Genomic DNA, 129,425 nt, shown 5'->3' on the forward strand with positions numbered 1-129,425 from the left:
AGCAAACGGCGCCCGCTGAGGGGGGGCCGCCCGGGCTTCCCAGCCTCCTGCCTATGGAAACAGCCAGCCACTGGAGAGCTCCCAAAGCGCCCCGACGGCAGCCCCGCAGGCTCTTTGGACGTCTCGTCACACACACACACCCCGTTGGGGCTCCCTCGCCTCCTTCTCGCGTTCAGCATCCCTGCATTGCGACCCGCATAGGGCGTTATTCTGGGACTCTGCACGGGGGGAGGGGTCGCCGGAGGAACCGAATTGCCCTGTCCTCGCCGTCCGAAGGGTGCGGGTGTGGCAGATGCTCCGACATGTTCAGCGGCGGCTCCGCTCGCCTCTTTGCAGGCCCGTCTCCGGCATCAAGAGTGGCCTTCAGCCTGGTGCCCTTCCGCCTCCCCGTCCGCGCCTGATCTCCAGGCTCGCTGATCCTGGCCCGGCTCAGGGAGCTGCTCTGCATCCATTTCTCGGTAACTCCGAGACTCTCGAGACTGTTTCTCCGGCTTCCCGGGGATAGACTCGGTGCATTTCCACTCCCCGTTCCCTGTTGGTCTCTCCATTGTTTGAACCTCACAACAACCCTTGGGGGTAGGCTCCTCGGAGAGATAGTGAAGCCTCCCAGTCCCTTTCATGGCGAGAAGGGATCTGACCCCGCCTCTCCCCGGTTCTAGGGCGCTGCTCCGAGCATTATACAGCACCGCTTCCCCCGTCTCCCTCCATGGGGGAGGCCTTTCGCTGCTGCACCAATCGCTTGACATTCTCCCTCCCCCCCCCCTTCTTTGTGGTGCTCGGCTATGAAGCCAAGCTGGCTGATTCCCGGCCACCCCGGAAAAGACGACAGAGGCCACGCGAATCCGTCCGTGGCCGCCTGACAGGATCCTAGTTAAGTCTGCGCAGCACACAATTGGATTAGATCTCCTCTCGTTATTCGCCTCAGAATCTCTAGACTGAACCGAAAATAATCTTTCATGAGCACACCAATCCTGTGCACTTTGACTCAGGCGTAAGTCCTCCAGACTCCAGAGGTCAAGCGAAGGACTAGGCATGTACTTTTTCTTCTACCATCCCTCCAGAAAGGAGAAGGCCGTGAGCACCCCTCCCCTCGCCTTTCTAGCTGCGACGGCAGGATAGTCCGTTCAGCCCCGTCCTGCAAATGGGCAAAATGAACCACGGCCCGCCCAGGCGGCCTTCTGCACGGTGGCCCCACCTGCAGGAAGGACCTCTGCCTGAGGAGGTCGGGAAAGCTCCTGCTCTCCCGGCTATCCGCAGAATGATTTTCATGAAGTCCTTTTCCATTCAGGCGTGAAGGGGCATCACTGAACAAAAGCTGCTTTAAGTTATTTAGACAGATTATTAGAAACCGGGAACAGCGGCCTATTGAATGAATGAATGAATGAATGAATGAATGAATGAATGAATGAATGAATGAATGAATGAATGAATGAATGAATGAATGATAAACAGCTCTGTACAGTTGGCTGCAAGTTTGTTACCGGAGAGGTAGCCCATAATCCTCCTTGCCCAACTGACTGAGCTAAATGTGCACGTTATCTAAACCCCCCCCCCCCCAGCCAAAGACCATTAGACTATCTACAGGAAGGTAATATCCCTTCAAGGGACTTCTTTTGTCTCTCTTGCCCAGTGTAATTTCTGTCTAGCACCATCTCTTATCCCCAAATGTCTTCTCCCAGTCCTTCCTGATAAAACAGACAAGGCCATTAGCCACACATTACACCTAGCCAAGGTACTCGATGAGATTACTCCACACCTCCCACTCTAGTGACCTCACCGTTCAAACCCACCTATCAGGTACTCATAATATCAGAGACCAATAATCAATCATGGACCTCCCAGTGGGCAGTCTCTCTCTGGGGCTGGCCCGGGAATTTCAAACACTATATCAAGTCTTGCGCACACTGTGTGTGTGTGTGTGTGTGTGTTGTTGTTGTCCACACCCGGCATCCTGTCCATCCCCTGATGTCGTCAACCCTGTGTCTGGGCTGCTTGGATCCAAGAAAGGTGCAGTATCTTGAACTTGACCCCCTGTAGAACTTAGTGTAACTTGTCCCCCTGTAGAACTTAGTGTATGTATGTTTTTGCTCTGTGTGTGTTTTGAGTGTATCCCAATATTTTCCCCAAATAAATCCCATGAGTGTAAGCTTTTGTCTTCTTCATTTAAAAAGGGTTTCTTCCAGGGAAAGGACCCCATAAAAATTGGTAGTAAAGATCCTGTGTTACCCAGCCTCTTGCTATCCCCAGCAATTTGGGTAACAAGTTGGATCCTGTCGTGTCATTTTGCACCGTGTAAGGCATCAGGCAAATACTTGGGCTGGTTTCGGTTATGTTTTAAGACTTCTGGCTGGCTCTACAACCCAAATGCTATTCCACGGTGTGCTGAATGCCTCATCTTGTTGCAATCCCTTGCTTCCTTGATTGCCCATATTTCTAGTCCGCCTTTCTTACACAATTAAGGAAGGAGGGATTGCAGGCCAGGCAGATGTTCAGCCCGAGCCATGGCTCCTGGCCCGACCGACAGCCCTGCAGAGCGGGCCCTACGGTGGTTTTAACTCGACATTGCTTTCCAACTGATCAGAGCTGCCCGGGGGAGAACACTGGGCGAAATGAAACCCGGGAGAAAAAGCAACAGCGCCTGGGGAGGCAGAGAAAAGCCTCCTGCGATCAAATTCACGTGAGCGCGGGAGATATATACGAGGGCGCAGGAGCGATCCAGGCACAGGCTGCTCCTAGAACAGGCTCGAGCGCTGCTGCCGTGCAATCCTCAGCCGGGACTGGCGTCTCAGGGTCAGCGGGGTGGAGAAGAGTGCCGGGCTGGGGCCTGCGAGACCCGATGCGAATATCCCGTACGGCCGGGGAAGCCCCTGGCCTACCTCGCAGGATTGGCTGAAAAGGAGAGGCGGAGTTTGGCAGTTGCTTTTGGTCCCCAGTGGGGAGATGAATGGGACAGGCGCACGTTGGCCTCCCTCCAGGAGCCACAGGAAGGAATCAGCGCCCACAGCTCCGAAGGGTGGGGGGAGAGAATCGGCCTCTCTGCGCCCTCCAGCCGAGGGATTCTCCCCATTCCTCGGGGCTTTCTCGGCAGGGAAAAGCCCAACAGCAGCGCCGGCGGAGGCCGTGAAACTGCGCCGTCTCCGGCCCCTCTCAGAGCGGCCTCTTCCTGGCCCAGAGCTGCCAGCCGGCCAAGCCCCGGGAGGAGGCGAAGAAGGGCCGGCGGCCAAGCCCCAGGAGGGCCCCGATCCACGGAGGGACGGAGGCAGGGGCGGCCCGTCGGCTCCAGAGGCCGGGAATCCTGGCGGGCTCGACGCAGGCCGGCCTCCGTGGGTGGCAGCCAGGCTGCAGGAGGCCGTGCGAGTCAGCCAGCCCGGGAGGCCGTGCAAACAGCGCCAAGCCAGGCACAGCCGCCCGAAATCCTGCTCCGACCCGGGCCCCCCCCGGCCCGGGCCTCCCCCGACGCCGCTCCCGGAGCCGCTGGGCCCGGCAAGAGCCAGCCCCCCCCCCCCCCCCCGTGCGGAGTTCGGCGGCTGCCTCCTCCGGCCGGCACTGCGCATGCGCAGCTGGGAACCTGCCTTTCGATTTCCAGCGTCGCATTTCCGTCCCGGGGGAGCCGGCGAGGCCGAGGCTGCTGAGGCGGAGGCAGAGGCCGGCCCGGGGCGCGGAGCAGGCCGGGAGGGAGGGATGCCCGTGAGGGTCGCCGAGTCCCGGCGGCCCGGCCGAGCGGGAGAAAAAACCGCGATTGGCTACGCGCTTCCTTGCATGGCCCCTCTTCGCCCTCCTCTAAGCAGTCCGGGCCGGCTCTGGGTCCACAAAGCAGTTCGGAGGAGGCCTTGGATTAAAGGGCTAGTGCCGGATCCCTTCGTCGTGGGTTTCCTGGCACTCAGATCCAAAGGAATGCACGTCGACGGAGGCTTCCATCGGTCTGGGGGGGGGGGGTAATATGTTGGCCGTGCTCTTGAAAATAAAAGGGGAAAGGTCCATTGCGTCCAATAATGTCTTAAGTCAAATACATGTCAAGAGAGAGGGAGAGTGCTAATGAACCACGGAAGTGAGCTTGCATCTTAGCGGAGAGCAGTGAAAGCAGTGGAAAGCGGTGGAAAGGAGATCAGTGTAGCCACGTTGTAACAAATCCTTCAGCCACCCCAGGAACGTTCGCGATATTCTTTTAGATCATCCCCTCCCCCAAGGAGACGATTTTATGCAGTCCGACGCGCAAGACCATGGCCCTCCTTAGCATCACGGCTAGAAATAAAATAATTACAATCGAGCCAGCCGTTTCTACACCAGGCAGCCAAAGTCAAGCATTTTAAAGCCCCATGTATTCCACCGGAGAAGAAATTCCAGTTGCAAAGAATGGGACTTGGAGAGTTTAACTTTGCTTGGGCCGCGCCCTCTCTGTGTTTAGAATGAGGTCAGGAGGAAACATAACGCGAAAGAGAGAACTTGAGCCGACAATAGCGACCTGCCGGGGCCACATTGGAGGGGGGGGGGTGTCACCCAATAATTAAAAGTAGAATCAAAAGCCTAAGTTCTCCCAAACAGTTGCATTCTGTTTGGCTGACGATTCCAACCTTCAGCCTTTCCTAATAACTTACACACCCAAATTGCACGTAGATAGTCCGACATCAGCGTCCACTCTGCCACAGAATAATTTACATTTAATTTTTTATGAGCTGCAAAGCTTGCCTCTTCAGCATCAGCTTTGCCATTATCAGAGTATCTTTAAACTTGCTCCGTGTTTCCTGACCTTGGAGTGTCAAGTGGTCAGAGCGACTTTACAATCCTCGGGTCATCATGAACACTTCGGGTGGAAAGAAAGCCAATTCTCAAGGAGTTTCGGGGGTCCCAGGGGGTTCTTTGGTCTTTCCTGGGATGAAAGAGTTCCAGAGCTGGCGCGGGTTTATTTTTCCACTGGGAACTTTCAAAAGGTTTGGTGTTGAAGGCTCCTCCTTAAGGGATATAAGCTTTGGAGAGCAAAGTCAGAACTTTCATTCCTCCTTAAGAGGAAACCTGGGATTTGGCACAGTGGGACCTTCTGGACCCCCATGAAGGGCACACTGCCCCATAAATACGCATCCCCCCCCCCTCATATTGGCCAAGTACGGCCAACCCCCTATTGGCCACCCGTGTGTGTTGACCAAGATCACTCTGGCTCAGCGGAACAATGGTTCCCCGTAGCAATTTCGCGGGACCCCTAAATCAGACACACGCGCCCCTCTGGAAGGAAGATGCGGCCGGATCCGGTGCTCCTTTACCGGTGAAATAAGTTCAGGAGTATTCAGTGCTGCCTACTCCCGAGTAAATGGTGAGCAGCACTGCTTCGCATCGCCACCGAGTATTGCTTCCGATCCACCACTCGCCTGGGAAAGGGTTCATTCCAACTCCCTGGGACATTTCCCCCCCTTATATCCAAGGGAGGTTTTTTAGTTTTCCGAACGGGAGATGTCCAACGTCGAGACCTGCAAACAGGGACCTCCTGCGATCCGAAGATCCAAGAAAAAACTTCTCTGCCTGGTCCTTCTGACCCTCAAAATCTACTGCCTTAAGGGGCTCCCTCGACCTCCGCGTTTATGTCAACTTGTTGCCGTTATGCTGAACGCTGACCGCGGCTGTGGCCCTTGGGGACGGAGGTGCCTGTGCCACTAAATAGGCCAACGAGGGCTTCATGCAGCACTGCAGCGGTCCTGGGGCCTCTTGAGCACTTGGCCCACCTTCTGCCCATGGTCATTCGCCCTGGGAAGGTTGATTCTTGGATGGGAAGTCAGAGGCCCTTCCAAAACGTCCCCATTATGTCTTTACCGCCTCACTCGGCCACGTGTTGACCTGAGAGCATTGGTCCATTGGTCCCAGTGAGCCTCCCACCACCCACCCCATCAAGTCGCCTCCAATTTATGGAGACCCCCGTAAGGTGTTCAAGGCAGAAGGCTCTGGGTCGTGGTTTGCCAGTGCTTGGCTCACTTGGCACCTCTGGGTTCCCCTCGGTGGGCTCCCCCTCCACCACCACCCCGCTTCGGATCGGGCTAGTCTTGGGGAGGGGGGTCCGAAGGTCTCGCTTGCCCTCGAACTTCTGCACCGGGTCAGAGCCGAGGTGGTACGAAGTTGAGCCTTGCAGCAGACCACAGCCTGAGCGACAGAGCCGCGGACGCGCCCTCGTGGAAGGAAGCCTTGTTCATCCCCTGCAGGATTCCCTGCAGTGAACTGAGCGTGCTGCGGCATGACTCCCCTTCACAGCCGAACGCCGGCCCTGCTGAGAAGTCACGACGATGTCTGGCCACCATTTCCCAACAGCCCGGCTGCCCCGCGTGTTCTGCACGCTGCACCTCGGAGGGGGAAAGCCATTTCCGCCAACCCCGTAGAGGGGGGGGGGACGAGAATACCAGCCGGGCTGTCCCCCGCGCCAAGCGTCCTTAACCAGCAGGGGACTGCGCCGTTACAGGTTCTCCTGCGCCGCGCTGTCTTGACCGGTCTTCTGATCCCACCGATTACATTAAACCGGCTTCAGTTTTGCAGGGAAACCGGTTTCACGGTGCGGAGTTGCTGCCAGTGACGCCGAAGGACTTAGAAGGCGCGGCCTGCCCAGATCTGCGCGGCGCCTTCCGGACATTCCCTCGGGGCCATCCCGAAGTGGGCCCTGCGTCGGTCGGCGAGCTCGCCGCCTCCTTCAGCGAGGCATAAGTCAAAGCGCCCGGCGCTGCGGTCCCGGTCTGCGGGCCGCCCCTTCCGTCCACACAGTCCGCCCATAACTGTGCCCTGAAAAGTGCGCCGTGGGCGGGGACTCCAGATGTAACTGCCAGGCTTGCAAAGAGGACCGAATCCTTACAGAAAATACAATTGGGGGCGATTATTATTTTTTTTTCGTGATCTCACATCCAAATTCAACCCGGTTTGTCGCCACACTTTCTGCTCCACACCGACTTCGGGAGGACGCGGAGTGCCCAATGGCGTTTTTATGGCGCTCGGGGGGCTCCAAAGGCATCATCCACCGGCGTCCTTTCCGAGGTCCTTCCCCCAAATCCCTGAGGACGGAATCCGTGTTCTATGGCTGAAGCTGCCGAGCTGGCGGGAGCTCCTCGTCCCAGGCGAGATTTGAGCCGGGAACTCCCCCTTCGGCATCTGGGCTGGCACCAGCTCTTAGTAGCTGCTCGGAGGGAGGGGGAGTCTCCCAGGGACGGCCCCGATTCTTCAGGCAGGAGGCCATAGGCTGCGAGGGAGGCGCCTGCTCCGCCCATCGCGTGTATCGAGAGTCTTTAGCCGGTCCGTTCCCTTCCCTGCTGACATCCAAGGAGGGGTCGGGGCTCAGTGGCCGGGCCTCTGCTGGGCCCGCAGGAGGTAGCCTAGTTCGCTCCCGGCATCGCCAGTTAAAAGGGGGTGAGCGTAACTGGGAACTGGGAACTGGGAACGGGAAACCCAGGGGCGCCGCTGCCATTCAGGTTGGATAATGCAGACCAATGGTGTACGACCCCGTGTCGCAGAGGCAGTGGCGAGTGTCCGGCGAGATATGCGAAGCCCAGCTCGAATTCCCGCTTGCGCCCTAGAGGCGTGCTGGGAGGCCTTGGGCCAGTGGCGTTCTCTGCTGAATCCACCGCGCAGGATTGCAGTGGCGAAGAGGAGAGCGATGCGGGGCCCCGACGGTCCCCCACTGGGGAGAAAGGCCAGGCAGGAGGTCAAACAAAGGCTCAGAAGGAGGGGGGAGTTGCAGAAGTGGTGTGAGCGCAGGGACAGAGAGTTCTGCGTTTCTGATGACACCTGCCCACACAAAGAAGAAGAGTTGGTTTCTATTCCCCACTTTTCACTGCTTGAAGGAGTCACAAAATGACTGCGGCTGGCATCGAACCTAGGACCTTCTGCATGCCGAGAAGCTGCTCCACCACTGAGCCTCCGCGCCACGCCCCCTCCAAGGCAGCTTGGGAAGAATATACCTCATGGGAAAAGGAGGAGGAGGAGGAGAGGAAGAAAGAGGAGTACGAGTCGGTTTTTATGCCCTGCTTTCACTATCCCTAGTAGCCTCAAAGCAACTTACAAACACCTTCCCTTCCTCTCCTCACAATAGACACCCTGTGACGTAGGTGAAGCTGAGAGAGCTCTGGCAGGACTGCTCTGTGAGAACAGCTCTAAGAGAACTGTGACTAGCCCAGGGTCTCCCAACTGGCTGCATGTGGAGGAGGGAGGAATCAAACAGGCTCTCCAGATCAGAATCCGCTGCTCTTAACCGCTACACCAACTGGCTGAACCGGTTGAACTTCAGCCAGACGGCCTGGAACTTCATCCCTGAGTACTTGAACTTCAGCCAGGTGGCCTGGAAACTTGGCCAGAAACGTAAGCATATTCCCATCTAGTAATTCTCATCGAATCCAGGGACTTGGCTCCGGAGGAAATGCATTTAAGACGGGGAGTTCCTCCACAGTAAATGGTCGTGGCCTCCTTTTGAACTGCTGCGGGGGGGGGGCGGCCCCCCACCTAGAATGGAAGGCGAGTCACAGTCAAAGCGAAAATGCTCTGGCTGACGCCTCCCAGGCGTTTTCTCTGAGGCACACTAAGCGCTGGGAGGGAAGAACATGCCGTTTGGCTGCTCCTCTGACCAAGATCTTCTCCCCCAAGACGGTCTCTGGTTCTTCTCGTTCTCTGCTAGCTTTTTTTTGTCTTGGGCTGGCAAAGTCATTTCTGCCTGTTTTGCATACGGGGGAATTGCAGCTGGCTCCGGGACTTCCAGTGACGTCACGTCCTCGTGGGAATTCATTTCGTTCTTTATTTACCTTATTCACAGTCCGCCTCTCTCACCAGAGCTCCAGGCGGACTGCAAGGTCGCGCGAGGCGAGACATGCGTCGGTAAGGGAACATTCACAAAGCAAGGAAATAGGATTTGAGCTGTAGGACCAACCGGGGGTCTAAAAACAGAACTGAAGCGAAGCGTTGTTAGTGTCAACACGACCCTTTAAAGAGGGTGAGCCCGAAGATCCTGTCGGCTCTCCTACCTGGGCGGGGAAGCTGGGTCGGGTGGCATTCTGAAACCGTCTTTTGGGTTGCTTAAGGCGAAGGCGGGGGAGGGGCCCTCGGCTGTCCCCGTAAACGCCACGTTTGCCCCGTCCAAGAGGGCTATTCTGTCCAAGGAGCTCCGGGCCAGCTCCTCCCGCCCTTCCTTAAGTCCTCACAACAATCCTGCAAGGAAGGCAGGAAGGAAACAGAGCAGCTCACTCAATCCATACATCCGGCTCCTTGGACAGTGGACAGTCGGAAGCGAAGCCCCGCGGAGCTCTTGAGACTCTCTGACCACACAGCCTGCCAGGCCCGACGAAATGGGGGAATTATGTCACTAACCCTGCAATCCTAAACAAGCGTACTCGCATTTACACCCGCTTATTTTGATGGGTTTAGACTGGAGTAACTCTATTTAATATTGATTCGGGTGGGTAGGGGGGGGATCTGAAGCAGCAGAACCAAGTTTGAGTAAAGAAGTTTTATTCGCGATGTAACCTCTCGAGTGTAAGCCCGAAGTGTGTGCGCACACACACACACACACGCACACACGGCAGCTTAGGACTTGTGTTGGTCTTCAAGGTGCCCCCGGGGTGGTTCTGTGTAGGATCCGCTGTTTGCCTGCTAAGCCAGGAGGAGCCCCGGGCTGTGGGGTTTCGGCAGCACCGTTCTCCTACCTGGGCCGGATCCTGTCGGCTGTGGTGCTGTCGGACTAGCCTCTGGGAACGCGCCATGCAAAATCTGACCCTTCTACGAACTCAGGCCCGGTGCCCTGGGCCCTAACCTACCTCGCGGGGTTGTTGTGAGACTAGGGTTCGCCGACCCTGATCTCTTTGAAGGAAGGACGGGACAGAAGGGTGCTAAAGGCATAATGATGACCAGAGATTCCGGCTATTGCTAAACGATGTTTTCCAGGCGATCCACGCATCTGGGGGGAGGGGGGAGCAGGCGCCTGGGTTTGGCGAAGAGTGCTAGGAAGCGAAAGTGAGCTGGCGTTTGGTGACCCTTCCGGGCATAGCCCTGCCTGCCCCCCCCTAGGTGACGTGGCACGGGGGACTTCAGGCGTTCTCCCCTGACGACACATCGCCCCCTCCCTGGGGGAGGAGGGGGCGGGGAGACCAGAAGGGCCTTGCTAAGGGGCTGTGTGAACCTGGCCGGTCGGAGGTGGGTGGTCGAAGCCAGATTCCTCCATGGGGGAAAACGGGCCTAGCTGCAGCCTCCAGGAGGGCCGGGGAGCCTGGACAACCAGCCAGGTGTGTTCCCACAGACGCTTTCCTGGTGACTCAGAGGTCATTCGGCAGAAGAACACGGACCAGGGAAAGTTGCTTTGTACTCGAGACCCCACACCGCAGGAGGGGCCGGGGCAGGATTCCCACCGTCCTCCTCAACGAGGCTGCTTTCCCTGGGGAGGAACTGGAGCCTGGGGGTTGATGACAAGGCACTACTGACTCCCCAATCCGAAGCCTGGGCCGACTGGCCGGAGCAAAAAGGACCCGGGCGGCCGAGGTCTTGGGATCGAGTTCAGCCGGGGACAATGGGAAGTCCAGAGACGGCCCGGAACGGCAACGCCAAGGGCTTGAAAGGCCTTCGGGGGACGGGGAGGGGGCAGGGGGAGGGGCGTCGGGCTCCATCGGGAAGAGCGCCGCTCCAGGGCTTTGGGAGGTGCAACAGCCTTTGAAAGGCAGGCCTGGATCGCTCCGGCTTTCAAGCGCCACTCCTGTTTCCTAGAGGCCATGGGCACGGGGGAGGGCAAGCGATTCTGTTCGATTCTGCACTCCCCCACATGAAACCTTCCCCACGACTGGCTCTCCCAGCCTCACCCACCTCACAGGGTGTCTGTTGTGGGGAGAGGAAAGGTGACTGTAAGCAGCTTTGAGTCTCCTTCGGATAGAAAAAGCGGCATATAAGAAACAACTCTTCTTCTTCTTCTAGGTTTGCAAAGCCAGAAGTGCCCACTGCAACCACGGGCCTGTCTTCCCACAGGGGAGGGAGGAATCCTCCGCCGAGCAAGGCCCGTCCAGACTTAGGGGCTCCGAGGATGGGATTTTTCTTACAAGGAAGGATTCAGTTCAGCCATGCCCTGGAAAGAGGCCTTTGCAGTCTTAGCCAGGGACCTGCTGTGGGTGCGATTGTTGTCTTTGCTGCTGTTGTTATTCTTCCGTGTTTGCAGTCAGATGCTTGAGTGGCAGATGGGGCTCTCTTGGGGGCTCTCTTGGGGGCTCCCTTGGGGGCTGCAGAGGCGTCCTCTCGGGATTCTTGCTGCTCCAGGCGACACTGTCCTCTGGAGCCAAGTGGGTCTTATTTGCTCAATGGCCAGAAGGTCCAGATGTGAGACTCCGCAGCTCCGAGGATTCCCCTTCCTCTCCCAAAGGCGCTCTAACTTGGGTAGGTCTTGGCATGTTCCCTTGTTCTTTCAGGTCCGTTCTGCTGTCTCCAGGGTCTGAAGTGTCAATGATCCAAACCCCAGTTCTCCTTATGTCTACACGCGTTGTGTGTTCCAGGTAGTCCCAAAGAATCACCGTTTCAACATTCTCCATGATCGGTTCAGTTTGTGCTCCTGGTGGCTAACCATAGTTTTGGCTAAGATCCCAGCACGACATAGCTGCATCTTCTTCTTCTTCTTCTTCTTCTTCTTCTTCTTCTTCTTCTTCTTCTTCTTCTTCTTCTTGCCTCAATAAGAGTTCTGGTGAACAGGAAAGTTTAGGCACCGTTTTGGGTCATCAGAAGGTGTCCTATGGATTGGGTTTTGGATTTTTCTGCCAGCAAGACACAGGCAATGTGACCTCATCACCTTATTGCTGTCCTTTTAACCCCAAAGCTCACCTCCAGAGTCAGCCTCCAGTGGAAACAGCCTGCCCTGCCCTATTGCTTTTCATGGATTGCCCCCAAAGATGGAAATTTCTCCAAAAAATACCTTTTCCCCTAGAGACCCTGAAGCGTATATTCCAGGAGGACGTGGCTCCAAGGTGGCGTGGGGGGAAACAGAAAAGAAGGGCCAAAAGACACCGCAAGCGATACTCTGATCCACCTCCCACCCCAGCCCCCTCGGGTCAGGCCGCGATCGGCCTTGCGCGCCTCCGCCTGATACTAGGCAGGCTCCTGCGCTGCTTCCTCTCCTTGGGTTTCGTGCAGTCGCAGCCCACTTCGTTCAACCCATCTAACGTGACAGCGAAACAGGACCCAGCAGCCAGAGTCACGCGGCCCAGCGCCGTGCCTTCCCTAAGAAGAGCGCGCTTTTACGGGGAAGTAAATCCCACTGGAACCAACGGGGTTTGCACCGGAGTAAACGGGCCGGATTCATCGCTCCGAAGACTTCCCTCTGCTGGGACTGGAAAGCCCACCCCAGATGGGCGGCGGCGGAAGGGGGGGGAGCAGACCGGCCCGTCGGCTGAGCAGTCGAGGGGCGCCGTTGGGGCGTCCTGAAGGATCTGACCCGGGGCCCGCGCGGGATCTCCAGGCCGCTGGCTGGCGTCGTTCGTCAGGAAGCAAGTCGAGAGTGGATTTCGGAGCCACACGCTCCATTGCTGCAGCGGGGAGGTGGATGGGGGAGGGGAGCAATAAGAGGCAGGGGGAGGGAAGGAAAGAAGGAGGGGTGCAGCGGTGGTGGGGGGGGCTGCCTTCCTCCTCGACCCCCAAGCGGCAGGAAACGTCAACCACTGAAGGGCCGCCTCGCTGCCTCTGGCTGGCTGGATCTCGTTCCCGCTGGAGAAGGAGCTGCGGCGGCTGGAACAAAGGCCTCCATCCCGCTCCCGCTCGGCGCCGACGACGGCGTAGCCCTCCCCCCGGGGGGGGGGGGAGAAAGGGGCGCACTGCGCAGGCGAGCCCGGCCGCGGCGGCACCGGCGGCACCGGGCTGGGGGGGAGGAGGAGGGGAAGAAAGCCTCCGCCGCCGGTGTGGTCGCTCCTAGCAACCGAGCGGGCCCGAGCACAGCAGGCAAGCGCGCCTCTGGCCGAAGACGGTCCCGGGAAGGCGGCGCTGTTCCGTGGGGTTCCCGGTGGCAACGGCGGTCGAGGGGTGCTGGCTGCGGGGGAGGGGGGAGGAGGAGGCCCTCTCTGCAGCTGGGCAGGCGCACGAAAGAGCCCCAAACCCCCAGCGCCCGCAGACAAAGTCTGGACAACTCCCCCCCCCGCCCACACCCGGGGTAATTATTCCGGATTAACTGCTTCGCATCACCTGCCTTTACACCTCCTACTCCAAGGTCGGGTCGTCCTGATCCCTTAGCCGCATTTTTTGCCAGCACACAAGATAAGTAGTATAACTACTGGGGGGGGGGGGAGGGCGACCTTAAGCATCTTCCGCGCGAATTTTAGGGGAGGGGGAAACGATGGCGGTCCCCTTGACAGCAGGCTCATTCAGGCATTCGGCTCTAACAACGGTCCTGCCAGCTCAGATCATTTAGGCCACAGTCCGGTTTCTAAGAGCAGCCAGGCAGATTTTCTGGGCCACCCACTGGTAAGACCTTCATGCATCCCCGGTTCTCCAAGGTATACTTCTTCTGAACACAGAAGCTCTACCTAGGTGTCCCGGCTAAGGGCCCCAGAAGCTGCTTTCGGCCCTTGGCCGCGCCCCAGCAGTGAATTTTCCTTCTGGGAATCTTAGCCACCCCCACCTCCCCACCTCACCGGACCGACAGGGACAACAGGGAAGCGAAAGGGTGGAGCCCCTTGGAGCGCCCTTCGCGGGGAGAAAGGCGGAGCAAAAAAGGAAATGAATGAACACCGAAGCCGATCGTTGTTTCCAGGAGAATTGCAATTGCGGCCTCTTACTGCTGTCTGGGGCCCATTCTGGGCCCCTTGGGAAAAGGCACTTTCCCTGTGTTTTTGCAGCTGGATTTTCCTGTGCCAAACGCGAGGCTGAGCCTTCCTCTCTCCGAAAGGTGAAGCCTCCCCATCTCTGCATCGCCATCGCTTATCCAGTTGATTTTCTGCCTGACACGAGTCACAGAGTTTCTGTCCAAAAAAAGAGAAGTTTTGCACAAAGGCTGGTCTCCTCGACAGCTGGCGCAGGTGCGGGGGAGGGGGGTGTTAGAGTGTCTGCTGGGACGAGGGAGGAGGGGTTCCCTGGGTGCCCTGCGGCAGGAAGACCAGCGGCTCCGGGTTCGGGCCCCGAGAGCCGCTTCCAGCCGACCCGCTTACCGCTCACAAGACCGTCGCCAGTTTGGGCCTTCCTGGAAGGGAAGGAAGTTCTTTCCGGGGAAAGGAAGTCGTCGAGGGGGTCGCTGCAGGGCCGCCTTCTGCTCAAGCGCCGGGAGCCTTCGGGGCCCTCGACGGAGTCGAGGCTTCTCCCTGCCCAGGGCGAGGGGGCAAGGGCGGCGAAGGGCCAGGCTGCCCGGGCAGGAGGGACGGCCCGCCGCCTCCCCTCTTCCTTCCTCCCACCGCCAGCCGCCCCTCCAAGCCGCGCCTCTTGTCCTCCCGATCCTAAACGAGCAAGTTCAGCGGGAGCTAAAGGGTCCGGGATGCTGGGAGGGCGCCGGCGGCGTCAGCCCAAGAACCGCGCCTTGATGGCCGAGCAGAGTTCCCCGGACGCCAACCCGATTGGTCTCATGCATGAATTGCGGGGAGGGGGGGGGAGGCTCTGGGCCTGGGCCGCGTGCTGTTGTCGGCACTGGTTGCTGCGGGTTTCTCGACACAATTTCCACCAGGTTGTAACCCAGGACTCCACTGACTGGATCCTTGACCTTCGTTAAGCCGGATTTTCTCTATTACCCCGTTCTAAAATCTTAGTTGGGGGAGACTTGCTTGGAGGGCGTACCTACCCTATCTAGCCCGGACAATTTGCCCCAAAAAAGAAAACTCACCCAACCCACCCTCGTCTCCGTGTCCCGAAAGAGGGCGGCGAGGGGTGGGGGGACTCCCTCCCAGGGGGATGGCTCTGCCTGAGGCTTGACCCTCTCCTCCGCCCTCGCAAGCGGGTCTGGTTTGCGCCCAGAGGGCTGTTTGACCCGCAATTCCCTGGCTGCGCCGGCTTGGGTCGCTGAGGGCCAAACTCCGGCTCGACTCTTAAGGCCTCCGTCTTTCCGCCTGGATCTCCGAGGGTCGCTTGAGACCGAGTGGCCGGCGGTCCCGAGAAGAGGCTTGGACGGGGGGGGGGGCAGGCGACTAGCCTGGGCGAAGCTGGGGTAGGGAGAGGGAGTCGTCGGAAGGGGCCGGCGACTGCAGGCACGCCAGACCGGGCGGGCCGGGCCAGGACGTCCCACCCCGGGTTTAGGTGGGGCTCATCTCCGGGACGGGTTCAGCCCCTGCCCTATGGCCGCTCGGCCAGGCCGGGCACCGTTCCTCTCTCGGCGCCCTTCCCTACAGGCGCTGTCGGATCCTCTGCAGAATCCCCCGCCCGGACGCCTTCGCATTTGGCGGCGTGGCCCGCGCAAAGGCGCCCACGAACTGCGCAGGCGCAAGATGGCTTCTCCTTCGCCCAGCGCCGGAACGCCCGCCGCGCCAGAGGGGCCCGCAGGAGGGAGGGAGGGAGGGAGAAGGCGTCCAGCGCCCGGGAAGGGAAGGGAAGGGGAAGGGAAGGAGCTCGCCTGCCGCCAGCGCCGCCAGCCACCCTCCGAGACGCCTCTCCGACCGTCTCTCCCTCTTTCTTGCCTCCCCTCCTTCTTTCTTTCCTTCCTTCTCGCTCGCACTCTCTTTCCTTCCTCTCTTTATGTCCTCCTCTCTCGTTCTCGCTTTCCTCCCTTCCTTTCTCCCCCCTCTCTCTTTTACTTTCTTTCTCGTCCCTTTCTCCTTCCTTCCTTCCCTCTCTCTTTCCTCTTCTTTCATCCTCTCTCTTTCCTCGCTCCCTTCCTCCACTTTCTCTTTCTTTCCCTTCATTCCTTCCCGATCTCTCTTCCTCTATTTCATTCTCTTTCTTTCCCCTCTCCCTTCCTCCTCTCTCTCTTTCTTTTCCTTCCTTCTCTTTCTTTCCTCCTCTCTCCCTCTCTCTTTCCTCCCTACCTGCTTTCTTCTCATCCCTCTTTTTCTTTTTCTTTCTCTCTCTCTTCCTTCCTTCGCTCTCTCCCTTTCATCCTCTATTTCATTCTCCCCCCTCTTCCTCCCTTCTCACTCTCTTTCTTTCTCTCTCCCTCTCTCTTTCCTCCTTTCCTACTTCCTCCTCGCTCTCTCTTTCAATTCCTTCTCTTTCTTGCTTTATTTCCTTTCTTCCTCCACTTTAATTTCTCGCTCTTTCCTTTCTCCCTTTCCCTTTCCCTTTCCTTGTTTCTCTACATTTATTTCTCTTTCCGTGCTTCTTTCTCCCTTTCCTTTCATTCTTTTTATTCCTGTCTCTTTTTTCTTTCTTTCTGTCTTTCCTTCTCTCTCTCTCTCTCTCTCTCTCTTTCGTTCATGCCTTGTCTCCCCCCTTCTCCTTTGCTCGCAGGCGGGTGGGTGGCGAGCCGAAAGAAGCAGGCGGGTGGCCAGCCGGGGCCTCCCTTCCCCACCTTTCTCCCCAGCCCGGTGCGGTTCCGCCGTCGCCCCTTGCTCTCTGGGGCTGTGCGTGTCCGAGGCCCGGCAGCAGCGAAGGCTGCCAGGCCCCGAGGCCTCCGCAGGTAGATTCAAAGCTGCCCGAGCAGAGGAGAGAATCCACCGGGGCCTCGGAACCGCCTGCGTCTCCCTTGTCGTTGTCGAAAAGGAAATGGGCCTGAAGGTACTTTTGGTCTCGCCTCCACGCCAGGGGGCTGCGGATTCGCCGGGGGGGGGGGGGGCGACGACAGCCCAGCAAAGGCAGCCCGCTGGAGCCTCACCACGCTCGGCATCAGGAGCAACCCTGGCCCGGTCGGGAGGAGGGGGGTCACGAACAGGGTCCGGGATGGGGCCTGCTTGGGGGCCCACGAAGGGACGGCAGGAGAGGCCTCCGCGAGACCGGCTCTCCGCCCCAGTGTGCCTGTGCAGAGACGCAGGTGCTTCGGCCGCTCCTTCGGCCAAGAAGGGCCAACGCCGACTCCAGCGGCCGCGCCCACCCCAACCCGGGGCCCCGCCGAGCCGCGCGAGAGAAACCCGCTGCCTTTCGGGCCCTCCAGAGATGGACCCCCTGAAGCCCCAGCCCGGGGGCGGCGGAGCTCGAGCAGCCGCAAGCCCAGCCGCCTTTCCTGCTGCCGTCCTCCCAGCTCTTCCTCCCGGCGCGACCCCTCCCCGCCTCTCCGGACCGGGCCTCGGGGCAAGGGGCCAAGGTGCTCCCATTTCACAGGTGCAGCCGCCGCGGAGGACCTCGGGGTGGGCCCCCGCAGTCCAGAAGCGCTCCGTTCCCTTCATGCGCCTGCGGGATGGTCTTTGGGGAAGCCTCCCCCCATATCCCCCCGCCGATCTCCAATGCGGGCCGACCCTGTGCACCCGGTCAAAGAAATGCTCGTGATCCCGGCGGAGCCTTCCTGGCTCTCCGCTTCCTAAATATAGCGCTTGACTTGACAGCCACCCCCGCCCTTCCACGCCGAGATTTGCAGGGAGCCGAGCCGGCGCTCCCTCGGCCCGGGAGAACAATGGACGGCGCCACAACCCCCCCCCCCCAACCACTCGCGCACCTCCGCGCCCCCCACCCCCGGGATGCCCCAGGTCGGTTTCCGCGGGAGAGGCCGCAGCAGGCAGGCCGTTGCGCGGGACTTCTTGACTGCCTTCCTGGTTTTCAAAAACACCCCGAGGCTGAAAGGGGTTTGCCATTAGATCAAATGGGCCCAAGTTTAGACTTTCCTCACCGAGGCAGAGGCATCATCTCAAGAAGAAGAAGAATGGAAGGCTTTCAGGGGGAAGCCTACCGTGCAATCCTGAAGGAACCCCAAAGGAACCTACCGCGCAATCCTGAACGGAGTTGCACGCGTCTAAATCCCTTGCTGTCCACGGGCTGCTGTCCACTGTGCTCCCTAGGGCCAGCACATTCTTCTTGGGACCGCGTCGTGAAGCTCATGGGCACCTTCAGAGGTGCCAGAGCATCCGTGCCCTGCCGGTCCAGCGGAAGCGCTTCTTGGCCGCCTCTCCCTAACGCAGAGGCGGCTCACAACAGGACCCGCACCGCGATCCACCCACATCTACAAAGAGAGCAGCATCTCTAGTTCTCCAGAGAGGGTTTGTCTCGCTTCGGGGCGGCCCCATTGGGGGGAGCGAGGAGGGAACCGTCCGAAGAGGCTTAAAGAGCCGGTCGGAAGACACTCCGAGGCTGCGATCCGGCTCCTTCAAAAGGAAGCAAATCATTCGGAGGCATGAGGCTCCCCCCCCCCCCCAGCAGCTATCGCCAACTGGCCGGATTTTCACGGATGGGTTATAAATACCAATATTAGCTCAGTTTTAAACCGCTGCGTTTGGCAGAATTGAACTGGATCCAAAACAAACAAGCTTGGAGTTTGATTTATCTGCGCTCCTGACTTTGGGGTTCAATGTAGGCCTTTGTGTGAATTATTTCATATTTTTTGAGGAGAAGGAAAACTGCCAAGATACACAGTTTGGTCACATATATAAGTTATCTTCACCGATTTCCGCTCATTTAAAAATAGCCCATTGAGGACTCTCCCTCCCCACCCCCCAATAATCCAAACCAGGGGGAAGGGTCTTATTTATTACAACACGACAGGATGAAATCCTTTCACGGTTAGGGAGATGGAGCTTGGCACAGAAACTTTAGACAATCTCGAAAATATACAGCCCATTCTTAAGTAAAAATTAATTTATAGGACATCCTTATATAGTGTTTACAATCAGAAGCTCGGAAGTTGCTCTGATATATTGAAGAAACCCCCCTTCCTGTAGGCTTTGTTTGCTGTTTTTTAAACAAAGAAAGAAGCTATTTTTCTTGGTTCTTTTGCGAACGATAAATCACAATGAGTGGAGCTGCTCTGAAAAAACTAGAGGCCTGCTTGTGTGCTCGGTGGGGCCGGGCAGCAGCGCTCTGAACCTTGCATATAAAGCTCGTTCAGCCACTCGATGACCCACCCTGCCCGTAGCCCTGATTCCTCGCACGCAGATCACAGCTGATTCCCGCCCGCCGCCCGGCTCCTTGGAAGGAAGGCTTTGGGCTTTGGGCGCTTTCCAAAGGAGGGCCCCAAGAACGGCAACCAGCCCGGTTCCCAGTCACTTCCCGCTTGCATGGGGGCTTCCGAAGCAGAAATGCCACCGCTGAAACACCCAGGAGACCCCCTCCCCCTCCCAAGGTTTCCTACCACCGCAGTGAGTCGCAAGCAACGGGGCGTATGCAAAAAGTAATGATTTAATGACCGTAAGCGAGACAAAGCAATAGAATTTGTGCTTCTTTTTTGCAGACTGGAGACAACAAAACGCTCGGCTACAAGTTCCCCGTACAAACATGAAACGAGAGTCAAATAGGAGATCCTCACGAAACGCTGAACGGATGGGTGAAAAAAACACACACGCACGCACACCATGTTCGACCAAAGCAAAGCACAAACTGAAAAATGTTTCTTTTTTTTCGGGGGGGGGGACAACGTTAATTTTTTAAAATGTTTTTTTTTCCTTTGTTCCAACCCCACCATCTTCGGAAGCCTCCCTGTGGCTGCGTTTCCCGCAGCTGATCGGAGCTCTCCAAGTACCTGTTGATCTGTAACTGTGAGTTAGTACTGTACCATATACATACATATACGTATACGCGCGTGTATGTGTATATATGTATATATATATATAAACAAATTTAGATTAAAAGCCTCCATCCAGCGGCTTCGCTGATTCCTTAAGGAAGAAAAGGGTGAATGGATGAGATTCCCACACGTTTTATGGCTTCTGGCATGGTTTTTTTTCCTGTGCTTTCTTCCCCGTTTGTCTTTCTTTCTTTTTTTAATTACAAAAGGAAAACCGCGCGCGCACAAACCCGTCGTCGTCGTCACACCAAAGAACAAAGCGAGCGGGAGCAGTTCGGGGCCCTCCAACGCGGCCGCTTCCCGCTTGCCCCCTCCTCCCCCCACCTCCCCCGCTGCATCATTAAAACAATTCATCACATTGTGTTAAAATCAAAGAAGAAGAAGAAGGTACGACGTGGAACGAGACAAAGCCGGTAAAAAGAAAAAAAAAAGAGAGAAAAGGCCATTCCCCCCCCCTCAGCCGTTGGAGACCGCCGACTGCTTCCGGGTTAGGGCCAGCCTGGCGTGCCCTCCGACCCGGGCGGCCTTCCGGAGCGGGCCGAGCGCAGAGCCTCGTGGCCCTCTTCATCAGTCTGTCCTCCGGCTCGGCCCAGGGTCCCGGCCAGGAAGGGTCCCGGCGCCCCGCTCGCTCTCGCCCGACTGTCGGGCCGCGGGAAGGGCGGCCTCGTGGGCCCTGCAACTACCGGAAAGCCAGGGCGGGAAAGCCAGGCGGCCAAGCAGCAGCCAGGCAGGGGTCTTCTTCACAGTGGCGTGGCTCCCAGGATACGGTGCACACTTCCAGGCAGATGCTTTCCGGGATTGATGATTTAAGAGAGAGAGACAGGGAAAAAAATATATGTGTATATGTGTATATATATCTCCACTTGCTTTCTGCAAAAAAAAAAAAAAAAAAAAAATCCACACTCGCTTCCGGAAACACGGTAGTCACGATCAGCAATCCAAGAGGAGGTCGGAGTGAATCCGGATTAGCAAAACTGTATCCCAGATCTCGATAGGCATCCATTCCTGCGGGCTCCCGCGTCCCGAAGACAAGAGCGCCGGGGAGAGAAAGGAAGGCCTCGTCCTGTCCGGCTTGTTTCAGGGCGCTAGTCCTTAAGAAGCAACAGGTTGCCGTCCAAAACGCCCCCTCGTCTCTGTCCCCTCCGCCCGTGGAAGGGGCGCCCCCGCGGAGGGAGGGAGGGGGGTGGGGGAAGGCGGGCGAGTCGCGGCCTCGTCGAGGAAGCTGCGGGGCCTGGGCGGGAGGGGGCGGAGGGAGCCGGGCGGCGAGAGGCGCGCTCCGAGGTCCGCGGCGGCGCTGCTGCTGCTGCTGCCTGGCGTCCGGGCGGCCCGGCTCAGCCGGAGGAGGTGGCCGAGGAGCCGTTGAGGGAGGCTTTCCGGGCTCTGCTGGGGAAGGAGGCGGGGTGGCTGGGCCCGGGGCCGCCGCCAGTGCCGTTCATGGTGCTGGGAGATGTGCGGGAACTGCGGGTGCGGCGCCTGCACCGAGGCGGCCGGGCCAAGCAGACACGAGGAGGTGGACGGGGCGCCCCGGCCGGGCTGCTGGCCTTGTCGCTCCCAGAGTCACTTTCCAGCTCCCCGCTGTTCGTGAAGCCCTCGCGCGGGTGGCCGCCCATCTTCATCCGCTTGCACGTCGGCCGGACCCGGGTACTTCAAAGGGAGGGGGCCGTTCTACCGGAGGAAGCAAAGGAGAGGCCGGGTCAGCGCCGCTCCGGCCAGCACCCCCTTCCCCTCCCCGCCCCTCCCCCCCACAAGTGCCTACTTACCCTTCTCCACGTGTAGATGTAGGCAATATCCATTAAGGTGTAGTAGTCCTTCAGCGGCTCCTCTTCATACATAACATCGATCTAGGAAAGAAAGCAATGGGATCACCCCACTGGGATCACCCTCACCCCTGCCCCAGAAGACTTTGTGCTTTAATCCCATCTGTTTCTCCCTAGGGCCAGCCCAAACCATTCCTCTGGGAAGTGGGGCTAGATGGTGGGAATGGATGTGTCCCCATACCCAAGGCCTTGAATGGGCGGTGGGCCGGCTGGTAATAAAACTACCCTGTGTCTTTTGCTATTATTTCAGGGTGGTTCTTGCTTTCCACAAAGCAGCAGCCAAAGGCACAATCATGAGGAAGGCTTCACACAATTCACCCATATGTCTAAAGTGACATTGGCTACCATCTCCATCAGCAGGGCAAAAGATCTGACAAGACAGACCTAAGCAAATTTGATGCTATCTGATCCTCCCAGCTTCTGCAAATAAATGCCTGCTTTGACCCAGGAATGTTTAAAAGGAGGGGGGGGCTGAAGCAATATTGATTAAACAAGCAGCATGCTAAGAATATTCAATAACATACAAACTGAAGCATATCCCTTAAATAGACAAGATCCAATATTTTTAAGTGTTTTATTTAGCAGTCCACAGTCATATGGAAGCATCATTAGAACTTTGTTGTGTTTCCCTCCCACCCCCCCTTTTGAAGGAAAAGTACCTGGAAAGTATTGGGTATGTCCATCTTACTCCGGAGAAACTTCCTCAGATGCATCACGGTCATTGCTGCTGGACAGCGGAGATACCTTTTGTCGTTCACCTAGGAAAGCAATCTAATTAGCACAGCACAAAGGCAATTGTAAACTGGTTTTTATCTTTATGCTAACAGCTGAACCAAAAGAGCCAAATGGAGGTGCAGAAGGTTAACTATTAGAAGAAAAATATTAGTTATTACTTGCTGTTTCATCATGTCCAAATTCCTGTATAATTTTTTAAAAATAAAGTAAAAACTGAAAGAAAAAGCCCTTAATGTCCAAAGGGCCTGCATCTTTCCTCAAACCTCTTTTGATATTAGTTGCCAAGAACGTACAATAAATCTCTGCACTCTGCTAGTCTTCACAAGATTTTTTGAAAACAAATTAATGTCGCTAACCCACCTAAACAACCTCCTTTTCCAAGGAAGAGGTCTTAGTCTAAAGAAAAATGAAATTTGCTTACCTCCTCTTTGGACTTCTCTTTCTCTTTAGTTCCTTTGCGCTCCACCCTGGGAAAACAAATTGATAGCAGGAGAACCCTGTTAAACCATAGCTAAGAGTCGGACATATGCAAAGGAGGAGTGAAACAATCACTTCTAAAACTTGCCTATTGTGGTCGAAGAACTCTATGGATAAGCTTATTATCTCATCATCTGTTATGATTCGTTTGTCTTCATCGGCAACTTCTCCCCTGTCTTCATTGGAGCCGTTGGCAGCTGCAGAGAAATGTCCACTTATTTATATTGGGCAAGTCAGATCAGGAAGAAGGAGGAACAAACCTCAGAAACTTTGGGGGGGGGGGGAGAGATGATTTCGACAAATACCCTGAGGTTCTCTCAAAGGTTTAAGTGAATTGTGCTCTATACTAGCAGCAAATTGTTACACGGTTTTTATATGGGAGAAAGGAAGCCGTTATCAATCTTAGCTTTTATACAATAGGGCAGTTTTATCTCTGTAAAAAACAAATAAATGGAAATATTTTTTTACCATCAGCAGATGGATGAGCGGCGTAGAAGTCTCTCCTTCTTTTCATTTCATCTGAGTGAGAATACATAATGGCCACTTAGATCACAGTTCTACGTTTACAGCTTGTGATTGTCCGTAGCACTGAACGGCATACTTACTTTTGAAAAGGCCCGGTACTAACTTGTACACGATGTCTTGGAGAGTTTTATCCGACCTGAAACATAAAATGCCAAGACACCAAGACTTAGAAAACGCTCAGCCCCAAAGGTGCCCCTCAAACTTGCCCAAAACCTGCTTTGACAAGGGCTCAAATCAGCAGTCAGAACTTATTAAACTTGCTACAGTCGTGACACAATGTTTGCACCAGTTCTTGATCTGACTGCATCAATAATTCTCCATTGACCAATAATCTTACCCCTCCCCGTATCTCTTAATGTATAGAACTAATTCGAATCCAGCAGCACCTTGAAGACCAACAAGTTTTACTCTAGGTATCAGCCTTCGTGGGCATGCGAAATTCTCCAGATACATTGAAAAGTCCATACATATAGGTAGAGGGTAAGCAGTAAATTAGCATGCAGCATATTGAAGTTGTTTGACAGATGCAAGGACCAAACGGGAATAATAAACTTAGTTTATATAGTCACCATTTGAAGAGAAGAGCTTAAGAGTTGAGGGTTTGTACTTTTTACTACCCAAAGGAGTCTCCAAGCAGCTTGCAATTACTTACCCTTCCTCTAAACTGGGGGAGGGGAGGGACACATATGGACTGGCAACTTCCATTTCACTGTACCTGAAGAAGTGAGCCTACACATGAAGGCTTAGACCTTAAATAAAACTATGCTGCTCTTAAAGCTGTCGCTGGACTCAAACTTTATTCTGCTGCTTCAGATCAACATGGCTACCCAACTGAATCTATCTTCCTATAACTAACAAAGGAAAGTCACTGCACGGATTAAGCAAAAGAGGAGGAGATCTGCAGATAATGCATATTTTGCCTGTTTTCCTTAACATGGTATGTCCATAAAGTACTTTATATTTCTCTATGGCAAATTTAGATAGGAAATAATATCGCAATTGTAACAAATAAAACTGATATGCCTTTAAGACTTAACAAATATCCCAAAACGTTTTCCTGAGTCAGGGATCACTTTGTCAGAAGTTGCTGTTAATTAGGTTCAGTTGCAGCAGAAAACTCAGGGAAGTTACTAGTGGGATAAATTTTGTCTGCCTTTCAAAGCCAAAAGAGCAAAGAAGAGTCCGCTAGAAAACCACAAAAGGTACTTAAAGGAAGAAGGAAAAAAGGGAGAGGGGAAGCAACTATCCTTAACCAAATCAATCTCTGCGAGGCCAACAGTCCACTGTGCAGTAAAGTATAACAGTTCAGAGACTCATTTTGACATCTCCAGAACTGTCCCTGGCCATTTTAAGAAGTTACTCCTTTGAAGCTTATGAAAGCGACACAAAAACCAACCCCAGGAAGGGGCAACCAGCACTGGTCCTGCGGGCTCAGGGGCCTCCCCCTGTCCAACAGCCTCTGGAGACACCAACGGGGCAAATCCCCTTCCCGCCCCTCCCCCTCGACCCAGCCTCCCGGCCTACCTGATGTTCAGAAGCGGCCTGGTTTTGTGCACTTGAACATCACAAATGGGACAATACTTGCTGGTCTCCAGGTAGTGGACGATGCACGTCTTGCAGACTGCGAAGGCGAGAGAAAGGAAAAATCGCCAGGGGTCTCCCCGGAACAGCCGACTCTTCCTCCAGCCAGAGCCGGTTTGGGCTCAGCCCCAGCGCTGGAAGGAAGACGCCCCGTCTGGCGACCACCCTCCTCCCCCGCCCAAGCCGAGGGCGCCCGAGGGGGGACTCACAGGAGTGCAGGCACTCGATGATGGTGGTGGCGTCGATGAAGTAGCCTCCGCAGATGACGCACATGAGGTGGGGGTTCAGCTCGGTGATTTTGATGCGGGTGGTGCGATGCATGGTGCTGCCCGGCCCGGCGGCTCTGCAAGACAAACAAGGCGGGGCGTTGAGAGGGGGCGGGTCCGGGGCGCACCCTCCCCCCTCCGCAGCTCCCTTCCCGCCTTCTCAAAAGCCCCCCCCCCCGACAAAAATGAAGAAGCACGGAAACCCGAAGGGGCGGGGGCCGGCCGCCGAAAGTGGAGCTCGCTATCCGGATCCCCCCAGCCAGCCCAAGCCTGGCCGGGGCCGCTGTTGCCTCCTGCTTCCCCCCTCCGCCCCCTCTGCGCAGCGGGGCTTCGGGCTCCGGCGGCGTCCGACAAAGGGGAGGCGGAGAGCGGGGGCGAAGGAGGGCTGGATCCCGGGCATTTCCGGAGAGGGGAGACGCGGGAGGAGGAGGAGGAGGAGGAGGAGGGAAGGCGCCGGAGCGGGAGAGAGAGAGAGAGGACGGGCGGGCGGGCGGGCGGGCTGCCTGGCTGGATTTGGGGCCCGCACCTCGGGCCGGAGGCCGTCGGAGGAGGCCCGGTCGCGGCGGCAACGCTGGGGCTGCTCGGAGGCCACCGGGCTCGGGACGAGGCGCCTTCGGAACCGTTCTCTCCCGGGGGTTGCTATAGCAACTCCCACTTACCCTTGGCATCCTGCCACCGCCCGGAGCGCGCGCGGAGGGGGGGAGGGCGGCAGGCGGGGAGGCAGCCCGGGCGGGGGGGGGGGAGGCAGGGGGGCTGCAGGCGCGGCAGCGGCGCAGGGAAGAGGGGCTTTCCCTCCCCTCCCTCGCAATCCGGCGGGCGAGCCAGCGTTGGGGTCTGCGCCAGCCGCCCAGCCAGAGGCTCCTCCCGAACCTCCTCTCGGCCATTGCGGATCCTCTCGGGGGCCTCCTCCACGTCGACTCGGGGCAAGGAGCCGCGCAGCCCGCGCCCTCCCCTCCCGCCTCCCCGCTCCGCTCCTCCCTGCAGCTCGCTGGGCCCCCAGAGCGGCGTCCGGGGCCGGGCCGGGCGAGGCGGGGGCCCTGGAGGCGCGGGCAGGAAAGGGCTGGTGGGGCCGGGAAGGGGAGCGGGCCTGGCCAGCGCCTTTGGGCCAGACTCAGCCTCAGCAGCCTCTCTGCCCCGGCACAGGTCCCGCGGCCCGGTCTCCGCAGATGCCCCGGGCTTCCTTCCCTCCCTCCCTCCCTCCAAGGTCCTGACCCCGGGCCACAGTGGCCCAGCCAGGGCAGAGGCGGCCCGCAGCTCCCCCTGGGCCGACCATGTCCGCCACCCCGGGGAAAGGCTTGCGGCGGGGCGGGGCGGGGCAGAGGCCGGCCGGCTTGACCCGAGAGCGGCGGGGCTCACCACGCAAAGGCTCTGCTTCCCACCTCTGCCTCCAGCCCGGGAGGCGGCCGCCCTTCGCCTCTCCCCTCGAGCCCACAGCCAAGCCTGCCAGACCCCCCAGCTGGGAAACCGGCGGCGGCGGAGCTCGTGGGAACGGGGCCTGCTCCGGCTCCGAGGGTCGGAGGCGGTCGCAGCGCCAGCCTTGGAGACCCTGGACGTTTAGGGGGGGGCGGTGCCGTCTCCCCCGAAGGTAAAAGAAGACTCCGACCCGCGGCGGGTCACGGTCCCCGAACCTGGTCTCTGCCGAACTAGCTCTTTGGAAGCCAGTTCTGTATTGGCCTGTCCGGGCCGCCTCTGGAATACGGCGCGATCCAAAGCACAAGCGCCGTCTCCCCTGAAAGACACGCGCGTCTCCGTTCACACGCAGCACGTCTCTGCCAGCACAACTAAGACCCGGCGGCCTAGGAGTCGAGGCTGTCCCCCCCCCCGCGGAGTCGCTAAGGTGTGCGCGCCCACCGGCAAGACGCGCCGACCTTTACCCCGGGGCCACCGATCTCATTCCTGGCCTAGCCTTGAAAGTGGGGCGGCCTAGCCCGCGAGACCAACCGGAGGAGGCCTCGGTCGGGGGGAGGGGTCAGGCAGCCCCAGGAACGAACCCGAAACGGACCTGGCCAGGCCGTCGAGCCTTTCCTAACAGCAAGGCCACAGGCCTGGCGCCTCCCGCCGGGCCAGAAGAGGGGAAGGGGGCCGGTCGACAAAGAAGGGGGTGAAGGCTGCTCGTGAGGTTGGGGTGGGGGAGGCTTTGAAATCAGCGCCCACCCAAGGGGTGAAGAAGTTCCCCCTCTATCCTGCCCGGGCTGCCGAAGTGAGAGAGCCCCAGTCCTCCTTGCCGACCTACTCCAGGCAGACCAGGGGATCCGCTAGCTGGCCTCCCAGAGGCCACCGGCTCCTTGGACGCACGGGAAACTCCAGCCCCACGACAATAACACGAGCAGCAGCAGCAGCAGCAACCCCCACCCCCGAATCCGTCTCTTCTGGAAGTCAAGGCTGGGCAAACACAGCAGCCTACCCGATCCCCGAGATCCCTCTGGCCCTGGGAGAGGAGAGAGAGAGGCCCTGGGTGGTCGCCCCCGCCCCCCCCCGGAAACCCCAAACGGCCCCGGAGCTCAAGAAGATCAAGTTTTCCTAAGTTCCCCGAGCGGATGCCGGCTCCAACCGCGGCAGCGAAGGGGAAGCGACCTGGGAGGAGGGGAGAGGGCTCGCTCTCCTTCGGCAGACCGACGACCTGAATCCGACCACGGGACGCTCAAGCCAAGAGGCTCCCGTCAAGGGCCAGGCTGCCCCACGAGCGAGAAAGCCCCTCCCGGCGCCCGGCCCCCTCGCCTTCCCGGCCCCCTCCCCATCCGAGCCGCCCCCAAACACTGACAGCAGGTCCCGCAACTTCCATCCCCGCAGCAGCTGCATCCAGACGACCGCCGGCCCGGCCGCGGCACATGGCAAAGGCTTCCAGGGTCTCCCTGCAGGGAAGGGGAATTCTCCCCCCCCCCCGCGCGCCAGTTATCCGCCGCCCCCCCCCCGCAACTCCGCGCTGCCCTTTCTTGCCCGAAGGCAAACAAGTTCCGCACTGATAAAAGCAAACGAAAAAGGGACTCGCTGAAAGCGGAGTGAGACCCGCCATCTTACCAGCCTGTCCGTTTCGACGCCAGCGTCGCCCCAACTTAAGTTCCTGCCCTCCCCCGAAGAGCCCGTCCCGACCCGCCGAGCCCCCCCGCGCAATCGCCGCCCCCCGGCGGACCCGTCTCTATAAAATGGGCGCGCTCCCGCCCTTGGTCGCCCCCCCAGATTCGTTTCAGGAGAGGCCCCGGCCATCGGGCGACCCAGGCGGCTCCCGATCCCCCTGGCCGGCCCCGTTCCCTCCGACGCTGCGCCTCAACAAAGCCCGCCGAGCGGGAGCCGTCGGAAGGGCCGCCAAGGGGGCACCCCCGCCTCGCGAGCCACGGGCCCAGAACCGGGTTCCGAGCCCCCGGCGGGCAGGAAGGACCCGGAGCGGGCCGGGGGGGGGGGAGGAGGTGGCAAGCCAGAGGCAGCGGCCGGGCGGCTCTCGCGGCTGCCGTCGCCGGGGCTGCCTTGACGGCGGCGTGGCTCGGCCCGAGGGCGGGGGAGGGGGCGGCCAGGTTGTCAGCGCTGCCCCCTCCCCTCCCCCTCCCCCTCCCGCCCGCGGTCCCCTCCGCCGGATCCCCCCGAAGCGCCTGCCCGCCCCCCCCAGCCGCCCGCCCCCTCCCTCCCTCCCTCCGCCGGCCCGGCCCGGGGCCCCCGCGGGAGACGTACCCGGGAGACGCAGGAGGCGGCGGGCGCCGCGCGGAGCGGAGCGGCCGGGAAAGACAATGAAAGTTAAAAGTCGTTCAGCAGAAAATGAATGCGAGCCAAGCGGCCATCTTGAAATGAACTGCAGACGCTGTCAGTTGCGACGAGCCGCTCGCCCGCCCGCCGCCGCCGCCCCCGCCGCCCCGCCCCCGCCGCGCTGGGCTCCGGCTCCCCCCCCGCCGCCCCGGGAGCCCCCCCGCCCCCGCCCCCCGCCCCGCTCACGAGCCCCCCGAGCCCATTGTCTGGCGGCGGCGGCTGCGCTCGGGCGCTCCCCGGGCGGCGGGGCTGGCCAGGCTCGGGCTCGGGCTCCGGCTCGGGCTCTCCTCGGGGCGGCAGCAGCGGCGGCGGCGGCGGCAGCGGGGCTTTGTCTGGGGCTTCCCCCGGTGGGCGCGGCGCGGGCAGGCAGGGCAGCCCCGGGCCGTGGGCATCGCACGCTCGGCGGGGCGGGCGGGCGGGGAGGCGGGGAGGGGGCGCGGGCGCGGCGAGGCTGGAGGCGCCCGCTGGAAACTGACACCGTCCCCAAAATGGCTCGGAGTTCGCCCGCCCCGCCAGCGTCACGTGGGCCGCGCCTGCCTTAAGGGCGGCCGGGGAATTCGCCGCGGAGCCCGAGCCGGAGCCCGCCCCCCCGCCCGCCCCGCCCTCCCCCGCCCCCCCCCCCCGCCCGCTCTCCCGCGCCCAGCCCCCGCCTTGCCTCCACGCCGCCGCCGCCGCCGCCGCCCGCTCTGCCTGCCTGCCTGCCTCGCTCGCTCGCTCGCTCGCTCCTTGGCGCGCGCGCACACACACTCACTCACTCGCTCACACACACACACACACGTCCCCTCCCCTCCCCTCCCCCGAAGGCACACACCCACCCCGCGCGGCAGGCGCTCCCCCCGCCTTCCCCCGGCTTGGGCACAGAGCCCTCCCTCTGCGCGGCCGTCCAAACCCCGGACCCCCCCCGGTCCCCTTGGCGGCGGCCCCGATCCGCAGCCCTTCTCCCTTCTCCGTCCGGAGCCTCCGGCCAGGCCCGCCTGCCGCCCCCCGTTGCTCCGCTGCCGGGCTCCCCTCACACGTCCATGGCTCGGCCTCCCCGTCCGGCGCACCTCCGGCCCCGCCGCATTCCTCCTCCGGCCGGCGTCTCCCTCGGCTCCCGCGGCCCCGGCGGCGCCTGGCTGGGAAGGAAGGAGCGGCAGGGACGTCGGACCCCTCCCCGGAGGCCCCGAGCCCCCCCCCCTCCCGCCTCCACCCGTCCCCTCCCCCTCTCTGCCGCCCCCCCTCCCCGCCCGGCCGTCGTCCTCTGGCTGGCCCGCCGCTGGCGTTCGCTGCCGCCGAGAGAGGCGCCGGCCGTCTCCCCTCCTTGCCCCGGGTCTCCCCGGCTCCACACGCCTTCTCACGTCCGGCGGCACACGCGTCCCTGGCACTCGCGGTCCCTGCCAGAAGCCGGAGCCGTGTTGCCGGCAGGAGCTCACCGGGCCGACGGCTTCGAAGGGGCTGCCGAGGACGCCGGGCTGTCGCTGCGGCCCCACCGGCCGCCCCTTCGAGCACTGCGCGCGCGGGGTTAGGGGGATCGCACCCAGCCACGGCCGGGCGACGGAGCCTCCCCGCCGGAGGGGGCCGGGGCCTTTTCCGCAGGGGCGCCCTCCTCTCCCGGCCTTTCCCTTCGCGCCCCGAACGGCCCGGGGGTTCTCGCCTTGAATGCCGCCCGCCCGCTCAGCCGGGACACCCGCGGGCTCCGGCGTCGGCGGCTTCTCTCCGTCCCGGGGCACTTTCTGTCTGCTCCGGGATGCCTTTGGGGTGGATTTATGCCGCGTAATCGAAGGAGCGTCGAGGGCGGGCAGCCACCGAGTGCTCGACGTTGCCCACGGACGCTCCATGGAAGTGAATGGGTCGGGCTGGCCAACGGGACATTGTGTGCACCGTCTAGGCATGCCCTTTCTGAACAGAGAAGGACCTAAAGCGAAGCGCCATCCCCATCAGGCTGCCTCCCCCAAAATTTGACCCGCAAGCCTGAATTGGGGCTTGGTGGCTGTGTCTTCCAGGCAGACCCCATTTCCCTACGGAGACAGCAGAACTGGAACCAGGAGAAAAATCCCTGAAGATGGTGAGAAATTCCCTCACCCTGCAGCTTCCCAAGGCAGAAACAGCTCTGAATCCTCACCCCACTGAGATTCTGCCCCCCCCCACTCTGCATCCGCTGCTGGGAAATCAAAATCCCAACCCACCCCCCCCCCAGTTGGAAGGGATCGAGATGCCCCCTCTTTAGAAGCCCACATGAAGGAAGGGAAGAAGAACCTATGGCAACTTGGTATTTCAAACTGGTGAAGAAGAGGTGTGGGGCAGGAGGACTTCTCTCTGGCATGGGGAATCAGCGCCTCCCTCCCAAGCAGACCACATCCATAGTGGGGTGGCAAATGGATATCCCTCCCCCAATTACTTAAAGGAAAATTAAGTCACCCCTTGGACGAGGCAAGGGGACAAGGCTGCTCTTTTTCAAGAGCAAGAGGGCTTCCTAGCTAGATCTGCAGTAGCAGTTCTTAAAACCTCAGAGCCTCTAGGAGGGACCAGTGGAAGCAAGAAGGTAGGAATTTTGGGATAGCAACGGGGCATAGAATGGAGCTCTTCTTCCTACACTTCTGTGCATATGGACTGGGGAATATGTCATGGTATCCCATAGCTACCAGTGAGCATGAGTGAAACCTCTGGAAGAAAAGGACCAGTTCTTGTGGCTTCAGCTCAGCTTCCCCCCCCCCCCATTGGTTTCATTCTTCCACACCCAGCTCTTCCCAGCACCAAGGAAAAATTGTGTCCTACCGTACAACTTCTCTCCTTCTCTAAGGCTCAATAGGACAGGAGAGAAATGAGAACCAGCGAGTTTCCCTCTCAGCTCAAGCAGAATCGCTCCCCATTTCCCAGTCCAGGGGGTTTAATTAGCAACTAGGGAAGTAGCCTCTTTATTCCCCCCTCCCCACATGTGCAAAATGGGGTGTCCCTGTCTGAGACAAAGGTTTGGGGCTTCTTTTTTGTAATTGTTTTTCAGTTGCAGAGAGAACGTTGGTTTCATTCCAGTTCTAGGTACTCAGCTGCTGTATCCAAAAGGAGATTGTCTAGCAAAACTAAGGGCAATCCGACCATTGTTCTGCCTATTTAACCTGTTGAACATTTAAAATTACTAAATCCCAGCAGAGATAGCTGAATTGAACAAGAGCTCCCTCTCAACGAAACCCCCAAAGCATATCAATCTAGTCAAGATGCCTCTTAATTTAGTGAAGTCATTCTACAGGCAGCCTAAGAACTTCACTACAAGGCAACCAAGGGTGGGGCTTGGGTCCCCTGTTTCGTATTTCCTTACAATCTTTGGACTCATGTTTTCATGAGTCCCTTTTTGATAGGCTTTAAGGTGCCAATGAACTATTGCTCTTTTCTGCTGCTGCAGGCAGTCTAACACCTATCTTGATCTTTAAAATGTTTTTATTAAACTACCAGAGATGCTAATCTTTCCATTTTGAGTGCACCAAGTATGGCACTTGTCAATACATCTTTCCTTCCTTCCAACAAACCACTGTATCATAGATACACACACAACATAAACTGATACTTTTGTATTTATTAGAGAATGTAAATAAATCAAAGGATTGTTCCAAAAAAGAGAGTAAAATGGTTACATAGTACAGGAGAAAGTTAACTGAACATCAAACAGAGCTCTCTTGACAAAATGCTGCACTTTCTTCTATACATTAAACTTGTAATACTGGCTAGAAAGTAGGAATCCAGTTTCAACCACTCTTGTTTAGAATGGCCCAAATTCCATCAAATAAATGAAGAACAAGAAGGTTTCTGATACTTCAGAGAAGAAACTATTAGATATAGGAAATAGTTCTTGTTTTCCAGAAGGCTGCCAGGGGATGGCAGTTACAGCTGAGTTGTTCTTTCTAGGCTTTTAGCTGCATCTTTTAATTTCCCAACTAAATCCTAAAAACAAGGAGTCACAACTTTAGAAACAATATGTTATACACTAGGTCATCTGCATAAATGAGAAGTGCCATAAAACTCTATTGTCCTCAAAGCAGATTGAATTTACATGTGAAAAACTCAAGTGTCAAAGGTGTTAAAAAGAACTGAACATTCTGCCCATAATTTGATAATTAATATTCCTATTGCTTTATGAAACATATAGCTGTCTGGTCATATTTTCACAGAGAATACATGTTATTTTTATAGGAATGCTGGGCCAATAATATTGCAAAATGCAACTATTGCCCCAAAACTAAACACACATTTCCTTATTACTGAATGGACCAAAAAAATTAAAAGGATCCAGCAATTATCTAAAATTTCAGTTCTCAATATACTTCTGTGAAAGTACATTCCTTTTAAACCAACAGAACGTTAAAAAATTGCAGAGTGTGAAACTAAGAGATTAGAGATACAACTCTAACATTAGAATGAAACTTCTATCTGCTATTTCCATATCTCAAACTTGTTTCAGTCTTTTACATTCAAGTTTGAAGTTATGTTGCCTTTTGACAAACTGCAAACCACTTTGGAGAAGATACTCAGTTTAAACCTTTTTCCATTTTTAAAAAGTAAAACCTATCATTAATATAGATAAGCCCACTTCCATGTTCCTTTGATCCCTCAGTATCACAGTAGACAGTCGCTGAAAAGTGCCCTTTCCAATATGACATTTACCAACATCATGAAACTTAACTTTAAAACATCTTATGACAAAAGACAGACAAACAACATATTTTTTATCATTTTTTTTAAATAGGGGCAATCCAACACATTCTTCTAGATAACCTTGCAAAGTTTATTTTGGGTGTAAGAAAGTTCACTCTGATGAGATTGGAGATTCACTCGCAAAAAGATGGTATGAAGAAATACCTGTAATTGCTCCATAGAACAACTAAAATTAAGGTCTGGGTGCGATCTTGAGTCACTGCTCTAAAGAAACAAATCCCCCCCCCCCCAAAGTTAGAAGTTTAACATCTGACAAGCTGAAAGAAGCCTTTATTCTAGTAATAGTGAAAAATGCAAAACAGATACATTACCTCTACATTTAAGGTCATCAGATAGGCAGGATGATAATTTTTATGAAGCTGATTAGTCTAGAATGATAGCAATGCAGGGAGGACAATCAGCATTTAACAGAGAAAAAGAAAGCAGAAAGTTGTAACAACCACAAGGTCTAAATTACCTTTATTTGATATTCCAGACGCCAAGAAACATCTGTTATATGCAGTGGACATCTGCCTACACTGAAGAAAACAATGATTATGCTGTGCAGGACAGCCCAACTATTGCACGTGTCCCTACGATCCTCATATAGGTTACTGCACTTTTACATTTAAAAGAGTTCAAAGCTGGGCTGAAAAAGGCAAGACACTAAGACAGCAAGTATCCTAAGAAGGTCTCCTCAGAACCCCACTCAGGTCTATTCAATGGATCTTACTCCCAGGGAAGTGCTCTTTGTAATGCCCTGTTTGTGCAGAACTGTAGCCATTTTAAATAGGTCCCTAATAGTGATAATTTAAAGGTGCATTTGAAATTAAGAGTAAATACTAACATGCATCCCCTTGACCTACCTTCCCAGTAAGATTTCCAAGGAATCTTTATTTTTCTGCAAAATGAAAAAGGAAGGGAAGTTTGCTATCTGGTATAGATTTGACAAATGACATATGAATAGGGAAATGGAATAGAATCAAATTGGCTTCAAAACCTGATATTCGGTGCAAAACTGTTCAATTCTTTCTCTGTCAAACTTACAGTCTTCTAGGCAAGTACTAAAAAGGGGGAGGAGGACAAACAAACCAAAGGCATGGGTTAGCTGTAGTGCCAATAACAACAGAAAACCCGAGGATTTAAAGCAAGGCTCCCTATAGAAATTAACAAGAGGACTGAAATACCTTATGGCAGCTCTCTCAGCTTTGTGTTTCCCAGCTTCCACTATACAAGTTGCTGCTGCTGCGTGGCAATATTTTAACACTGCTGGGTCAATATGTTCCAGATCTGGATGATCTAAAAATAAAGGAGTAGTGGTTGATACACTTAGAGGGAAGTTATCCCAATATGTGTTGCTTGTATATATGTATTATATTGCTTAAGGCCTTCCCTAGAGTTTAAGAAGACTTCTAGTTACAAGTATAACATATTGACTGCAAAAAATTGTTTTCCTACATACAGCGTCAACCCTGAAGGGTGGAGGAACCTCCTCCACAAATGAGCTAGGGAGACGCTTCTCCGAAATCTATATAATACAACCTCCATTATTGTCAGTGTTTCTGGTTTCAAATTTGCCCCATTCAGAATGTTGGCAACATAAGGTAGAACTGGAGAAAAAAAATTGTGTTTTCGATGGTGTTTTCAATAGGGAGCCTTCTGGTTTTCCCTTTTGCGCTTCGTTTTTACATGGAAATCCTGAAACTAATTGGCAAGCGTCCACTGACGGAGCGGGCGGAGGGTCAAGTGCCATGGCAGGAGTCAGGAATACTTTGAGACACGGGAGTTGGAAGAAAGAGCCCGAGAGCCTTTTAATTTCCGTGTTTGGCTGCCAGCGTCGCCCGGGGACGGCGATCCCTTGGCCAAGGCTGCGCCGCACAAGAGACCCTGCGCCGGGCCGCTCCTCCCCACGGCCCTCCTCGCCTCCCAGCCGGCCGCGAACGTCGCGCCAAGACGCCCTGAAGCCCACAGAACCGCCGCCCGAGCGAGCCCCCGCCGCAGGCCGCGCACGTCCCCGCCTCGCCTCGCCTCGCAGCCGGCCGGCCGAGAGAACAGCGCGCCTCCCTCGCCTCGGCCCCGGCCAGCCTCGAGCCCACGTCGCCGTCGCCCACCGGCGGAGAGCGGCTTCCCCAGCCGCGCCGAGGCCCACCCCACGCCCCGGCGAGCCAGCGCCATCCGAGGGCGCCCATCGCGGCCAGTTCCGCTTTCAGGAGCCCGGCAGGGAGCGCCGCGGGAGGCGACGAGGCCGGCAGCCGCCCCACTCCCCGCAGCCCGGCGCAGGAGGCCTTAAGCAACCCGCCGCCGAAGAGACAAAGAGCCAGGCGGGGAGGCTCCGGGAAGCGGCCCGGGAGGGAGAGCGAGAGCGAGAGCGAGAGCAAGAGAGAAGGAGGCCGACCCTCCGCGACCCCTCCCTCCTCCTCCCCGGGCGCTCCCCGGCCTCTCCCGCAGGGCGGCGGCGGCACTCACCCAGCGCGGCCTGCTCGTCCCGGCCGGCCAGGAGGCTCCGGAAGGCGGCCTGCAGCAGGCCGGCGAAGGCTCGCGGGGAGAAGCAGCCCGGGTCGGCCAGGCGCCGCAAGCCGCTCTGCACAGGCTCCGACAGCTCCATTGTGAGCCCCGCCGCGACCTTTGACACGCCGCCCACGTGACCCGCCGCGCGCTCAGCTGATCCCGCCGCTCCGCAGCAGCCACCGAGGAGGAGGGGGGGGGGGAAAGGGAGCCCGGCCGGCCAAGGCAGCCGCGCGCTCGAGCCCTTCTGTGCCGCGCGGCAAGGCCAGGCAGTCGCCCCCCCCCTCCTTCCTTCCTGCCTGCCTGCTGCTGCTGGTGCTGCTGGGCGACGGGGCTTGTGCTCCATCTTGGGCCGCCGGGGCTTGAGGTCAGGGCGAGGGCTGAGGGAGACGCCGCCGCCGCGGAGCGCTCGCCCTCTCCCCCGGCGCGCGAAGGGCTTCATAGGCTCAGCTGCCCTTCGGAGCCCGGCTGTAATTCCCCCGTAAGGAAGCCTAAACAGTGGACAGCTCGGGAAGTTGCACGCAAGCGGCACACAGTTGAGGCTGGCGAGGTTAGTGGATAACCCCGCTTCCGCCAGCCACCGAGCACGAAAAACAGCCTCCCTTCTTGCCAAAGGACGAGTCTTTCTTTCTTTCTTTCTTTCTTTCTTTCTTTCTTTCTTTCTTTCTTTCTTTCTTTCTTTCTTTCTTTCTTTCTTTCTTTCTTTCTAGGCCCCGCAAAAGCCTCTAGCACTGGCCATTTCAAATATTCCTGTTAAGATGTTCTTAGTATTCATAGTAGAGGGGCTGTTTATAATTTCGGGAGGCGTTAGCAACATTTTTAGTGCTATTAATTTCTGCAAAGTAGATTCTAGAGGCAGGGAGAAGTCCGCCTTTACATGTAGGTCTGGAATATGCTTACTGAAGTTATTAATCTGAAACATGTTTTTGCCGATTTTTCACACACCCACAGTTAGTCCTTGCACTACAGGCAACCTCATTTTGCACAGATCCTGCAGTATTGTGCTGCTGGTATCTCAGAGTAATTTTCTAGCGACTTAAGTTTGTGTGCAGCTGTTGCTGAAGTAGGCTCCGGCCCAGGGAAGCTACAGACAACTTTTGTTACCCCTTATGTGCCTTTAATAATTGGCTGTTTTTTTTTCTTCCTGTGACTGATTAACACTGTTGCCCTCTTGAAATGTATCCCCTTAGATGTGCTAATAAATTTATATCTCTGTCTATAAATAGAAGAAATTGTAATTCCTGGAAGAGGAACACTGAAGATCAAGCTTCTCTTTTAAGAAAGAGCTGAATAAGATCTATAAATACAAGGGATGATTAAGAAACAGAGTCTTAATTCAGTGCTTTAATAATAATGGATTTTGGATATTTTCATTTTATAATTTTGGAAATATTTAGCTGGGCTGATAGAGTCCAGATAGAAATGTATCGTTTTCAGGCTAGGCCTGAAAACTTTAGCTCTGCCCTTGTGGGAGCTTCATCCAGTGGGTGAGGGGCTGTGTCAACAGCTTTAATTTCTGCTAGATTGATTTTTCATTTCCTCACAGATTAAAATAGGATTACTAAATGGCTACTTCAAGACCTGTGTGTTTCTTTGTTACCATTAACAAAATAATTTTCCTGGCAGCACAGACCTCTCACTGTTAGCTATTAATCTTTTGATCTTTTAGTTTTAACAAGATTTTGGCTTTGTTAACCCCCTTGAAAGTATTTAAAATACAGGAGTGGGATAAGTGTTTTATATAAATAGGAATTCATATTGCTGAAAGATCAAAGATCTTTTGTGAATGTGATTGACATTATTTGTGTAGTTTGGCTAAATGAAGCCAATTGATGCATCGGTTTCTCTCCCCTGCTAACACACACTGTGTCAATCCTCCCATGATTTTTTTTAAGTGATCATGGATTGTACCATATGTATTGTGATGCCATAAGGAGCTTCATTTAAGCTTTCTCTCTAATCTTACACAAGCTTAGATACTTTTGCTTAGACCTGCTGCTGCTGCTAAGATATAATGTGATTTTCACTACTGTTGTAAAAACACGAACCGTAAATGCATTAATGCAATCTTGGTTGCATTAATGTTTCTTATTTAAAACCCCCAAACATGCATTTAGCATGCTGTTGAAAGAAAAAAATACAGCTCCCGTGAATATTTATATGAAGAATGGAAGTTGGCTCCATTCAGATAATATTGATTCCCCTAATTATCTATGCCGGAACCCTCTAAGAAAGGCGTACCAGATTTTCCCCTTTGAAAATCTCAAAGGAAGAATTTTATAGCCTCCACAGACTACATGTTCCCCATGTATAATGTAGAACTCTCTCTTACAAATTATGTGGCATTATTTTCATATAGAATTAGAGTTAAGATTGCAATATAGACTTCTTCAGTCAAACCTTAATAAGAATGTTCATCTAGAATGTATTATGAAATCCTTCAGTAAGTTAGTTGAAGCTGCTGAAGAGTATCAGCTTTGTTCCTATATATGCCTTTATGCCATTTCATGATGGTTTTTCGCCAGTATCGTCAACCTTGTGGTAGTTTACTCTAGTTTAAATCTATCAGGCTTTCTGAAGAGGTCAGTATCAGGCCAAGAACCTTGATGCAATCAAAAGCATCCAGTGTGTTTCCAGATCTGTTCCTAGTTGTTCATAACTGACTAGTTCATGCTATGAGAAATAACACATTAGGTGATTGATTGGTGGGGCTTACTGTATTCCTTTATGTATTTTTCATAATAATTATGTATTTATTATGTATTTATTTATAATTAGAGGTATATTGGTTCTATCATGTTACTGTAAATAGGGAGTAAAAAAGTGTATGGTATTATATAGGTTACTGTTACAGTGAAAAATTAAAAACTATCTCAAAAAGGCATCTGTTGAGGTTTTGGTAAAACAGCATGATTTAAATATCACTTGATTGGTCACCTGTCTTTTAACCAACCAATGGTTTGATTTTCTTAGAGACTGGAATTTTGTTCTTGCTTCTTAAAATTTAGGATCATTCTCTTAATTTTGCTTCTCTTTGCGTTCTGAAAGAAGCAATAAAAAGTCATGAGATTTCTCTAAATGATTTTGGACCTCTGGATAAATTAGAGCATTACTGGATAAATATTGGGCCCTTGTATAAATGCCATATGGATCTGGTGAGCTAGATTCAAGTCATAGCTTTTGAGCACACAGAGGTAGTCCAGATCTAAACATTATTTCATCTGCCTGTTTAATTTTTGTGACAATTAAGTATTCATTGTAAATAGCTTTAAAACACAAACATGTAAATAGCACTGCTGTTTATAATTATGGGCTACTTTTTAAGCTACTTTCAGTTTCAAAAGCAGCTTTCTGTAGGCACCAAGGGGAGGATCCTGTTGAACAAAGCCCTTCTTGCCTGGCCAGAGGCATTACCTTAATACATTAGAAAGTCTTAAACCATGTTGTTGTAGACTGTCATAACTGATATTTGCTCCAAAGCAGCCCCACAATCCACAGCAGCAGTCCTAAGGGATTGTAAGCTCCAGGAGGAGAATGTAGCCTTTTTAATTGTTCCAAAAAAATGATTGATGAAATATTCTGCATGGAATTAAATTTTGATTTGCATAGTTTTTCCCCCTCTCTAATCTCAAAGGGTGCTTTACCAAGAGGTAAGAAGCTTTAGCTTTAAAGTGAAACTGCTCACTAAACAAGAGTGAAAATGTGACAGATGGGTATTTCCAGAGCATGCAAAACTGAACGGTGTTGCACCGTGGCTTGGTTATATTTATATGGGAAAAACGTAGGTCCAGTCTCTGCTCAGTGGGTGGCCTTCAGCATGGCATTGTCTTCCGGCCTTGCTTACATGGACTTGCTTTGAGGTTGAGATGTTACTCTGAGCTTGTTGGAGGATGGTAGTAATCAAAGTAATGAAGCATTCATAACTGTTAAATAGAATGTGTCTGTGTATTTGCAGAACTTTACAGTGTAGTTCTATGTTTGTTTAGTTAGAAGAACAGGGTTAGTCAAACTGCGGCCCTCCCGATGCGTTCGCTGGCAGGGACTCATGGGAATTGTAGTCCATGGACATCTGGAGGACCACAGTTTGACTACCCCCGAGTTAGAAGAATTACTTTGTTCAATGGATCTCACTACTGAATAAATGTATAGTATGGAGCACTTTCCCCATCCTCTTACAAGCAAATGACATTTCTTTATAATAAATATATAAATAGACTGCATATCAATAGTCTTAGTGAGAAAGGAGAACAGGAAATAAGATTGAAAATAATAATAATTAATAATAATTATTCAAATACTGATGTGCTAGCTAGCAAAATTATATTCTCTTATCTCTTATATTCTCTGAACTTGTTTAGGATATTGTAATCTTAAATTTAGCATGACCAGATCTATCAAAACATTTGAAAACAGTTTTCTAAGTATTTTCGTATCAAGCTTTTCCTGACAAATATGTCTTTACCTGGATAAAATGCGTTCTTGATTACTTCTTGTATATTGTTCCCTGTTTCAGGATACTGCTGCAGTTTTGAAAATACAAACCAGTACATGAAATCCATTTTATCTATCATGACTGGAACCCTTTATTTTGAAAAGCTGTGGATTATTATGGATCCAGTTAAGCATTTTTCTGTCAAAGCTGAGTTTTGCTTACAGAGACATTGTCAGTTTGGAATGTGGTTACATTTTTAAATTATTTTTTAAAAATAAATAAGTTCACTCTCTTTGTCATTCTGTGGGTTTCTTCTCACTTGTGATGCTTTGTAGAAAAAAGACACACCCCAATAGGACAAGGTACAAAGACAAAGGTATGCATATATTTTTATTACCCCAATGGACATATACTCCTAGTAGTAAAGTATATTTGTGTTGGCCTGACTGAAACTTTAATTGTTGGACAAGGGAAATTGCCATGCATAGATTGTCAGAAAGAGAACAGATACAGGTAAGGAAGGGACTGAAGATAGATGATCTTTTGTTAATATTATTTTTGTAATTGTTGATCCTTATTTCCCTTAAGTTTCCCTTTATTTCCCTTAAATGTTAAAACATATGTCCAACACATCACATTTTCTCTAAAATATAATAATTAAAAATCAACAATTGGTAATTAAATGACAAGTGCCATTTTGCTTGTCAGCTGACATATGCTGCTCCCATTTTTCACTCGCCGATGACAGGTTGTGGTTTTCCAACAGATTGGGTGCCTCGCCGGAGAGCAGCTGCAAAATGAACGTTTTCAGCCACATTCCTAAAAGAACCATTCATAAGACTCAAGGTGATTAGCTAACAGCATTGTCTCAGATGCACTGGACATGGCATTCCTGAACATCTCTGTCTTCCATAAGGATGCGTAACATCTCAAATTGTACTTGGCAGCACTTTTTTGTTCTTGAGTTAAATTGGGACAATGGCCAAGATCCTAGTGAAAAAATACCAATTTATGACACATGGGAAAAGCACAGTATTATGAAGTGTTTTGAGCATAGATAGTTCATATTGCAACAACATCAAGATTCAAGTGTTTCCTTTGCTATGTTTCTGTAGGGAAAGGTTTATGGAAAACTATCTTCTACTTCCAACATTTTATTCTTAGACCAGGCCTCAAACCCCCTAATGCATGATGCAGATGGTGTGCTTCCACCTTCATTGTCCTTGGTTTGAACATGTAACAAAATCTTTTACTGCCGTGTCGATCACCCATGAAATATCTGTGAGGTTCAGTGCTCACAAATGTTTATGTAGTGGGCTCACTACTTTAATTCCCAGTCTGCTATTGCTAATAATTAGTTATGTTAAAGGGAGGACTTTAGTTGAGGTCCACTCAGTCCTACTCACCATGGTATTATGGGGAGGGGGGGGGGACACTCTTCAGCTGCAGGATCAGACACTACAATGCGCACAATGCTATGCTTTGTTAACAATAATTTCAAGGACAAAAAAAGAAAATCTGCCATGCGTCTTGAAGCAGTATTTTTGTTTTGATACCTTGTCATCAAAGTGGAAGTCAGAGGGGTAATGACCCCTGAAGACCCAACCCACACATCATGGCCTGTTTTATTTTTCTCTTTGACAGAGAAGACAAGCAGAAGAACAGAAAAGAACATCAGAGAGGGAGTCAAAATATCACTAAGTCAACATATCTTTCTAAGTGCCATATCTATTATGCTCAGAAAAAAAATATTCAGGAGGAGTAGAGAAATAAAATGAAAACAATTTAGTACAATATGAATTATCAATTGGACTAAATGTCACAAAGCCAATAGGACATTTTTTGCTTAATAACTAAATGCAGATGGATGGTGAATAAAATCCAAATAAAACTCAAAGCAGAATGATAAACGTTCCAGATGAGATAATGGACAAAGGAATTACGATAGAACGCAATGTAGGGAAAACGGCAAATATATTTGTAGGTATTACATAACAAATTGTTAATGATGTGTAAAAGAGGTTTCATTTGACTGACAGACTGTTCTGTATTGGGAGAAGAGTGCGTGCACCCAAAGGCTTATGCCAAGAATAAAACGTCCTTGGTTTTAAAGGTGAAACTGGATTCAAGCTTTGTTCTGCTGCTTTAGACTAACACTGTTACCCAAATGTTCTAAAGTCACCTTTTTTGGGGTTGGCATTTCTTTTTTAATGTTAAAAGAGGAAGCAAGAGAAATATGTGTCATTTTCTTAATGACTACAAATGTAGCACAAAAAATACCAACCTCCAAATTTATGATTTGTCTACTCGTTTAGAAATAAAATGGCTTAGAAATGATCTGCATTAATTTCTGCTTTCTGACACATCCATGTTATAGGGAGCAAAACATATCTAGCAGTCAAATCTCTTGATTACCTATTGGATGGCACTGAAAAACATTTCTCAAGTATAGAGTACCAAATTTCTCAAGTATAGAGTACCAAATCACATTCTCGAAATAATGATTTAGTTCTTTTGACTTTGTGCAACTGTCAAAAATGGCCAGTAAGATAGTATTTGAATGTGATGCATATATAATTATTCGGCAACAAGTTTACCAAATTCCTTAAAAATGCCTGCGTATTTCAGTAATTTGTCTCAAGTACTAATTAATACTGGTGAATTACATAGTCCATGATTTTGTGTGTGTGTGTGTTCATTCCTCCATTCTGTGCTACTCTGTAATTGGAATGTGAAAAAGACATGAATTACATTTATTTATAGTAGAGTCCCTTTTTGATAATTTTGTATTTTATCCTCCTTTGTTAAACAAGGAATCCAGATTTGCGTGTCCTACCTTTTCTTCTTTGAAAAAGGCCCAGATACTTGAATATAGCAACAGAAACAAAAATAGCTAAAATGAACATAGGGATGAAAGTATTTTTCAAAACGTTCCATGTAGCTATTTTATTTCTTTTTGATGAAACACTTTGAGCCACCCTTCGCTGAAAATGATACAGTTAAAAACATCAAAGGTATTTTCAAAGCACAACATTATATTTAAGTGTTCCAAATACTAGAAGTTATACTTTTCCTTCCTTTAAGTGTCAGATCAATTTTTTTTAAAAGTTGCTTAAAAAATTGATTCCAGGCAACTGATTTGTATTTAAAAACCAGAGCACACAACGAGAATGTATAAATGAACATTTTTAAAGGTTATTAATTAAAATACAGTGTGTTATTAATTAAAATCATTGTGTTATTGGCTATATATTAATATATAGCATCTACAAAAATGTCTAAGCCCCATTCAGGGTTAGAGATATGAAACAGAAAGCCGAAACTGTGTACATGCGTATTCCAAGATCCTATTGTATGGTATTGTATTCAAGGCATAAAGCAACCAGAACAAGCCAGGTCATGATTCTGATAGAATGCAGTACTTTGAGCTTTTTCACTATTTTTAATTTGGCCGAGGGTAGTTTTTAAGGGGAAACTGAGAATTAGAATGTCTTGAAGGAGAAATGGTGAGTATGTGTGAAGGTACAAAATATTAGCCACAAGGCCTAGAAATGGCACCTGGCTTAACCTGCCAGGAACGCAGCAAATAAACACAACTGTTTCTGCTTTATGCTAATTTATTGGAAATAAACTGATACAGCAAGTGTTTCTCTTAACATTTTGCTACATAGCTTCATGCAGCAATACAGCGGAAGTGCTCAGTTATTCCTACAAATTGTTCTTGATACAACCACTAATAAATAAATTTGCACATTGTTGTATGACCATTCTTGCTTGTGCATCCTAATACAACTCAAAAATAAACCTAAATCTAATCAGAAGATACATGGAAAATACTATTGTTACAAGAGAGGGCTGATATAATGATTAAAGCTGTCCTCTGTATTTGAATCTCTTTACAACTTTGTTTTTTAGAAAGAAGCACTGAAAGATGAATATTGGAAATGGCCAAAAGTTTTAAAATGTTATTATGCATTTGTATTTCTCCCGTGCTCAAATCATGTTTTCCCAGCTGGAATCTTATGCACAGTCATTTTGATCTCTAAGGCTTCTGATGCAGAGCCAAGGATGCACATATGAAGAGAGAAAACGTCATTTTGGAAGATAACATTAAAGGACTACCAGGGGGGAAAACAGACAAACTGAAAAGGAAACAAAAGGACATGTTTGAGATCTGGGTGTTTGTCATGGTACTAAAATGTGATTTAGCATGAGGCCAAGCTGGTAAAATAGCTTGTGTTTATATAACAAACAGAAACGTGTTTTCCTAAAGTCCACTTTGAGTTAGTTTAAAAAAAATCAAGGCACAGAAATTAGTGGTCTCTTTTCAGTAAATGCACCAATGTTTGATCAATATGCGGGAGTACACAGAAAACAAAAGATATTTGTAAGAGCAGCATATGACTCAATTATGCAGGCAGTTCCACCACTTTCTAACAATAATATAAATATACTTTTAAAATAATGTAAACAAATTGTCTTCTGCTAAAATAGGCGCTGTAGAACGATTTTTAGAATTCAAGGCAGCATCTACGGAAGGATTCTAGTCAAACGTTTAGATTCCTGGAAGAATGCCCAGACGTTGAGACAGGATCCCCCATACATTACTTGAAGGAACACTTCATTGTTTTGTGTGACAAAAACTGTAATGGTCTTTGCTGCAAAATGACATTCCCCCATTGTATTTTTAATAGTGTAAATATGGATTCAACAGTTTTGAATGTTGTGACCCCATGTAACTGGCAAAAGAATGATTAGCACTGATGTCAAAAGAAGAGGGAAAACCTTGCCTGGGTCTTGGAACTGTACCCCAAAGACATTCGTACCCCTTAAAGACTATCAGAAAAGTCTGAGGCGCTGGGATCTCCTCCCCCCTCACCGAACTGTTTTAAATTCTTGTGACAATTATGCGGGGTTCCACTTGCTATGGACAGAATTCCTGATGAGCATACGTCAGCTGTTACACGATCAGAAGCTGGTTTGATCTATTTTAGAAAGAACTTGTATTTTCTCCTTCAAGACGTATATTTGCCTTCAGACATTTGCCTCATTCTTCAGTTGTTTGATTCAGTTTACATAGGAGAAATGTTAATAATGAGATGCTTTGTAGAAATTGCAGAGAATGAATGAACAGTACATATAAACGCTGCGCACTGCATGATAATACTTTGGTGAGTAGTTTCACACAAATACAGACTCCCAGTTCTCAATCTGCTTTTCCTTATGACAGAAGCAGTTTAGCCCGTCAAGGTAAAACTAATCACAAACTATGGTTTGCAATTCAGCTTTGTATTAAATGGTTGATTATAAGACTCGCCCCATTCAGGAGCTGAGCAAATTACCTGTACCCCTCAGAGTACTTCTAAGCTTTGTTTTATGCCATGTTTGCTTGCTTGTGAATGAAGCCCACGATAGGTGGCTAGCGAAATGAGTCCCTAAATACTTAATGGTGTTGGGAGAAAGGTAGAGAACACTGTTCTCAAAATTCAAGCGTCCCTTATAAGTAGGGATAATAAACATTTTGAAGGGTAAGGCTCATTTTGCAGGAAAGCTGTGTAAGAAATTAGGAAAGATTCTGGGTACATTATATCAGCACATTCTTCTCTTCAAGCTTCATTGAGATTATTCACATTTCTGTTTCAGCTTTCCATCCAGAAAGCAAACCCTCCAGGCAGGTAACAGTGCTAAAAACAAACATGACATTACAACACAGTTGCCACAATTTCTCCCTTCAAGCAGCCTCAATAAAATCAGCATCATAAAAAGCACAACTGCAACTATTATTCAGTAATAAAACGAGGGAAAGGTACAGAGGGTGAAAAGGTAGACAAGGTGGGAGTATTCCAGAAATTAATGGGAGCTGTGCAACAGCATCATGTATACCAAATGTTCTGGTGGGTTGTTATCTTCTGGACATTATTAGTCCCCTCCCTTTGAAAAAATTATTGCCATGTATGAAGATTTTTTTAAAAACCTCATATAAAAGATATCTTTACACAGATCTACCATTAAAATGGAAGTTTCCTGATGGGTGACTGAATAGCTTGCCAAAATGCATGATAATGTCACAAAGATGATAGTCATCTAGCTGTTAACAACAACCTGGCTTTGTGCCACTATATTTATTAACGTAAAGCATCACAAACAGGTAACAGACAGATTTGGTGAAGATGAGGATAAGAAGAGCTAATTTTTATACTCTGTTTTTAACTACCCGAAAGAGTCTGAGAGCAGCTTACAAACACTGTCCCCCTCCCTGCAAAAGACACCCTGTGAGGTAGGTGGAGCTGAAAGAGTCCTAACAGAACTGCTCTGCAAGAGCTTCATTAAGAGAAGTGACTAACCAAAGGCCCCCCAGCTGGCTGCATGTGGAAGAGTGGGGAATCAAACCCAGTTCTCCAGATTAGAGTCCACTACTCCTAACCGCTACACCACACTGGCTCATGGCAGAAATAAAAATCTCTACCATCTGGATGGGGAGTGGTAATACATTTTCAGAAGTATACATTATGGAGAAACATATTGCAAATCAATCCAGATTAAGGATCCTCATTATTTACACATCTGACGATTTCAGGGAAATTTCCTAAGGATTTAGGAAGCAAATTCTCCATGATGTGACCTGAATTTCTCACAATGATGGTATATTCTTCACGGTGCTTTGTTCTTTTGTTCCTGCTTAATTTTTGTTTGTGAATGGGGAAAACTGACCAAAAGGAAGCAGCTATTGTGATCTGGAATATCTGAGTACTTCCGTTTGATTAGTCATAGCTGTTGACTGAAGCTATGATGAACCTTCATACCTTGATGAACTCAGCAAAATCAATTTCATTTTGTCTTCAGATTTTTTTTTAAAAAATTGTTTTTTTTGCCAGATCTATGCTCAACAACAAATGAACAGTGGGCCAAACACATCAACAGTTCTTCACATCAAGGATCTGCCTTAGAGAACTACCTTTATTATAATGAAATCTTCTATTGCTCTGTTCATATATTGTCTCTCCCAAACTACATCTTTAACAGATGAATCTCTCTCTTGCTTTTAAGTAAGGATTTGGGTCATTTATCTCCAATATATTATAAGATAAATTAAGGTGATTATACGACTACTTCGGCTTTTGCAGTATTTTTTCCCTCTCCATCACCTGAACATGAACAGTCGAATTTTCTGGTGGGGCAAAAATCCAAGAATATAATTAAGTTGCATGATTTGTTGTAATTACTAATAAGATAAGTGCTAACACTGATAATATTGATCATATAAATTAATTTTGGTCCATTACATTTTATCTAGGCTTGTATTTTGCATTCTGCTTAATGTCTAGTTTGTGTTTCTTTCAAAGAGATTGTTGTCTACAATAAATTCATTTTCTACCGATTAAATCCTGAGGCGTTTATAAAATATTTTAATCCGAGCTGTTTTTTGCAAAAGGTTGGTGAAACCTAATAATGCATTATACTCTAGATCTCTGAATTTGTTCAGTGTTTTTAAAATAATTTTTGAAAGAGGAGTTTATCTGCTATCTTTATCCTAGCAAACTGTTTAATCCAAAATGTCATATAGTATCCCTCCTCAGGATTCAAAAGACAGAATAACTAGGTCCGTGACTCCAAGGAGTGCTGTACTTATATTGCTAACCCCATAACCACCTTTCAGATGCTTCACAAAGTCATTTTTCTTGATGTTAAGTAAAGTTTCCAATGCTTTTCAAGCAGTATGCTCTGAATATTCTGAATTTTTAAAATGTATGCTATACTTATTCAGTGCCTGTGAACTGCAACAAAGAAAAGAATCTTTAAAATTGTCTTTACACTGGGATGAGGTTAATAAAAAAATCTTTTAAATATAACATGGCAACAATGGCCTATTATTCTAAAAGCTTTGGTCTATAGGAAAACATTCTTCCACAAAGAAAAAAAGGAAAAACGTCTACAGGTTTTGTGTATCAGAGAATCATGGTAGTACTACGCAGAATTTATCAATATGGTTTGTAAAAAAACTCCACCTTCCTTCATGTAATTACCATGCAAAACAAAAGCAGAAGCTCTAATCTAGCAATAGTTTCTTATCCCTGTGGTTACAATCTTAAAGAGGCTTGCTATGAAGTACATTCCACTGAACTCAGTGGGACATCTGAATAAACACACTTAGGATTTCACTGCATGTTACACTGGAAAAACCAATGGGACCAAAATCGGTGGTGAACATTTTGCTTAATTGGTTTCAATGGGATGTGCAGTCGTATCCTGTAGGTATGTTTACTTGCAAGTTAAATTACACTCTGCTCAGTAGGGGCTTATTCCCAATGAAGAGTGCATAGTATCTTAGTCTACTTTAGTTGCATCAGGTCCAAAAGCTAACCATGGAGGTATGCATAAAGAGACAAAACAAGTGATGTCTATGATATTTTATCAACAACTGTGGCAACATTTAAACGTAAGAAGAAAAAACTGCATCTTTTCTCAGTTCTTATTTTCCACTGTAAAAATTAATCTTGAAGCAATATTAACCCCAGGCATACTGTGCACAGGAGAAATACTAGAAGGTAGTAATGTGATGGCTACCATCTCAGCAGAAGGCTAGTAACCCAACAGCTAGGACAAAAAGCATGACATTTTGAGTGTTTCTGGTTTTGTTGTTGTTGTTGCAGTAGTCCTCCGGGCCATATTCATAGATATGGGAATGCTGTTTCTTTCTTTCTGAAGTTGTGTGTTATATGGCCTGGCAAATACTAGGAAGCATGAGCCCAGTGGTTACATAGGCATATGAAACTAGGTCATGAACCTCTACATCAGGGGTAGTCAACCTGTGGTCCTCCAGATGTTCACAGACTACAATTCCCATGAGCCCCTGACAGCAATTGCTGGTAGGGGCTCATGGAAATTGTAGTCCATGAACATCTGGAGGGCCACAGGTTGACTACCCCTGCTCTACATCACAGCTTAAGAAAATGCTGATCTTTCTCTGATGGCCATGAGCAATTTTAATGGAAGTGACCTAGCTTAGTCTATTGTACTTTAAGTTCTTTCCAAAAGTGACCACTCTATAGTAACTTCTTGTGCCAACCATGCTCTTTGTAATAGTTTCTTCTGTCAGCGTTCGTCTGTCTGGGGTAGTGGAAACGATGGAGATCAGAATGGTGGGACAAGAGGCAGAACTGAACTGAGAAACCCCGGGGAAAAAATAATTTATATACAATCACGAACAATGGATCTTCGCGCCATTGGTCAGTTTCGGATTAATTTCTGGGAACGAACACTTGCATAATTTTATGGTTGGGGTCACCACAACATGAGGAACTGTATTAAAGGGTCACAGCATTAGGAAGGTTGAGAACCAATGCTATAAGCAGAATACTAGGTTGAACAGTATTCCTTTATGTTTCACTAGAGAAGAATATAATTTTTTAATTTTTTTAAAATTAAAACTTCACTGTGGTCTTCATTAATTCTTCTCTTAAGGCTGCAGTCCTGTGCACATTTATTTGCACTAGGCTAAATAATTCCAAACAGTTTTCCTTATTTAGATTTTGTCACATTTTGTCACACGTCATTATGGAGTATAAGTGACATGTGTTGTAATAGATGCAAATGTTTTCAACTGTTACAGCGTGTATTGACTGTTGATTGCAAAAGGAAACTCTTCTTGTAGTCAGTTTGCTGCATATGCCCTGCTAAGATTTGATAGCACAAAATTAGGAGAATGTTTCTTCCACCTGTATGGGAATAATGTAAAATTTGGACAATGTAGCTAAGATTAACCTATTATTCTGTGCCGGGAGATTGAGGCATGTGACTAAAAAAGGACTCTGTTTTCTTTTCAGATTTGGAGGCCAGTATAATAATTGTACTGAAATGGAATATTTTAATCTAATCTAGAGAGCCGAGTTTGAGTCCCCGCTCCCCCACATGCAGCCAGCTGGGTGACCTTGGACTAGTCCTGATTGAGCTGTTCTGACTGAGCAGTGATATCAGGGCTCTCTCAACCACACCTTCCTCACAGGTGTCTGTTTGTGGGGAGAGGAAAGGGAAGGTGATCTCAAGCCGCCTTGAGACTCCTTCTGGCAGAGAAAAGCAGCATATAAGAACCAGCTCTTCTTCTTATGGCAATATATAGCTCAATCAGTGAAAGTGTTTGTTGATTGATAGGTGGGCTGAGCTCACATTTTGGAGGAAAATTTAACTGTAGCATGTTACTAGACTAACGAATGAAAAAGAAATGTTGAAAGTGACCTTTCTTTTAATTAGGGCCCTAGGGAAGCGCGCTTGGCCTTGACCAGAGCCAGGGCCTTTTCGGTCCTGGCCCCTGCCTGGTGGAATGAGCTCCTGGGTGAGCTGCAGACCCTGTGGGATTTACCAGCTTTCCGGAGGGCCTGCAAGACGGAGCTCTTCCACTAGGTTGATGTCGGAGTCAGCGAATGAGAGCTATCATCCACCCCCCCCCCCCCCGGGACTAGCAGGTTACATCTTCTCCCCGTTCTTCCCTGCCGCTCTGATAGCAGGGGGTGGGAACAAGAGTGTTTTTTTCCACCATGTTGGGATTGTTTTAAAGTCTTTTAATGAGTATTTAATAGGATGAAGACTACTGTTACCCGGCCACGAACCTACGGGGAGTGGCAGGAAATAAATCTAACAACAACAACAATAACAATAAGAATAATTGTAAGTGGTAACTTTTATTAAATTAAAAGTTCTCTCACTTTTTCAGTATCCCCAAACATGAACCTGTTTTGAGGCACTGGTACAATATGAAAATTTATTTATACATAGTTAGACATTGGGCAATGTGTCTCAGTTTAACAATTTTATGGACTGTTGGTTTTCGGTGGAAATATATGGCAGGTTTCTGTAATCACATATATGTCTAGATAATTTCCCACAATACAGTTGTTTTCTCCTAGGTGTTCAGTTGTAGTTCCTTTAAAATAAAATCTTATATGTCCACTGTTGTGTGGGGTTGTTTAAAAATATTTTAAGAAGATATATTTCCTTCTTATTTTAGTGTGCCTTGAAAGCATATAATCAGGAATTATGTGAAAATGATCATTTTCTGTCAACCTGTCATTCTCTCTATATTTTTGTCCAAATAAAGAGCTCTTAATGTAGTTGTAGAGCCAGCTCCTTCCTCCTTAGCTACTGATTCAGTCTCCGTAGTAACTGGTCTCTTGGCCTACATGTGTATGACAACCTATATGCACCTTACTTTTTCAGCCAGGTTGTTTCCAACCATCAAATTTACAGCAATATCATAGACAACTGAAAACTTCCATAATCTGTCCCATCTGTAATCTGTAACCATTAATAAAGCTGGTAAGGGGTCGTAGGAGGAGCTGGGACTCACCGCCTAACCACCAATCAGGTTGGATGTCCCGGCTGCCCCATTCCTGATTGGCCATCCGTCATTTTTTTTTTTTAGGTCTAACCTATTCATGGTAGATTACTGAAATCTCTTACCCCGTGTCATGCCACATATAGAGCATTTGGTGATTGACCTTTATGGGTTCTAACTGTTCCTTCTTAACTCCTTCAGGCACTGTCCATACAGATTAAATAGTAGGGCACGCTTCCTCAGGAGTTATTTTTCACGATGTCTCCTGCTCCTTATTTGTAGAGCTGGGTTTGATTCCCCTTTCCTCCACATGCAGCCAACAGGATAACCTTGGGCCAGTCACAGCCCTGATAGTGCTGTTCTTACCAAACAGACCTATCAGAAGCCTTCTCAGCCTCACCTACCTCACAGGGTATCTGCTGCAGAGAGAGGAAGGGAAGGTGATTACTGCTTTGAGACTCCTTCAGGCTGTGAAAGGCAGAGTATAAATGCCAACACTACTACTTCTTCTTCTTCTTCTTCTTCTTCTTCTTCTTCTTCTTCTTCTTCTTCTTCTTCTTCTTCTTCTTCTTCTTCTTCTTCTTCTTCTTCTTCTTCTTGATAATGTTATGGCCTTGAATAGAGAACATGGTTTGTAGTTCACTTTTATTAATGAGGAGTCTTGGGGGATTAAAACAACCAAGTAGGCCCTAACACCTTAGTTTTTCCAGTCAGCGTGAAATGGAGCATTCTGCAACACTGCTTGAGTAGCAAATCTAAATATAGTTTGAACAGATAGCCCACTCTGTGGGCTCTTCTGCACACTGAAAAAATAGTGTTATGCCAGCGAAATGGCATAATGCTAAAAAATAACACACCTCTGGCTATTCCTTACCTTCTGGCTCTCTCGCTTTCCTCTGCTGCCTTCTCACGCTTCTTAGCACTCTGCATGCCTGCTTGACATGGAGGAAGAGAGCAGCGTGCTTTACACGCGACTCTCCTCTGCCTGTCAATCAAGTCAGACAGCCAATCACCTATCTCCATGTTTTAAAGGTCCTGCAATGCCAGCTAATTTATTAAAAGTAAAACTTCTCCGTTGCTATGCCTGTGCATCCAATCATAGATGCGTAGTGCATTTTAATGCCACTCCTTTTGGTATCATGAGCCTTGAAGCTTTTAAAAATTAATCTTGAGCCCAATTTTTTTTGGGGGGGGGGAGGCTTTAGAGAGGCATGCTTTGAGTTTTAACGGGGGGGGGGATTTTTTTTTGCTTTGCCTGAACGATTTAATGTCTATTTGTTGCTCCAGGCAGTTTGCTTAAAAAACAAACAAACAAAAAACACCCTGTCCCCCGGGAGACGGGAGAGCAAGGTGGGTGCGAGGGTGGAAACTGGAGGTGGGGATAACACTACTTCAGCTCTGCACATTTCCTTGGCATATGACTTGCTGGTTGCTCTCCTCTAGCTTGCACTGCATAGTTTGGGGAATCCACTTTATGTGATACCCCAGTTAGCACTTTAAAATGGAGGATGTAGCTACCAGTTTGCTGCTTGGATGCTGGATGTTGGTGGCGTCATAAATGCCAAAAATATGGTGTCTGCATAAGTTAAGCATTACAGTATATTTATCGGGTTCAGAATGGCCCACATGTGTCTTCCTTGGGGTGATTGTGCTAATATTGTTTGGAGTAGATATGGAAGAGAACCAGAGAGGAGTGGATTTGATCCTGATTCGAACACCTCCACTGTTCAAAGTTTATTCATTTATTCATTCACTGAAATATTTGTACCTCACCTTTCATTTTGATTCAAGTCTGAGGTCTTCCTACAGTGTAAAGATAGAGATTTATTCAGGGCGTAAGCTTTTGAAAGCTCACGCCCTGAATAATTCTTTGTTGGTCTTAAAGGTGCTACTGGACTCTGATTTTATTGTGCTATTTCAGGCCAAAACGCAGGACTGGATTTACATGAAAAGAGGCCCTAAGCTATTCCACTTATGTGGCCCTTTCACCTTGCATTTTTAAGTTTGTAAATTACATGAGAGATAATAAAATACATCATTACTGTGATATATATATATCAATATGTTAAATGAAACATGTTGTGATTGGTACTAACCTTTATAAAAAATGTGGAATATAGGCCCCTCTTGATCTCGAGGCCCTAGGCTGAAGCCTAGTTAGCCTATAGGAAAATCCGGCCCTGCCAACACGGCTACCCATTTGAATCTATACTCTAAAGAGTCTTTCCCCAAATTAAATAGTTCCTCTGTTGGAGGAAGAGCCACTTAAGTTGGAGAAAGCCTATTATTATAATGTGGTGGTGGCTGCCAATTTATCAGACTTGAAAAAGTTATGGAAGTAAAGCCCATTAAGGGCTACTAGTTATCAGAATATCTAAACTTGAGTGTTCAGAGGCAGAATACCAGATGCTAGAGGGAGTGGCATCATGAAAAGTCAACAGTGTTTGAGTTCTGCCTTTGAGTTTCTCAGAGGCATCTGGCTAATTTCTGCTGCAAACAAAATTCTGGTCTAGATGGCTCTAGTAAGGCACTTCTTATGTTCTTACATTCCTACAGGTCACATGTTTTATTACTTCTGCTGTCCAAAAGATATACTGGATTCCTCCTTCCTTAACGCTCCCAGGAGAAACTCAGTTATTTACCCAAGAATGAACACAGTATTTTAACAATATTCTCACCATTTTGCTAAAAGAGAGATTACTGATGAAGACTGAGGCTAGTTTCATATTAATTATTGTTAGAAGGAATGATATAGTATGTTTATAAATATAAATTGGTGTTCTTATCTATGCGCTACGTGTATGCCTAGATCCCTGAGAACTCCTTGGAATGCTTCAAAAAATAGACCATACATAGTGGATCTACAGGGGGAGAAATCTTGTAACAAACAGATTATTGGCACAATCTGTACAAACCTCTTTCCACATGTGCAGCTGCTATTTCCTTCATACATATATCTCGCACAAGAATCTTAAATAAGGAACAGGGCTGTGTGTATATAAATCATACCCTAAAAGCTTACTTATGCATACCTGTGTATTCCCTTGTCATGAGGAATGACCAGAATTGCAAGGTCTGAAGCCTCATTTGCCAACCAATGGACGTCTCTTTCAGACAACTCTCTGATCTCTGAGATTTCACATGTCATTGTCCCCATTATTCAGAGAGTGACCAACATGTTTGGTGCCTGAGGCGGAAAATCCGTACCTGACAGTAAAATACGATTTAAAAAAGAAAACATTCGGTATTTGTTTATTTGTGTTTACCATTGCCACAGGTGACTCATGGCGACCCTGTGGAATTATTAAGTCGCTGAGACAGTAGAAAACAAAAATGTGCTAGGAATGAGTATCTGGAATTGCTTCTATCAGAACTCCAGGATTGGCATGTATCCCCCAAACAGTCTGGAAACACAGTGTGAGTGATAAAACCCCAAACGACTGTTCTCAGAACAGCCTCCACACCTGCTGATCTCTTTAATTGCACTGTGCCATTAGGAACCAACAAGCGCAAAATTTAAAGCTGAACAAACCGGTTACATCTTAATGTTCCCTAGAGGAGGGAAAGGCATGTTACACACACACACACCCCAAAAAAGAAAGGAACGAATGAACAAACAAATGAAGAAAGGAAAAAAAGAAAGCTCAACGATTTTCCTCCCAATGTAATCAGTGAATGCCGCACGCAGAATGCAGAAAAGAAAAAGAAATTCCTGGAGCAGGAAAGGAATAGGTAGGCAAGCTGAAGAAAAGAGTGCGGGAGCAAAGAACAAAGAAATGAGGAATGCTGAAATGAGAGACAAAGACACAGGAAATATGCGTGCAGAGAGAATGCAGGAGGGTGGGGGAAGAAGGTGATAGACAGGAAAGGAGATGCAAAACATAAGAGTGACAAGCAGAAGAAAGCAGAGAGAGAGAGAAAGATAAAAATTTGCATGAGAAAAAGGTTTGTGTGTGTATAAAATGTGTGTGTGTACGTGTAATTTGTGATTACATTGAACCTTACTAGCTTGAATAAGGCCATGCACATGATATATGTATGTAGGATTTATTCTAGCTAAGGGAAGTCCTTTTCTTGGGCAGCCCCCCTTGTTGTTTATTTCCCATCTCTTTGTTTCTGCAGCAAGCACTGGGCTTGTCGCTGCTTATCTTTCTCCCATGCTCAGTGCTCCCCCCCCTCCACTTATAGAAAATTTGCTTCAATAACACTGGATGGCAAATTGACTGTGATTGTCTCCATTTCTAAATTCCTCTGGCTTGATTGTATTTATTTGTTTGTTTCTTTGATTTCTTGACTGCCACTCCTGGACCAAGCTAGTTTGTGGTGGTTTACAAAAAAAAAAAAAAAACCCAACAAAATAACAGATAAAACAACAATACAATCCTTGTGCTGCATAAAACCTTCACTACAACCCCCCCTCCCAGTTTACCAGTCCAGAACAGACCAGAATGCCCCTCCACCCCACACACACTGCCTACTGGCCTTGGGAAGGTTTTCAAGAAGGCACACCTCTGGCTCTTGATGTCCTGGGGCATTCCAAGGAGGGACCCAAGATCTTCCACAGCCTGGCCTCAACCAGATGTCTGGTGGAAGAGCTCCATCTTGCAGGCCCTGAGGAACTGTGACAGCCGTAGTTAAGCATGTCTTGAAAGTGAAACTTAATAAGCATAGAACAAAGGGGAAGTTTTGCACCACATTAGCAAGCACCCTGGTCAAACCCTTGCATACAAGGAGGGGACCTGGATCAGGCTTGGCTGTGGTCAGTATTTGATGGGAGACCACCAAGGAATCTCAGGGTCACGACAGAGGCAGGCAAAGGCAAGTGAACTTTGAACCTCCTTTGCCTTGAGGACCCATCCCACTGGGTGTGTGGGGTGCTCATACACAAACCTAAACATTATTTTATTCTGCCTCATGTTTAGTAGAGTATGCAAGTCGTACTCAAAGCAGGGCCTCCTTTTTCTTATGTTAGTTACATAGTTGGGCTCACAGAAAAAGTGTCCCCCAAGATCTTCGGTCAGGTCAAAACCTGTGTTGTCCTCAAACACCAACTGGGGGCCAGTGCGACAGCTTCAGAGTCCATTCTTGCCGACGCCCCCCTTTGAAGAACTGCTGCATTTTGTCCTGTCTGGAGATTCTGAAGGTTCTTGCTAGACAGCTTCACACTGAACATGCTACAGTAGTCTAGTCAGAACAAGCATATGAATTCTTATTCCTAGGTTAATATCTTCTAGTAAGTGAGCACATGAAATATAGCTGTGGGGGGAAACCAACAAATCATTCTGCATCCAGGTGCATCCAACAGCTACAAATTCAACAGCTCATCTAGACTTTTACATAGGATTTACCATAGAATTTATTATTCTTCCAGCTGTCACAAGGGGTTTCTCTATGGGTTTCCCCAGGCCTCCAAAGACCATCGTCCCTCCAGGCCATTGCTCCTCTAGCTGATGCACGAAGATACAAAAGTCAAGAGGAGAGTTAACAACATTCCTCTCCAAGCTTCAGATGACCTCTCCAAAAGGCTTCCTGCAAATGTGAAAATATGTTGCATTAGACAGGACTAGCACAAGATAGGTCTTGAAAAGATGTGCTGTCCATTCTAGTTGTGTTATACTATACCTATACATTGTGGACAGTTCTTGACACTGGAGAAACTTGGATAACTGGCATTTATCTCTTCTGGTGACCCAAACACCTTTGCATTGCTATTTCTATTATTGGAGGAGTGGACTCCTGTCAGTTTTTAAATTAAAGGGTTGTATTTCTTTAATAATAATTCCCTCTGACCTCCAGGAATGGCTGGAACAGAACACAATAAATAAGGTTACTCTAGGAAAGTAGTTCACCCAGTAGTTTTGGCTTTACTCGCTTTAATTGCTCAATATCTTCTGAGCCTCTTGTGGCGCAGAGTGGTAAGGCAGCAGACATGCAGTCTGAAAGCTCTGCCCATGAGGCTGGGAGTTCAGTCCCAGCAGCTGGCTCAAGGTTGACTTAGTCTTCCATCCTTCCGAGGTCAGTAAAATGAGTAACCAGCTTGCTGCTGGGGGGTAAACGGTAATGACTGGGGAAGGCACTGGCAAACCACCCCCTATTGAGTCTGCCATGAAAACGCTAGAGGGCGTCACCCCAAGGGTCAGACATGACCCGGTGCTTGCACAGGGGATACCTTTATCTTTTAATATCTTCTATTTCATATCAGATGGATAGCGGTATTCACCATTTGCCTGCCATGTTTACTTTCCCAAAAGGCAGAAGTTCAAAATGAAAGAACTCCAACATGGAAGGAGAATGGACTCTTAGCTTCCTGTTTGGTGCATTCTCCATTATGCTAAGCTGTATTCCAAATGTGGCTGCACAAGGCCATTTAAACTTCAATATGGTTCCTAATAATTCTTGGCCTGGAGTTTGCCTTTTTGATCACTGCCACACACTGAGCCTCCCACAAAAACTCCTAGATCTCTTTCAACCTGAGTCTCATCTGGTCAGTATGACCTGATCAGCATATAGTTCAAATTAGGACATTTTTGTTCTAGTATGATTTACCTGACACTTATCCACATGGACCATTTGCCAAATGGTTGACCAAGAGAGATCCTCCTGTGTCTCCTCACAATCTGCCTTGGCTTTCACCATCCTGGAAATCTGGTGCCTTCCCCAAATTTGGCTACTACACTGCTCAGCCCCAATTCCAAATTATTTATGAACAAATGAAATTGAACCAGTCCTAAAACAGGTTCTTGTGAGAGTCCATGATTCACTTTCCTCCTTTGCAAGAACTGCTATTTATCCCTACTCTCTGTTTCCTGTCGTTTAACCAATTTCTAATCCATTAGAGGACTAGTCTTCATCCTATGATTGCTAAATTGACTCAGGAGTCTTTGGTGAGGTCAAAAGCTTTTTGGAAGCGTAAGGAGATTATGTTTACTGGATGACTCTTGTCCACATGCTTGTTAACCTGTTCAGAGAAAGCCGAGAGGTTGGTGAGGCAGGACTTCCCTTTGCACAAGCCATATTGGCGTTCCCTCAGCAGACTTTGTTCCTCAGTATGCTTAATAACTTTATTTTTAAGAACAATTTCTACTCATTTACTTGGAACGGATAACTGACCGGTCTGTAATTTCATTGATCTCCTTTGAAATCCTATTTTAAAAATTAAAAAAAAAACTATCAATCACCATTGCTATTTATCATATATAGATAAATATATGATAAACGTATCATAGATAGAAGACCGCGTCGAAAATGATCCATTGTTGGCCATATGAATTTAATGCTCAGTTTCTAAAACATCACCAGATGTTTTAGGTGCACATGACAGGTTAAAGTTTTATCTTTCCTACAGAATGCTGAAAAAAGTATCTATTCTGTAGGTTGACATCTGCCCCAGCAGGCTCCATTTTCTACCTGATCCTTCAAGCAGTATCTCCTTTTGGCTTGCCGAATATATTTCTGGTCATCCTGCAGGCATGCTAAAATAACTCATTACACCACTGCACTTCCAAAGGCTATATTAACTTCCTGACTCTGTATCATAATACCTCACAGCTGGTTCAAATAAACATTCCTAGCTGATGCATTTTTTTCATCTTTAAAAATAAAAAGGCAATGCCAAATACATTTTGTATTTATTTAGTGTCTAGTATCACTGACTGCATTAGACACCAGCTACAAAAAGAATAGCTTAAAGATGGTAATTCCTCTTTAGGCATTAATTCCATCTCGGGTTTTGTGATGCTGTTGTTTTTAAACCACTTCTGTGAGTGAGAGAAAGAGAGAAGTAATTGGTTCCTGGAATTAATTTTCATGAGTTATTGCACCATTCAGTCATACTAACCCTTCAATGTTATGTTTTTCATATTTCAAGCAAAATGTTTGTATTTTCTATTCGAAATAGGATCTGTTTAAAGGACTGAGTTGTTCCTGACACTAATGTTGTAATATAAATATGCTGCTGCTGATGCATAGGCTAAGTAAAGAAGTAATTCAGTTTATGTCAGTCTATTGCCTCCTATTAGAAACGTATTTCTCTGGATATCATCAGGGTTTTGACTGACAGCTAATTTGTTTTTTAATATTCCTATAAAAGCAGCAGACTTAGAATCATCTTACATTTAAGCATGCACACAGCATAATAGTCTCAGGAAAACCCTGATATATTCTTATATGATTTCAGTAGCCTGGGATTCACTGAATTTTGTGTAGAAGAAGAAGAAGAATGACTTCTTGTATGCCACTTTTCTGTACCCGAGGGAGTCTCAAAGCAGTTTACAGTCACCTTCCCTTTCTTTTCCCCACAACAGACACCCTGTGAGGGAGGTGAGGGTGAGAGAGCCCTGATATCACTGCTCGGTCAGAACAGCTTTATCAGTGTTGTGGCGAGCCCAAGGTCATCCAGCTGGCTGCATGTGAGGAGCGCAGAATCAAACCCGACTCACCAGATTAGAAGTCCGCACTCCTAGAAGGCTAGTCATGATTTACTGTCGATCTCCTAGAACTCCTGTCCTGACCGAAACCATAAGGTACCCCCTCTCACTTTGCTCTATGATTACTTGTAGCTGATCTCAAAGGATTGTGGGACTTTCAGGAAACTGAAACGAAATCTCAGAGTAGCTCTGAGGAACCTGATCCTCCTAGGATGGTCACACTGTGAGAAGATTTGCACCTGATTCCATCTTTCCCTAATTATAGGTATAAAAGATGGTATAAAAGATGGTAGGTAAAAGCTAATGTAAGATGATTAAGGAATTCATATCAGTGCATTCAACATGTAAGTCAGGAAAGCTGACATAGCGTAACAGCCAAGTTATAAATCAGGTAATATTTGGTTTAAATCTGTCATAAACTTGCTGGGTAATCTTCGGAAAGTTGTTCTTTCTGTTTTCTTCAGTCCTCAGTGCCCGTGATGGAGATGATAGTGCTACTCACGTCTCTGACTACAGTACCACCACTGTGCAAAGCCAGTTTTAGGAGATATGAGAAAAACAATTATAAAGGGCCCTCTAGTGATGGATAGAGCCTCTTGTGGTGCAGAGTGGTAAGTGGCAGAAATGCTGTCTGAAGCTGTCTGTCCATGAGGTTGGGAGTTCAATCCCAGCAGCCGGCTCAAGGTTGACTCAGCCTTTCATCCTTCCGAGGTCGGTAAAATGAGTACCCAGCTTGCCGGGGGGTAAATGGTAATGACTGGGGAAGGCACTGGCAAACCACCCCGTATTGAGTCTGCCATGAAAACGCTAGAGGGTGTCACCCCAAGGGTCAGACATGACCCGGTGCTTGCACAGGGGATACCTTTACCTTTACCTTTAGTGATGAATATTCAGCCTTATGAATGACTTAAATGTCTCTTAGCTAGCTATGACTAAGAAATCAAATGGAAAAAAATCAGCCTAGATCCCTGGCACGGATTGGATGCCCCCGGAACTCTTTAAGAACCATTGCAAATGGAGGTTCCATTTTTACAACGTTTATTTGCCATGATTGATTCAACTGGCCAAGTTCCTGGCAAATGTCAAGAAGCTGTTGCAGTTCCTACAGATAAGAAGGTCTCACTGTACTCTCTGGCTAGTTATAGACTAATTCTATACCGGGAAAGCATTGGACCTACAGTTTATCAACTCCAGGCCCTGAACAAATTGGTTTTTAAAACGGTTCACCTACTTTGCATCATGCATATCTGTGCTCTTGCAGATAAATATTTGCAATATACTCAGGAGAAATTGTTTTACCACTTTTATGGAACTTAGAGTGGCCTTCAGCAACATGTCACACACAAGACTTTGGATCAAATTAGACCAGTTCGGAATTCCTGAACAATTCTTACATCTGCTTATCTCTTTACATACTTCAACTACTATGAGAGTAAGATGTCCAACAACTAGTTGCTTCTCAAACACAGTCCCTGTCATAAAAGGTGTTCAGCAGGGTTGTATTTTGGCACCGGATTTATTTAATCTGCTTTTATATGACCTTCCAAATAAATTACAAGTTAATCATTTTCATGCTCCTAGTCTGGCTGCTCATCCCATTCGACTTTTGCTTTACGCAGATGGTGCAGCTCTTCTTTCTTTTTTGAGGATGGGATTAAGATGTTAAGCATTTGTTTTCTATTGCCACAATAATCTGCTTCCTATTAATTATACCAAATCTAAAATAATTCATTTCCAGAAATACCCATCACAGAAAAAAGCAGATTCATGGATCCTGGATGGGCATTTGATTGAGCAAGTGTCTAATTTCAAGTATTTAGGCCTTCATTTTGCTTCTAATAACTGCAAATTTCATTATTCTTGTCTCCATGAGTCCGCCAAAGGACATTTACCTGCAATCATGACATTTTTAAAATTATTATTATTATGTACCTTTTGCTCTGGAAGTTTAAAAAACAAAAATCAGATTCTTTATGGTTTATAGAGTTCCCAATTGGTTTCCAGCTCCTACTTCAAAAATTAAATCTTTATAATCAAAATTTGTCTCAAAATCTTTCAAATGCCTAATTGCATTTCAAACTCCAAGGAAATATGTACCCTTTTTGCAGGAATTACAATTTTTTATAATTCCAATTTATCAAAGACTTTTCTTCTTGGCTTGACACAATGCTGTACCCCTTAGCAAATTATTTGTTAGATTCTCAGGTAGTCCAATTAAACAGAGCTTGCCCATGCAAAAATGCAGAGATGGAAACATTTTTATTTAGTTGTGATTTATATTCCTCAACAAGATCAATTTTTCTTTCTCCATTGATATCACACTTCCTTGTATGTTCACATGATAGTCGTTTAACATACCTGTTGTATAGTAAACATAAGACTATCACCCTCTCAATATTCTAATTTCTGCCTTGAAGATTTGTCTAAAGACATAACTAATCTCTGCTTAGATGTTCTGATGCATAAAGGTGCTCTTTTGGCACGGGGACTCGATATTACTAATGACCTACCTTACCAGGTTGCTGTCAGTGCTGGATGTACTATGTGAACATAAATATTCTTACAGGAAACCAATTTTAAAAATCCATTGTTTGTTTTAAGCCACAATTATTTTGTTCTATTTTTGTCGCTTTTTAAATTGTGCTTTCCTATCTAGAATGAAGAAAATATATTTCTAATATACATTTAATCTCAGGATTTAAGACCAAGTAATTATGCCTGAATTCTCAATTGCACCTTGCATTTTGGGGAATAAATGCAAAGATTACAGTGTCTGTCGGCTTCCTTTCTGCTATTCCCCTGATTTTTTTTTTCTTTTTGGCCTTTTTCTTTTCCCCTGTGGTGATCTGGCATAACAACATCTTCCACACAGACAGGTGCAAAGATAATTGTTAAATTGCCTATTATTATATATGATGATAATTGTGTTATTGAACAGATTTTAATAGTGTGCTTTGTTTTCTAATCTTCGTGGGCGGGGCTTTAGGTTGCTAGATGTTTCTCCAAAATAAATAAGCAAACAACCCATACTCGAAGCCAGTGATTAAAATGCCTGAAGAAAATCTTTGGTTGAAATTGCGAATACACATTTTTCCTATTCCAAAAATTTCACCAGTGTTTCCTCAAGTATATTTTTTGGAAATAAGGATAAAACATCTTGAGTCTTCTTGAGATCCTAAACAAGGATCCCCCTGTTTTCATCTATACCACCCAGATAAAATTCAAATATCACATCCAAACAAATCACATGGTTTTCTGTTAGCAAGAATAATATTAACAACTGGTTGTCCCTATATGACCCAAGCCATCTTTCTCATTCCATTGCTTCAAGGGTGCCAGGGCAGTGCGTATACCTCCCATCCCCTACTGTATCCTCAAAATAACTCTGTGATATAAGTTGGACCAGTCCAAGGACACATCCTCCCTTTTCTCCCCTTCATTAAGAGATCTGTGAAAATTTTACTTGTAAGTGAAGGACTAGCATGTCAGGACTCTGTCATAGCACTGTTTAAATTCCATCTCTAGATTCATCTCCCACTTGGCATCCCTTGGCCTCATTTCCCACTTGGCATTCACTGGGTACTCTGAGGACTATCATGCACACTGGTTTGCTCCATGCCTGAAGGAATTTGCATCTGCAGCCACCATAGATAACCATGACAGAATTAGGCAGGTGACAGGCAAACAAATTATAAAGAAGTTTAATAAATTAATCAAAGTGCACACACAGGGTATTTACACAGTAAACTGAGGAAAGATCAAAATGAAAAGCAATATGATTACAAGTCCTCTCTCCCCGCAGCTGTACATACCCGTGTGAGATGATTAAACTAAAGGTATTCTTCTTGAAGATGCAGTGTTCATGAATCACGTCTCAGCTCAAGTTTCCTAAATTGGGAACTCTCTCTTTTGCTCAGCCACATGCTCAAGGTGGTATCGATGGCTTAATCCTTCACATTAACTGAACAGCATTTAAGAGAGAAACTAAAAAGATTAGATTGGGGGGAAAAATCTTTCCCATGTCCAGAGATTTTATAGCCCCTTGTCTGACCCCCAACTTGATTGTATCTCTTGAAAGAAGAGATACAGTCTCTCTTAGGTGCAGCTCTGAGATGTTCACTGTCACCGCCTTCTGCAGAGCGATGCCACTGAATTGCCTGGTGCCTGTGAAGCTGGCTTCTTCTTCTTCCCCTGTAGTTTTGCCATAGCTAGCTATTAACCATTGGGCAGGCACTTTGAACATGTAAAGAATGCAGGCCCCATTACTGTAACTCTGATGTGAATCTATAGGGCATTTCTTCACAAGATGTGATCCAGGACTTTTCTGGTTCAGATCTTGTAGCCCATGAACTCACTGGTGACACAATACTGTGGATTTTCAGTCTAAGTTCAGTGGAATAACTCTGGATAGAATTGCACTGCCTGTGACCCATAGCAAGCCACACACACACACACGCACACAAACTCACATCTCTCAGCTTACAATATGGGGAGAACAGTATTTGCCTACTTTATGTGGCTATTATAAGAACCGCAAGACAATAATCTAAGCAAAGTGTTTTGAATGTAAATTATTTCAGAAGCTTTTTTTTTTCTTCCCTTGCTGACATTTTAATTTGCTATCGTGATCTATGATACTCTTCTGGTACATGTACTAATATTAGGGTTTTTTAAAAGGCTTTTAGATTGCAGTCTGCTGGGCTGGTCTGCCATATTATGCTCTTTTAGAATTAGAACATGTGCTTGTAAATGGCAGCATGTTCCCAACTAGTCAGGAATCGTATAAATCAGTGGTCCCTAACCGCCGGTCCGGAGACCGGTCCCGGTCTGTAGATCAGTCAGTACCAGGCTGTGGCTCCTCCTCGTCCTCCTCCCCAGCTGCTGTCTCGGGGGCTGCCCTGGCACTCTGCCACCGGCTCACCTTTGGTGCTCTCCAGCGGCTGCCATGGCTGAGGCTCCCCCTTGGCATTGCGCAGCTGCTGCTGGCAAATCCCCCCAGCGGGCAGCGGGAAGTCAGGGGCGCCGGCAGGAAACCAAGTGGGGCAGGGGCTCAGGTGGTGGCGATGTCCCTCAGCAAAAGACTACCCCCCCCAGGCCTCAATAAAATTGTCAAGTGTTGACTTGCCCCCAGTGATAAAAAGGTTGGGGACCACTGATATAAATGATAAGAATGTGGTATGTAGCCAATGGAGATTTGGCTGTAAGGATGTCACTGAAGGCAAAAGACCCTCTTCCATTTCATACACTGCAAATGGGGTAGGGAAAGAAAGAATAATCCCTTAAAAGAGGGGAGAAATAGGTGTGTTTTGATTGCTTGGTAATGGGAGGAAACATATTCCTTCTTTGCAGGATTTGTTTTGGGATTTTGCTAGCCCAGATACTTAATTTTAGCCCACAAAGAATAGGATTTTTCAAGAAAAAGAACCTGGGAAGATACTACTCGATAAGTCTTCTTCAGTTTGTCTTGCATTTATACCTTACTTAGTTCATCTACTAAAATTAACCTTTAGCACTGCTCATATGACGACTATTAGAATTTCCTAAAATTCTTGGCTTTTTAAGAGTGACATTAGATCAACTGCTTGTCTTTGTGTTTTCAGTATGATGGCATCCATTTTGTGCTTTTTTGGTCAAGAGAAAGGCAAAGTGCACAATATGTCATCTATAGTATAACACGTTTTATGCCATGAGATTAATAGCTGAGCTTGATAGAGTGGCAGCACGTCTTGTCTTCCTTCAAGATTGTTGTCTTGATTCCTTCCACTTCTTTTCTTTAGCTGTGCGCAGTTCACTGCTCTTTCAGACTGGTTATTCTAGAAGAAGAAGAAGAAGAAGAAGAAGAAGAAGAAGAAGAAGAAGAAGAAGAGTTGGTTCTTATATGTCACTTTTCTCTACCCAATGGAGTCTCAAAGCGGCTTACATTCACCTTCCCTTTCCTCTTCCCACAACAGACACCCTGTGAGGTGGGTGAGGCTGAAAGAGCCCTGATATTACTGCTCGGTCAGAACAGCTTTATCAGCTTTATCGGTCCTGTGGTGAGCCCAAGGTCACCTAGCTGGTTGCATGTTGGGGAGCATGGAATCAAACTCCTAACCACTACACCAAGCAAATATCTTGCTTATCTGTGGAGTTGTTCACCTTCAGGAGGTACCCCAATGTTACAATTGATCTCCAGTTTTCCTGGAGAAAATGGCTGCCTTGGAGGGTGGACTTTATGGCATTATACCCTGGTGAGCTCCCCCCCTAAAACTTCAAATAAATTCTAATCCCATATCTCCAGTCACGACCTGGGGACTGGCAACTCTAATTACAATTTGATTTCCAGATTACAGATATCAGTTCCCTGGATAAATAGCTCCTTTGCATAGTCGACTCTATGCCGCCATATACTGCTGAGACCCCCTCCCTTCCCCAAACCCCACCTTCATCCAGGCTCCTCCCACTGAATCTCCTGGTATTTCCGAATTCAGAGTTGGCAGCCCAAGTCTGTGATGAACATGTATTGGGGAGGGGCTGGGAATCTGTTCAAAAGCAGGAAGAAGTAAAGAAATTCCCCTTGGAATACCATAAGAACTTTAAAATACCTCACGAGCTCGTTAGACCTGCCTATTCCGCACACATAGGATAATGCACTTTCAATGCACTTTAGAAGTAGATTTTCCTGTTCCGCAAAGGAAAATCCAGCTTCCAAAGCACATTGAAAGTTCATTATCTAGTGTGTGCGGAATGGGCCTGCAAAGAAATAAGTTGCATTCAGAAAATTGGAATCTGAGAAGAAAATAACATTTCTAAATATGAAGGAGGGACCAATTGTGTGGTATGAGTGCAGAATTCATTGTATGAGTGCAGAATTCAAATAAAATCTGGGGGGACTGTGGCCATGTGAGGAATAGCTTCTGCTATTTCAGAAGTCACAAACATTCTTTGTTATCAGCTTCATTGGCTATGAGTGGCTCTTCTGGAGTTTAAAAGAAACCCAGTAGCCTTGAACGACAGTACGTTTGGGTCATTTGTGCTTTTTTATTGGTAAAATAAAAAAGTCTGTGAAATTCAGAGCTTTAATGAGCCTTTCAGTTTATACTTTTTTTTTGAGTGGGGAGGTAATTATTTTAAGAACAATTGCTCAAGATTTTACCTGAGGCAAGCCTTATAAATGGAAAACTGAGCACACAGTGCCATATTGTGAAATACCTCAGTGGTAGAAAGCTTTACAATTGCTTGCTTTTGTGGAATTCCTGTGGCTTGATTCTTATTACTGATCCTAGAGGGGAATGTAAGGCGATCTCTGTACAGAAACAAACACCATTAAATTGGAGTAAATATCTAATAATCTTGAAAGTACAATGAAATCCAAGTAATATCAAAATAATAATTTGATTCAAGGTAGCTCTATTATTAGCTCTATTATTTAAACACACACATTATTTTTTGGGGTACACACTATATAGATTAACAAGGAAGTCTGCCTATAGACCTTTGGGAATACCGTCCCTACTACTATTTTAGCTAATCTAAATGCAGTAGAACCTGGAAGGCCCAAAGTAAAACTTTGTTTTCCTGTGCTGTAAATATGAGCAGTTGCATTTGTACATAGACTAATAGACAGGAAAAGGAGATATGCCAAGTCTGAAAACTGGTCAAGGCAAGATACTGACCGCTGATTATACTTCCAGCTATAGTTTGTTTATAAAATGACAACCTGTGTGGAACAAATTGATGTAAAATCTGCCAGATGGTTATATGTTTGTTTGCGTTTGTTAAAAACATACCAAAACGGCCCCACTCCTCTGCAGGGATGGCTTCTGACTTCAGAGCTTGAGAGAGTACAGAGGCTGTATCTATCCCTATTCTCCACCAGTGTCCTCCAGGCATCTTGCATTCTTTTCTTTCTGCCCTAATATCCATTTTGCATCTCCATCTGTGTACTCCCTAACATTGTCTTCCACCAGGGATCAAAAACTTTTTTTTATGGCTTGGTGTAACCTCTGGTTTTTTTGTTGTTATTGAGAATTGTTCAAATAATTTCATATACCCCCATTTTAAATGGTGCTTTAATGTATTGAATGTTCACCACCTTGGGATCCAAATTAGGTTGAAAAGCATCACAGAAATATTTTAAATAAATAAATAGATATTGTGACAGATTGGTGGCTGCTCAGATAGCAAGCAATATGGCAAAATGCTTCAGCTCTCAGTTAGGCCCATTATGCACAGAGTGGAAGGTCCGCATTTGGGATGGAATGGCAGTGGCTAAAATCACCAATTATGCACGCTGCAGGTGGCAACCGGGCGCAGAGTCATCGTATGCCACCGAAAAAGCCGTGTTAGCGAGATGCGGAAGAAAGTGGAGCTTCCCGGGACCAGGGCGCAACCAGAAGCGGCTCCGTGCATAATCGGATACTCTGGGTTTTGCCGCCGTTGCGTTCCGTCCGTGCGTAAGCGGTTTGCTTTGCTTCTTCCTCCTCCGCGTTCTCCATGCCACCGTTTCAGCGGCCGTGCATAATAGGTCTTAGTGTCTTTATGGGGGAAGGGGAGGAGAAAGATACTTTAAATAGTAAAATGTTATGAGGAAAGAAGAGGTAAAGCTACAGGGAATGAGCAGAAAAAGTAAAGAACAATGCTAAAGCGAGGTGATATAAGTAGAGAAAGGGGGTTGAAGGAGAGAGGAGGGAAGAGGATGGTAGGGGAGAAACAGAAAAGGCTAAGTTGGTAAGAGGGAGGGAGACTCGTGTAGGCTGAAAATTTAAAATACTTTAAAGAGAGTCAATCAACAATCTAGAACAGGGGTAGTCAACCTGTGGTCCTCCAGGTGTTCATGGACTACAATTCCCATGAGCCTCTGCCAGCATTTGCTGGCAGGGGCTCATGGGAATTGTAGTCCATGAACATCTGGAGGACCACAGGTTGACTACCCCTGATCTAGAATACATGATTAATTACATTAGGCCAAAATGCGTCTTGGTTTTGTAATGTCTTGCTTTGATCCTGTCTCTTTAGAGACAAGCCACCCAATATCCACAATGGACTTAACTGAATAAAACTCAAGTTAATCACTCGACTTTCCAGACTGCTTTTTAATACAGCTGGTTGGTAGGTAGATATTTCACTTTGCAAGATCAGATATATTTATGTGACTAACTCCATGTAACACAATCTTCCTCATTTGGGGTAAAAGGCTGAATAACATTCATAGCACTCCAAGTCAAACTACAGACATGGCAAACAGGAGAAAATGTCAATTTGTACATTTTAAAAACAATATAATGCCCTTCTGGATGACTAATGCATGCATGAAATAAAAATAATTTTTTTCTGCTACGGGTGGAAGCCTTCAAACCAATTTTTTTCCTGATTTATCACTGTATATTGTGCTGAATTGTTCCTTTGTATTCTGAGGATCATAAATGTGTGTTCTCCTATAAGGTGACTTTAGGAAATGGTCTCTTAATATATATTTATATCTGACAGAACGTAATAGAGTTGATAAAATCTTTTTAAAAAAATGAAATGAAGATTGGTTCTTCTACCTGCACGCACTCGCAAATAACTTCAGTGTTTGAGTTGTATGACCACGAATCCTAAGCAAGCAGCAAGTCGGAGAACAGTGTAAGCTTCACTGAATACAACTGGAATTAATTCTAAGCAGGCCTGCTTCGGTTTGCTTTCTGAGCAGGGAAAGGCTTCTACTGGAATTAGCAGGACTTCCCTTCGAACAAATGCTTTCCTGGCCAGGATTCTATAAAATTCAGTGGAGGCCGTCATCCCACCCACCCCTCCCTGGGATTTGGCTGTTGTTTTAATAATTGTATTTGAATGGATGCCTCAAAAAGTAAACAAAATAGTTTGAGATGTTATAGAAACATGGTGATTTTCCGCAGTTGCAACTTTCAAAATGCGATTTTAATATTAACTAAAGAAGGCACACACAAAATCTGGAAATACTAAATATATAAAGAAAGCAATTGTTTAAAATTTTGCAATGCTGTTAAGAGCATTTTAAAGGCTTGTTAAGGGTGGGCTGGTAAGAAGAGAGACTCATAACATTTTAAAAATACGCCATATGTGGTCAAATTGTATAGGTTTTTTTTTTTTAATTAAGGTGTTCGAAGTTCCTGTAAACGGAAGTTTCCAGTAGCATTTGTAAAGAAAGTCTAGCTTTCTTTAACAATCTATAATGAAAAGGGAAATAAACAAAAGTGCCCATTGCCATAATTTCCAGCAGGGAAAATGACAAAATGAAAAATTTAGAAATGCGAGGGTAATGTTTTACGGATTAACACTGAAATCATTTATAGACTAAGTTGTGCTATTAACTGTTTCATGGACTTCAGATATGCCAATATGAAAAATTATATCTTTAACCATTGGCTATATAAATAAAAGAGAAACAGCCTCCAAGGTGGAGCCTCTCCAGGTCTGTCCAGGCCTGTCCGGCCCTGGAATGCGGGCCAATCCTGGTGCTCAGAGAAAGTGGGTGACCCTGGGTTGGGACGGCCCCCACCAGGCAGCCTCACGCAGCTCACCTGCTCTCACAACCACACACACGCTGGCCATGGAGATTGATGGAACTGCACCTGCCTACCCGGGCCTCTGCGTGGTTGTGGTGCCGAGGTAGTGGCACTGGAGCTGGTGCCCCCATGACCTGCCACTGACACAGGCTACAGCTGGGACCAGGCTGCCACCTCCTCTGTGCCTTGCCCGCATGGTGCACTGCACTGGTGAGCTGCCGGCGCTGGAGGTAGCGACCCTGTGGCAACGGCACACACGAGGGTGATGTGCAGGGCTGGCCTGCTGCCTATGATAGGGCTTGCTGCTAGGGTGGGTGGCAGAGAGGCGGAGAGCCCTGTGGAGCCCCCATTCCCCCAAGAGAGAGGGAGCCCAACTTGCAATGGAGAGGAACAGGTGGGGTGTCATGGCTGCCGAAGGCTCCGGGCCTGGGAGGGGTGCCATCTAGCACCTACTGCATCCCTGTGTGCAACGGGCTTTACAGCTAGTATAATTATAAAATTCTATCTGAATGCTATATTTCTGGTCCCCTTAAAGTTTATCTTTATATCAAGGCTACAGGAAAGGTTTATTTGGGATGTTAGCAAAATGTCCTTTTCATCTCTGTAGTGGAAGTGTGAAACTGTACAAAACATTTGGTAAAAATGTTGAACCTGATTTATCTATATCACCTCCTGTTTTGATGCCGCTGACATTTCCGTAACAGCTCAACAAGTGTTGGTAAATAGAGTAGAATGCCTCACATCATCCTTCCATTCTTCAGTGGTCAAACATAGTATGGAATTTGTTCATTGCTGAGATGATCCATCAAACTGAAATCAGGATTGGTACAGCTAAACCAGAGTCCTTTTTACTCAACTTTTGTCCATTTATTAAGCATTCTGAGAGATCTTCCACCAGCAGAAAAGCCTCTTGAGTTGGAAGAAGGCTTCGTAGGCTCCAGGAAGGCTCCAGGGGTTTTTCTGCACATGATAAATATAGTGAAATGCTTACTTTATGTGGTTGTTACATTCCAGCCCCTCCATATGACATTGCCAACATCCAGCGTCTGGGCAGTAACCGGCTGGCAACATTCTCCATTTTAAAGCACTGGTTGGGGAATCGCATAAAGTGGATTCCCCAACCTATTTAGCGTGAGCTACAGGAGAGCAACCAGCAGGAAACCAGCAGAGGGAAGGTATGGAAGCTTCCCCCCCCCATATAGTGCATATTATTTTTTTAAGTCTTTACCTTAGGTTGCTCCTATGTTGAAAAGCAAAGCTTTTATTTTTTTGTACTTTGGGAAAGCTGTGGGAGGCTGCTGGATGAAATTAATGTTTGTAGCCTCCAAGCCTGAAATTGACCATGGCTCATTTTCTCTTCATGAAATTGACAAGGAATGTTCAAGCTTCTTGGAGGGGGAGGAGGTTTGTGTGTCCTGCTTGTGCGGCTTCAGAACTATGGCGGAATGTAATCCTGTTCAATTAAAAAGAAACATATACCGGAGAGTGGAGGAAGATGGGCATCATTTGTCAGATCTCAAACGTCACTTTGAGGTAGGAAAGTGTGGAGGAAGCCAATGCAACTTTTGAATTCCACTTTTGGTTACTGTGGATTCCCTCCCATGGGAGGGGGGAGAACTTGCATTTCCTTGGGATTCACAAAAGGCATGGCAAACAGGGGCTCCATCTGAATCAGGAGATTTTAGTGTGAAAGTAAGGAAATTCTGCAGCGCTTTATGGGTCCTGCTGCAAAGTTTTTAGTCGCTGCAGAAACAGCACTAGACACACACAGAAATACAACCCTTATCACACTTTTAAAAAAAATGCAAAGTATCCTGCATTCAGAATGCTATGCACATCAACAAAAACTCACCCTGTTTACGTGTCGTTTTGGTCTAAACAACTGAAATAAATATTCATTCACACTCTACAAAGCATCCTTATCTGACATTTTGGGCCCGGAGACATTTTCTTGGAAGTTAAAACCCACCAATTTTAGTGAGCATCTGAACCTTGTTGTTGTTATGTGCGAAGTCGTGTCCGACCCATCGCGACCCCATGGACAATGATCCTCCAGGCCTTCCTGTCCTCTACCATTCCCCGGAGTCCATTTAAGTTTGCACCTACTGCTTATTGGACACCTTCCGACCTGAGGGGCTCATCTTCCAGCGTCATATCGTTATGCCTATTGGAACTGTCCATAGAGTTTTCATGGCAAAGATACTGGAGTGGTTTGCCATTGCCTTCTCCAGTGGATCACCTTTTGTCAGAGCTCTCAGCTATGACCTGTCTGTCTTGGGTGGCCCTGCACGGCATAGCTCATAGCTTCACTGAACTACGCAAGCCCCCTTGCCACAACAAGGCAGCGATCCTTGAAGGGGGTCTTTTACCCATTCTTATATTTATATCTCGCCTTTCTCCATGGTTCAAGGCAGCTTACAATGTATAATTAAAACATCAAACCCTCACAAAACCCTAAATTCTTCCTCCCCCCCCCCATACACATACTTAAAGGCTATTAAAACGTAACAAAATGCAATAAAACCTTCTACTGCCTCCAGCTATGGGTTCACCAGCCACACTGTTGTCTGTTCTGACTAGCAGTCATAGCTCTCGGGAGTCTTTGGCAGTGGTGAAAGTTGGCTCATTGGGGCACATTAGGACACTGTTTAGTTTTTGTTTTGTGTTTTTGGTGGGAGGGGGCTATATGCTCAGAGCCTGTTGACTGAGGATGCTGAGGCTTGAGCCTAGAGCAGGGGTTGTCAACCTGTGGCCCTCCAGATGTTCATGGAAACTGTAGTCCATGAACATCTGGAGGACCACAGGTCGACTACCCCTGGCCTAGAGCATTTGGCTCCTGAATTATGTGCTCTTCCACAGCAGCTAGGGTTGCTAGCTCCTCCTGTGGAAATTCCTGAAGATCCAACTTGTGGCCAGGGTGGATGGAGTTTGGGCAGGGGACAGGCCCATAGAATCCACCCTCTGGGGTTGCTGCTTCCTCTGGGGAAACTCTGCAATTTGGAGATCAGCTGTAATTGCAGGAGATCTCCAGGCCCCATCTGGAAGCTGTCAGCCCTGTGGTAGCAACCCCCTCCCAATAATCTTTTGTGGATGCATTTAATTTGGGGTTGAAATCCGAATAACTTGATTTGAGGAATCCACTCTCTCATTATGTCCGAACAAGCAGCTTCCCCCTGTCATCCTGCGTTGTTTACAGTGACTGCAGGAAAACAGTAAAATCAGAGTCCAGTGGCACCCTTAAGGCCAACAAAGATTTATTCAAGGCGTGAGCTTTCGAGTGCAAGCACTCTTCCTCAGAAAACAGGTTAACTGGATGGAGTCAGATATTTAGCAAATGTAACAACAGACATCTGGATGAAGAAGGCCCAGATATCTCTGATCTTCATCACTCACTGGGTGCAGTTGGGTGCCAAATTTTTGGTTCATGCAAGGGCATTGTCACACCACATTCCTGAGGGCCCTGTGGAAATGGCAAGAAAGGGCAGGTATAGGCAGGTCTTGAGAATCTAGTGCTCTGTAGATCCTCCAGCAGACAAATTGGGTTTTCCCCTGTAAAGATCATTATCCTTCTAACTTCACCTGCGTTCTCAGTGCTCAGGCAGGCCTGTGGTACTGAACGTTGACCTAACATAACATGTATCTCTGATAATACATCTGCCAGCTGGTTCAAGGAAGCCTAAACGGATTTCTGTATGGCCTGCTCTCAAGGAAGCGCGTTGCCAAGGACTATAGCCAAAGTGCATAAGCTGTGAATTGGGAAGCCACTAGTGCAAATTAGCCCCAGACACCATTTACTCACCTCCTTTCAGCATCTTGGGGGGGGGGGGGGGGGAGAAACATGGCTCAGTGGCAGACCATGTGCTTTGCATGCTGAAGTCGTCTGATTTAATCCCTGGCATCTTCAGGCAACACGTGAAATTGACTCTGCCTGAGACAATCAGTCAAGAGAAGAATCGATTCATTTGAACGCTGGTGCTGGAGAAGGCTTCTGTGGGTCCCATCGACAGCAAAAGTCACAAACAAGGAAATACTACAGGGCGTAAAGCCCGATATATCAGTGGTAGGCAAAATCACGAAACTCCAGCTCACTTATTTTGGCCATATCATGCGATCCAACTCAGTGGAGAACACGATTATGCTAGGATTGGTCAGTGGAAAAAGGAAACCCGGCTGACAAAGGATGTGGTGGTTGGACGCAGTCAGGGTAGACACCAGCTAGAACATTGCATGGCAGTGCAGGATTGTGGGGACAGCTGTCCCATGGGGTCGCCAAGAGTGGGGCATGACTGAATGGCTGACAACAACAACAACAACAACAACAACAGGTTTTGATAGAGCAGTGGCCTGACTCGCTACAAGGCAGTTTCATGTGTAACACTGACCTTGCTTGCAGAGCTAACATGCTAGGTAAGGGCTAACATTCTGTCAATGGAGTACTATTACATAAGTGTTGTGTTGAGAGCCAGCATGGTGTAGTGGTTAAGAGCAGCAGCATCTAATCTGGCAAGCCGGGTTTGATTCTCCTTTCCCACCACATGCAGCCAACTGGGTGACCTTGGGCTTGTCACAGCCCTGCTAGTGCTGTTCTCACAGAGCAGTCCTGTGAAAGCTCTCTCAGTTTCACCTTCCTCACAGATTGCATCTTGTGGAAAGGGTGGTGATTGTAAGCCACTTTGAGACTGATTTGGACAGTGAAAAACAGGGTATAAAACCCGACTCTTCTTATTCTTCTCAATCACTCGCTAAAGACTCATGGCACAACGGCTTCTGCTAAAGCAAAGCAGGTTCGATCAGGGCCAGTTTATCCATATGTAACACCTGCTTCTGGGGCCCCCACACAGGACCTTCCCCCATAGAAGGCCTGTAGCCTCTCTCCTACCCCCATTTCCCTCTTTAAGGACACTCAGATACCCCTTTCCACTGGGGGGGGGGCTCCTCTGCCCCCAGTCCGGCTGCTCCCATTGCAATTGTATTCTGCTAGGGCCCCGTGAATCCTTAAACTATCTCTGGTGCTAAGGGCCCCACAAACTCTTAAACCACTGCAAGGTTTGACCCTGGTTGCTGCCTAGCTGGGAAAAACACACAAATGGCTGAGCTCCTCTGAGGAAGAGTGCAGGTGAATAAATAAATACTATTCAAGGCCTTCTCCGACTGGTAGTCTCATCTGCTTTCTTTGATCCCCTGATTATCCTACGTATTTGTTTTCCAGCACATGAGTCCGATGTTCAATCCATCACAGTTCAATCTATCACTCAAACTGACACCTGGCTCTTCACAGTCTCAGGCAAAGGTCTGTCACATAACCTACTATGTGAGCTTCTCAACTGGAGATGTCAGGGACTGAACCTGGGACTTCTTGCATGCCAAGCAGATGCTGGACCACTGAGCCACGGACCCTGTCCAGATTGTAACATTCCTGCTAAAACAGCAGTTTGCCAAAATAGCCTAGAGCAGGGGTAGTCGACCTGTGGTCCTCCAGATGTTCATGGACTACAATTCCCATGAGCCCCTGCCAGCATTTGCTGGCAGGGGCTCATGGGAATTGCAGTCCATGAACATCTGCAGGACTACAGGTTGACTACCCCTGGCCTAGAGCTTTCCCTGTTCAAGCCAGAGTTGCCTCCAATCATAAAGCCAAGCCATCTCTACCTTGTATAACGGAACAACATGGCTTAGGACACAGGTCAACAAGAAGAAAATATGCTGTTTCTTTTTGCAAAAAAATGCCTTTTGCTGAACGCAATAGAGTTTTGCGATCTGGGCAGTAATTTTCTCCACATGCAAAAATGTTGAATTGTTCTGCATCATCCGGCTAGAGAGGGAGAGCACTAAGTGGTTCCTGTCAGCAATCCTTGGGCTTCTCAGCTCACAAGGGACACAGAAGACCAAAAATAGCAGACAGAAAGAGAAATGGATCAGAATGAAAATGAATTTTTGAACTATTTTAAAACTATAGAACATAGTACTAGAAAGCAGCAGATTATTTTGCTCTTGCGGTTTGCTACAAAGAATAATTATTTACGAAATTCTGCAGCATTATCCTCAGATTTTATAACACTTTTCAGATTTTTTTTTTGTCTCAAGTCCTTTTTTTGACACCACAATTCTGTGTAAGGTAAATTAGCCAGAGAAAAAAATATCAATGAACTTCACAGCAGAAGGAAGCACAACACCAAATCCCATACACTCCAGTGGTAATTTTAAATCCCGGTGCTACATGTAGCTTCTGGTCTGTTATCTGGTGCTTAGTCCTCAAATTCAGTTTGGAATTGTTTGGATGTAATACAAGATTTGTTCCTAATTACTCTCCCATTTACAGACTAAGGAACGAATTTAGCTGCAGGTGAGCAAGATCCAATTCTGCATGGACACTCCAGTAGCCCAGAAATCCTGCATGAGGAGGGAACACCAAAAAGAGAGGAGGAAAAGTTGGAATTGTCCCCAATGGAAACAGATGTGAACAACAGTAAGTTAATACAAATGCAAATGACAATTTAAGAAAATAACACCTCCCACGTACGCCTCTCTCTTGCAAAGATACCTCACCAGAGCAGTGAAGGAGGCTGCTGTGGCGCTGCTAAGGAAGGCGCGCACATCTCCCAGGTACTCCGTCTGTACAACTTGCAGACCCCCAGCCCCACGTGCACCGGGGACCAGAGCGACGGTCACCCAGGCCTCCGAAGACAGGTTGTCTCTTCAGACCCTCCCCCCAACCCAAACCCATTAAAGCAAGCCACACTGCTTGCTGACACCCCCGCCTCGGTCCGCCTCCCCGTCTTCGACGACGCACCTTTCACTGAAAGGATGCAAGCGCCGCGGAAGTCTCCCCTGGAACTTCTTCGGAAGTCAGGGAAACAGGAAGCAAGAAAGGGATCAACAGGAGCAGGAGAGACGCCGACCCTAAAAGAAGGAGGACCCCCCCCCCCCAATCCCACCTCCCCCCCGCAACAGCCTCTCTCTCCCTCTGCTGCGCCTTTCCCTGGCAGGCCACGGTAATGCAGGGTCCAAAGGCAGGCGCTGGCCGACCCTCCGCTGAACTCTCGAAGCCGCCTGTCCGCGCCGTCTAGCAGCCCCCGGACGCCAAGACGAGTTCCGAGCTGGCTCTACTCCTGCCCTGCCCTCTTCCGAATAGCAAGCCCCCTTCCAGGCCCACCGTGAGCGGGACCCCCAAGGGGGAAGCCGGAGAGAGGGGGGGGAGGAGAAGGGGGTGGATGAAAAGCTCGGCGCAGGGGACAGTGGCCGAGGACATCAGCCCCGGGAGGGACCCTTCAGACAGGCCTTCTCCTCCATGTGCCCAACCCGAGGGAGCTGGTCACAGCCAGGATCTCTCTCTCTCTCTCTCTCCCCCCCCCCCCTTCTTGCCTGCTGTTCTTCCTTCAACCCCGCCGCTGTAGGGGGGGAAATGTTGGCTCCTTTCCACTGAAAGAAAAGCTGGAAGAGAAAGGACACAGAAAGGGTCTACAGGCTCCGTTTCCAACAAACCTGAGGACGTCCTTCCATGCACTTTCTTACTCTCTCCTCCCGCTCTGGTTTCTGAATTGCTCTTTCCGGGCTAGACTGTTTTGTTTTGTTTTAAAGCAAATAGCTTGGCCTAGCTTCAAACCATGCTAGAGTTAGTCCACAGGGTTTTGCAGAGAATGAAGGCTCCTATCATTAGTGCTCCGAAGAGGGGGAGAAGCTACAGGTGGTAGAATGTGCCCTTCTACACCCATTTCCCCCAGATCTGGACGAGGAAACCATATTTTGAGCCTTTTAAAGGGTCTCTGTGTTGTTCCAGCTTATTTTTAAGGCTTTAAAAATGAATAGCTGCAGAAATGTCTGACTTTGCATCTGCATGCCTTTTACACTATGTCTATTGTGTAATCTGATGTAAGATTTTGGCACACGCACAACAAGCTCTGGTGAGCCTCCCTCTTTAAAAAGCTGGACCCTTGCTGTAGCTTGGCTGAGTATGCTTGTCTTACAATATCTGGAGGCCAGACTGTGACAGAGTGTTGCAAGTGGCACAAACAGATTCTGACAAACTGCCTGAGAGCCAGTTTGGTGTAGTGGTTAGGAGTGTGGACTTCTAATCTGGCATATCGGGTTCGATTCTGCACTTCCCCACATGCAGCCAGCTGGTTGATCTTGGGCTCGCCACAGCACTGATAAAACTGTTCTGACCAAGCAGGAAAATCAGGGCTCTCTCAGCCTCACCCACTCACAGTAAGCTGTTTTGAGACTCCTTTGGGTAGAGCACCAACTCTTCTTCTTCTTCTTCTTCTTCTTCTTCTTCTTCTTCTTCTACCGGTCTGAAAGAGCAGTGAACTGCTCTGCCAGTGAACCTTTCTGGGTGACCTAGGGCCAGTCATATATACCCAACATGGCCTACCTCACAGGGTGACTGGGAGGATAAAATGGAGCACCACATAGGAGAATGATATAAGCCACTTTGGGTCCCATTGTATAAATAATGTAAATAAAACTTATTCAATGTATGTAGCTGCCTTATACTGAATACGACCATTGGGTCATCATGGTCAGTAATGGCTTCTCAGGTTAACTCTCCTGGGCTTGAGGCTACCTATGGCCTGGCCTTTTAACTAGAGATGCCAGAGATTGATCTGGAGACCTTCTGCATGTCAGTCAGAGGTTCCGCCTCTGAGCCATCGCCCTGACAGATTACCCTTGCACACAAGATTGCCCACCCATAAAAACGTCCACATCAGGATTTTGCAATGTGATCTTATTTCTGTAGGATGTATGAACTGCCTGTCATGCAATTGGTTGGCTGCAATCCTCTGTAAAAAAGACTGAGGATGCAATCGTGGAAACTGCCAACCATCAACTGGATTTTTTACAAACCCTAAGCTTCAAAAACAGCAACTGTATAATACCTTTGGATAAGAACCACCCAAAGATGACAAAACAGGAAACCTTTAAGTTCCATTGAAGTCTTCATCAGGCTGAACTTTTCATCAGGAGTTCAGCTGTATTCAGAATTAATTTTCTGTGATGTCATGGTTAGCCCTTCTAACAAAGGTCATTTTATATGACTTCTGTTTTGGTAATCTTTCTATGGACTTACAGTCTCTCACTCTCTGATATTTTTAAAGGGGCAAGGGAGTGGGGGCCTGTAGACTTTGAATGAGTATGGAGCACTTTTAGGAGAAATTCCGGGGTCTTCTTTTTTAGATGTCACAAGAAGTGCTGCTTCCACCTGCTTTTTGATGCTCTTTGTAATGGCCAAAGTATTAGCATCAGCAGTTAGAAGAGCTGGTTAATTATACCTTGTTTTTTACTACTGGAAGGAGTCTCCAAGCAGCTTACAATTGTCTTTGCTTCCTCTACCCAAAATGGATGCCCTGTGAGGTAGGTGGGCTGGGAAAGCTCTGAGAGAACTGTGATTGGCCCAAGGACACCCAGTTGGCTGCATGTGGAGGAGTGAGGAATCAAACCTGGACACATGCGCCCAGCAAAGGAGCATTGCCGGTTTTTGCATGTGTTGAACAAAATCGTATCTCCCTTTAAGAATGTGAGTAATGACCAAAGTCCAGCTATGCTGCTGAAAGGAAAGGACAGCCCAACCCAGCCCTCCAGCAGAACTCGGTGCACCCCAGAGCAGTCGTGCTCGGGGAAAATGCTCACCAGATGAAATGCCACTGACTCCTTCCGAATGCCGTTCTGAAGTTTCCCGGGGATGTTTTGTTCTGAAACTTGCTATACATCCCATTTACAAACAAAAACACCGTGCACACAACAGATGTGCCCTGCGCTTTTATAGAACCATTTTAATAACCAGCCCTGCGCCCTGCGCCTCTGGGCGCACACTAACAGTAATACAGTCCACTGAAATCAATCTCGAAGGATGTAAAGTCAGCTTTGGCTGACACTGCTGATCACTCGACTTTCCAGACTGCTTTCCCGCAGGTGTCTCTGTGGCGCAATCGGTTAGCGCGTTCGGCTGTTAACCGAAAGGTTGGTGGTTCGAGCCCACCCAGGGACGAGGCGTTCCTTTTCTTTTATTCCGCATTCCCCGCTATCGTTCTCCTTCCTCTTAGCTGGGCGGGGCCGCGGCTCCTCCTGCTGCTGCTGGAAGGGGGAGGAGGGAGGGGGGATGGGTCCCCGCTCCCCGCTCCCCGCTCCCCGCTCCCCGCTCCGCTGAGCGGCTGACGTAGCAGGGGACCCGCGCGAGAACAGCAGGCGCCGTGGCTGCGGCAGGGGCGCTTCCACGGGCTTCTTGCAGCCGCCCGTCCCCCCCCCTCCCCTCCCCCTCCCCCTCCCCTCCCACCCAGCCAAGGCGGAGCAATGCACGAGTCCCTTGCTGGGCTCCCTTCCCGAGCCGCCCTGGGCGCTGCAAGCCGCCGCCTTCGTTTTGATCCAAGCCGAGCGCCGAGGGAGGGGGCTTCGCTTCCTGGCCCCGCGTGCTCCCAGATGCCTTGCCCCCCCCCCCCCCGCTCCTCCCCCGGCTCTTTCTGCCCAGCCATTTTTCTGTCTGCAAGCCTTGCAGCACCGCTGTCGGCAGGAGGGACTGGCCAGCCGCCGGGCCGCTTTCCTTGCCTTCAGAGGGGGGGGGGGTTTGTTGGTCGGAGTTTCACTCCCCCTCCCCCCTCGCCCAAGTGCATGACTAGGAAAGGGCAGGGCGGGAGGCCCCGCGGCAGCCGCCTCCCTTGGCACATGCCACCGCTATGCCAGGCGCTCGGGCGTCGGCTGAGGACGGAGCCCTTTTGCGGGGCCACAAGGGAGCCTCCCCTCCCCCTCGCCCGCCTCCTTGTGGCCGGCCTGGGCCGCGGTCCCTGCGGGGATGGGGAGGGGCTGGAGGGATCCGGGCCAAGGGAGGGGGGCGCCGGAGGAGGCGCCGGGAAGGGCAGCTCTTATGTAACAGGCTCCGGAGGCCGGCGGAGCCAAAGTCAGCTTGAGCTTCGTTTCCACACACGCGCACCAATTCCGGTTGTCGACGGACTACATCCAGGTTGGCTTCAGATCTCGGCTTCGCTCTGAATCCTAAGAAAGCGGCCGTCCCTTTGCCCGGCCTGTGCTGGTTGGTTTTCTTCTCTCCTCCTCTGCTTCCGGAGCCCGAAGCTGCTGCCGATCCTCGCAGGGAGGGTCCCTCCCTGCTGCTGCTGCTTTTCCCAGATCGTGACCCAAATGCTGAGGGCATGGCCAGCTACCCTCAACCCACCCTCTCCCTTAAGGGGAGGGGGGAAAGAGCCCCCCTTGGCTCCAGAACGAAGGTTCGAACCCCTGTCCCGCTGGGGTAAATCTCCGCTCTTACTTCGCACAGAGCTTGGGCAACCGATCAGGGTTCACAGTAAAAAGCGCCTCTCTCCATTCATAAATCCTTCTCTAACTCTTTAGCTTGTTACCAAAGCTTCCTATATATTTGATGTCAAAATCCTGCTAAAACCTGCTGGGAAGGGATTTCAAAAGTCTTGTGGAAATCTTGCCTCAACGAACGTGTCCCACTTCCTTCCTTTCTGGATTTTTCTTTTCACAAGTCCATCCAACTAGTCTGGAAAAGACAAGAAAGGAACTGGCGCTTCTCCCTCGCAGAATTTGCCTGGGAAAGTGGCAAAAGCGGCTTCGCTCAAAAAAAAACCTATCCTAGTAAGACACCTGATTTTTAGTTTGGTGGCGCGTGTGTTTAGCGCCGAGGTCTTTTGCGGGCAGACTGAAACGCCAGCGTGTCAAAGGAACCTCGTGCAAACCAGAATCTAGAGCTGTCAGAAGCGGAGGACGCGATCTGGCCGCGTGTGGGGCTTTGAAAGCCCTTTGGCGTCCACTGGAAAAGATTCCCCGGGCAATGCTGGCCAGAGCGACTCTGTCCCAAGAACCCTAAAATGAACGGACTTAGTGATCTGCGCAGGAGGCGTCCCTAAGACAGTTCCAGGGGGGCTTAGACCGGAGACGCCCTGCCCAGCAATGCCCGGGGAATCTGCTACTTTCCCGGTGAAATCGAGAGCTCGGATCGGGTTGGATCGGGCCCTCAGATTGACTGATCTGCCTCATTCTGGGCGGACGCCGAAGAGCTGCGTTGTTCACCACCAGATCCCAATCCCGACTCCTGTAATTCCTGCACCAGAGAGAAGGGAGCAGTGGGGAAATATAAAGAGAAAGAAAGAGAAAGAAAGAAAGAAAGAAAGAAAGAAAGAAAGAAAGAAAGAAAGAAAGAAAGAAAGAGAAAGAAAGAGAAAGAAAGAAAGAAAGAAAGAAAGAAAGAAAGAAAGAAAGAAAGAAAGAAAGAAAGAAAGAAAGAAAGAAAGGAAACGGAAAACTTGAAACCTCCTCCTTCTTCTTCCTCCTCCACCTCTTACTTTACCCGGGAGATTTCATGCTCTTCCCCACCGGCCCCCTTGCCTGATGCGGGAAAAATGTTTCCGACGCCCCACAGAGGCTCCAGCACAAGTGAAGTTCTTCACATTCCCATGGATCTCAAAGGGACTTCATTTGTGTGGGTGGGTGGGTGGGTGAGGGGGGGGGGCTTACCTGGCTCTGTTTCAGCCAGTTCGCTGACAGACCGGCGTGGCGTTCCAGGGTCCCCCTCTTTTCCTCCCACGCCTGTCACTTGGGCTCAGAGCATCCAAGCAGCCGCAGTGTAGACAACGCCTGCCTGGCCGGCCTGCCTGCCTGCTCCGGGACGCGGTTCCTCTGGTCTTGGAGCCCCGTTTCCCTCGGGGAGGGGGCAGGAGTCCCCTGGGGGCAAAGCGGGGGAAGGCGGGATCTTTCTCTTGCCCCCGCGCAGGTGCAGCCCCGGGAGGGTGGCGGTGCCGCTCCGGGCCTCTCCCTCCCTGCCTGCCCTCCAGGCCCCCTTGCCAAGAGCGAAGAAAGACCGGGGGGGGGGGGATGCGCAGCCCCCCCCCCCCGCCGAGGGCTCTCCTGCCCCGCTTGCCCTGGCCGCCGAGGGAGCCGCGCTCGCTCCCCTCGACGGGGGCTGCAGCCAGAAAGACCGGCGAGACGGGGATCTGGAGGGGAGCGGGGTCCCTTGCGCCAGCCTCCAGCCCAGGGAGAGGCTCCTCTTCGCGGGGCCAACCAGCTTCGTCGAGGCGGACTGCCCGGCACCCCTTCGGACGGGCCAGGGTGGGCTGGGGTCGCCTCTTCCGCAGCGTGGGGGGGAGGGGGCGTTTTAATCCGGGCTGCCCCACCCGCCCTCGCTTTGCCCCCCCCGGGGGTCAGCCTGGGGAGCAAGAATGGGCTCCTGCCCTCCACCCCCCCCCCAAGGGAAACGGCGGTCGAAGCGCCAGAGGAGCCGGGTGGCCTCCCCAACCGACGGCGCGCCATCCTCCCGGGGAGTCGCCGCCTGCGCCGAGGGACGCCGAGGGCCTTTGGTTCCGGGCCGATAACGGCCAGGGTGAAGGGCTGCAAGATCCTGGGCAGCCTTGCCGCCATGGGTGGGTAGGACGCCTCCAGATTGCCGTTCACATGGCCAGCCTGGGTCTCCTGAGCCTTGCCAGGCGATTCTCTTGAACAGCATGAACTCTAGGAAACATCTCCATCCTGTAGATGAATCCTACTGCCTAAAGCAAACAAACTGCTCCAAGGAACCCCCTCCCCCCAGCTTTGGGTCTCGATCAGGGGGGACCAAATTGTGGCTATTCAGATGTCCTGGCAGAGCCTCATGGTAACTGTAGTCCGTGGACATCTGGGGAGCCACCCCTGCCAGTCCTATCAGCAAAACAACCTGTTTGCCTCGACATTAGAATCATGCATGTGAGATTCTGGTGTGGAATTAGCACAAACAAGTGCTGTTTACTGGTGGAGATATATTGAAAGGGGCTTTTTGTTTCATCCGCAACATCTTAAGTGCAGCATCTTACATGGTTGATCCACCCACTTTGTTCGACAGGAGAGGCAGGGCCAACCTGTCAGGCCAAAGTAGACCAGGGGTGGCTTGAAAAAGTCTCCTCCCATCCCCCCTCCTGTCCCAGAGACATTAGAAAGTGGCTGAAAGTAAGAAAAGAAATTGGTTCGTTTCTGGTTTCATGGTTGAAGAATGACTATTTGTCTGAGGACAATTAAACAAGAAAAAAAGTTTTAAAAGTAAAAGTATAAATTAGGGAGTTTAGAAAGCTGTGAGGACTAGAATATAAGGACAGGCAAATGAAATATGGCTGGGGTGGGTTGGGGAATGCTTGTTTAAATAGAAAGAAACCATGCAGGGCTACTTAGGAAGAGCTGGGACAAGAAGTCCAGGAGCCCTGTTGTTAAGACAGTGCAAATTCTTTCCCCCCTCTTTTTGCTAGTTACTGTTTTACTTCCCTCAGATCCATTCCCTCTCTGAACAAACTTGACAGAACGACTTAGAGGAGTGGGGGAATGCGCAGGAAACTGCAGGAGACAGAACTGTGTGTTTAGGCAAGGATTTACCAGGTAGGTTAGAAAACAGGTAATTCATTCAGCTACTGGGGCTGCCATGGTAAAATTGCATTTTTATCTTTCCATTTTGTTCTTTCCATTTCATTATACTTTTCTATTTCATCTTGCTAGGTGAAAAGTTCTGTGCAACCTGAAAGTTTGCCTATTCTGCTGAGATCTAATATGACACATCCTCCCAGTCTTGAAGGAGTAAATATCCCACAAGATGCTGGGGGGGGGGGGTGGATACAAAATATACAGGCTATAAACATGGGCAAAAATACATTAAGGAACTATTTATTCCTTGGTCTTAGCTCTACAAGACAGGCTTAAACCACAAACAGTGCTTTGCACATGGAGGACTTGACTGAAGAGGACTTGTTTTAGCAGGAGGGATGCTGGAGGTTTCTGTAGGGAAGGCCTTAAAACTTCTGCCTCAAAAACTTCTGCCTTTTAAAATATTGCCAGGTTTTCTGGGATGCAATTATTACTGAATCAAAGGAATTTAGAAAATAAACTCAGGGATGAAAGGCTTCTTCTGCTAATGTTATTTGCAAAAAGAGTTATAAACAGCAGAAGAAATCATATTTTTACATAAAAATTATTTGGGACAAATTGAACTTGGTTGGCGTACAGGCAAACTGTAGAAAATATTTGACCCAAGCTAGCCTTACAGATATGTGGATCAGAATAATAGGAATATTAGCCTCCTATAAGGAGGGGAGGAAGCTCTAATAACTACAGTCTGTAATTTAAGAATTAGTTTTAGTGAAATAAATGGAGTAATTGCCTTGAGGAGTACATACCCATGAAGTTTACATCTTGAATGAAAATTGGTTGCTCTTAAAAGTCCCAATGGATTCAGACTTTGTTCTTATCTAGAGTGTGGTAAACTTTTTTTTTTTAGTTATGATGGGTGTTGAGACCAGAGGCCTTTTACTTTGAGATCTTATTTCTGGTTTTCTGGTGTCATTCGCACAGACAAGCTTTGAAGCATAATATAACCCTCCCCCCTTTGTAAAGATTAGGATTTTTAATGAAAGAAAATAAATTTGTGCCTCTCTCCTATGTGTGCCGTTTCTTTCGATTCCTTTTATATAGGCCTGAGCAGCTTGGCCTTGCCAAATATATGAAATTCTATTGAACAGGATTTATTCACATTTTCTTGAGCTCTCATTACCCCGCCCTTTCATTCATTACAGCCCCAAACAGCAATTTACAATAAGATTAAAACATGCACAGTGCAATAATATCAAAGCAATCCAAAAACCAGGAACGGACACAGAAAACAGCTAGAAAATATAAAGTACCTCACAGTTTTACACAGAAATTAAACAGCATTGTTTCGTAGAGGAGAAAATATTCTCTGGGAAAGAAAACAGAGAGGAACTGAAGATGACATTGTAAAACCAGCAGGGAGTGAGCAGGGCCAGCTTTTGTGGGGGAGGGGATTCCATGGTGAACCCACCATACTTCAGATGGTGGGGCATGTGTACAAAACCTAATACAGGTGTTAAGGCAGCTTCTAGGAAACTTGCTCTCTTGAGATATTTACAGTGGCATCTTAAGCAGGTCTACTCAGAATTCTAGTCAGGTATATTCATTGGGGGCTTACTCATGATAAAGTGTTTTTAGGATTACCATTTTTTGCTCCTTGGCAATGCCGTCAGATGGCAAGAAATGAAATATAGTGTAAGGGAAAACATAGGAGGTGGATCTCCTACCTCATTCACTTGTTTATTACAAAGTTATTTCTAATTTTCTGTATTTCTTGATTAGTTTGTATATTCTTACTAATATGACTTTTTTGTTAGTTATGATGGGTGTTGACTTGAGACCAGAGGCCTTTTACTTTGAGATCTTACTTCAGGTCAAATAAAATTAAAAATTGTAAAAAAAGAAAAAAAAGAATGCAAGAAATGTTTTTGATCAGCCCTTCTGTCTAGTCCAGTCCTCACTGTTTGGTAGAGGCCAGCCAGATGCTGGTGTTCACAGACAGGCCATTGAAGCAGCCATTCCTTGTGCATATTTTATTTCTGTATTTGTTATTTTACAAAACGTATATCCTGTTTTTCTCTCCTCACAAGGGCCGCAGAGGCCAGTTAACAAATTTAAACATACTTGATCAGGTTTCAAAGCTGTTAAAGACATCCAAACCAAAACAACAGCACATCAATAAGGCAATTAAAATCAAATCTAGTCAAAGGTATGCAGCTGATGAATGTTTTATGTATGCACTTATTTTATTTACTCAGGCCATTTCTCCAGAGGGTTCATTTCCACTGTCATACCTGACAACTGCAGATAGACTGGTCTCCCATGAAAAACAAGGCCAGCAAGTAAACATTTTCTATAATCAGCCATAATTAAAAACATTTACAAGAACATCAAACATAACTAATAAAGGCAAGTGGCTTTAATCCGACTGAGTAAATGGAAGAAAATAAATCCTGATAACTATTTATCCGTTCTGCAGGGCCTGCACAAAGGAGCTCTTCCGCCAAGCATTTGATTGAGGTCGACAAAAGAAGAAGAGTTGGTTCTTATATGCTGCTTTTTCTCTACCCAAAGGAGTCTCAGTGGCTTACAGTCGCCTTCCCTTTCCTCTCCCCACAACAGACACCCTGTGAGGCGGAGAGAGCCCTGATATCACTGCTTAGTCAGAGCAGCTTTATCAGTGCCATGGCAAGCCCAAGGTCACCCAGCTGGCTGCATATGGGGGAGCGGGGAATCGAACCTGGTTCGCCAGATTAGAAACCTGCACTCCTAACCTCTACACCAAGCTGGCTGAACCAACAGCATCTACTGGGCCCCCAGAAAACCCCTTCCCATGCACTGATTCCCAAACTGATCAGCCTATGGAATCATAGTTAGCAGGTTAACATTGTCACCATTAGTATTGGAATGGTTATATGGAAATGTTACAGGAATTGTTATCATGAGTTATTGAAACCACTGTTACTATTGTGTTTACTTGACATTACAAATTAAACTTACTTATCCCTATGTTCTATGTAAACTGCCCTGAGCTGCAAAGGAGAGCAATATAGAAATATAATAAACAAACAAACCAGTTTAAAATAGGGTGGCCACCTTGCTGTTACGGTTGCAAATATTCTTGTGATAACTGACATCTCCAGCCAGCCCCCCCCCCCTCAAAAAGAATCCTGAATGGAAATAATAAATCAGTGATCACCATAAATGTGCAGATGTGGTTCTCTTGTCTGGTATAGTGCATATCACACCCATTTGTGGATTCTGATTTGAGCCAAACTCTAGGCTCAAAGAATACCTAGGAAGCCTAGCAATTTGTTTCCTTTTGCTTCCCCCCCCCTTCTTTTTTGAGGTTTTCCATACACAAAATTGCATCTGGAGTCCTACTGCAAAGACTTAAATCTGAAGAACGAAATAACTGGGCTTGCAGATGCAAAACATAAATGTATTTATACTGCCTCTCTAGTATGCCTGATTGAAACAATATTATTTTATCCTCCGGTTGTATTCTTTAACACAGTTATACACTAGAGATTTGGCCCTGTGTTTTTCTCATTTCTGTTGCTAAAAGGAATAGTTACGTCAACATTACTGTTGGTGATCTTGCAGAAAATAGGATAATTAGGAAGGTAATTTGGGAAGAAGATAAGGTCTACTGCAATAAAATTGTATTAATAAGGCAACTAATAGGACAGTTTCCAAACGCAAAGGCATCTGCGGAAGCGATGGACCAGCTGGACATTAAGCAGAAGCCTTTAGAAAAGTACTGGTGCCCTGTTGGCCTGCTTTTGGGATATTGTAACGGAAGAACTTGTAAGGGATCTGGATATATAGTCATAACTTTTTGCTCAAGTGAAAGCTATCACAGAGGGCAACTCATACAACTTTTATGTGACGTCCACCAAATCTGTATTCAAGTTGCATTGAAAGCTGAAATACATCTCTCTCTCTCTCTCTCTCTCTCTCTCTCTCTCTCTCTCATATGTAAAGATGTATAGGTGACTAGTTTTCTGTCCCTTCACCTATTTTCTAAGGTATGAGCCATTCTGAGTAGGAACTGGGAACTCCAAAGACGATTCAGGCTTTTAAAGAAATTAACTGAAGGTTGTTTTCAAGGAAATCCATGAAGACTTCCTTGGTGGTGGTACAGCTTGCCGCCTGAGTTACTCACACTGACACAGACTACGACTCTGTTAGAAACAGAACTTTGCCTGTATATATATACACACACACAGTTACTGTACTCCTTGTTGAGAGTTCCAAAAACAGTTTGTAAGGAGTTTTGGCCTATAAATGAAAAATCAATAACCAGGGGTTCTAAGGAAAACAGCAGCCATTTTAACAAGCTGGTGGCATCAGAGGTAGATTTCTGTCTGAGCTACTAAACTCAGCTTCTCTACCCACTCAATAAATCACCTAATGATTGAACACCACCCCACTCTAGCAATGGAAATCAAGGCGCGTTTAGTCAATTAATAATTTTGTGTACAATTTTGAGAATAATTCAGTGGTTGTTCTCATACAAGTTCTGGAGAGGATCCCCTGCTCTTTCACATAAGTAAATGTTTTCTCTATATATATCCTTTAGTAGGGAAAGGTCTCCTGTCTTAAACTAATCTTCTCATACTCTCTTCTTCGTCCTCCTAGATCACCTATGCGGTGATGTAAAGCTTCCTTAATATACTAGCTCCAGGCTTGCATCTTCTTTAAGACTTTGGTTTAACTCTTTAGTGTTAATGTCCAAATTTAAGGATGTGAAAATATATGGGCTTGCATTCATTCTTTCCTTCCCCCCTTCCTTCTGATTATTATTCACCCACCTCACTTGACTCAATCTTTGAATTTAGATTATGAATTCTGGTAATAAAATAGCTGGTCCTTAGAGCCAAATGGCCTTCAGAGTTTTTGGGGAATCCAAATGTGAAATGAGTGGCCTTTCAAGCAAAAATATGAAATAATTGAAGTCCGTCTCCTTACCTGAGGACTGAAAGGTAGTCAATGTGATTCTATATATTTTTCAACTGATCTAAAGAGGGGAGTATCCAGAATATTACAGACCTGCGAAACTAACTTCTGATCTAGCTATATAAATTTTAAAAATATTAAAAGTATAATTGTTTAGGACTAGAAGACAAGGTTACTATGGATGAAACAGAAAGACTTCTGAAAGGAAATCCATACTTTTTAAAAAGGAGAGTATCATCAAATGGCAAATATATTTGTTCCAAAAATAGTGTTTTGTTCATTGACAAAATCTACTCCCTAAGTCAGCCATTCTCAACTTTTTGACTGTTGAGAAACACCTGAAACATTCTTCAGGCTTTGAGAAACCCCAGAAGTGGCCAGAGGATGCAGAATATGGTTGGGAAGCAGAGCTGTATACATGCCCACATGGGGCCCCTCCCTTTCCCACCCCCTACAGGCCCATCATTGGCCATTTTGAGAGAGGAGTGGGTGGGTTAGCATGACCGTACATGGTCATATCACTTGAAGGATGTTTAACACATTTTTAAAACGTATAAAAAATTATTAACTCTCACTCATTTGGGAGACCCTTCCAGAGCTGTCAAGAATCCCTGCCCTAACTCAATAAGCCTGCCCCAACTAAGCAAAAAGGTATGAGTACAGGTCAGCCCAGTAACTGGAAGCAGAGATCAGGAATTACAGGACAATGACACAACAGCTGGAAATTTGCAATGGGGGCCTCTCAGGGATATGAATTTGGAGTGGTACTATTAATACTAATAAATGAAATGGAGACAGATGTGAGTTGTGAGGCATCCGAGTTTGTGAATGAAACCAGTTTATCCAGGAGAGTAAAATCCATAGCAGACTGTGAAAATTCCTAAGAAGGATCTCTTTCAAAATGGAAAAATAGATTAAATAGAAGTGCGAAGCATGCTGATTTAAGTGCTCACATGGTATAGGGCAGGGGTAGTCAAACTGCGGCCCTCCAGATGTCCATGGACTCCAATTCCCAGGAGCCCCTGCCAGCAAATGCTGGCAGGGGCTCATGGGAATTGTAGTCCATGGACATCTGGAAGGCCGCAGTTTGATTACCCCTGGTATAGGGGTTAGAATGTCAAACTAGGATCTGGGACATTCAGGTTCAACTGACCACTCTGACATGTACTCTTGCTGGGGGACCGAAAGACCCTGAGCCTTACCAACCTCACAGGATTATTATTATGAGAATAAAATTTTGGGTCCCATTGGGGAGAAAGGTAGGGTATAAATGACACTTAAAAAAAAAAGATATACTGTCGAAACAAGAAATCCTAAATTCACATATATGCAAAATTGCTCGAGATTTTAAAAAAAAACCCAGATTAGGATCATAATACAATTCAACAACACAAATTCCGTGTGGGAATCTGTTAAAAAACGAATGGAAAGTAAAACTGGCCCTATCATAAAGCATCATGGTCTGCCACATCCATAGTTCTGGAATAAGAACAAGATCACATCATTTGAACACGTGAAGGGAGGGACAATTAGCATGACCTAGTTTTAGGGACACCTTTTCGACCTGAAAACATTAAAATATTGACAGCTTTGGAGTATGATATATCAGTTCCTCTGTGTTGTGTTCCCAATAGCATTCTGAATCTGCAATGAACAGAGAAAACATTACGGCACCTTAAACACACACACACAATTTTATTCTTGCATAGGCTTGCATGGACTGGGTAGGCAGAAGGCTCTTGTGGCCCTTTCTTGCATGCGCAGGGCAATGCTGATCACAACCTTGGGGTCAGGAGGAAAAATTCCTTCAGACCAGACTGGCCAGAGATTCTATTTCGTTTTTGTTTTTAAAGAGTGTGTGTGGGGGGGGGGATTATCTGGGCATGGAATTGGGGCCACTGTGGGGGGAGGGCAGGTAGTTTTGAAGGGGAAAGACTGCCAAAATGGAGAGATATGGCTTGGTTAAGGCCAAGCAGTGAGCTAATGGCTGAGCTGAGAGCCTAACTAAATGATGCATCCCCCCCCCCCCTGGAAAAGACTTTTCTCTGTCCAGAACTTGCTCCTCTTCCAGTCAGAAAAGACAACAGCTGGGTTAGAGGGACTACACACAGGGGTAGTCAACCTGTGGTCCTCCAGATGTCCATGGACTACAATTCCCATGAACCCCTGCCAGCGTTTTCTGGCAGGGGCTCATGGGAATTGTAGAACATGATCATCTGGAGGACCACAGGTTGACTACCCCTGGAATACAGGACTAGGCAGATCCAATCCAGAACAGGTGCTTGTAGATTTCTGGGCATGCAGTGTCAAAAACATGGCAGAGCAAGTGTAAGTTGACCAAAGGGAGGAGAGGAGTTAGGGATAATGAAAGGTATAGTGGGGGACATTTTAGCGACTTCCCATTTTAATGAAGCTTTTCAAATCCGTACAAAGGCTCAAAAATAAGATAGCCTTTGCTGTGCCCAGTTGCCTGAAATCAAAGCAGAAGTATGACAGTAACTGGATTAATAGGATGTTTGTAGTATGTCAAATTTCAGGAGTTTGTGAAATGGCCAGGACAATGTACACAAAACCCTTTGAAGGGCGGCATATGAATGGCAAGGGTTAATATGATCATTAGTAAACAGTAATAAACACTGTCTTGGAAATCAGATGATTTATTCCATTTATATGCCATGAATAAGTAACTGGGTTGATGAATATGGAAATGAAGCCCAGATCGGCTTCACATCCCTCTGAGATATGGGTCACTCAGCAAGCCAGGTAGGGCATTTAACTCACCTCTTAGCTGCCAAGAGACAAAAATGTCACGCTACAGATCCTTGCACCAAGCTCACATATCCTGTAACCCACGTGAAGACCTTGCGGGTTAACGAGTCAGATAAGCCATTCTTGCCTCACGACCCTCTCTCAGCAACCTTGGTCGCGAACCAAACGACACCTTTCATTTCCGGTTTTCTTATTAGTTTCCCTAGCCCCCCCCCCCCCCGCTTTCATTCTTTTCCTCCTCCACCCCCCTCCAGTGTTTCTGGTGAGGTCAGGTGATTGAGGCATCCCCTGCTGTTCCTGCCCAATTTCTCTGCCTGTGAATTAACTCTTGTGGAGGCAGCATTTCCTCTCAGTGACTGACAAGGGGTGCTGCATCCGACAGGATGGATTCATTCTCTCTTTCCCAATCCCTCCCTCCCTTCTTCCCTTTCTCCGCCCGCATCTCTCTACCTCTCTTTTGTCTCCAGTGGCCGTGGTTCTCCCTCCCTCCCTCCCTCCCTCCTCCTTTTCGCCTTACAATCTCTTTTCGTTTCTATTTTTCTTCCCTCTTTCTATTATCTCTCCTGTCCCCCTTTGTATCCTTACATTCCCAGCAGGGCTCATGCATACAAATTGACCCCCTCCCAGCGAGTAATGTGACCAGAGCTCTTTGTGGCTCCTGCAATCTCTATGGTAACTGTCAGGGGGGTGGGGGTGTTTCAAGAGTGGCAGTAGATCTAGCACTTAGGCCCAGATATTGTTGTTCTTGCTAACAGGGCTGCATGTCCATATGGAAGGGTCACCCGACTGTTCTTTAAGCAGGGCGGGTTTTGTTTTCACCATGCACGCACAATAGCTTCGGCTCGAAAGGTAACACCCGGAGCCTTAAGTGCCCCAGTGTTTGGGGAGGGTTTTCTTAAATATCTGACAGAAGGAGGCTTGCCTTCAGAGCTATGCTTTCCAGGGCAGCACTTATAAAAATCGTTATATAGAACCGTGCTGTCCATCTATTGACACTTCCTATGGAGAAATGCCGTGTTGTGTCCCTAGGCGAAGGAAATGCCGTGTTGTGTGTTGCGTCCATAAGTAGCCACCTGGACCTCCCTCAGGGAAGTGGTTTTCCATCAAAATCTATGAGGAGATACGTAAGTTTAAAAAGGAACACCTTTTGGTGTTAGCACTTGACCGTGGGCCATTTTGTTGGTTGTGGGTGGTGCTTTCAGAGAACCATATCACTTTCAAAACAAAAATGTGTGGTTAAGCTGTGTCACAAATAGTGTCCAACTGGAGCCTATGACGAACACACAACTGCATCGGTGAAGATACTCCAGAAATATATGGTTCAAGGATGTAGAACATAGGGGGAAAGCATGGGGAAGACAAGGGGTGCCTTTTACTCAGTTTACTGGGGCCCAGCTTAGACTACAAGCCTGTTATTGCAATATTGTGCTCTGACTTACTTGGTAGTAAGTCCTATATTATTCAATGGCACTTACTCCCAAGAAAGTATCTTTAGGATTGCAGGAACCATCTATTTATGTCTTTTTTGAAATAACACAGACATTTTTATTTCATAACTTGAGACTGGGTATATGGGATGAGCTGATTAGGGTTGCCAACCTGGCTGGAGATTTCCTGGGATTAGAGCTATTTATTATATGGTACGTGTGCAGTGGAACCAGGAGATCCTGCAATTGTAGGATCATCCAGCAGCCAGACAAGAGATATTCAGAGGTGGTTTGCAATTGCCTGCTTCTGTGTCATTTCCTTGGAGGTCTCCCATCCAAATAGTAACCAAAGTAGATCCTGCTTACCTTTTAAGATCCAATTAGATCAGATGTGCCTGAGCTACAACTGAGCTTCAGGTGACAACAAGAAAATGGCTGCTCTGGAAGAAAATGGCTTAATGCCCTGCTGACGTTCTTCCCCTCCTCAAACTCCTCCCTCTCAAGGCTCCACTCCCAAAACCTCCAGGAATCTCCCAACTTGAGGAATGATATCTGCGCAGAGACCTAATTGACCTTTGTCCAAGGCTTACAAAAATGGCCTTGTATAGGCCTTGTATAGGTATAGTGCTCCCCACCCCCGATATGCTGATCCCCAAGATCTTTCAGATTCATTCACCCCAAGCAGCCCTGAACCACCCTGACCTGACCAATTCACAACCAGGGTGGGGCCCAGAGAATTCCTGGAATTACAGCTGATTTCTAGACCACTTACAGCAGTTCATCTGGAGAAAACAGATGCTTTGGAAGGTGGACATTGATGTTCCTCCTCTCCCAGGCTCCACCCACAAAATCTCCAAGGACTGTCTCACCTGACATTGGCGGCAACCCCATCTCATCCTTCTAGCACAGGTGGAAGAGTGAAGAGAGGATTCTAATTCATATTAACAACTCTTTGTGTGCAACCCCTGTGTGGACGGTGAATTAGAGTGGTGTAGCAAGAACCAGGATCATACCCTCATTCCGTTTTGAAGCTCAGTTGGTGCTTTTGGGCCCCTTTTGGTCCTGAGCTCTGGTGCACACAGCTGTAAACTTCTTGAAAGAAGGGAAGGATAGAAGTCTAATAAATAAAATTATTCCTCATTAATTAGTGCAGAGAACAAGGTGGTGACCTTGAGAGTCTATCAGATTTTATCTGAGCACTCATTGTCAAATAGACAGATTGCAATTATCCCAATGTGACCCAATGAAAATTGCTGGAGTTGTACTTTGCTTTGAATTTATTTATTTAAAACATGTCTAAATGGCCACATTTCTTGAATAATTACCCATTCCGTCTCCCTGCCAAAAAAAGGGGAGGGGAATCAAATATCAGAAGGATCCATTTTAAGTGGGTGGATCTTGGCCATTCTGTGTAACGTTAGTTAGACATTTTAGTCAAATATTTTATATATTAACTAGGGAGAAATTCCACAATATCTCTCTTTTGTGTGTTTGCTTTATTCATCCCAGGTTGCCTCTTACACATTAATACCAGATATCGCTGTAAGAAACATAATATTTATTAGGCAATTAATTTTTATTGCCTCCACCACTGAAGGGGAAAAAAATATCTATTAGCAAATCCACAAAATCGTTCACTGCCCTGTCAAATCTCGCGAACCACACTGCATTCAGTATTTTGTGGTTTTATCCTGCTCTTTAATTAAGGATGTTAATAAATACCTTGTAAAACTGAAATGGTCAATGACAGAAATGTCTCACTAGCTGGTTGTCCTTATTCACGGTGTCTGTAAGGCAGAAGAGTGGGGTTGTGTGTGAAAGGGTTAACCTTGTGGGCATTTAAGTGGTCATAATTAACAGTCTATTAAAATGAATAGGGGAAGTTCTCACTTTGCATGGCTATTGTTTTTCTCTCCCTGTTTACAGACTCTACTGAACAATAGTGTATAGCATTGTATTGTGTGTGTGTGTGTGTGTGTGAGAGAGAGAGAGGTTTTAAAAAAAACTAGAAGAGCTAGAAGTGTCATCTTATATTAGAATAAACAAAATCGAAAGTCTGAAGGGAAATTATGGGTTTTGAGCTTGACTTGTCCTTAGATCAGTAACTCATAAACCATGTGCTAGGATCACTAATGTGCCATGATAAATCAATAAATTAAAGGTCCTTGTGTTCCCAAAGTCTCCACCCAGTGCCTGTCACATTTCTGCATGATTCATTGCTGCGTTCTGGCCCACTGCCAATGAACTACTGCAAGAGAGACAGGTAATTCTGATCTTCCTCAGCAGCAGGTACACTTAGATCAGGGGTAGTCAAACTGCGGCCCTCCAGATGTCCATGGACTACAATTCCCAGGGGCCCCTGCCAGCATTCGCTGGCAGGGGCTCCTGGGAATTGTAGTCCATGGACATCTGGAGGGCCGCAGTTTTACTACCCCTGACTTAGATCATCCGGGCACTCTTGAAGCAGAAACATGCCAGAATGACCTGTTCTCAGAAGAGGATGCACATCACATCTCTGCATGAGTCACAAGTCTGGCTACCTTTCTTTCAAATCATGTGTGTTTCACCCAGAAACAAAAGGTGAGGACCTAAGAGTGCCCTGCCTGGGTAGCCCAGGCTACCCTGATCTTGTTAGATCTCAGCTGCTAGGCAGGGCCTACCCTGGTTAGTACTCGTAGGGAAAATGGGATTCCTCCAAGGAATACTGGGGTCATGATGCGGAGGCAGGCAATGGCAAACCATCTCTAGCCTTGAAAACCTTGCTGGGTCACTTTCGATCAAGGGGCCTAAGAGTTAAATTTGCCAACATCTTTAATTCTGGAAAAAGCTCTGTTATCAGAAACTTGTCGGATGTCGAATAATAAGTTCAGCTTTTCTACTGAGAAGGTTGCAAAACAGAATGCAAAAATCAGGGTTGTTTGTTTGTTTTATTCTGTAACTGCCTTGGTCAGGTTCCCTGGAAAGAGTAAATTAAAAAAAAAAAAGAGGATAGACAGAAGAAGAAAAATTGGCTTTTATACCCTGCTTTTCACTGCCTGGAGGAGTCTCAGAGCGGCTTACAATTGCCTTCCCTTCCTGTTCCCACAACAGACAACCTGTGAGGTAGGTGGGGCTGATAGAGCTCTGAGAGAACTGTGACTGGCCCAAGGTTGGCCAGTTGGCTGCATGTGGAGGAGCGGGGATTCAGGAATCAAACTCGGTTGCCCAGATTAGAGGCTGCTAACCACTACACCACACTGGCTCTAATCTAAGTAACGATTTGATTATCATCTACATCCCCAGTAAAAACCCTACCCCATAAAACACAAAACTGCAGCAACAAGATGGCTAGGAAACGGTCCCTCTACCCACAGCCAACCCCTGAGGTAGGTTGCAAGATGGTACAGTGCAGCCTTTTACGCAGCCTGGTGCTTTGCAGCCTTACATATTTAAACTCTGTCATGGTGGAATGAGACTCAAGGGTGGTCATGTAATGTTATAATTTACTCCACCTCTTTTGTCAGCATAACTTTAAGCAGCCACCAGCAAATGGAACCAGCTTAGACCTATTATGCATGGCAACAGCCATACCTGGTGTGGCTGCTGTTTTTTCCTGATGGGGCAGCATACCCCACCACTTCCTGTGTATGAAGCGCCGCGGAGCTGAACGAGGTGTTTTATGTCCCTGTGAAAACTATAGGCAGGGGAAAAGCTGGGCCTCGAAGGCCTGACCTTTCTGTGTGCTCATGGGCCTGGCCCAACATGACAGCCAATGGTGCCTGCAGCAGAAAATGCATAAATGGGGGTTAGCCTAAGGTGACCAGAATTATGGTACTGTAAAGCAGGACGCGGCGGCAGCCTCCCTCCCTCCGACTGGGCTCACCGTCACCTCCTGTGCAGCTCTCCTGCGAGCACGTCTTGTACGCCTGCGCGGCGTCAGCGCAGGTCAGGTGGGGGCTGAGGCCAGCCACAGGGCCAGCCAAGGCACAGCGCTGCTGCCGGCCATCCTGGCAGTGAGGGGGCTCCGACTGGCGGGACTTTAAAGGACCTGAATGGAACCCGGAATGAAGTCCTGGAAAGTGTGAATGTCTGGCAGGAGTCAGGACGGATGAGCAGCTTAGGTTAGTCCCATTGCCATGCGAGCACCAGCCCAGCCTTTTCCTCCATGTGGAATTGGTCTCAGGGTCCTACGAAGTTCTGCTCCTTCCTTTTAAAAGAGCTTTCACATGGGAGGCAGCTGCTTATGATTCAGGGCCACTTGCCTTATCAGTGAGCAGAAGCAGTGTGGGTCTTTCGATCTCTCCCGGCTTTTCCCTCACATTCAAAATGGCCCAAATGTAGAGGGGGTGAAAAGTGCCGACAAGTCACAGCTGATTTGTAGCTACCCCATAGGGTTCTCAAGGCAAGATACATCTAGAGGTAGTTTGCCATTGCCTGCCTCTGTGTAGAAGCCCTGGGCTTCCTTGGTAGTTTCCGGTTCAAGTAGTAACTTACTTCACTTCCAAGATCTGATGAGATCTGGCAGTCCTGGGCTATCCAGGTCAAGGCCTGAGTTTGGGAGAGAAACATAACGTTTCTTTTAATTATCAGATCCAGGTATTAATTACTAACTGTTACTATTAGGAGCTCAAAAGTTGGCAATAGCTCAAATCTCCCCTTCTACCCAACCTTTTGTACAGGTACAGGAGCCTAGACACTGACTATGTCCAATCACTGCAGATCAGAAAGTAAGATATGTAAGAACATATATTCTGTAATTTGCACAAAGACTGCTTAATCAAATATTGTTAGGGACCAACATATGCTATTTAACTCTGACTGCTTCACAAGGCTTGATCTACTATATTTAACCTTGGATTTGGGCCATGAAAGAGTAGGAGCTTTTACAGCCAGTACTTATGTATAAACGTTACTGTGGATTATGTTTAATTTGCTTTGTAATGATTTTTGGTTAGAAAAATGAGGACAATCAATGGCTTTCTGGCTGTGTTCCTAAACACACTTCCTCATGAGTATGCCATGTATGTATCATTGCTGCTTTTAGTATACAAGGGGATAAAAAAACCAATTTGTATTTAAAATCCTAAACCAAGTACTGGTAGCAATGCTAGAATATTTATCTGCCCATTGTTGTTTTTAGGTCCTTAGATACAGATCCTACTCAGTAGTTTGCACAACAAGGGCTGGCAATCTATTATTAATAATAATATTAACACAAATTTACTACATTTACTTACTCCAAAAGAATCAATACTCATGGCATGATAATAAACATACATAAAATGTACACATAATGTTTGTTTGAGTAATATATGAAATCCTAATATCAAAGGCATGAAAATGGTAAAATAGGTTAAATTGAGTTTACTCCACCTGACAAAGATGATAAAATGCCTGTGCTATATAAGAGAGCCAGGAATTTGGTTTAGATGCGGTCTATTTCATCCTCATGATATTTAATCCTATTTAATCCTTATGTACCTTGGTTCTGTGAATTTATTTACTTACTTACGGAGCAATCCTGTGCAGAGTTACTCCTTTTTAAAGTCATTCCTGCCAATGGGCCTAGAATGGAGAAACTAAGCCAAGTATTCCACTATTACTTATTTTATTCATAGTTCCCCTTTCTCATGGAGAGTCAAGGCAGACACCATAAGAAAGCAATCAACAATGCAATAATACTCCAATTTGGGGGTGGGATTGCCTTCAAGTCCCAGATACTTTATGGTGACCCTATAGATTTTCAAGGCACAAGACAAGCAGTGGTGGTTTGCCATTGCCTTTCTCTGCGTCACAACCCTGGACTTCCTTGGTGGTCTCGCATTCAAGTACTGACAAGAGTTGACCTTGTTTTGCTTCCAAGACCTGATGAGAGTGGACAGCCTGGGATATCCAGGTCAGGAGTTATAAAACATGCAAACAACAAATTACCTAAGGCAATGTAAACAATGTAGAAAGCAGAATTTAAAAGGTACAAAATACCTTAAAAAGCAGGACACAAAAAATAGTGCAGAAGCAGAAAAAGTATTTTACAATTTTCCCTTCATTTCTATTTGAGCAGCCTCTTTATATCTATTTTCTTCATAGAATCATAGAATCATAGAATCATAGAGTTGGAAGGGGCCATACAGGCCATCTAGTCCAACCCCCTGCTCAACGCAGGACTAGCCCTAAGCATCCTAAATCATCCAAGAAAAGTGTGTATCCAACCTTTGCTTGAAGACTGCCAGTGAGGGGGAGCTCACCACCTCCTTAGGCAGCCTATTCCACTGCTGAACTACTCTGACTGTGAAAAACTTTTTCCTGATATCTAGCCTATATCGTTGTACTTGAAGTTTAAACCCATTACTGTGTGTCCTTTCCTCTGCAGCCAGCAGAAACAGCATCCTGCCCTCCTCCAAGTGACAACCTTTCAAATACTTAAAGAGGGCTATCATGTCCCCTCTCAACCTCCTTCATTTCTAAAGATCTATAGGTGTTCCAGAACCTCTTGTGGCGCAGAGTGGTAAGGCAGCAGACATGCAGTCTGAAAGCTCTGCCCATGAGGCTGAGAGTTTGATCCCAGCAGCTGGCTCAAGGTTGACTCAGCCTTCCATCCTTCCGAGGTCGGTAAAATAGTACCCAGCTTGCTTGCTGAGGGGTAAACGGTCATGACTGGGGAAGGCACTGGCAAACCACCCCGTATTGAGTCTGCCATGAAAACGCTAGAGGGCGTCACCCCAACGGTCAGACATGACCTGGTGCTTGCATTGGGGATACCTTTATCTTTACCTTATTGGTGGTCTATTCTGTCACTTATTGTATTTTGATGCTGAATCAGCTCAAAAACTTGAGTGAAGAAGCAAGATCACACTCTTACCACTTCATAAAATGGCACATGAGATGGTTTTTAAAGTTCAATACCAAAATATTTTATTCAATGTAGAGTGGAAAAGGTGAAATTGGGGTAATGTCTGAGGTAAATCAGTAAGAGATCTGACTTAATTTAGTGATTTCACATTTATATATTTCTATTAAGTGAGAGTTTAAAGCTTTTCACAAAGTTTTAACACCTTAGTGATGGCAGGCTTTGGTGTCAGTGTTTCCTAAACACTCCAGGCTATTTTCTTGAATTTAACTGACTCTTTGGGTTTCCAGAACTCAGGGATACACTGCCAATTGCTCAAATTCCTTCTCCAACACACCAGACCAGGGATCACTTCACTCTTCAGAGCTATTTCACCTGCCTTCTATCACTAAAAGATTTATCCTTTTACCTGACTTGAATGAAGGTTGTCATTGATCCACTCACTCCTCCTTGCCAACTTTCCTAGTTCTCTGACAGTGTTAAACTTTCTTCTGTCAGAGTTAAACTCTTCTCAGTCAGAGCCAACACCCCGGGTGCCATTTTGAGTCAGAAAACCTACACAGAAAGGAGGCAGGAGCCCACCCCTCTGCCCTTTTAAAAGAAATCCACAAAGGAGGTATTCTTTACCATTGATCTATTTCCACTTTGATATTGGCAGCACCTCATCTATAGTCAAGGTGGCTCATAGTTTTATAGCAAGAGATCTGTAAAAACCATAGAAATGAGTGAATTCTTAGAGCACCATAGTGTCACTTCCGGGAACCAACTGGAAGTGATCTCACAACACTGCCTATCATCGTATAATGTTGTTCCCTTCCTCCTCAAAGCCTCTCACTGCCTGGCAACCCAACTGCCAATAGTGTACTAGTGTCAACCAGGCACAGGATGGTGGGAGTAGGGATCCAGCCAGGGGGCCTATTCAGATGGTGATGGTAGTTCTTGACCTCAAACAAATGCCTGGTGGAAGAATGCTGTTTTACAGGGCCTTCCGAACGTAGAGAGTTCTGTAAGGACCCACAACTCTGCTGGCAGCTCTTTCTACTAGGCTGGAGCCAGGGCCAAAAAGGCCCTGGCTCTGGTTGAGGCCAAATGCACCTTTATGGGGCCAAGGATCACCAGCAAGTTGTAGTTTGTTGAGCTAAGAGCTTTTCAGGGGCCTGGAAGAAGCCTTAGGCTACAACAAGCCATACAGATTTCAGAACCCATGAAACAAATCTAAAAAACAGTTTTCAAAACTCTTTGGGAGTAGTACATGAAAAGAAAGGGGAAAAGATTGTGATTGTAAGCCGTGACTTCTTCAGGTAGTGAAAAGTTCCAGCTCTTCAAGGGGAAAATAGAAATGCATATTCAGGCATATGATTTTCTATATAAAGGTCAAAATATATTGTATGCAATGTCAGAACCGAGCACTAAAACATACATGAGCAAAACCCACTGGATGGCAGATAGGCAAGTTCTTTTCATCACTCAAATGAATTATGGTGATTGTTTTGCAACCAATAGCCATTTGCTTGGGATAAATCTGTCTTCAATTAACTATAAAATGGTTTCAGAAGGTATTTTTTTAACGACTAAAATTTATTCTGCATGAAGTTGCCATTTTTGGAACATTGTCGAAAATGGCATTATCCTCTGGGGAACAGATGACTGACAGAAATCATACAGCTGCTTTTGTGGATAATGCCAGTCACATTATGGGCAAGATGGCCGTCTCCAGGAAGTGGCTGTGAATGAGAGAACTGTGTCTGCTGCCTGTCTGGTTTCACACAAAAGTCTAGTGTGAGTTCACTGTAGCCATGTACTTAAACTCTTCTGTGGTGTTTTATGCACTCTGATGGAGTTATTCTCTGGGGGGAAATTTCTTATCCACTGGGTAATACTGGTCTAGGAATTAACTTCGAATAATAGGCCTGTGTGTCCTCCATTGCAAATGTTAAATATTTGTTTCGATCAAGGTTTTCAGAGTCTAAAAACTCATGAATCAGCTACTGCAAACAGAAATAAAAATCAAGAGATGGATTTAAAATGTGAAGATTTTGAAAGCTACATTTAAAATATTCTGTTTACTTTCCCCCCAACCATCTTTTCTTTAAGGCAATGACCCTTCCCGCAAGTCTGACATAGTCACACATTATCTCTAGTATTACACACAAGACAAACACATCATTAGGTCATATACCTGGCAGACTGCCTGATATGATGCAGGTCTAGGTCAAACCACACTCCACTGGGTGCAATCGGACTTACTATTTGGGAAATGTGCTTCAGATTTCTGGAAAAGTGTTTTAATTCTTTGCTTTCCCCCTTTAACTCATATAGATAGACACATCATTAAAGTGCTCATAAATTTTCAAAAACTAGAGGAGCTCTATTGCAATCACCAGGTGTGGACTGGGTAGTGAAAGGGGAGCTAGTTGTATTGCTGATTGGTCCTGGGGGCACTACAAGCCAGTGTTTCCGGGGTCATTCAGCTGAGCTGTGCAAGGGCTATTATGCACTGAAGTCAGCACGCTGACCCTTTTAAATTGTTGTTTTAAAAAACGGTCATGTTTATGCATGTGCTCTAATACTGCATTGTTTTTTTCTGCATACAATTATTCATTTGCAAGACTTGCGACAGCAAATCCTTAAGTAGGGGGCATTTCCTACACTGTGCTAGATGTTCATTGGCAGGCCAGGCCAGCTGCAATGTCACCTGGCCAACACTCTGGCACATGCTGCTGGCAGGGCCTCATGAGAATTGTAGACCATGAACATGGAGAACTCAATAAGAAATTTCTGTGAAGGCATACTGCCTTTTGAAAACACTAGAACCTTTCCCCCTCAGAGGTATGCTTTTCCTCATACAGAATGGATTGAAATGCCTCTGAGGGAATGAATAAATTAATTTCTGCTGGTGTAATGTTGTCATAGCAGAGGTGGAAGGTTCTGTGTTGAACAAGGGATGCCTCAAGCTCCCATTGGTGGATAAGGGACTAGGGGCCGTCTGTTCACCCACTGGTATGCTGTAGCACAGGGATGGAGACCAAAAACACACGAACGCTTATGCATGCGAAAACAGGCTTATTTGGTACCGTCATAAAAGAAAAGTCATAGTAAAGCTAGTTTCAAATACTGCACAGAAACCAGTGGAAAAGGCACTGTCAACACTATGAGGGGAGAGGACAATGCGTAATAAAAAAATACTACGGTGGGTTTTCCATGGCAAAAACGGTGCTATGTGCAGAATTTTTTTAAAATCTTTTTTTCAGACTTTTTGCAATGTTGCCTGCTGTGCATAATACCCCCAAACAAGGGGCATTAGTTCTCTGACTGATTCCTCCTGAAAACTGGCAGCAGAACAGGACCTCAGTTTGCATTGCCAATGAGGGGCCTGAAACTTTGACAGAATTGGTAGAGCTTGTTTGGGCTTACTCCTGACCCCCAGTGACCCTCCAATGCAGTAGGTCGAAGGGGAATATCCCAGTAAGTTAAATAGCCAACCCACCCCTGCAAATTACACCAAAAGTATGGAATTTGGTATACACGGTCCCTAACCGTGTACTCCTAAGGCCAGTCAGTGGGATGGCAGCTTGGTTCATGTTGATACAATATTTACTTAGATATTTTTATGGGAATCCTATACAACTTACTGTGCCACTCTTCTCTCCTCCATTGCAGGTTATACTTGGCCCAAGATCACCAGAAAGCTTCCCTGGTGGAGCAGGGATTCAAACCTGCATCTCTCAGAACATTGTCTTACACTCAAACCATTATACCACTGTGAAGATATCCTTCCACAGTCACTATGAGTCCAGCACCAGCATAATTGTGCTGGCTTGGGCAAGAAATGGGCAGTACTAAGGGGCATGCTGGGAAAGAGGAGTGAGAAGTTATTGGGAGTGAGAAGCAAAGCTGTGTACGCACAGGGGCCACATAGAGAGAATGGGGGTGCCACTTTTTCAAGCATATAGTTCATATTCTGGGCAGAGTGCTTGAGCTCCCTTTTTGTTTAGTGTTCTTCTGGAACACTGTGCCCTTGTGTCTCACACTCACTGCTAGAGTCAGGCTGGCTCCCAGCTGATGGCAGTATAGGAGGGGGCCAGAGCATGAGCCTGAGAGGGCTCTTGCTTTCTAGCTGGTCCTAAGTTGTCAGGCCCAAGACCAACCAACATGAACTTCTGCCATACTGCTAGCATCTCTGAGATTCTGCTTGTACTGAGAGACAGGGAACCTCCTTAGGGGCAAGCAAACAAGCAAAGGGAGGGAGGGAGGGCTGAATCAGCCCTGCACTCCCCCCTCCCTACTAGAAGGAACCATGCTGTAACTGCTAATGGCTTTGAAAATGCATATGTAAGAAGGACACTGGGATATCAAGCTGATGTAAATTGTTTGAGGCATGATTTGATTGAAGGGTTGGAAATAAAGCTTTAAAATAATAATAAAGCTTTAAAATAAAACGGAAAAATGAAATCGCCTCCTAGTTTAGTTCAAGAGGATTCAGGGAAGCTTTTGCAACATGCTGTGGCTTAGAGTGCTGGACTAGGGCTGAAGACATCCAGGTTCAGGGTCAAGCAGTCCCCAAGTTCTCCCTGGGGTATCTCCCCATGAGCAGAGTGAACTCCCAACAGGAACTACTTTCTATAGTGCCAGGCAGCCCCTATTCTGAATGCAACTACTGGGAGTAGGGAGATGAGAGGCTCTGTTTTCTAGGGGGGGGACTTCCTCTCCTCCTCAGGCAGGCTGTTTCATCAGGTGGGGGCCACTTGTCCTGGCAGTTGATGATCAAGTCCATTCGTAGGGTGGCAACCTCAGAAGGTACTGCTTGGATGAATGAAACGGTGGCTATGGATGGGCCTATAACAATGGTAATCGTAGTACAGCTGCATCTTTCCCTGCATGAGCATGCTCTGGAATGCACATTGCAATGGCAGTATCCAAGGGAAAGCAAATGAATTGTATGTGACCATCACAAAAGGCAGTTTGTGTGTGGCTTGCATTCTTTATCCTATGTGCAATTACAGTCTTTGTGAGACTTTCATAACATTTGAAGAGGCCCTGGAACATATGGCGATTTTTTTTTTTATTGGGTGCTGTTTATAGGCATGCTCTTGAATGGAGGCGGAGCAGCAGTGCAGACTGCCAAATCCCAGTCGCCTTGATCTTATTGATAATGGTGGGCAGTGAGTAATCTGGAAACCATTTATGTCAATAGCCTGTTTCTTTGCATGTATAATATTTGTCATTACACCACAGTTTCCAGAGATTTATTCACGCACGCAACCTCTGTTGTCTTTAAATTTATTGGACTTTAGGTTTGTAAATATTTCAAACGTATGCACTTTGATTTACAGTCTGCTCCAAATCAATGAGAGCTAAACTGGCTGAAATCCAAGAGCTTTGGTTTAATTGGGCTGTGAATTGGATGGCCCATTTTTATTGGACAGGTTTGTCAATTGGCACTCTCCCTTATTCTTGATGGCAGTTCAGATGCATTCGGGGGGGGGGGTGGATGGTAGAAGATGGGGAAATTTAATATAGTCTCTCTTTGAAGAAATGCTTTTAGGTTTCCCTTCTTTCTCTCCCCACTAAGCCAAACTGCTGAGAATAAAAGTAGCTGTTTCACCGAGTATTTAAGTCAATGATTTGATCTCTGCTGACTTGATGAGTAATTTTTCTTGCTCATTTCCACTAGTGGCAAATTGATGTCACAGCTGGTCTTGCTTGTTTGAAAACCCCTTGGTATCAAGAGCTGTCGAAGCAATTTTACCTATTGTTAGAGCATGTCACGGAATTCAATACTTGTAACCTTGATGATTCCCAAACTGCTACAATGTTTGGCTGCTAAAGGTATAAGTTTTGTAAAACTGCCAGATTACATGGTACTCATGAGTATACCTTTGTCTGAAAAGGTTAACTAATAGTTGAGCTATTAAGGGAGAATTATAACTGATTTATGGCCAAGTCGTATTATGTCACGCAGTTGAGATTATAAAGTTTAGAAGGGGGGTCTTCATTGTCACGGGCCCTGTGGATATGTTTGGAACTAGGGGCCAAGCCCGTTGCATTCAGGAATACAACGGGCACTAGATTAGGGGGGTAGAATGGAAGAACTCTGTGGATGACCTCCCCCTAACCTCAGGACTCCAGATCCCTGCCGTGTGAGAGCTGCCCCTGCCAGTGAGTTCCATAACAGCTGCCTGCTATGGAACTCACTGGCAGGGCAGCTCTCATGCGGCAGGGATCTGCAGCCTCCAAGCCTCAGAAGGAAGAGGGGTTGTCAGGGGTGGGGGACGGAAGGTGATTGGCTGGCTGCTGGACAGACAGGCAAGTTGGTTGGAGGAGGAGGAGACACTCAGGGATGGGAAAGCTGCCCTGAGTGGGTGTTAAGCACTGAATGGCATGTAAGCCATGAGATATGATCCTCCGCCAGGGCCTTACCAAAAATATATAATGGAACAGATGTTGAGAATGAAAGTGGACACTGTCATAAAATGGCTGCCATTAGGACCATGGCCAAACACAAAATGGCCACTGTAGGATTCTGGGGCCAATTGCAAAATGCTGGGAGGTTCTACACCGAGCATCCTCCTGTGTCACAGGCAGCTGTTTCTGAATGGGGGATACAACTGAATGCAGATACAACTATGATATATGATGGTTCCATGTATTGTTCTTATGTTATTATGTAAACCGCCCTGAGCCCCCGGGGAGGGCGGCAAATAAATAAATAAATAAATAAATGAATGAATGAATGAATGAATGAATGAATGAATGAATGAATGAATGAATGATGCCTCCTGGGTTCTTCTAAAGGACCTCCTCATCCAGTGAGGTATCTGAAAACCAGAACACTGCCTATTTTCTTGGGGGAAGAGACATTTTGGATAAGACGCAAACGGGCACCTGGAAGCCCAAGGATCAGATATTTTCTATTTTTCAGCTGCAGCCACCGGACAAGGATATAATTCTTTAGAATTATCATCATATTGCATATTTCAGCTTATGATGCTGTTTACTAATTTGCTACTAATTTACTTTTTCCTTATATCTGTACTCTTATGATCCCTGTTCCATAGTCTGAGGAAGTGTGAATGCACACAAAAGCCCACACCTTTGTTGTTCTTGTGCCATTGGACTCAAATTTTATTAGGAAGGAAGGAGTACAAGATGAATGTAGATTGGCTGGTGGGTGAGTGGGAAGGAGAGAAAGCAGAAGAAAAAGGGGATAGGTTATGAGGGCTTTCAGGGAAAGAAAAGAAGAAATAGTAGAAGAGAGGATAATGAGGGCCTTTCCACACCCATTAAATATAGTTAAATGCTTGCCTTAGGTAGTTGTTATATTCTGGCTTCTCCACGTGATGTCGCCAACATCCAGCATCCAGGCAGCAAACAGCTGGCTACATCTTCCATTTTAAAGCGCTAGTTGGGGAATCGCAAGTGGATTCCCCAAACTAAAAGCACTTTCCCCCTGCGGACAACCAGCACACTACACGCTAAAAAAATGTATGGAGGTGAAGAAGCGCTATCTCCACCTCTAATATCCCACCTTCACACCCATCTCCCTCTCCCTGCTCCTGGGGACAGGATTTTTTTTTTTTTAAGCAATGGCCTGGAGCAATGAATAGGCATACAAGCATGCAAGCAAAACAAAAAAGATTTTTTTTCTCAAAGTTGTCACACAAAGCATGCCTCTTTACAGTCCTCCCCCCCTTAAAAAATAAGGAATGAGATTAATTTTTAAACGATCCAAGACTCGTAATTCCGTAAGAGCTGGCATTATAAAAAGCACTATGCATCTATGATTAGATGCATGGGTGTTTCAACGGATAACTATTGATTAAAAAAAAAAATTGGCGGGCATCACAGGACCTTTAAAAACAGGAGAAAGGGGATTGGCTGCCTGGCTTGATTGACAGGCAGAAGACAGTCACGTATAAACTGCGTTGCACTCTTCCACCAGCACTTGCAGAAAGAAGCGTGAAAAGGCAGCAGACTACAGCGAGATGGCAAGAAGTAAGGAATGGCCGGAGGCGCAATAATATTTAGTGCTAGGTTATCATGCTGGCATTAACACTATTTTTTTTAATGTGCAGAAGTGCCCTGAGATATCCCCTGCAAGTCTTTGCAGGTCCCCTGCTTGTATTTATCCAGAAGTGAAGAAAAATACATTCTGTACTGGCAAAGATATAGTCAGAAGTAGGAATAGTAACTGGACCATCCACGAGCAGCTAACATTTAATTTAGGTGAAGAGTGGTTAATTAGCTCTGTTCCTTCAAGGAGGAACATTACAGTTTAATGAGAATTAATAATTTCACAAAGCATAGCAGCATATAGCCTCAAGCAAAGTATGCTGTAAGCACAGTATTACAAATAGCTGTTTAAAATTAATGTCCCGACACTATCACATGTTGCTAAATTATCTGTAATGTTTTTATGCTCTACTTGTTAGTAAAATGGTGTATTGAGGTCACACTGGACATTCAGTGGTAACCCTTTTAAGACGCGAGCACTTAGATCTTAAATACGCTAATTGAAAATCCCACTGTAACCTACGGGACTTACTCACAGGCTGCTTTGAGGTTCTGGCTGGCAATCTACAAATCATTCCAAGTCAGAATACTGTGATTTAAGTCTGTTTAGGGCCACAGAATTCCTGGTCTCTTTCGATTCAGTGTTTCTCAAGAGCAAAGTGGTGTTGATAGTAAATAACAAAAAATGTCACAGCACGCTCGGTCTCACAGACCCAGTCTGTGAGAGATGAAAATGGATGGGGGTAGGGGAATGGATTAAGCATTTGTAGAAATAATTTCAACCCCACAATTTCTTTTGTGGGCTAGAGAAATCTGTTTCATGCTGGTTTGGAAAGTACATAGGTATGTACATGCCCCCTTTTTATTTATTTCTGTTTTGCATGTTGTGGTTCTGAGTGATTATTGTTTTACATATATTTTCACTGCCGGTGTTCTCCGTCTGTTTCTTTTATGGCATTTTTATACATCTTAACATCATTTTAATGCTATTTTATACTATTACTAAACCACACACAGATGTAAAAAATAACATTAAAACTGTGTGAATTTAATGGAAAAACTGGATGTAAGGAAACAGAAAATGACGTGTAAATAAAGATTTGTGGATTCAATTTGCTTAAATGGAAAGTGAAAATACAACACATTTTTTTCTTATTTGAAATAGTGCTGCAGAATTCAGAACATCTTTAATCGACAGATATTTTGAGATGGTAGTAACCTGGCTTTCTCAGCAAGGGTTTTGTGAAACCCTGGGGTTTATTGATGACCCTGGAAGAGTTCACTGAATGGATGAGAGTTAATTAATTTATATATTTTTTAAATTTTGTTAAACATTTATTGGGTGAGATGACCATATACGGTCATATTGACCCATCTTCCCCTTCCCCAAATGGCCAATGATGGGCCTGAATGGGGTGGAAAAGGGAGGAGCCCCAGGTGGGTGTGTACACAGCTATGCTTCCCAACCATATTCTGCTTGAGAAAGGCTGGTAGTAACTATTGGACTCTGCCTCCCCCCATACTTTTGGTTCTGGCAAGATACATCAATATATATTGGCACAGCCCACAAGGCAGATAGGGCCTTATGCAAACTCTGCAATGGGCATGGCTGGTTTCCAAAGCCAGTAGGAGAATATCTGATGTGACCTGAAGCTCAGAGCCCTTTGGCAGTGATTTCTTCAGTAATGACTTCACACAAGGTGGGGAGTCTGAGGGCCAATTCATATGTTACCAAATCCACAAGTTCACTACATGGACTTTTGAAAGATGTGATCTAGGAATAACCCACAGAAACCTAATCCCAGGTGGTCATGGGCCTAATTTGAATCCAGATTGTGGTACGTAAGAAATTTGAGGCATTTTTCTGACCTGAAAGGGCTCCAAGAGAGCTTCTGTACTCCATCTACACAGGCTTCCAATTGACTTCTGTGCTCAATTTGAGGTGCTGGTATTGACTTTTAAAGCCCTCTATGGCCTGGGACCAACATAATGTAAGAATTTCCCTCCCCCATATGATGGTCATATTTGGAGTCTCCACTTTGGTTATCTCACCATCTGAGGCTAGACAGGCAGCAACTCGAGAAATCCTCAGGGTGGCTCCAAAATTCTGGAACTTCCTCCGCAGGAAGATTCATCTGTCTCTCTCTATTAGTATCTTCCACCAGCTGGTGAAGATATTTTTGTTTGTTTGTTTCCTTTGGTATGCCCCTAATAATTGTTATCGGCCCTCCTCCCAAGTTTTGACGTTATATGTTTTTAGTTTTTATTTTATCTCTTTAAATGTTTTTGATTGTTCAAATGTTTTAATGTTCTTTCATGCCACCTTGGGGACCATGATCAGGTAGCAAGGTGACTTTAAAATGTTTTAAATAAAATAAATATATTTCCCCAACCCCAATTGCCCTGATCTAGAATTCTAGATGACCTAGGCTGGCCTGATTGGAAGCTAAGCAGGGTTGGATATGGTTAGTCTTTGGGTGGGAGACCATCAAAGAATTCATGTCCCTATGCAGAGGAAGGAAATGGAAAACCACCTCTTGTTAGAATCTTAAAAACCCTGCAGGGATGCCATAATTAAATTCCGAGATGATGGCACTTTACATACACACATGCCAGCCTGATTGCTGCCCTTGAAATTTCCTGCATCTTAAGACTGTGGATTTACATTTCTGTGGATCACATCTAGATCACATCTGTCATTATTCACCAGTTCTAAACTCCTACTTCCCATCATTGGGTTGCATTCTGCCACCGTTTACCCTGAGAAAAGAGAGAAGAAGCTACCACAAAGCCTACACTGAGAACTTTGCGATTCATGTCAACCCAAGCCACATGGGACAGTGGCTACTGGCTACAGTAAGGAGGGGAATGAGAAGAGATGAAGTGGAAAAGCTAATAGGTGCCCACCTGGTCAAGTCTCTCCTACTGCAGAACACACTGTTCCACTCCTTGTGCTAGGAGCATACAGGTCTTGAGTTTTAGACGTCAGTGTAGCCATTAGAAAATAGATCCCCCATTCCTGAATCCTTTAATATGGTTAATTTTTGTAGAAGTCGAGAAACACCATGGTGCATAGCTGTGTGGAACTCAGATTCTGATTCAAAGCGCTTATTTGGAAGTTAGTGTAAAATACATTCATCATGCATTTTAAACTTTGTAACACAATAAGATCAGAGTCCAATAGCACCTTTAAGACCAACAAAGATTTATTCAGGGCTTTCGAGTGCAAGCACTCTTCCTCAGACTATGATCTTCTTACATGACAGGGAATATATAGCAAAAATCAATTCTGTTACATTAGTAGACTGTGTCACAAACTTTGTAAGTTAGTCCTTGTGCTCCTTCCCCAAAAAGCAATAGTATAATACTGAGACCAGGTATCTCTGGATAGAGATTAGGGGTCAGTAGGAGAAGACAGTTTTGCTGCTGCTTTCTCCTTTTTAAAAGGCTGGATAAAATATACTCTACAACTTCTAAAACTATAACACTGAGGAACTCACAAGGGGTTAGCAAATTACTTTTCCTTAAGCCTAGTCATTTTCACCTCTTCTGCCAATAACTTTGGGCTAAATACTTTAGGCCTTGGGAGAAAAGAAGTATGGGAAGATATATAATTGGATAATGAACCCACTATCCTATAGGACTTGTGATGCTTGCAGAACCACATTCTGGAAGTTCTCAATTAAAACGGTGCTGTTAGCTGCCAAAGAAGCACATCTTTCCAGGAAGAAGAAGAAGAAGAAGAAGAAGAAGAAGAAGAAGAAGAAGAAGAAGAAGAAGAAGAAGAAGAAGAAGAAGAGTTTATATGCCTCTTTTCTCCACCCGAAGGAATCTCAAAGCGACTTACCGTTGCCTTCCCTTTCCTCTCCCCACAACAGACACCCTGTGAGGTGGGTGAGGCTGAGAGAGCCCTGATATCACTGCCCGGTCAGAACAGTTTTATCAGTGCCGTGGCGAGCCCAAGGTCAACTGGCTGCATGTGGGGGAGTGCAGAATCGAACCCGGCATGCCAGATTAGAAGTCCACACTCCTAACCACTACACCAAACTGGCTGTCCAGCATATTGTAGACTGTGCACTGAGAAAACAGAATATCCCCCAAACACAAGTGCTTCTGTGAGGGAAGACACCTGGGGCCGTTCCGCATTCGTCCAAAATAGGACAATGGTTACTAATTGAAATCGCTACAGTTTTGCCATTATGCACAACGTCGTTGACAATCTGCAACACTCCTGAAACCGATCTGCAAAAAGCGTGTCGTTGTAGCGCTTTCAGGGAAATCCCAAAAAGTGGATTCACCCTCCGGAAAGCGCTACACTCTTGCAACCAATCTGCAACACTAGCGGGAAAGTTCTGTGCATTACCATTGTTGCGGTTTCTGCAAAGTCCCTCCCCCTGGCTCTCTCCTCTGATCTTCCGGCGAAGCGATCGCCATTTTTTTTTCTCCGAGCGAGCGGAGATCAACGCACCAGCAAGCCACCCAGTGAGGCTTCCCTGGCTGCAGTCCCTCTGTTTAAAGTCACTAAGCACACGCATCGCAGAGGCCCGTTTGCTGGTTTATTTTCACTTTATTTTTCACACTGTTTTCGATCGAAAATCGTGCCTGTGAGGGGGGGGATTTTTTTTTTCACTCGGGGGGGGAGCGTGGCAACGATGAAACAGCAGCTCAAACACCACCTGCTACCTAAATGGGTCTCTCCGTTGCAACGAATCAATGCATATTCGTTGCAATGGGTGTTGTTTTTTTTTAAACCTTCCTTAAAGGGAAAGGGGCTGTTTGGGAGCATGATAACGGCCGCCCATTGGCTGCTTGACGGCCAGGGGCGGGACACAGCTCAGCAATAGCGCTTCCTTTCTAGCGATTTTTGCCGAGACCGGAACCCTGTGGGAAACGATAGAAACGCAACTGGATTCCACTACAAAGGCAGGTATGCGTAACAACGAATTCCACTATTTAAAATGGCGATTTTTCGTTCAGCAAACAATTTGCTACATGGATCCCGGTGCGGAATGGCCCCTGGAATAACTCAACAAAATGCAACAGTATATTTATTGCACTATATAATTAGCCTACAAAGACGGTCCTTTAATGCAAGGGTAATCAACCTGTGGTCCTCCAGATGTTCATGGACTACAATTCCCATGAGCCCCTGCGAGCAATGCCACAGGTTGACTACCCCTGCTTTAATGGTAAGGGAAATCTGCTCTTCATGTGCTTTGAGGTACAACAGTGCTTCAGGAGTTTTAAGGCTATGTTCTGGTATGAGGGTGGACGTTCTGGCACTTAACCATTTCTGTCTTCCAAGGACCCCATGGTTCACTCCCCCTGCTCCATCTTTATGGGAACAGATATGATTTTCAGTATAATATATTCCACAACACACATCTATGATATGGCTACACACTGTCTTGGATATGGAATATGTTGATTCACCTGTCCAGAGGAGATGACCCCCTAGTGGTGGAGGAGCTTGAAGGAAGTTTATCCCAAATGTGTCTACAATGGGAACATGACAGGTTCTCCTACAGAGTCGGACATCCCTTTGCTCTTTTCCCAAGTCACACGTTGGCCTACCCTATGGAAGACACAATATGTAACTGTCCCTGTTAATCACAGATCACATGACAGCAAACTAGAGTAGCTGAGAAGATGACCCACTCATTACTTTACAGAGGTCGAATGGTAGAGATGCTGTTTAGCATAATTGGTTAATCTAGAACTGTCCTTCAACTTTCTCCTCTTCTGCCTTTGTACTATCATGAAAGGTCAGCCTGGTCTTATGTGTTGTTTCTCTCTTTGGTTTAAACCATGTCCTTAATGTTAGTTTAATGTTGGTTCAGGATTTAATTAGAGAGCACTGGGCATCAGCAGCTGTATGCTAAATCATCTTATCACCATCTAGATACTTAATCTTATAAGATGATTAGCATCTTATTACAGGTCTTTATTAAATATTGATGCTGGAGGTTTTCCATTCTGCATTTGCAAATCCTTTTAGTCAATTAACAGTGGAACAAAAAGCATTCCATTACGTGCGCGAGATACTGTAATTATGTTTATTTTGCACGTTAGGTTGGCGCATTGAAAATATGTATGCATATGTTTGTGAATATCTGAGCGTGAATATACATGTATGAATAGATAGACAAACAGAAAGATTTTCAGCTTCAGTCGAGAAAGACAGAAATAGCTAGAAATCAGTAGCATAATAACTCTTCTGTGGTTAGATGCAATGTAGGTTGTTTAGGAGATCAAAACATCCCATTCACAGGAATTTTTTGTAAGTACCTATGAAGAACTTCTGTCAATGGCTAAAATTATTTTTCTCATTTCCTTTGATAGGAGTAACCATCCTTGAGACAGAGAGGCAAATTAATAATACTGGCAATTGTTTCATTGTTTCATTCCAGCTTGGTGTAGTGTTTAGGAGTGCGGACTTCTAATCTGGCGAGCCAGTTTTTATTCCGCGCTCCCCCACGTGCAGCCAGCTGGGTGACCTTGGACTCGCCACAGTTCTGACCAAGCAGTAATATCAAGGCTCTCTCAGCGTCACCTCCCTCACAGGGTGTCTGTTGTGGGGAGAAGAAAGGGAAGGCGATTGTAAGCCACTTTGAGACTCCTTTGGGTAGAGAAAAGCGGCATATAAGAACTGACTCTTCTCCTTCTTTGGAATGGAAATGCATTTTGTTTGTCTTTATTTATCTGTCATACATCTTTGCTTATTGAGTATGGCTGCAAAAACTGCATGCTTTTCCTGGTTGGTCTTGGGAGTTTTTTGCTTCAATGTAGCGGCGTTAGGATAACTCAGGCAATGTTCTTAGTTTTTTTCTGGAGATCACCTCCAGAATTATAAATAAGAATTATTTTCAGGGGTTTCTTTTGATTAAATAAATCATAGGCCATTAATCCTATGGTTTTTTTTTAATCGCTCAGCCTGTTGAACACACTGGCATATAAACAAACAAATAATTCCAGAGAAGAAAGCAAACTTTTGAAAGAGAATACATACAAGTGTCAAAGACAGTGTGGTCCCAGGAGAACCATTCCTCCTTCTCCTTCAAATGGAAAGAGAAACTTTTTCTTAAAGGGCAACATACCATCCACAGTTTTCCTACACTTTTATATTAATTTGTTTTTTAAGAATTCTGTCCAGAGCCTTCATTTTAGTTAAGTGAAAGGTTTTTAACATGACAATCTAATAAATCAATCTATTAAACACTGCAGCCTTAGTCATTTTACATTTTCCCTCTGGGAAATTACCACTGTTCTCTCCCTTAACCGCACAACAGCATCTGTTTTCAATACCAGAGCTCAATGATAGAATATGGGACCAGATACAGAGTGACTTTCTATTACTGCTGAGTCTCTGGCAAGTCCCTTCATTCCAGGGATCGGAAGGAAGAGTTTACAGACTAGAGAGTCCTGTTTACAGACAGATAAAAACACCAGATTCTTTGCCCCCTTAAAAAACTGTTTTTTGACTGACATTCCCCACAATACTTTACAGAGCCGGTGGCCTATCTATATATAAAAATTGGTTGATAAGAGTATAAGGAATCAACCACTGAAGAAAATTTGTGAAAACGGAGTATATCTAGAAACCGTTTTGGTTGGTCCTTAAAAAATTATTGATATATAAAATTTATTGTACCAATTGCCTTGGAAAGGTTCTGTTTTTCTCCCTGAAAATGAAGGACTGCTCAGCTGACACCAGGGAACGGTACTGGGCACAAACCACGGGAAACTCATAGCTCAGGGATACAGTGCATGCTTCACATACATAACATCCCAGGTTCTATCTCTGACCTTTCCAATTAAAGGAGTTCTCACAGATAAGGCATGCACCTAAAGCAGGCTTTCTCAGCCAGGGTTTCTTGAAACCTTGGGGTTTCTTGATGGCCATGGGGTTTCTTGATGGCCCTGGGTTTCATGAATGAGTGGGAGTTAATCAATGTCTATATTTTAAAAAAATTGCTAAGCATTTATCAGGTGATATTACCATACATGGTCATCTTAAACTGCCCCCCCCATGGCCAATGATGGGCCTGGAGGGGGTGAGAAGGAGAGGGGCCCTGGGTGGGCATGTCCACAGATTATTGTTCAGGTTCCTATGTACTGTCTTGTGCACGATAATAATTTCACCCATAACTGAAGAGTTTTGAATTCCCTCTCTGGCAGCAAATTTATTTTAACATATTTTATAGTTCTTATAAATTTTCCGGTGTAGTCACTGATGCTATGTAGGTACCTCTCTCAAATGTTTCTCTGAGACACCCTTTAGTGAGAAGATTTTCCATAATGACCCATTTCATGGGAGGGGAATGATGTAACAACAAGCTCAATTACTTTGGTAGGCTCAGACATGATTTCCATGGCCAATTTGGAAGAAGCAACTTGGTGCTTTTGAATTTCAGGATGATGCCTAAGGCAGTCATCCTCTTTAGGCAATGCCCCCCCAACCATATATCTGGAGAGACAGGACCAGCTGTTTATTCTTCTCATCCCTAGCGACTGCTTTACATCTCCAAGGTTTCCCTCCAAAGAGAGTTAAATGCATTTTTGTTGTCGGCTTGAAAGCCAAGGATCTGCTTTTCATTTCTAATCAGGGGTCCAACAGGTTGGAAGAGCCACAAGGCCAGCTTCTGATCTGAGCTTCACAGCTGCCTCTTTCCTCCCATAAAGAGATGACCCCTCATCTCTTGCTTCTCCAACTTTGGGGCCTCTTGGAACTGGATAAATAACCCTACTTTGCGGCTGAAGGAAAGTTTCAGCATTATATCACACACGGAGACACACACAGCACACACACAGCACACACAAACACATACAGTTTACAGCAACCCACTGAATTTACAGGTCGATTTCATTCTTAACAACCCTATCATGTGTGTCCCCCCCCCCCACTAAAGAACACCAAATAATGAAAACGGATACAGTCTAATCCTCCACATGTTTACTCAGAAATAAATCTCAATATGTTCAATAGGGTCAACTTCCAGGGTTTCTAATGAGAGCTATACCCTTCTAAGCCCATTAACATCAGTGACCTTAAAAGGTGTAACTCTGGTCAGGACTACACTACCAAGAAGCCAAGAGAAACAAACAGGGCAAGTAATTTAAAGTGTTTTAAAATCCCCGTGTCTGCAGAAGGAAGCCAAGCATGGTTAGTTCAAGAGGACGGTGAGTGAGGTTTTGTTTCATGCTGGCGTGGTTGCAGCTGAAATGATTCCTTCAGCGACCAGAAACTGCAAGCCTGTGTGCTGGGAGGGGGGCAGGGGTGGCTAGATGTGTCAGCTGATCTATATGGGGATCCACTTTCTCAGATATCTTGCACAGCTATTTCCTTTGTTCTCTCTTGCCTTGTTTCCTCCATCACTTAGGACTTGAAATATTTCCCAGCAAACAAATTGGCAAGGGGGGGGGGGGGTTGCACTTATAGTCTTTGGCACTGAGTGTAACAGGAGAGAAAATATGTCCATTCCACACACACACACCCAAAGCCATCCACAGCTACTAGGAACGTGAAGATGGCAAACATATATAAGCATTTAGGTCTAACCTTCCTCCCTTCCTCCTAAGGGAGTTTATAACAGGAACAATGAACTTGACCTGGTGCATTTCCTATGGGCATAATGTGACCGGCAAGGGTTAATGGCCTGTGGGGTTGCCTTGGGCTATCATCTTCCCCAGCCAGTGATTAATCCTGCGCCTCCATCATTATCTCTGGAAATGGAACCTTTGAATTGAAAATGATTTTGGAATAGAATTTGCTGCTACGCTGAGCTTCATTCATCACGGTGCCCCAGCCTCCTCCCTCGGAATTAGATGCATTTACTTTGCTGTGTGTAACTGGTTGGAACGACTCTGCTAATTATCTTAAAGAGTGACTAAAAAAAGAGATTAAAGGATTGGAGAAGTGGAGTGAAACTGACTTTAAGGGGAAACGTCTTTCACCCAGGCCTAGTCTGCAGAGTTTGCCACATTTGCCATGTTTGGGGTGGGGTGGGGGGGATGATAAATTGCTGGCTTTTATATCTTTAAAAAGAAAATTGCCATTTTTAAAAATCCCATTAGCCTTTGGTGCAGTTTGAAATCTGTTGTGTGCCTATAATGCCATCAAATCTCATTAATTGTGCATCACCTTCTGGTCTCCAATTCAAGAGGGCTACAAACTGCAGTTAGCCTTTTCTATTATGTCCTGAAACACACACACACACACCCATGCACAAACAGACACGCTTTCTTTTCTTTGTTTGCATCAAAAATACTGGGTGATGGAGAGTTTTGGGAACCGTGATGCTTGCTTACTATTTTGTACCAAATTGACTGGTCCAGAAAAACAAAATGACTGTACTCAGTACAATTTGGCTGATTCCACACGGGTGGAAAAGGCCAAGAGGCAGTCATATGGAAACGGGCTAATCCCTGCTTCTATAGGACGCAGCCGCCAGGCAGGCCCCTCTCCCCGGCCTGCTGTTGACTGGGCCCTCAGTTACCCCAAGCTAAGGGAATGTGGATTGTTCCGAGTTCCCTTAGCCTGATGGAGGGGCCAACAGGGCCTGTCCCGTGACAGGCCTGTGTGGACAGGGAAGAGCTGGGCCTGGAGTCCTGTCTCCTCCCTACCCTACAGTGGTCCAGAGGGGGCAAAGAACGCCCTTGTTGACTTTACAGCATTTTGCCACACCACAGGGCAGACTGGGGCATTCATTTTTATTTTGCATTAAGGCGGGATTGCGTCATTGCATTTAGATAATAAAACATCTGTCTATCAAGGAGTCATCAAATCAAATGCCTATAGCTTCCAAGATTTCAGAACTTGCTGTATAGCTATATAGTTGTTAGGTCTGACGTTAAGAATTAAAAAAAAATAAACACTGAGGAAATGTGCGTGCACATGAAAGCTCATACCTTGAATAAAAAATTGTTGGCCTTAAAGGTGCCCCTGGACTCCTAATTCGTTCTCATGCCTTGAGAGTAAACCAATTGAACTTGTGGTAGCTCACAAATGCTCACAAACGCTATAGCGCCCAGGCTAGGGTCTCTCACATACCGTTACACAGATTTTGTACAGTGCCTTCCTAAGCAGAATTATACCCCTCTAAATTTACTGAAGTCAATGGACTTTGAAGGGTATAAGTCTATTTAGCACTGCACTGTTCTATGCTAGTTGGCTGTTTCAGTCTTATATTTGATGACATGTTTTAATAAGAAAAGCTCTTGTTTAAAGATCCAGCATACATGAGTGGCAGGCATCATTATAACAAACCAAAATCAGAGTCCAGTGGCACCTTTAAGACCAACAAAGATTTATTCAAGGCGTGAGCTTTCGAGTGCAAGCACTAGAGTGCTTGCACTCGAAAGCTCACGCCTTGAATAAATCTTTGTTGGTCTTAAAGGTGCCACTGGACTCTGATTATGGTCTGTTGTTCTGCTTCAGGCCAACATGGCTACCCACTTGAAGGCATCATTTATGTTTTGTTCATTACCTTTCTTTTCTAGAGCATTTTGGCTCCAGCAGCATGCCAAATTCCGTTTGTCAAATTATGTACATTGGGATTGACTGTCCTTTCTACGGAATATAATATGTGGAAAGGGCATAGGCACTAAACTGAGTGACAACCACTGAGCAAGGAAAGATACACACACACACACAAGCACACAAACCCTTTAGGGAACAGAGAAAGGGACCTGAGTTGTCTGTTGCTTGGGGATTTAAAGAAAAAGGACATACTCCCTAAAGAACAATGATTGAAGACCTTGGAAAACAGACCAAAAAAGAGAAGCCCTGAAGGCAAAGAGAAACATTATATGAAGTGTGATGAAAACAGAGTTCTTGAAGAGGAGAGATAAAGATGTCCTTGATTCACAGAACAAAACAATATGGGGGAGATTTTCCAAAGCTGTGACAGCTTGGGTATTTCAACAACAAAAAAGAGATACAGGTACACAGTGCAAATGACAGTCCAAAAAGAACTTCCATGTCTGAACCTTGCTTGTTTCACTAACTTCATTGTCTGGAGTCCATGATATGTTTCATCTCATGGAGACCTCATATCACTGGGAGTCTCAATAAACGAGGTCCCTGTTTATTCCAGCCTTCAAAGAACTGAACGTTTTTGTCTTCCCAAGGCAATTAGGCAATTGATAATGATGGAACAATATGGCAACCTCATTCATTCATTCATTCATTCATTCATTCATTCATTCATTCATTCATTCATTCATTCATTTTATATACTGCCCTCCCCTTGGGGGTCCACAGGAAAAAAGCTGAGAGGCAGCTCATCTGGGGCATTTTTTGGGCAGTCCCTTTAAACCAGACTGACCCAAAGAGCTCAGAAAGCTCTTTAACCACATGGCTCAGTGTTAAAATGGCATATGTTAGCTACATGGAGCAAAAACAAATAAATATAAAAATAGACACATTTCTCTTTCTCATATTTCCTCTCCTGCCCTTTCTCCTTACATCTCAGCCAATTCTTAGATTGCTTCCATTGGCCAGTTTCCAGAAGCGGAATGCTTTGAAAGTCTAAATATCTCAGCAGTCCCAATGAGGGCTCCGAGCCCATCTCATGTCACAACTCATGTCTTTCACCACAAGAGGGATGCGCAGAGGCCACTATGGACTGTAGCGTTACTCCATGTGTCATGAACGGGCATCACCTGAGGTCTGAATTTCATTTTCTGTGATTTGTGTGCAGAGGACTTTTGCTGGCAATATGTCATGTTGTAATATAGGGAAGCTCTTGTAACACATTATTTCTGTCATTTTCCAATGCAACTGCCTGTGGGAATTGTATGAGGTCAACATGGAGGACACTCATTTTGGGTGTAAGGTTGATGTGGTGATGGCGATAACCATAGCTTTAAAAGGGAAGTGAGCAAATTCTTGGAGAATAGGTCTACCATTGGCTATTAGCTGTAGTGACTTTTTAAAAACCCTCTACATTCAGAGGCACTAGACCACTGAATGCAAGTGCCAGGAGGCAACACCGAGGGAAAGACTCAGGATCCATGACCTGTTGATCCAGAGGAATTGGTTGGCCATTGAGTGGGACAGGCTGCTGGACTATATGTCTGACCCAGCAGGGCTCTCATGATATTAATTCAATTACTGGCTTCTGCTAAGTGAGGAACGTTTCACCTTCCTTGGTCACATAAAAGCGAAGGAAGGTTGATCACTTAGCAGAATAGCATCATGGGTGTTTATTTATTTATTTTTATTATTTTTATTTGTTGATCTTTAGCCCGCCACTCCCATGAGTGGCTCATGGTAGGTTACAGATCATTGTTTCCCAATAAAACCCCATTAAAACTCCAGGTGGTGAGAAACTCCTACTTGCCATCCAACCAGACAGTATCCTGGAGGAAGTATAGCCTGATGACCTGGTTCAGTCTGGGGTCCCTCCCCTCCCCAAATCCTCCCCTCCCCAAGCTCCTCCCTCAGATTCTCCAGGTATTTCCCAACCTATAGCTGGCAACCCTAAAAACCATATATAATGATGTGATTTTTCAGGGATAATTTTAGGCATGCCCTGTCAAACTTAGGCCTATTCTGCACACCATAGATAATGCACTTTCAATGCACTTTCGAAGTAGATTTTCCTGTTCTGCACAGGAAGATCCAGCTGCCAAAGCACACTGAAAGTGCATTATCCTATGTGTGCAGAATGAGCCTTAGTATCTCTAGTATCATGAAACTCGTACCTGTTTTCAGAGCAGCTGGAGTAATAGGGAAATAACAACTCTGACCATATGCCATATGTTAAATTTGTGGGTTCAAAGGAAGCCAGGACACTGGGAGTTCAATCAGCTCTTTATGGTGGTACAGCATGATGGTACAAGAGTCAAAACTGAACCAAAGAAACCCACAACCAACCCCAGCTTATATACACAAGTTGCACAGTAGATCTTCCTGCCAGTGGGTCCTGTTGGTCAGTTTCTCTTTAAATTGACTGGATCCGGCAGACGGGATCCTGCTGTGCATTAGTCATTTATATTGCAGGCTTACAATCATGCCTTGGGCCTCTACAGGCCTACAGACACAACACCGTACTGGTATGAACAGCCGGTTTCTTGGCCTTTATTGCCTATAATACCAAAACGTCCATATTCAGAAGTAGATTTCTAGGTACCGTGGATGCAAACAAAAACAGGCAACCATTCCCAGCACTTTCTGCTTCTTCTTCCCCTCAGAACAGTCCTATTCACCTCAAATGAGGGCCAGAATCAGAGGCAACACTTTGAGATAAGCTGGGCTTGCTCTCCTGAACAGAGTGCTGCCTTATCCCCTTGTCCTGCACACTGGGCTTCTGTTAAAGCAACTCAAAATGTCACTCACACACCCCTTGTGATCATATTACAGATACTTGCAGGCCCATTCACCAGCAGCAGAGAGTAGCCAGCCAGCACCCCCCCCCCCCACACACACACACACAGCTTATACATTTTGTTTTCTTTCCAATGTATAATTGCTTGCATTTGCACTGGATAATTTCCATTTCCTGAAGTTTATGGCTGAACATGAACCAAGCATCCCAGAATAGTTGTGGAAGCAAACTATTGCATAGAAAGAAAACAGGGGGAGGGGGAGCACCGAACACCTCAGCTGAAGAGGCCAAACAGCCAATGTGGTTTATAAACGGAAACCACACAGAACGATTCTTCAAACAGCCGCTCCTGTACAGTTGTAAAAACCAAACGGCAATGGTCCTCTGGATTCCAGGTACACCGTAAAATATAATAGTTTTATAGGGTTGCCACCTTCCAGGTGGTGGCTGGGTATCGCCTGAGATTACAACTAGTCTCCAGGGGACAAGGAGAAAACGACTGCTTTGGAAGGCAGACTCCGTCATTATACCCCCTTGAGTCCCTCCCCTCTCCAAACCCCGCCCTCCTTAAGCTCCAGGTATTTCCCAACCTGCAGCTAGCAGCCATAATGGCCTTACAATCTGTTCTCAGCATTCAGTTCAAAGTGAATTTCTCCAACGTGGGAATTGCCAGGCGGAGCATTCCCTGGCGCATTCATGTTCTTGAGTACGCATGTACACTAGAGAAAAGACTCATCCGGCACAGCTACCCAGTCAGAGATCTAACTTCTATAAACCTGCCAAGGGTGTGTGTGAAATCTGAAAAGGGCAATAACTCATAATGCAAGAAAACATGCCCACAAATCAAAAACAGGGGTAGTGATTTTACCGGGAAGACAGGACGGAGAGTAGGGGCTGCCGCCACAGAAACAGGGACAGTGGCAATTTGTGGCTTTCAGAGTGCAGCCCTAAACCCAGTTATACCCTTCTTTCAACAAACTGAAGTCAAAAGGCTTGGAAGAGTTAGGGTTGCTCTGTTAGTCTTGGCACCTTTGATTTTACAGATTAAACACTGGAGAGAATCCATTTTAGCTGACACGGAGGAAGGAGGGGCAGCCAGTACCCGGCGAACTTTATTTAGAGTCCAGCATTTCACTGTTTACAGCAGTCGGGTTTTGGCAAAGAAGATAAGTGGGGGAGGATGGACGGAGGGAGGAGAAAGGAGGCACGCAAAAAGCAGGGGGAGTGAAAGGTGCTCTTTCTTTGCTGACGCTCCCCATGATCAGAAAACCCAGCATTTAAAAACACTTCTGCAGCATTCTGGTCTCCTTCTTAAGAGGGGGGTGGCGGGAACGACGTTATTTATTGGCGTCTTGGATAGAAACTGAAAGTAACCGGGGTTGTTATAAAAACTTTGGAAATAGTCAGCAATTAAAAGGAGACAGCTGTTCCTCAAGTCTTTTCCAGTCCCTCAGGAGCCCAGCTCATATTGCCTCTTGAGTGGAGCCTGCTTTTCTTTGGCTCAACGCCACTGTTTATGTCACAGCCAAACAGGCCTCAATTTGAATTTGGCCTGAAGGAGAGAAGGAAACAAAATTCTGTTCCTCGGACAGTATTTTCTGAAAGGTTGAGTCACAAGGCTCGCTCTGAAGGGTTCTTTACGGTGTTTAAGTATTGCCAGGGCTTGGCGTGGCAGCAGAAAAACTCAGGCACCATTCCACTGCTAAATAAACCAGTTCAGGAATTCAGAGGATGACCTCTCATGAACTTGGGGTCTACTTCATTCTGCAGCCTGGGGAGTTGCCTCTGAGCAGCCTCTGTTTACTGATGAATCAATAACCGCAGAAGAGGGGAGGCTGCAAGAATCGACAGCCTACTCTAATCCATATTTGCTGAGAAGGACTTCCCATTGTTGGGATTTGTCCTGCTGCATTTTTCAGCAGCATGCATTATGGGAGAAAATGCATCTCGCTGGCATGATTGACTTCAAGCAACTTTATAGCAATGTTGCAGCACTGAGATTCAGCAATACACTTGCTGCTTCCAGGAGGTAGCTGTTGCTGTTATGCTGTAGCAGCCTTCCTCAACCTTTTTGCTGTTGAGAAACCTCTGAATCGTTCTTCAGGCTTCGAAAAACCGCAGAAGTGGCACGATGGTGCAGAATACGGCTGGAGAGCGTAGCTGTGTATGTGCTCACCCAAGGCTCCTCCCCTTCCCACTCCCTAGGAAGATTGATTTACCTGTTCCTTGTAAGGTCCTGTAGGACAGCACCCTTCGACATAGAGAAGCTGGTACATTTTAATCTTTCTACATGAGGCCAAAAGCAGTTTTGACATTCAGGTCATGGCTCGGAAGTTGGATATATCATCTGTTAATGGGAAGAATCTCTGCACCACTGGGAGTCTAGTTTAAGAAGACACGAGCTATCAGTGTCTTCAAGCTGAAGCAAATATTTACTTTTAAAAAGGCAGGAATACAAATACGTGTAAACACTGTTACCTACAAAATTTGGCTGCCATTAATAGAGCATTACAATTCAAATTAGATGTAATCTGTGCATTGAGGACTTCATTGTATGAAAGAAGAAAAAAAATAGTCCATTTAGATGATCTTGTTGCAGAAGTTAATTTCAAGCATTCGTGTAAAATATAACACAAGATCAAGTGAGGAGTCAGACTGAGTAGCCCCTTAGGAGTTCGGAGAGGAGGACATAGGGAAGTCGCTTTTCTAATGCAAATGCTGGCAGAGGCTCATGGGAATTGTAGTCCATGAACATCTGGAGAACCACAGGTTGACTACCCCTGCTCTAATGCATTTAATGATGAACATCATCAGGAAAGAACACATCTAAGCACCACAGAAAGCAGAAGAGCTCAAAATAAGAGGGAATGGGCAATAGGAGCAGATTATAGATACCATTACGGTTCTGAGTGACAAAAAGTTACTCAGAGACCAGATTTCCCAAGTGTAGTCATTTCCATAGATCCTGTTTTACAGGCTCTTTGCCATTGAACCACCATCAGACACAATTGTTCCATTCTCCTAGTCTTCAAATTAGCTGGTTGTCAACTAGTTTTTCAGCTGGCTAGGCTAGCCTTCTGTCTAATAATCCAACCACAGACCACTTCTCCCTTCTCTGCCTCTAGTCTCCATTCCATTCATAAGCAGTTCTGAATGGGGTAGGGAAGCAAATTGTAGAAAATTGAACTCCCACCTCTAATTTCCTGCTTTTCTGAGAAATAGAACTTATGGGAAAATAGCTTGTAATGATCTAAGTTAGCCATTACTAACCTTGTTGAGCCTATGCCATTTTTTTGGAATTTTGAGAGAAGATTATAGGCTCCCCACAAAATGGCTGCTATTGGGAAGGGCATTTCAATATTTTTGTGACTATATGGGTGAGAGGAATCGATCACTTCAGTATAACTGAGCCTGCCTTTGCTGGAGAGGGAGATATATAATTAAATCAATTTAGAGTCCAATGTCACCTTTAAGACCAACAAAGTTGTATTTAAGGCATGTGCTTGTTGGTCTTAAAGGTGCTGCTGGACACTGAATTTGTTCTGCTGCTTCAGACCAACACGGCAACCCACTTGAATCTATTATAAAATAACGTTTAATTTACATTAAACGTTTGAGGGGGTGGAGATGGAAACTTGCCTCTTTGAAAGGGCTGAGAAAACTTGTAGGTGATTCTATCACCTGAGATTCTTAATAGTTATCCGAGGTTAATATTTGGGTGATGGGAGACTTCCAAGGAATGACAGGCTTACTATGCAGAGGCAGTGGCAAATTACCTCTGAAAATGTCTTGTCTTGAAAAAAAACCTGGAGGCAGCCCAGCAAGGAAAGATCAGGTAATTCTGGAGAATGTGTAGGTGACCAATTGGATTCATTTGCAACTATATAATTACTTTCATGCGATTCCACTGTTAGGTTGCCATCCATCCTAAAGAGAGGAGAGAAGAGCTGGGTTGTTTGTTTTTTTTTATACTCTGCTTTTCACTACCTGAAGGAAACCCAAAACAGCTTACCCTCCCTTTCTCCAAAACAGCATTTCCCTCCCTTTCTCCACAACAGACATCCTGTGAGGTAGGTGAGGCTGAAAGAGCTCTAACAAAATGGGAATAGCCCTAAGAGAATGGTGACTAGCCCAAGGTCACCCGGCTAGCTGCATGTGGAGGAGTGGGGAATCAAACCCGGTCCTCCAGATTACTCCTAGGAAAGCTGAATATAAACCCACCAGACTGAGAGGAGTTTCACACCTTATCCAGGGCAAATTTGAGTTTGGCACCTAATGTACACTCCGTAGGGAGCTGCAGTCAATCCTGGCTCTGTGTAAATGTACCTGCATGGTAACTTATGTTTGCAAGCATTTCTGCCCTTGCATTGACACGTGTTAAGTTGAAAACATCTTATGGTTATGAGCTGAGATCTAATAGAAATGGCAGTGCAAAATAGTGTAATAAAGCCCTACCAAGCATTTTATTTTGTTAATGAAAAGCAATATTTGGAATGTGTGGTTTTGCATAAAAAAAAGTGACCAAAAGTGACTTACCAGCTGCTGCAGATGCTGATAATGATGCAAGAGTCCATTTTAAACATAAATGTACATTGAGAGTCGCCTGTGGGGGAGAAGTAGTTCAGAGGCCAGCTAGGAGTGGGCAAATATATAGCCGGGAAAGAATTTCCTGTCCTTGACTCCCCCCTCCGCTCATCTGTTCAAAAGCGTAGCCTCTGTGAAACTGTTTTTTGTTTAAACTGTGCTTTTGAGACTACGCTCCCTACATTTGATCCTCAAGCTTTGGTGACGCTCAGGGACAAAAAGAATTTCATACTTGGGGAACAGCCCTGAAGAATGACTCTCTGAGGAATGTATCCTGGCATGACACATAAGGAGGTGTTTCAGTTGAAAGATTCAGCAACACATTTTTGTACGCAGGTAGCTGTTGCTTGTGTACAGGTAAAATGCACAATGTGTGATGTGACATGGCCGCCTTCCATGTCCCTCTCAGTCCTCCCTTCAATATTGCCTCTAGATCTTTGTACTTTTCTTTTCTGGTTCCATTTCTTGCTCCATTTCAGGATCTGCTCTGGGCTCCTCTTCCAAGATTAGAGTGATCTAAGCCACTTTGGATCCCCATCGGGGAGAAAGGCAGGGAATAAATGAAGTAAATAAAGTAAAATAAGATGCATCCAATCAAGTGGAGCCAAGATAGAGAAATACTGTAAACGGCATCTTCTCATATCGTATATGACTAATGAAATCTAAGTTCAATAGCATCTTTGTTGGCCTTAAAGGTGCTATTGGACTCGTATTTTGTTGCGCTACTTAAGACCAACACGGCTACGCGCTTGAATCGGTATGACTAATGGTATGACTAATGTTTAGTTTGTCATACAGAATTAACCACACACCTTTCTTGCTCAGGGTGTTCCAACCCACTTAACAGTTATAGTGTTCTGTTTAGGATGTCAGAATTCCAGGGGCTTCAGGATAACCAGAAAAATTCTAAGCATGGGTCAGGTGGACACATTCCAGATCTTGTCCCATTCCATATCTTGTGACGTGGACACTAAGTAACTGTGTTAAAAAATACAGGACAAACGGTAATCTTGCAAATAAAAAATATGTTCGGAAAAATATGGTGATTCCTAAATTACAGCACTCTGCTTGCTCTCATTTCAAAGCTGGTTTAGCTGGTTTTGTCACCTTTTTTCCTAAAGAAAGCTGACACATGATTTCAACTCAACTTTGCAGAGCCATCAATGGATTCAGAATCCCAGTCCCAGCACAGTCAATACTGCCTTTCTGTTTTGTGTGTGTGTGTGTGTGCACACATACCGACAGTGGGAGACATGCTAAGAAGCTCTTTTAGCAGAGGGTAGAATGTAACAATTAAGTAGGTGGAACCATTAATTATTCTGATCAGATTAGATACTTAACCACCAACCCCAAAAGTGATAATAATTTCTGTATCAAGCAGTGTGTCAGAATATTTACAACTATTTTCATACTAATTTACTACATTACTGCTCAGGGAATGATTCTGAAAAGGCAAATTCCATTTTATTTTGAAGGCCATCGTTATGTGGCCTGAAATCTTAGGTTTCACATTTTAAAAAATGACCTGGCAAACACGACAGGCTAATTATTTGACTAGCTGGTTCGAATTTGGATATTGACCTTGTCCTTTACGAGACGGTAACCTAATTTGAATCTAAAAGGTCTGTTACAGGCATGATACTGAAGCTAAATTCTTTCACTCAAT

At 46.9% G+C, this 129,425-nt stretch overlaps 2 protein-coding genes, 2 long non-coding RNA genes and 1 other non-coding gene across 8 annotated transcripts; 2 read left to right on the top strand and 3 right to left on the bottom strand.

Moving 5' to 3' along the window:
* Positions 1-19,117: 19,117 nt before the first annotated feature.
* Positions 19,118-29,398, bottom strand: BMI1 (BMI1 proto-oncogene, polycomb ring finger). Its single transcript, XM_077304570.1, is given in 13 exon segments — positions 19,118-20,964; positions 20,966-21,042; positions 21,045-21,162; positions 21,164-21,187; positions 21,283-21,363; positions 21,999-22,097; positions 22,496-22,541; positions 22,640-22,748; positions 23,020-23,070; positions 23,157-23,212; positions 24,601-24,697; positions 24,867-25,000; positions 29,314-29,398. Coding segments are annotated over 12 exon segments (981 nt in total). The 5' UTR covers positions 24,979-25,000; positions 29,314-29,398; the 3' UTR covers positions 19,118-20,853.
* Positions 29,399-32,185: 2,787 nt separating this feature from the next.
* Positions 32,186-36,352, bottom strand: COMMD3 (COMM domain containing 3). 3 transcript variants are annotated; one of them, XM_077304571.1, is made up of 8 exons: positions 35,787-36,346; positions 34,508-34,619; positions 34,321-34,384; positions 34,187-34,221; positions 33,799-33,859; positions 33,653-33,709; positions 33,486-33,545; positions 32,186-32,570 (listed from the first exon to the last, which is right to left on the bottom strand). In XM_077304571.1, the coding sequence occupies exons 1-8, from the start codon at positions 36,265-36,267 to the stop codon at positions 32,511-32,513; spliced, it is 930 nt and encodes a 309-aa protein (XP_077160686.1). In that variant the 5' UTR covers positions 36,268-36,346; the 3' UTR covers positions 32,186-32,510. The 3 variants fall into 3 exon arrangements, with proteins under 3 accessions (XP_077160686.1, XP_077160687.1, XP_077160689.1); XM_077304572.1 differs by lacking the exon at positions 33,486-33,545 and having other exon boundaries at positions 35,787-36,351; XM_077304574.1 differs by lacking the exons at positions 33,486-33,545; positions 33,653-33,709 and having other exon boundaries at positions 35,787-36,352.
* Positions 36,353-36,382: 30 nt separating this feature from the next.
* On the top strand, positions 36,383-42,594 carry LOC143821029 (uncharacterized). The gene is made up of 2 exons (XR_013225642.1): positions 36,383-41,103; positions 41,902-42,594. It is a non-coding gene; the product is annotated as an uncharacterized LOC143821029 (long non-coding RNA).
* A 21,194-nt stretch (positions 42,595-63,788) lies between these two features.
* On the bottom strand, positions 63,789-83,443 carry LOC143820689 (uncharacterized). 2 transcript variants are annotated; one of them, XR_013225464.1, is made up of 5 exons: positions 82,986-83,443; positions 71,749-71,973; positions 71,172-71,480; positions 67,204-67,297; positions 63,789-65,825 (listed from the first exon to the last, which is right to left on the bottom strand). It is a non-coding gene; the product is annotated as an uncharacterized LOC143820689 (long non-coding RNA). The 2 variants fall into 2 exon arrangements; XR_013225463.1 differs by lacking the exon at positions 71,749-71,973.
* Positions 80,432-80,505, top strand: TRNAN-GUU (transfer RNA asparagine (anticodon GUU)). Its single transcript has one exon. It is a non-coding gene; the product is annotated as a tRNA-Asn (tRNA).
* Positions 83,444-129,425: the final 45,982 nt, after the last annotated feature.

This window comes from Paroedura picta, chromosome 11, assembly GCF_049243985.1.
Source record: "Paroedura picta isolate Pp20150507F chromosome 11, Ppicta_v3.0, whole genome shotgun sequence".
NCBI classification, from domain to species: domain Eukaryota; kingdom Metazoa; phylum Chordata; class Lepidosauria; order Squamata; family Gekkonidae; genus Paroedura; species Paroedura picta.

Excerpts from the sequence above, each read along its gene's own strand:
- COMMD3 (XM_077304571.1), bottom strand. The coding sequence starts at position 36,267 with ATGAAGCCCTTCGCGCGCCGGGGGAGAGGGCGAGCGCTCCGCGGCGGC. Across the intron at positions 34,385-34,507 it reads GCTGAGAGAGCTGCCATAAG|TACTTGCCTAGAAGACTGTA; the intron begins GTATTTCAGTCC and ends CCCCCTTTTTAG. Across the intron at positions 33,546-33,652 it reads TGATGACCTTAAATGTAGAG|AGCAGTGACTCAAGATCGCA; the intron begins GTAATGTATCTG and ends TTGTTTCTTTAG.